Below are 121,896 nucleotides of genomic sequence, written 5' to 3'. Positions count from 1 at the left end.
CAGTGACTACAAAGCTGATAAAAGCAGCATTTTTATTAAGAGCTTCCATTGCACTGAGGAGGCTTCAGGCCAATCCACACCCAACAACCTGGTCTGAAAATTCTGCTCATATTTTAACAGCTGTGCCAAATTCACTAAAGCAGCCGAGACAAGCCACAACATTCTAAAACAATCAATAACATTCTAAATAAAACAATCCACAAATTAATTCACTCACTCTCCCAATGTTAACAGATCTTTTAAAAAATTCCAGGATCCCAGTGTGCATCTTTGCCAAAACCTAATCGGTTCTACCTTGAGCCATATCCTTTCCCTGTACCAAGTTTTGTTGAAATCTACACATTGGTTTTGAGGTATATTGTTTACAAACAGAGAAACAGGGGCAAAAACATTACCTCCGGCCGGCTTCAGTGACAAAGGTAACGAATGCAAGGGACATATTGGATCAGGTAGCATTCACCACCCTGGCTAAAGCTGTTCAAGAAAGCATCCCAACATCACCTTTTCAAGGACAATTAGTGACAGGCAACAATAAATGCTGGGCCTGCCAGCTATGCTCAGAACCCAATAATGAAACACTGTGTCGTCTGCCAATGCAAGATGTCCAATGGAAGCCGTTCACCCAGCTTGTGAGCCCTGCAGGGGCGGCTTCTGATTCCAGGGATCGGATTGGGAGGGAAGGAAGGCTTCTGATCCACCCAGTGACGGCCACAATTCTGCTTGCAGATCCAGGGCTTGTTTCTCCGAGCACAATACATTTCAGCACCAACAGGCAGGCAGATGATGGAATACAAACTTAATTACATACTGGTTCGAACTAGTCTTGTGTACCTTAAAATGGAAACCCAGTGAAAACCGGGAAATAAGAGTACTGGCCCGAACTGTATTTTCCTATTGGGACACCATCCCTTCTGCATCACTGTGCGTCTATGACAAGCTGGTTTACTGGAAGAAAGGTACCTTTCCAAAAGAATGGGGAAAGATACAAGAAAAGTGTTAAGGAAATTAAATGGAATAAAGAAAACTGTGGGACCCCTGATATATTCAACTGCCTGCGATGTAAAATTGCAATTCCAGGGGCAGCAAACACCGCGCACGCGCTTTGCACCCTATAAAGATGGCTGCCGTGCATACAACTGCGCATGCACCGCGTTGGCAACAAACGCAGACATAATGAAAACCCTATAGAGAAGGGAAGTCCCAAATTAGTATTCAGTTATGCTTCCTTAGAATTGCTGACCGTTTCAAGCATTTTTTTGTTCGAGACTTCTCGTATCTGCTTGCCCGTTAATTTGGTTCTCTGGCTGCAGCTGTTCATTTAGCTCCTGTGCGTCCCAGACACCTTCCCTTGCTGCTTGCATTTAACACAGTTCGTTTCCCTAGCAACCAAAGCCCATCCCGCCTTGCGCTTCGTCACATGATCGAAATGCATCGTGATGTCAGTGAGGGCGCGGACTGTGATTGGCTGAGCCCGGTTTGAGGCCGTATTTGAATGTGCGTTTGGCTTGGCGGGCGGTTGGAGTGAATGAATCGGGGCGGATTCTAGGGATTTGAAGACCAAGCGCAGAACCTGCTTGTTAAGGCGGTTATTTCTGAGGTTAAACTCTGAGACAACGGGAGTAACTTGAAGGTGGGAGTTTGTACCTGCATTAATGGGAAGAAAAGGGTTGGGATGGGGAGCAGCCATCTCTGTGGGGTATGTATCGGCCTAGGCTGTAGGTCCTAGCGGAGTACTAGGCCCCAACTGAATCTTCATTCCAACACTTAATGTGCTGCCAGTAGTAGGGACAAACGCTAGTGAAAAGCTGTGTGCTCAGCGTTTACATTCGATCGTTATATTCGAGACGGGGAATGGCTCGATTACATTCAATCCAGTAGATTTGGGCTCATGATCCTGCTGCTGTTATGAGGAGAGGTTAGGGCGGTGGCGATTCCTCACTGATGTACGGTGACTTGGTCAAATTTTATTCTTGATTAATACGGATTGTACGATCATAAGAAATAGGAATATGAGTAGGTAATTTGGCCCATTGAGCCCACTTTGCCTTTCAATAAGATCCTAGCTGATCTGATTGTGGCCTTAAATCTACTTTCCTGACTGCATCCTAACAAAGGGAGTCAATCCCTTGTCTAACTCGGCCTTGAATACATTCAATGACCCAACATCCACTGCTTTCTGTGGAAGAGAATTCCAAAAACTGATGATTCTCTGAAAGAAGACATGCCTTTTCATCTGTCTTAGATGAAAGACCTCTTATTTTTAAACTGGTTGTGGAAGTTTGACAGTCTGCTTCAGTGGATGTAAAGAGCTTTGGGATGTTGGTTGGAGCTTGTAATTTTCTCATGGAAGCCACAAGCCCTTAACTGCTGTTGTGCTGTGTTATGCTGATCTTAGGCTGTCCACATTTTAATTCCTCCATCTTGAAACATGAGAGTCCATTTATTGCAATATCCAGCATTCATAGTTCATTCTAGGCTTTTTGCCTAAATTATACCTGGCATTCTATTTTATATGTTAAACATTTTTTAAACTTTCTGGCATTGATCCTAAATTTGTCAGGTACTAATTTCAATTTGCATGGACTTAGCACAGAAGCAGACTATTTGACTCAACTTGTTCATATTGCTGTTTATGCTCCACTTGAGTTCTCTCCCATCTTTCCTTGTCTTAATCTATCAAACCTATATCTTTTTCCCTCTTCCTTTCCTAGTTTCCCCTTAAATGCACCTATGCTATTTACTTCAACCACTCCCTCTAGTTGTGAATTTCTCATTCTGACCATTCTTTAGGTAAATAAATTTCTTATGAATTCCCTGTTGGATTTCTTGGTGACTACTGTAATTCCTCACTAATGTAGTTCCTGAAAAGTGCGATACAATGTTAAGTGAATCAGAATTTCCCATTACAGCCAATGAAAAAACTGTTCCATAAGATGTTTCCTGCCATAAAAAACAAAATGTTAAACCTGTAAGTTTAAATACTGTACTTTGCTAAATTATTGTATTTGTAAATGAAAAACTTTTTTTAAAAATAAAGTATGTTAACTCTTTCATCTTACCATCTGCTTGTCATCTCTTCCACTCGCTGCTTCTTCCACTCCTTGCCTCCCCTGATCCCTGACCCTCCACCTCACCACTGATTGTGTTGGCTGGCCCTTCAGCTTCTACTTGTGCTGTCTGTTTCTCCAGCTTGCCTCTGCAAGCATGCACTCAAAGCTGCTCCCGCTCTATAGGTTGCTTCCTGCCACTCACCTCTTTGCTCACAGCGGAATTTGGGAGATGGGTGTGGCCAGTAGGAGGGGATGCTCCAAAATGGTGCAGACCGGGTCACAAGTGAGCCTATGTCACATTGGGTGGGAAACAACATTAATGAATTCATAATGCTCAATGTCAATACTACCCCATTAGAGCAGAATATTAAATCAAAGCAAATTAAAATGAGACAACTTAATGCAAGGGCTTGCTGTTTCTTATATTAATGGTCTTGAGTTAAGCTTTTTCCCCTCAAGAGGGAACCTTCTGTCTGTATCCAAGCTGTTTAAAAATTTTCAGAATTTTAAATACATCTAATAGGTTGGTCTTTTTCGCAAGAAGAGACAGAGGCTGTCTATCTTTACCTGACATGTATTCCCCTGCATTCCTGGTATCGTCCCTGTAAATCTTCTCTATACACTCTCCTGTGTCTATATCCTTTTGTAATATGGTAACCAGAATTGCATCTGTTATCATCTTAGCTGAGCTTGTCCTCGGTTAGGATCAGTAGAGACTGATGGAGGCAAGGCTGTTGGTAGTGTATAACTTTTATTAAACATTATACTAACTATGTACAGGATAAGGCTTAGCATGAGTTTTCACATGAACTATCTCTCTGCATATTCTGACGTGATCTTACATCACTGATGTAGACTGGCTATTTGCATTAACCCTTTGCAGCCAACTTTTGAAATACAGTACTGTTAAAATGTAAGAAAGATGCCAGTTAATTAGCTGACAGGCATCACAGTGGGATTGTGATAACCAGATAACCAGTTTTTTGGTGTTAGTTGCGTGATAAATATTGGCAGGGCAGAGAATTCTGCTCTTCAAAATAATGCCATGAGACCTTTGCCCCTCACCTAAGAGGTGAGGTGGGCTTTTTTCATATCTCATCCAAAAGACAACATCTTCAACACTGTAGAAATGCTTAAGAACTGCATTGATTGCTGGGGTATGCTGTTCCTAAAATTTTCCAAACTGGGTAATATTCATTTAGCGTAAGTCTTGGATAGAAAGTTGATATTGTTGCAATGAAATCAAAGCCACTAAATTTCCCTAGTGTCCTATGCAGATTTTTTTCCAACAAGCCTCTTTTGCGACATCTTATTGAATGACTTCTGGAAGTGCATTTATACTACCTCAACTTTTATCTGCCCCATCACTTCAAAAACTTTGCCAAACGCGAGCTCTCTAACAAGTTATGCAGTCGGTCATTGATCAACCTGTGCTCTCAAATTCTGTCTTGATTATTCTGGGTTGCTATTTTAATCCTGTTGAAATTAATGCAAAATTAATCTTTGTAGTGTAAGGAATTTGCCGAGACCCATGAAAACTTGGGGGCAAGGGAAAAAGAGCAATAAAATGAATAAACTTTAATACTGGTGAAAACGTATCCATTTTAAACATTGCAAGTGTCAAATTGGAACAATCTCTATCTCTACCACATTTGGGATAAAAATGTTTGTTGCAAAGCATTTAGGATTTCTAAAAGTAAAATGGTGCGACGCAAATAGTTATTTTTCTTTTTAAACATTACGTGCAATTTTTTTTTTGGAGAGGGGGAAAGCCAGCACTGCACATTGTCGTATCTTGCCAAATAATGAGACACCCTGGTAGTGTCACTCCTCCAAATTGACATATAGGGCTATGATATTTAGACATTCAAAATTTTGCAGCCAGGAGAGTGCTTTTGTTGCAACTTCAAAAAAAAATTAGTGTGAATCAAAAAATGTTTTGTTCTTGGTAGTGTCAAAGCTTCCTGCAGAGAGTATTCCATAACAATCTTGGCTTCTATCTTGTAGGTGATAGAGGCTTTAGAGAGGGGCATAAATGGTATGGTAAACCCATATAAAATAGTTCAGTCTCATCTGGAATATTGTGTCCAGTTCCAGGCACCATGTTTTTTTTTTAGAATGTATGTGAAGGCATTAGAGATGGTGCAGAAAGATTCATGACAATTGTTCCAGTTCAAGAACTTCAGTTATGTAAATAGATTGCAGAAGTTAGAGGTACTCAAAATCGTGAAGGACTTGGAAAGAACAGATGGAGAGGAATTGTTTCCATTGATGTAAGTATCAAGAACCAGAGAGCATCAATTTAAGAAGCAACAGTGACATGAGGAAGAACTTCTTTACGCAGCAAGTAGTTAGGATCCAGAATGCACTGCCTGAGTGTGTAGTGGCTTTCAAAAAAGATGGAGCATTATCTGAAGAGGAAACATTTGCAGGGCTTCATGGAAAAGGCCAGGTAGTGGCACTAGGTGAATTGCTATTGCAGAGAGCTGGCAGAGACACAACAGACTGAATGGCCCCCATTTGTGCTGTAACCATTCTATCCTAGCCCTGTATTGTTATGTTATTTGAAAAGAATAAGTAACTATATTATGTGCATGTGTATCCAGGGTGCTATGTCACTCACTATTTCACTATAGTCCATACACCAAACTAATGCATCATTCCCCAGCACATGGTGAGATCAGCAAAATACATTCTGCATGAGCTCCAGTATCTGTGTCAAAACAGTGTTTACTTTGAACTTCTGGAAACCAGAAGACATAATATATTTGAAAAAATGTTTAAAAGCCAGACATTTTATCCTGGACTCTTATGACTTGGAGCCTCTTTTTTATAGCTATATCATGACTTATCAGCTTGGGGTTCAAATGAATCAACAGTGTACCTTTTCAATGAACACCTCATCTGCCTCTTTGTTGCATCCAGACTTGACTATTCCAAGCACTCCGGGTCAACGTCCCAAATGCTATTCTCCATAAATTTGAGGTTATCCAAATCTCTGCTTGTGTCCCAACTTGCACCAAGTTGCATTCCACTCATCGCTGCACTAGCTGACCTATGTTGGCTTTTAAGCAATACCTCCTCTTTTAAAAAAAAAACTTGTTTTTCAAATCCCTCCATGTCTTTCACATCTCTGAAATCTCCTTCAGCCCCGCAACACTCATATCTGCACTCCTCCAATTCTGGCCTCTTGAGACCATTAAGCACACCACTGTTGACAGCTGTGTCTTCAGCTGTCAAGACCTAAAACTAGAATGCCTTTTCTAAACTCCTCTGCCTCTTTCTTCCTCAAGACTCTCCTTAAAATCTACCTCTTTGATCAAGTTTTTGGGCATCTGCCCTAGTGCTTCTTGATTTGAGTTGGTGTCAAATTTTATTTGATAATGCTCCTGTGAAATCCCTTTGTATGTTGTACTACATTAAAGGTGCTATATAAATACATGTTGATAACTAATTGACAAGATTATATAACCAGTTAATTCATGCATATTTATCACTCTTCACTTCAAGATAATACCATGTAGAATAGTTTTATAGTTATTCCATATATTAAGCCCAGAATTATTTTTTAAATAACCTTTTATACTTATTTTCCCACATTTGAACTTCTGACTCTGAGATGTCTTTTCTTCCCCATGAATATTGTGTGAGGGTACATTTCCACACTTTTTGTAACAAAAGAACAAACAATCGTCACTCTCTTATTTGACACATCTATTATGAACAGTTTTGTCATGTTTTAGCACTGTCTCCTAACTTGTTTGACATCTAACTTTCTACTTCTCAGTTGTTATTGACTCAAATCCTCTAATTGGTGTGTTTGTGATATTTCTGGACTCGTAGCTATGTTACTTGTGTATATGGTCACTTCCACTGACTCTAATATACTGTCTCCATCCAGTGCTTAGTGTTTCAATTTATAATGTGCCCTTAGCAATTTACCTGCATATTATCTGTTGACAGGATGGTAAGAGAAGAAGAGAAGGTTATTCCAGTGCGAGTAGCCTTACGTTGCCGTCCTCTTGTACAAAAAGAAATTGATGAAGGATGTCAGGTGTGCTTGACATTTACCCCAGGAGAGCCACAGGTAAAAATTTAAGCGAGGTGGTGGTTTAATATCTCACACCTAAATAATTTTTCTGAATAAATTAGTAAGGCAAAGGGGGGCTTGAAGATACTCCCACCCTTCTGTTGCTCTTATGTGGAATATGTTGTGCCAATTATTTTGGTTTTTTCCTTCCTCAGGTACTTTTGGGAATTGATAAATGTTTTTCATACGATTACGTCTTTGATTCCTGCACAGAGCAAGAAGAAGTGTTCAATATTGCAGTTGATCCCCTTATTCAGGGGATATTCAAAGGTAACTATTTCCCACTGTGTTTCAAGAATAGTTTGGGAGTTGGTCAGTTCATTGCATATTAAATGTTTCTCATTACTGGTGGTTTAGTGAATAGCTCCTTTGTTGATCGTTTTATCCATCAGACATCTAATTGCTTACTCCATGCCAAAAAGCATTTCTAATAAACAATTAATTCTGTTTAGGAAGTAAATAATATTTCAGCAAAACAACAATGGCAGTTCTACTTTGGAGTTATTGTTATTTCAGCTTGTTTCTCCCACCATGGTCAATTTAAACATGTAACTGCATTTCCCCAACATCTTATGATAGAACAAAGTTGCAACACCTTATCCATTAGGCCATGTAGCCAAACAGTTTGCACAAAGTCACTTCTTAAACAGTGGCCTTGAATACCACTTTTAAGCCAACTGCCATTTTCTTTCCCTGTCTGAGGTGCAAACCTAGCATGCACATGAGCCTGCATCCTGCCTGCACGTAGATGTATTCCATTGAGAGAAAGATTCTACGAGAATGATGAACCAGCTGTAGTTAACAACAGTTAAGGCTTGTTTCAAATTTAAGAAAAGGCAAACAATGCTGCACAGTGCTAGGCCAGAAGGTTGGGAAAATTTTAGAAACCAGTAAAGGATGACTTTTTTTTAAAGGGAGAAAATAGGTTGAGAGTAAAGCAGCAAGAAATATAAAACACAGTAAGAGTGAAAAGAGTAGCTGAAGTTATTTGTCACTTAAGTGAATGAGACTATGGAATTAATAATGGTAAACAAGAAAGTGGCAGGGACTTTGAACAAATATCTTCTATCAGTCTTCGTGGTAGATGCCAAAAGCATTCCAAACAAGTAGAAAATCAGTGGTGGGGAAGGAGGGAGGAACTTTCTAATGGAGAAAGCACTGGAAAAATTAATGGGGCTAAAGGCTGACAAGTTCCCCTGGATGGGTTGCATCTTGTGGTCCCAAAATAAGTGATTGAAGAGATGGCGGAGGCTTTGGTTGTATTCATCCCAAATTCCTTTCGATTCTGAAGAAGTCCTGTGGATTGGAAAACCACAGGTGGAAAATGCCGCTGCTCAAGAAAAGAGGGAGACAGCCAGAGGTTATAGGCCGGCAGGAGGAGGGCAGAAAGCAGGAAACTATAGGGCAGTTAATCAAACGCCTTTCATTGGGAAAATGCTAGAATCCATTATTAAGGAGGTACTTTTATGAAAGGGAAATTGTGTTTGACAGATTTGTTTGCGTTCTTTGAGGATGTAGCAAGCAGGGTGGATAAAAACGATCCAATAGATATAGATAGAATAAGATGTAGAACTGATAAATTTCCAAAAAAGCATTCAATAAAGATGTCACATAACAAAGTTGCTGCAGTAGACAAGAGCTTGTGGTATCCAGGACGATAGTTTGGATAGAGAATTTGCTAACTAACAGGAAAGGGAATCTGGATAAATGGGCCATTTTTCAGGATGGCAAGTGGAGTGCCACAGAGATTATTGTTGGGGCCTCACTGAAATCATTAAATGTATTGAGAGCAAATTTGGCTAAAATACAAAGATAGATGGGAAAGCAAGTTGAGGACAGTCAGCAAAGGGATAGAGAGGGGTTAAGTGGGCAAAAATTGGACAGATGGAGTATACGGTGGAAAAATGTGAAATTGTCCACTGGCAGGAAGAATAGAAGAGCAGAATATTATTTAAATGGAGAAAGACTGTAAAATGCTACTGTACAGGGGGATCTGCATGTCCTGTTACGGAAGCACAAAGTTAACATGCAGCTACATCAAGTAATTACGCAAATAGAATGTTGGCCTTTATTGCAGAGGGTTAGGGTATAAAAGTAAGGAAATCTTGCTACAACTGTACAGGATATTGATGAGACCACACCTAGAGTACTGCATACAGTTTTGGTCTCTTTAAAGAGGGATATACTTGGATTGAAGACAATTCAGAGAAGGTTCACTAGGTTGATTCCTGGAATGAAAAGCTTTCTTATGACTAGTTGAACAGGTTGGGCTTATGCTATTTGGAATTTAGAAGGATGAGAAGTAATCTTATTGAAACAGATTCTGAGGGGGTTTGATAGACTAGATGCTGTGAAGGTGTTTTCCTTCTTGGAGGAACTTAAAACTAGCATTAGAGGACACCCATTTAAGATAGATGAGGCAGAATTTCTTTTCTGAGGACTGTGATTCTCTGCCCCACAGAGTCAGCCATTGAATATAGAACAAAAATAAAAATTGCTGGAAAAACTCAGCAGGTCTGACAGCATCTGTGGAGAGAAAGACAGAGTTAACGTTTTGAGTCTGTATGATTCTTCAGAAGAGTCTGAAGAAGAGTTCTGAAGAATCATATGGACTCGAAACGTTAACTCTGTCTTTCTCTCCACAGATGCTGTCAGACCTGCTGAGTTTTTCCAGCAATTTTTGTTTCAGATTTCCAGCATCCGCAGTATTTTGCTTTTATCTTCGTATTGAATGTAGACTGTTGAGAGAAACAGCTTTTTGAACTTTTGGAGAATTGAAGGTTATTGGAAACAGACAGGAAATTGGAATTGAGGCCAAGATAAAATCACCTATGATCTTATTGGTTGACAGCAGGCTAGAGCGACTGAATAGCCAATTCTTGTTCATATTTCATGTGTTCAGACTTGTCTGAACATATTGAGTATTGAACAAAACACGCTTTAAGACTACTTTAAATGTGATGTCACTAACTTGCTGTCCTGTCTCCCCTACTAATTCAGGGTACAATGCTACAGTTTTGGCATATGGACAGACTGGCTCTGGAAAGACCTATTCTATGGGAGGCACCTACACATCCGGGCAAGAGGGAGATCCTGTTGTTGGAGTCATTCCAAGAGTAATAAATATGCTCTTTAGAATGATTGAAGAAAATTCAGATAATGAGTTCACGTTAAAAGTTTCCTATCTAGAGGTGAGGAAGGGGGAGATTATTTGACTATTAACAATACTCTATTTTATTTGGTGAAATATACCTTCATTGGTTTTTAGACCCACTGTTCCACTAGTTTTAAGCTGAGCTGAAACCTGGCTGCTCTTTTCTGTGGCGTGAAGTGACTGATTATTCCCATAGCTGTGGTTTCTCTAATTTCATTCTTGTTTGTGTGTATCAGCCAATATTTCTGTGATAATTGGTAGCTGTGATCAAACAAAAAAAGTCAACATGAAGTGCCTAAGCAACCTTAATTCAGCTCAAGTTTTCATGAGTAATAGGACAGTTGGGAATGTCTTTCTGTTAACAAGGCAAATATATATTGGTATGGGGCACTAATTGAAAGTGGGTAAAACTTGAATGGCATGTGTTGCAGTCTAAATGGGGCAAGCTGAAGGTTGTGAAATTCCTGTTGACAAGTCATTGAAGCAGCTGTTCAACAGGATAAATTTTAAAGTTTTGCTGCAAATAGTTGAGACTAGCCTTGAAAAATGTTTTAATTGAAGGTTATGTAACATCAGGCTCTTAAATTTAAAAACAACATCTTTGGGGGGGGGGGGAAAGCTTGTGTTTATATAGCACCGTTTAATTGTCACAAAACATCCCAGGGTGCTTCACAAGAGCATTATAAAACAAAATATGACTCAACCGCACAGTTGCATAAGGAGAATTGGGTCAAATGCCCAAAAGCTTGGTCAAAGAGGTAGGTTTTAAGAAGCCTCCTAAAGAGGAAAATGATGTGGAAAGGGTATCCCAGAGCTTGGAGCCTGTGGCCAGCAATGGTGAAGCAATTAAAATTGTGAGGACACAGGAAACCCGAACTAGAGAAGTGTAGATACTTGGTATGTGGGACTGGAGGATATTAGAAAGGAAGGTGTGAGGCCATGGAGAGAATTGAAAACAATGAGAATTTTAAAGTTAAGTTACTTAATAGGAAGCCATTATAGACCAGTGAGCATAAGTGATAGGGGAACAGAACTTGGTGCGAGTTGAGACGTGGGCAGTAGAGTTTTGGTTGATCTCCGCTTTAGAGGATAAAATGTAGGAGACCAGCCAGGAATACATTGGAGTAGTTGTGTCCAGAGGTAACAAAGGCATGAATGAGCTCTGACAGGTGATATAGGGCCATGTTAGATTTGGAAATGCATGATTTTAGTGATGGCTTGAATGTGAGCTAAAAAGCTCCTCTTGGGATCAAATGTGACACCAAGGTTGTGAACAAACTGGCTTGATATTAGACTTAACAGAGAGAAGGATTGACTTGGCAACTATGGAATGAAATTTAGAACAGGACTTGCAGTCTTCCCAACATTTAATTGGAAATTTCTTCTCTGATATAATATGTCTGATAATTAATAAGATAAATTAGCAACAGTGAAGGAGTCGTAAAAGGTGGTGAGGTAGATCTGGGTGTTATCAGTGTACCTGTGAAAATTGATGTATCTTTGGATGATGTCCATCAAAGAGCAGCAAGTAGATAGGAAATAGAGGATTTTTGATTTGCTTGATCACAGGGTGTAGGTGTTGCTGGCTATGGGGTGCATTTATTGCCTGTCCCTGATTGCCCTTGAGAAAATGTTGATGAGCTGCCACCTTGAACTGCTGCAGTCCATGTGGTGTATGGCTGATGGTGAGTTCCAGGGTTTTGACCACCTGACAGTAAAGGAACTGTCGGCGCGACATTAGTCGTCTCAATTTCTCTGCTTCTCTCACCCATTCTAATCTCTCTCTCGCTGAACTTACTGCACTCTATTCTCTCAGGTCCAACCCTGACATCGTCATCAAACCCACTGACAAGGGTGGTGCTGTTGTAGTCTGGCGCACTGACCTCTACCTCGCGGAGGCTGAGCGTCAACTCACAGACACTTCCTCCTACCTCTCCCTGGACCATGACCCCACCACTGAACATCAAGCCATTGTTTCCAGGACTGTCACTGATCTCATCTCCTCTGGGGATCTTCCTCCCACAGCTTCCAACCTGATAGTTGCCCAACCTCGGACGGCCCGCTTCTACCTCCTACCCAAAATCCACAAACAGAACTGTCCCGGTAGACCGATCGTGTTAGCTTGCTCCTGCCCCACGGAATTCATCTCTCGTTATCTTAACTCCCTTCTCTCTCCCCTTGTCCAGTCCCTTCCCACCTACATCCGTGATTCCTCTGACACCTTACGTCACATCAACAATTTCCAGTTCCCTGGCCCCAACCGCTTCCTCATCACCATGGACGTCCAAACCCTCTACACCTCCATCCCCCACCAGGATGGTCTGAGGGCCCTTAGCTTCTTCCTCGAACAGAGGCCCGAACAATCCCCATCCACCACTACTCTCCTCCGTCTGGCTGAACTTGTTCTCACACTGAACAATTTCTCCTTCAACTCCTCTCACTTGCTCCAAATAAAAGGTGTGGCTATGGGTACCCGCATGGGCCCCAGCTATGTCTGTCTCTTTATGGGGTATGTGGAACATTCCTTGTTCCAGTCCTACTCCGGCCCCCTTCCACAACTCTTTCTCTAGTACATCGATGATTACTTCGGTGCTGCTTCGTGCTCTCGTCGGGACTTGGAAAAATTTATTAATTTTGCTTCCATTCTCCACCCCTCCATCATTTTCACGTGATCCATCTCTGACACTTCCCTTCCCTTCCTTGACCTCGCTGTCTCAAATCTCTGGTGATAGACTGTCCACCAATATCCATTACAAGCCCACCGACTCCCACAGCTACCTTGACTACAGCTCCTCACACCTCGCTTCCTGTAAGGACTCCATCCCATTCTCTCAGTTCCTTCGCCTCCGTCGCATCTGTTCCGATGATGCTACCTTCAAAAACAGTTCCTCTGACATGTCCTCCTTCTTCCTTAACTGAGGTTTTCCACCCACGGTCGTTGACAGGGCCCTCAACCGTGTCCGGCCCATCTCCCGCGCATCCGCCCTCACGCCTTCTCCTCCCTCCCAGAACCATGATAGGGTCCCCCTTGTCCTCACTTATCACCCCACCAGCCTCCGCATTCAAAGGATCATCCTCCGCCATTTCCGCCAACTCCAGCATGATGCCACTACCAAACACATCTTCCCTTCACCCTCACTGTCGGCATTCCATAGGGATCGTTCCTTCCGGGACACCCTGGTCCACTCCTCCATCATCCCCTACTCCCCAACCCCCTCCTATGGCACCACCCCATGCCCACACGAAAGATGTAACACCTGCCCCTTCACTTCCTCTCTCTTCACCGTCCAAGGGCCCAAACACTCCTTTCAAGTGAAGCAACATTTCACTTGCATTTCCCCCAACTTAGTCTACTGCATTCGTTGCTCCCAATGCGGTCTCCTCTACATTGGAGAGACCAAATGTAAACTGGGCAACTGCTTTGCAGAACACCTGCGGTCTGTCCGCAAGAATGACCCAAACCTCCCTGTTGCTTGCCATTTCAACACTCCACCCTGCTCTCTTGCCCACATGTCTGTCCTTGGCTTGCTGTATTGTTCCAGTGAAGCCCAACGCAAACTGGAGGAACAACACCTCATCTTCCGACTAGGCACTTTACAGCCTTCTGGACTGAATATTGAATTCAACAACTTTAGGTCTTGACCTCCCTCCTCCATCCCCACCCCCTTCTGTTTCTTCCCCCTTCCTTTTGTTTTTCTCCAATAAATTATATAGATTTTTCTTTTTCCCTCCTATTTCCATTATTTTTAAATATTTTTAAATTTTTTATGCTCCCCCCACCCCCACTAGAGCTATACCTTGAGTGCCCTACCATCCATTCTTAATTAGCACATTCGTTTAGATGATATCACCAACTTTGACACCTATGTGTTCTTTTGTTCTGCCGTCTGTGACATCTTTTGATGATCTGCTTCTATCACTGCTTTTGCCTACAACCACACCACCCCCTCCACTTCTCTCCCCCCACCCACCCACCACCTTAAACCAGCTTATATTTCAACCCTTCCTGGGATTTACCTAGATCTGTCGAAGGGTCATGAGGACTCGAAACGTCAACTCTTTTCTTCTCCGCCGATGCTACCAGACCTGCTGAGTTTTTCCAGGTAATTCTGTTTTTGTTGACAGTAAAGCAGTAAAGGAACGGCAATTATAATTCCAAGTTAGGATGGTGTGCAGCTTGGAGGGAACTTGCGTGCCGTGGCATTCCCATGCGTTTGCTGCCCTTGTCCTTCTATGTGCTAGAGGTTGCATGTTTGAACCATAGAAAAGTTGTAGTGCAGAAAGAGGCCATTCAGCCCATCGTGTCCGTGCCGGCCAGAAAAAAGATTAAAAAGAAACTAGCTGCGCATTTTAACCCCACAATGCTTTTCAAGGAGCCTTGGCTTTGGAGTCAGGTGGTGAGTCACTCTCCCTAGAATTCCAACCTCTGACCTGCTGTTGTAGCCACAATATTTACATAGCTGGTTCAGTTCCATTTCTGTTCAATGGTAATCCCCAGGATGTTGATAATGGGGGATTCAGTGATGGTAATGCCAGTGAATATCATGGGGAAATGGTTAGATTCTCCCTTTTTTTTTGGAGTTGATCATTGCCCACCACTTGTGTGGCACAGATGTTACTTGCTATTTATCAGCCCAAGCCTGGATATTGTCCAGGCCTTGTTGCCTTTGGACATGGACTGCTTCAGTATCTGAAGAGTTGCGAATGGTGCTGAGCATTGTGCAATCATCAGTAAGCACCCCCACTTCTAACCTTATGATGGCCCAAGGATAGATCTTTGGGGTGGGGGGGCACCAGAGGCAATGGTGCAAAAGCAGGAAAAGCAACCATTGGAATTGATTCTCTGGCTATCTTAAGATAGATAAGAATGGAATCACATGAGAGCTGTCCTACCCAGCTGGGTGACAGTGGAGAGCTGTTGGAGGAGGCTGGTGTTTCATAGGCTGCAGATCAGTGAAGAAACTCAAGAAGGGAAGTTTATCTTTGTCGCAGTCATGTAGGATGTCATTTGTGACTTTGTAAAAGCTGTTTTGGTACTATGGCAGGAGTGGAAACCTGATTGGAGGGATTCAAAGAGTTCTGGGAAATGGATGCAGATTTGGAAGGTAACAATATGTTCAAGGACTTTGAAAAGGGAGGTTAGAGATGGAGTGGTAGTTTGCAAGGACACTAAGATCATGGGTTTTTCTTTGAGAGGTGTGATGATAGATTTAAAGGAGAGGGGGACAGCAGAAAGAACAGTTTATAATATTAGCTAATGGGTGCCAGGAGGGGAATTTGGGTGGTGTAGATGTATTTGATTCATTTTATAACCTTAAAAAAGGGGTGAGGCCATAATGTTGAAGGATTGCCATTTTGACAACCCTTTTATGGTATTTAGTCAAAAAAAAAGTAGGCTTAAAAAGTAGCAAGCTCAGATTTCATAAATGCAAGTTGCAATTGTGCCTAGTTTATAACACAAAAACATCCAAGATACAATGTAAAACAATTAGTCAAGGGAAGAGAGTTTAGCAAGGGTGACCAAGCACTTGGCGAAAGATGTGTTTTGCAAAAGAGTTAAAGAATGAGGTGCTAACTGGTGTAGGGAATGCTTTTCAAATGTGGGGGCTTAGATCACTGAAGACATGGCCCTGGCAAAGGGAGGGAGGAATGTTGTTGGAGATGGAGAGTTCACCGGTAGTGTAGATTTTGAGGAAGTTGAGGACGGAGGGAGAGAAGCTACTAAAGCGTTTGAACACAAGGCTAAAGGGTGAGGAGGTGGGGACAGGCTCATGAGCAAGGTGATGGTCATAAATGACTTCATGCAGCTTAGTTCTAGAGGAACTGAAGTTTATGGAGCGTGGTAGATTGGAGGTGATGAGATTTGAGAGTTTCTGATGAAATTGGCCTGAAGTGGAAATGAACATGCATAAGGCTATAGAGATGAAGCTGGCATTCTTTGGAGAGGTTATGGTTAGAAACTCTGCTTACTTTAAATAGGTGCTGAAGTTGCAAACAGTTTGGTTTAGCTAAGGCAGTGGCTGGAGATGGAAATTGAATCAATGAAGAGGGTATATTGTTTGAGAGACTGAAGGTGGCTTTGCTCTCAGCATAGAGGCAATGGAGAAATTAAGTGAATATGTTAAACTGGATGTCATCAGCTAACATGTGGAAGCTGACTTCCATGAGGTTAGGAGAAGGATAAGGAAAGCAAAGGGATATGAGGTGTATTCTGTAAATCAGTTATTTTTGGTTCCCTGGGAAAATGAGTTTAGAAGTTAAGCAGAAATTGGAGATGGTACTTTAGAAATACTTCACCGCAATGTTGACAAAATAGAAGGATATTGAGGAGGAGACGGCAAACTCTTAAGCTGATTAAAAGCAAAATAAGAAATAAACAATAAGAATATATTGGTGAAGTTAGATAAGGAGGATGGAGTGCTAGAACATAATGGGATCCATCCAATAATACTGAATGAAATGAGGCAAAAATGGCAAATAAAGGTCCTGGAAATTAAATTTCAAGGTTCCTTTGATTGGATCAGGACTGGAAAATGTAATGCCCATTTTTCAAAAGGTAAAACAGCTAACTTAAGTAATTATGACTACAGTGGGGAAACTTACTAAGAATCTCTGAAGAGAAAATTCAAAGCAGTTACAGATTCCACAATGGAAGATTGCTTGACGAGCCTTTTTTTTTTTTGTTGAGATTGGGTGCAGGCTAGTGGGTGGAATGCAATGTATATGGTGCAGATGAAGTTTCAGAAAACTTTGACAGGATTCAGTATGAAACTATTGAATAGGAGTAAAAGGGTATAGAATTAAAGATGGCCAACTGAATTTAAAAACTCATTGGAAAAGAGGACATGGTATGAGTTAAGGACAATTCTCAGCATGATTACAGTGTCCCACAGGGTTTTGATCTGGGGACACTTGTTCACTGGTATGGTTTTGTAGGGCCAAGAGCAGCAATATTGACTAAATAGATGGTATCTATATCTTGTTGACAAAGAAGCCCATTTGTTCCTTTATATTTGCTGGGAGTGTGGATGTTAGTATGGGGTTGGCAGTGAGGGAGAGAAGGAAGCAGCACAGAGTTATCTTTACTATCCAGAATGGAAAATAGCAGTTGTAAAAACTTGGTTATTGCTCTAGAAGTGACCGCTGAAGGGAATAGGGAGTAAGAATATATGGTGAATGAGGAATAAATAGAATTGGCCAGATTTGGCTTTCAGTGATCACGATCATAGGAGTGGTGAAGACCAAAGGATGGCCATTAAATGTGGGTATGATATAATAGAAGTTCTTGGAAGCCAAGTGGCTGGTGAATTCAGAGGGCAATCCAGGTGGAGATTTAAATCACCTGACAGGAATTGCTCAGTGCAGAGGCAAAGGGAGCAAAGAAGGGAAGGTATCTCAAAGCTGTGTTATGAATAAGCACTAAAAAAACCTAAAATTTCAGTAAAAATAATTTTGTACATTTTATTAAAGAAACCAGTCAGATGGCTATTTAGTTTAGTCAAAGCTGTAAATAACTCAGCCATGCAGACCGGAAATGCCCCATATTTGATTTCTGGGCTGTGCTAAGATAGTTGATCTTTATCAGGGCAGCTGGTGGATGTGCCACAAATTTCCTGAACATTGAGTGGAGGACATTGTTGTCCTTCTGATTGCTATCCAGTGACCACCCCATCACCGCCATGCTGGTAAGTTGAACTATATGCTGGGGAGGCTAAGATTGGTTCTTCTCTGAAGTCACCATGCTTGAAAAGGCTGTGTTATTGCATGAAGAGTAACCATTTGGACAATGTAGCAGCAGGTACCAACCATCTGGAAAGACAGACCAAAAAAGGGGGCAGCTTTTATTTTGGGTGGGGGTTGGTGTTTGTAGAGTGGGGTGGAGAGTGAAAGCAAGACATCTTTAATATGGAATTGAAACCTGAGAATTGGCATTTTGTTTTCAATTGACATAGCATTGGCTATACAAGTTACTTCCTGAAACCTTGTTAGTATTAGAGTTCATTCTTGACAAGTTTTTAAAATTTAAAATGGTGAACTTTTGAAATCCTTGATCTCTGTTTTGTGAAACCACCCCTGATGTGTGAAAATTTCAATTATATCTTTTGTCACTCTTGATAGATCTACAATGAGGAGATTTTGGATCTATTGCATCCATCTCGAGAGAAATCGCAGATTCACATTAGAGAAGATCCCAAAGAAGGAATAAAGGTATGTAATAGTGTCCCCGTCTAGCCTACAATACTAGAATGCAATTACCCTTTTGTAAGAGCACTCATTGTCAGGGTGCACTTTTTAAAAAAAAATCTATTTTCATATTTCAAATGATTTGATATGATGTATTACATTTTCTTGATGTGTATCCACTCATGCTGATCTGAGTACAGCAGTATGTGATGGATAAGTGCTTCCATTCTATTTCACTGACAAGGTACCTAATTTCTTCATGACTTCCAGTAGAGATCTGGTAACCTGCATTTGGGGGGCGATGAGTGTGAACTTGCATCCTTATCTTCTTCAGTAAGCTAGATTAATATTTCTGCCATGCTGTTTTCTTGGTTCTCAAACAGTATGTCTTCATAAATTCTTATTTGCAAATCCTGTTCTGTAAATTTCTAGATTGTAGGTCTAATTGAAACAAAAGTATTAACTGCGATGGATATGGTGAATTGCCTGGAACAAGGAAATTCTACAAGGACAGTTGCTGCAACAGCTATGAACTCCCAGTCATCCCGATCGCATGCCATCTTCACAGTCACTGTTGAGCAGAGAAAAAAAAATGACAAGTAAATAGCTTGTGCTTAGCTTTTGTTTTCTTTTGGCAAGTGATTGTGTTTGAGTGTTGATCTTTTTCATGCTCTAGTGCATTATGTTGTATATTTTAAAATCAGTTGCATGGCATTCAAACCCTGTTATTTTTTTCAATCTTCAGTTCAGGAAAAAACAGTTTTGACTATGGGTATTATGCCTTTGTGAAATTGTCAATGCACCTATTAAACAGGAAGGATGGATGTGTTTAATGCTTTCTTTTCCTTCCTGATTGGGACCGTTTCTGATAACCACTCTCCCCCTGCCTTCTCTTCAGAAACAGTTATTTCCGTTCTAAACTGCACCTGGTGGATCTGGCAGGATCAGAGCGCCAAAAGAAAACAAAAGCAGAAGGTGACCGTCTAAAGGAAGGTAATCTTATCCTCTGCAAGAAGTTAGCCTTGGAATACTTTTTTAAAAAGGGACAAAGTCTGGAGGGATATCTTGAATTTTGGTGGGGGAGTGGGGTGGAAGAAAACTCCCCACTTGGTCAGATTTTTAAAAAATGGAATTATTTGAAAAGGTCAGACCTTTTAATCAGAACAGAGACCTCTGGATTTGGTGCCCTTATTGCTGTTGGCAAGTTGCAAATGATGGCAAAGCATCTGGATGGACTCCTGGCGTTACTAGGAGAGGTCCTGAAAATGAGAGCTATTGTACACTGGAAGTTGTGCCTGCTCTTTACTCTGTATTTGAGTTGTTAGTAACTGCGCAAGAGAAACAAAGTCTTTCATTAGAATAAATGACCACTAAAGGACGCTGCTAATATGATTTCTTGAACAAAAGTATTTTGGTGACTTATCAGCTGCAGCTGCTTGTTTTTAAACTTTATTTGCAACAGTAGCGTCAACTTGAAGTGCTTTGGAGAGGGGTTCATGAGGGAAAGGTGGAGAAGTAAGAACAATATCTACCTTTCTTACCTTAACTGTCCAATAAGCTTAGTAACTTGTCATGAAGCATTGAGACCAGTCTTCTATGCTGCCACAGCTAACTTTGTTACTGAGCAGCTTATAATTGAACTGCTCAGAACGGAACTCTTGGCAATTTGTTTGACTTTTCCCCGAGAGATTGCTGTGGGATAGAAAGTGCTCAAACTGCAGTAGTTAAAGTAGACAAATCATGGCAGGTTTGCTTGAGTTGATTGTGGAAAAAAAGGCACACTTTTCCTCTTCCTGACCCACAGGCAATACTGGATTCACTACCCGCTAAATCTGGCAGCTCCTGACCACTATATTAGATGCTGGGTTACCAGCACCCAGATAACCTATGCTGGCAGTATTAATGTCAAATCGCTGACAAAATCTGCATCATGACCTCACTTAAATATTATAACCACAGCGTATGAGAGCATGGGCCTTGCGCTAAACATCCGTAAGACAAAGGTCCTCTACCAACCTGCACCCCCCCCCCCCCCAGCCCTATTATCAAAATCCAAGATGAGGCCTTGGACAATGTGGACAGCTTTCCAAACCTTGGAAGCCTACTGTCAAACGGGCAGACCTTGGCCAACAAGGTTCAACACCGCCTTCAGTGTGCCAGTGCTGCCTTAGGCCGCCTGAGGAAGAGTGTGTTTGAAGACCAGACCTCAAAACCGGCATCAAGCTCATGGTCTACAGAACAGTAGTGATACTCGCCCTCCTACGTGGCTCAGATGTGGACTATGTACATCAAGCACATCAAAACTCTGGAGAAGTACCACCAGCAAGATCCTGTAAATCCATTGGCAGGATAGGCATACCAACGTCTGTGTTCTTGCTTAGGCCAATATTCCCAGCATCAAGGCATTGACCATGCTCAATCAGCTCCACTGGGCAGGCCACATCAACCGCATGCCTGATGTGAGACTCCCAAAATAAGCACTCTACTTGGAGATAAAAGCAAAAAACTGCGGATGCTGGAAATCCAAAACAAAAAAAATAAAAATACCTGGAAAAACTCAGGTCTGGCAGCATCTGCGGAGAGGAACACAGTTATATTATCTAAGGAATGTGCTAATTAAGGGTAGAAAGCAGGACAAGCAAGGTACAGATAGCACTAGTGGGGGTGGGGTGAATGAATCGAAATAGGCTAAAAGGTAGAGATAAAACAGTGGATGGTAATAGGTGGGAAAAGAAAAATCTATATAAATTATTGGGGAAAAAAGGGGGGGATCGGAAAGGAGGTAGGGATGGAGGAGAGAATTCATGATCTAAAATTGTTGAACTCAATATTCAGTCCGGAAGGCTGTAGTTGAAAGATGAGGTGCTGTTCCTCCAGTTTGCGTTGAGCTTCACTGGAGCAATGCAGCAGGCCAAGGATGGACATGTGGGCATGAGAGCAGGGTGGACTGTTGAAATGGCAAGCGACAGGGAGGTCTGGATCATGCTTGCGGACAGACCGAAGGTGTTCTGCAAAGCGTGGGGTGATAAGTGAGGACAAGGGGGACCCTATCATGTGTCTGGGAGGGAGAGGAAGGTGTGAGGGCGGATGCACAGGAGATAGGCCAGCCGTTGTTGAGGGCCCTGTCAACCACCGTGGGTGGAAAACCTCGGTTAAGGAAGACATGTCAGAGGAACTGTTTTTGAAAGTGGTATCATCAGAACAGATGCAACGGAGGCGAAGGAACTGAGAGAATGGGATGGAGTCCTTACAGAAAGCGGGGTGTGAGGAGCTGTAGTCGAGCTGGCTGTGGGAATCAGTAGGCTTGTAATGGTATTGGTGGACAGTCTATCACCAGAAATTAAGACAGAGGGGTCAAGGAAGGGAAGTGTCAGAGATGGACCACGTGAAAATGATGGAGGGGTGGAGATTGGAAGCAAAATTAATAAATTTTTCCAAGTCCCAACAAGAGCATGAAGCAGCACCGAAGTAATCGTCAATGTACCGGAGAAAGAGTTGTGGGAGGGGGCCAGAGTAGGACTGGAACAAGGAATGTTCCACATACCCCGAAATGAGTTCCGTGGGGCAGGAACAGGCAGACACGATCGGTCTGCCAGGACAGTCCTGTTTGTTAATTTTGGGTAGGAGGTAGAAGCAGGCCATCCGAGGTTGGGAGACTATCAGATTGGAAGCTCTACTTGGAGCTTCGACACGGCAAGTGAGCCCCAGCAGGGCAAAGGAAATGCTTCAAGGACACCCTCAAAGCCTCCTTGGGAAAAGTGCAACATCCCCACCGACACCTGGGGATCCCTGGCCCAGGACCGCTCAGAGTTGAGGGAAAGCATCCAGGAAGGAGTTGAACACCTCAAATCTCATCACCATGGTCTAGCTGAAGCCAAGTGTCGACAGTGAAAGGAGCGCATAGCAACCCAGGCACCCATTCCCCCTACTACTCTGCCACACCTGTGACAGAGACTATAGGTCACATGTTGGACTCTTCAGTCACCTGAAAACTCCATATGACTTTTTCGGCCCTCTTCAGTTTTTCCAATCTCCCTCTTAATTTATTTGTATTTTCATTATTTCCATGAAAGTTAGAAGTCTCCTATTTACTTTTGAGTATTCATTTAATCATTTTAAACAGCTTTGTCAAATTTGGCGCACCCCCCCCCCCCCCCCCCCCCCCCACCCCCAGCCTCTCAACCCTCAGTTTGAGTGTGCATCTTTCTCATAACTGACCAATATCTTTCGTATGATTCTAGGATTTCCTATGCTCGGATTTCAGGGCTATCTTAGTTTTTTTTTTGGTCAACTGTTATCCAGCTAGGACCTCATACTTAATCTTGATTCTGCAAAGGTTTAAATGGATTAAAGTGCTCACTGTTTCATTTCTCCTCTTTCCATTATTTTACTAACTGTTCCCTGCCAAATACTAATAGAATTATTTCTAGCAGTTCCTAAAAGATCTCTTAACCATTTATACTTCCATTTATCATAATCTAAAAAACAGCTGTTATTTCTTTACATTTCCTATTGCCTGCTTGCAAATCATTGTGTTCCTTTTCTGCTGCTAAAACCTCACAATTAATGTACCTCACTTCCCACTCTATCTTCCTTTTCATTCTAGTATGAAGTTCAATTTATAAACACTTTTTATGTATGGTAAATTTGCTTTTACATTTTAAGCATTGTCAGTTATATGAGCAAACAGGTCAACCAGTTTATGCTCAGTAAGGCCCCACAAGCAGCAATGAGGGACACAAGGTTAACTATTTCTCCAAAAATAAATGTTTCCAGAGATACTGAAGAGCCCCATGATGTTTTACGTTTATTCAATCAGATTCAGTTGAATGTTGTAGTCAAAAAACAGCATTTGACAAATACTCTTGCAGAACTGCACTGCGTCAGCCCGGATATGAGCGTAATCCTGGACTGGGGCTTGACACCATGACCCATCAACTCAGACCAGGGTGCCACAAACAATATCATAAACAGTGCAAAACTGTCATTTTCACATTGTGCCACAGGTTTCATAGATGCTCTTCACATCTTGTGACCCTTTTCTTCCCTTGGGCTAAGGGATACCAAGGCAGCGTTACAGAAGAAAATCTCTAACCCAAGCATGTTCTGGGACTAAGAGGTGCCTGTTAATTAAATATACCAGTCAACTGAGATGTGAGTTGATTTCCATGTTTTCATCCAATGAGAGCTCCAGCATGATCACTCTGGTATTGAGGTATCAAGAGGTGCAGGAGTGCGCGTCAATCAAGTGAGTAGCAGTGAAGGGAGATGCTGCTGCTGCAAAGCAGTGGGAGGCTGAGACTGGAGCCTATTACTGGTGAGTTAGACATTTCGAATTAAAAAAAGACTGAATTCCAGATTAGTGTGTCTGATAACAGAAATTTTACTGAATAAGGAGTTCAGGTTCAAACTTGACAAAGGAATCAACAGCTAGATTAGTCAACTTGTAATAAGTTGAAAAGATTTAAGTATAAAATGTAAACAAAACTAGACTAATTTACAGGCTCAGACAACATTTGCTTCCTGCTTTTTAACTGTGGACAGTAGGGCACAGTACGACTTATCTTGTGGTCTTCTCTTGTAGTTTTTGTCTTGCACATCGCCGTGAGGCTGTCCTTTTGTTTTGGTCTCCTACACTGTTATGAGGGTTTTTGGCTCGCCCGTCTTATACAGTTTCCAGTACCTGGGTCAGGTTGGTGCAGTGGGATTTATACTTAATGGAATTAATTTGACCTTTAAGTCTGCATGAGCAATTCTGGATAGATGCAGTTTTCAGTCAAAAAGTTCATTCAGAGCTTAAAATCCAACATTTAAAATCAAAATATTTAATGATTTTCCCAGTTCTATTCAACTGAATCTGTCAAAATCTGAGGAAGGTTCTTGAGCTAGACATCACATCATATTTTGGGTCACTTTCTATATCAATTTCCAAGTTCTAAATTATCCTGATGGATTTTTCTGTTACAAAGTCCGGCATCCTTTCCTTATGATACACTTTTGCATGTTGTTCATTTGCACGTCTCAGTGCAACTAGCACTGAGTGTGACCTCAATGGAGTGCTGAGAGTTTGGATGAGAGAATCTTAAATCTCTTTCTTAATCTAATTGTTTAAATTATATTTAAATTATAATACAAACACTTGTAGTTAAATAAGTCTCATCCAGCAGCCTAAGCAGGGAGATGGAAGCTATCCAGTGGCAGCAGATGTAGATAGTTAATTAAGGGAACTAGTTTGAACTGGTTTTTCTATACCTGAGCTCAGCTAGTGCCTTTAGCTTAAGAACATTTAAATCCTTACATCTATGTGACTAGCACTGAAGTGTGACCTCAACAGAGTGCTGAGAGTTTGAGCCAAGGGAGTTTGGTGAGGAGGGGAGTGAGGTACTCCTTTGCTTTTTCTAACTTTTTCATCTTGTGGGAATTGGTTCTTCCATTACAGGGGAAGAAGTTAGCTGTTTGGTGAGTGGTTAAGGCCAATCCCTAAGGTATAAAACAGAAGAGGAATTTGTGGTAAGATTAAGAAAATTCATGAAAGAAAATAAATAATTGAATAAAATAATTTAATTAAAACACGAGGTGGCAGGACAGGTTAGTGTCATGGCTGCAGTATGTGGCTTACTCGTGTGATCCAGGGCAAACATTTCCACAGTAAGCGTCTGTGACTTGAAGAGCTTCAGCTCAGAGTCATTGAGCTGCGGACACTGTGATACATCAGAAAGGGGGAAAGTTAACTGGACACTTTCAGGTAACAGGAGGGTGTGACTGCAACTAAGGCAAGTAAGCAGATGAAGAGGGTAGGAGAGTCAGCCTCTGCAATTGTCCAGCAGGTTTGAGGTTCTTTCAACTTGTTTGGATGAGAGTGGGGCCTGCAGGGTGGATGAGCTGACTAACCATGGCATTGTGGTACAGGAAACCATTCAATTGGGGGCAAGCATAAAAGGAATAATGTGGTAGTAGGGGACAGTATAGTGAGGGAAATTGACACTGTTCTCTGTAGCAAGGAACAAGAGTCTAGACTGCTATGTTGCCTGTCCGGTGCCAGGGTTTGGGACATTTTGCTCAGGGCTGGAGAAGAACTTGCAGTGGGAGGGGGAAGATCCAGTTGTTGTGGCCTATGTAAGTACCAACAATATGGACAGGGCAAGGAAAGACGTACTGCATAGTACGTAAGAGGAGCTAGGCACCAAATCAAGCAGAACCTCAAAAGGTGGTATCTCTGGATTATTACCTGAGCCACATGCAGATTGGTGTAGTGCAAATAAGATTAATGAATGTGTGGCTCAGAAGACTGGTGTGGGAGAAGTGGGTTCCAGTTCATGGGGCCATGGCAGCAGTACTGGGAAAAGTGGGGGCTAACTTTTGGGGCGGTCAACACCTGAACCGCACTGGGACCAATGTTCTAGCAAGCCACATAACTAAGGAAGTAGGGGGTTTTAAACTAAATAGTGGAGGTGAGGGATCAAATTTAGGAAGATGTGGTAAGCCACAGAGTAGAGACAAGGTAAGAGAGAAAAGTACTAATATGGGAAATGATAAACAGACCATGATGGAAAGGGACAGAGTACAAATCTAAGAGTAACTCAACAGATAAGGCTAGACCAGTGATGGGCAACCTAGGCTAGTGAGTGGGCCCCATGAGTGCCCCCCCACTTCATCTCAGTGGGCTGCAAGATTGAAATCGGCATATGAACTAACCATGACTCCATGAATAAGAATTTGCGGGCTGTGCCAATTGAACTGTAACAGTGCTTCAATTGGACAGAGGGAGCACATGGCTCTGTCAATGTTGTGTGCAGTTAGCATGTACCTCACTTTACATGCCCTTGCTTTGCGTGTATGTCATTTTAGTAATACCGGTAGGAGAAAACTACATGGATGGAAACCAGTGGAATCTGGCAACCCTGCGAGTGGTTAACAAAATGTCTTGTGGGCTGTACTTAGAACCCTGGTGGGCCGCAGGTTGGGCTAGATATTGCAAAATAAAGGACAAAGCTAAAGGCTTTATCTGTGCGTAGCATTCAAAACAAAACAAATTAACTAATCATGTAAATAGAAATAAATAAATATGATCTGATCGCCACTACAGAGATATGGCTGCAGGATGACAGATTGGGACCTTAATATTGAAAGGTACGTGAGGTTTAGGAAGGATAGGAAGTTAGGGAAAAAGTGGAGGGCTGGCTCTGTTAATTAATGTTAACACATTAGAGAGGGATGACCCAAGTTCAGGAAACCAGGATGTCACTGGACTAGCACTCCAGAGACCCAGGGTAATGCTCTGGGGACCTGGGTTCAAATCCTGCCACGGCAGATGGAATTTGAATTCAATAAAAACCTGGAATTAAAAGTTTAGTAATGACCATGAAACTATCGTCGATTTGTTGTAAAAACCCATCTGGATCACAAATATCCTTTAGGGAAGGAAATCTGTTGTCCTTACCTGGTCTGGCCTACATGTGACTCCAGACCCACAGCAATGCAGTTGACTCTTAAGTGCCCTCTGAAATGGCCTAGCAAGCCACTCGGTTGTATCAAACCGCTACAAAGTCATAAAAAAAAAATGAAACTGAACGGACCACCCATTGACCTCGGCGCTGGAAACAATGACAATCTCAGCACTGCAAAGCCCTCCTTAGTAACATCTGGGGTTAGTGCCAAAATTGGCAGAGCTGTCTCTGACTAACCAAGCAACAGCCTGACATAGTCATCCTAATGGAATCATATCTTACAGATAATGTCCTAGAAACCACCATCCCTAGGTATGTCCTGTCCAACCAGCAGGACAGACTCAGCAAAGGTCGCGGCACAGTGGTATACAGTCGGGTGGGAGTTGCCTGGGAGTCCTCAACATCGACTCTGGATCCCATGAAGTCTCATGGCATAAGGTCAAACATGGGCAAGGAAACCTCCTGCTGATTACCACGTACTGCCCTCCCTCAGCTGATGAATCTGTGCTCCTCCATGTTGCACACCACTTGGAGGAGCAACTGAGGACAGCAAGGGTACAGAATTTGCTCCGGGTGGGTGACCTCAATGTCCATCACCAAGAGTGGCTCGGTAGCACCATTGGCCAAATCCTAAATACTATAGCTACTAGACTGGATCTGCGGCAGGTGGTGAGGGGAAAACATACTTGACCTCATCCTCACCAACCTGCCTGCTGCAGATGCATCTGTCCGTGACAGTATTGGTAGGAGTGACCACCGCACCGTTGTTGTAGAAACGAAGTCCTGCCTTCATATTGAGGATACCCTCCATTGTGTTGTGTGGCATTATTACTGTGCTAAATGGGATAGATTTTGAACAGACCTAACAACTCTAGACTGGGCATCCGTGAGGCACTGTGGGCCAGCAGCAGCAGAATTGTACTCTAATACAATCTGTAACCTCATAGCCTGGCATATCCCCACCCTACCATTACCATCAAGCCAGGAGATCAGCCCTGGTTCAATGAAGAGTGCAGGAGCAGCACCAGGCACACCTAAGAATGCGGTGTCAATCTGTGAAGCTATAAGACAGGACTACTTGCATACCAAACAGCATAAGCAGCAAGTGATAGAGCTAAGTGATCCCACAACCAATGGATGCGATCTAAGTTCCGCAGTCCTTCCACATCCATTCGTGAACAGTGGAGGACAATTAAACAAATCACTGGAGGAGGAGCTTCCACAAATATCCCCATCCTCAATGACGGAGGAGCCCAGCACATAGGTGCAAAAGATGAGGCTACAATCTTCAGCCAGAAGTGCTGAATGGATGACCCTCCTCTGCAAGCCCCCAGCATCACAGTTGCCAGTCTTCAGCCAATTCGATTCACTCCATGTGAAGTCAAGAAACAGCTGAAGGCACAGGATACCTGTAGACTTGTGTTCCAGAGCTTGCTGCACCCCCAGCCAAGCTGTTCCAGTATAGCTATAACACTGGCTATGTGGAAAATTGCCCAGCTCTGTCTTGTATACAAAGCAGGAACAAATCCAACCTGGCCAATTACCGCCCCATCAGTCTACTCTTGACCATCAGTAAAGTAGTGGAAGGGATATCATCAGTGCTATCAAGTGGCACTTGCTTAGCAATATCCTGCTTACTGATGCCCAGCTTGGGTTCTGCCAGGGCCACTCAGTTCCTGACTTCATTACAGCCTTGGTTCAAACATGGACAAAAGAGCTGAACTCCAGAGGTTATGTGAGAGTCACTGCCCTTGACTTCAAGGTAGCATTTGACTGAGTGTGGCACCAAGGAGCCTGAACAAAACAATTTAATGGGGATGAGGGAAAGCTCTCCAATGTTTGGGAGTTATACCTAGCACAAAGGAAGATAGTTGAGGTTGTTGGAGGTCAGTCATCTCAGCTTTAGGACATCATTACAGGAGCTCCTCAGGGTAGTGTCCTGGGCCCAACAAACTTCAGCTGCTTTATCAATTACCTACCTTGCATCATAAGGTTAGAAGTGGGAATGTTCACTGATGATTGCACAATGTTCACCATTTGCGACTCCAGATACTGAAGCAGTTCATGTCCGAATGCAGCAAGACCTGGATAATATTCCGGCTTGGGGTGACAAGTGGCAAGTAACGTTTGCGCCACACAAGCCAGACAATGACATTCTCTAAGAGAGAATCCAGCCATTGCCCCTTGATGCTCAATGGCATTACCATCACTGAATCCCCCACTATCAACATCCTGGGGGGGTTACCATTGACCAGAAACTGAACTGGACTAGACATATAAATACGGTGGCTACATGAGCAGGTCAGGCTAGGAATCGTGTGATGAGTAACGAACCTCCTGACTCCCCAAAGCCTGTCCACCATCTACAAGGCACAAGTCAGGAGTGTGAAGGAATACTCCCCACTTGCCCAGATGAGTGCAGCTCCCACAATGCTCTGAAGCTTGACACCGTCCAGGAAAAAGCAGCCTGCTTGATTGGCACAATATCCACTCCCTCCATCACTGACACACAGCAGCAGTGTGTGCCATCTACAAGATGCAGTGCAGAAATTCACCAAGGCTCCTTCGACAGCACCTTCCAAATCCACGACCACTAACGTAGAAGGGCAGGACAGCGGACACATGGGATCACCACCATCTGGAAGTTCCCCTCCAAGTCACTCACCATCCTGACTTGGAAGTATATTGCCGTTCCTTCACTGTCGCTGGGTCAAAACCCTAGAATTCCGTTCTTAACAGCACTATGGGTGTACCTACACTACATGGACTGTAGCAGTTCAAGAAGGCGGCTCGCCACTGCCTTCTCGAGGGCAACTAGGGATGGGCAATAAATGCTGGCTCAGCCAGTGAAACTCACATCCCATGAATGATTTTTTAAAAAATGATGTCCTTCAGGGAAGGAAATCTGCTGTCCTTACCTGGTATGGCCTACATGTGACCTCAGACCCACAGCAATGTGGTTGACTCTTAAATGCCATCTGAAATGGCCTAGCAAGCCACTCAGTTCTCAAGGACAATTAGGGATGGGCAATAAATGCTGCCTCAACTAGGGACACCACACCCTATGAATGAATCAAAAAAGAAAATAAGTTTTTAGGTTGAAGTGAGAAATGATACCAAGGCAAGGGGTCACTCGTGGGAGTGCTGTACAGACCCCAAATTGTAACTACACTGTAGGACAGAGTATAAAGGAAGAGATAATGGGAGCTTGTCAGAGAGGTACCGTGATAATGGGGGATTTTATTCTGCATACCGACTGGAAAAAATCAGGTGGGCAAAGCTAGCGTAAATGAGTTCATAGAATGTTTTCATGATAACTTCTTAGAACAGCACATTCTGGGGCCAACCAGAGAGCAGGCTTTACTATGCCTGATATTGTGCAATGAGATAGGATTAATTGATAGCCTCATAGTGAAGGCACCCCTTGGTACCAGCGATCATATAATTGAATTATGTATTCAGTTTGAAGGAGAGAAGAGCGGGGTCTGAGGCTAGTATTTTAACTGAGTAATTATGAGGGCATCATAGTATAGCTAGCTAAAGTGAACTGGCAAATGAGGTTAAGGAATAGGTCAATAGAGATGGCAGACATTTTAAAGGGATATTTCAGAATACACAGAATAGATGCATCCCAACAAAAAAATTCGAAGGGGAGGACCCATCATCTGTGGTTAACTAAAGAGTTAAAGATAGTATCAAACTTAAGACGACAGTTCAGAAGATTGGACAGAATGTAAAAAACAATAAAGAATGAGGGATGGAGGGCAAAATTAGAGTACAAGAGAAAGCTAGTTGGAAATATAAAGACTGATAGTAAGAGTTCCTATAGGTATTTTTAAAAGAAAAGAGTTAACGAAGTGAGCACTTGTCCTATAGAAAGTGAGTCTGGGGAATTAATAATGGGAAGTAGGGAGATGGCAGATGAGTTAAACAGGTATTTTGTATCTGTCTTCACGATAGAAGATACAAGTAATATCCTAGAAATAGCTGTAAATCAGAAAGTGGAAGGAGCTCAGGAAAGTGGTATTGAGCAAATTGTTGGAGCTGCGAGCTGACAAATCCCTAGATCTTCATCCTAGGGACTTAAAAGAAGTAGCTAGTGAGATAGTTGATGCATTGGTTTTAATTTTCTAAAATTTGCTAGATTTGGGGAAGGTGCCATAAGATTGGAAAAGGGCAAATGTAACTCCTTTATTCAAAAACTGAGGGAGATGGAAGGCAAAAAACTACAGGCCAATTCACTTAACATCTGTCATAGGGAAAATGTTAGAAGCTATTAAAGATGTTCTAGCAGACCACTTGGATAAATTCAAGGCAATCAGGCAGAGTCAACATGGTTTTGTGAAAGGGAAATATGTTTAACCAATTTATTTGAGTTCTTTGAAGGAGTCACATGTGCTATGGATAAAGGGAAACCGGTGATGTACTGAATTTAGATTTCCAGAAGGCATTTGATAAAGTGCCACATCAAAGGTTATTGTGGGGAAAATGAAAGCTCATGATGTTGGGGATAACATTGGCATGGATAGAAGCTTGGCTAGCTAACAGGAAAGATTTGGCATAATTGGATCTTTTTCAGGTTGGCAAGATATAATGAGTAGTGTGCCACACGGATCAGCGCAGGGGCCTCAAATATTACAATTTATATAAATGACTTGGATGAAGGTGTGACTGATAAATTTGCTGATGATACAAAGTATGCTGTGAAGAGGACATAAGGAGGCTACAAAGGGATGGGTTAAGTGAGTGGGCAAAGATCTGGCAAATGGCATATAATGTGGGCAAATGTGAAACTGCCCGTTTTGGCAGGAAGCATAAACAAGCATATTATCTGAATGATGAGAGATCGTAGAGCTCTGAGACTTGGGAATTTGGCTGCCCTGGTGCATGAATCTCTCAAGGCTGGTATGCAGGTACAGCAAGTAATTAGGAATGCTAATGAAATGTTATTGTTTATTGTGAGGGGAATTGATTACAAAAGTAGGGAGGTATGCTTCAGTTGTGCAGGGCATTGGCGAGAGCACCTAGAGTACAGTGTACAGTATTGGTCACTGTATTTAAGGAAGGATGTAAATGTGTAGAAAGCAGTTCAGAGAAGGTTTACTAGACTAATACCAAGAATGGACGGGTTGCCCTATGATGAAAAGTTGAACAGGCTGGGCTTATATCCACTGGAGTTTAGAGGATTAAGAGATGACTTGATTGAAACATATAAAAGAATATAAAATAAAAAACATATTAAAAACATAACATATGAAACACCCAAGAGAAGGACTTAGCAGTCGATTTGTCTAGGGAAGAGTGTGTAGATAGCCTCGATCATGTTGAGATCAAAAAGAGGAGGTGTTAGGCACCTTGAAGAATATTAAGGTGGATAAGTTACCAGGGTCAGATGGGATCTACCCTAGAGTACTGAGGGCAGCAAGGGAGGAGATTGCTGGGGCCCTGACAGAAATCTTTGTGTCCTCACTGGCTACGGGTGAGGTCCCAGAAGACTGGAGAATGGCCAATGTTCCATTGTTTAAGAAGGGTAGCAGGGATAATCCAGGAAATTTCAGGCCGGTGAGCCTTATGTCAGTTGTAGCGAAATTATTGGAGAAGATTCTTCATGACAGGACTTACTGCCATTTGGAAGCAAATGGGCGTATTAGTGAGAGGCAGCATGGTTTTGTGAAGGGGAGGTCGTGTCTCACTAATTTGATCGAGTTTTTCGAGGAAGTGACAAAGATGATCGACGATGGAAGGGCAATAAATGTTAACTACATGGATTTCAGTAAGGCCTTTGACAACGTCCCTCATGGCAGACTGATACAGAAGGTGAAGTCGCACGGGATCAGAGGTGAGCTGGCAAGTTGGATACAGAATTGGCTTGGTCATAGAAGACAGAGGGTAGCAGTGGAAGGGTGTTTTTCTGAATGGAGAGCTGTGACGAGCAATGTTCTACAGGGATCAGTGCTGGGACCTTTGCTGTTTGTAGTATACGTAAATGATTTGGAGGAAAATGTAACTGGGCTAATTAGTAAGTTTGCAGATGACACTAAGGTTGAAGGAGTTGCAGATAGTGAAGAGGATTATCAAATGATACAACGGGATATAGATTGGTTGGAGATTTGGGTGGAAAAATAGCACATGGAGTTTAATCTGGGCAAATGCTAGGTAATGCATTTTGGAAGGTCTCATACAGGTAGGAATTACACAGTAAATGACAGAACCCTTAAGTGCATCGACGGGCAGAGGGACCTGGGTGTACAGGTCCACAGGTCACTGAAAGTGGCAACGCAGGTGGATAAGGTAGTCAGGAAGGCATATGGCATGCTTGCCTTCATTGGCAGGGGTATTGAGTATAAAAGCTGGGAAGTCATGCTGCAGCTGTATAGAACCTAAGTTAGGCCACACTTGGAATACTGCGTGCAATTCTGGTCGCCACATTACCAGAAGGATATGGAGGTGTTGGAGAGGGTGCAGAGGAGGTTTACCAGGATGCTGCCTGGTCTGGAGGTTATTAGCTATGAGGAGAGGTTGGAGAAACTCGGATTGTACTCACTGGAGCGACGGAGATTGAGGGGCAGCTTGATAGAAGTTTACAAAATTGAGTGGCGTGGACAGAGTATATAGTCAGAAGCTTTTTCCCAGGGTGGAAAAGTCAATTACTAGGGAAAGTAGATTTAAGGTGAGAGGAGAAAACTATAGAGGAGATGTACGGGCAAGTTTTTTATGCAGAGGGTAGTGAGTGTCTGGAATTCGCTCCCAGAGGAGGTGGTGGAAGCAGATATGATAGTGATGTTTAAGAGGCAGCTTGACAAATACATGAATAGGATGGGGATAGAGGGTTACGGACCCCGGAAGTGCAAAATGTTTTAGTTTGACAGGCAATATGATCAGTGCAGGCTTGGAGGGCCGAAGGGCCTGTTCCTGTGCTGTACATTTCTTTGAAATAAAAAATCCCAAACGGCCTTGACAGAGCTGATTTGGAAAGGATGTTTCCTTTTGTGGGAGAATCTAGAACTAGGGGTCACTATTTTAAAAATAAGGGGTCGCTCATTTAAACAGATGAAGATCATGTTTCTCACAAACTAAAGTCTTTGACTTTAGGAATATGTCTTAATGAGTTAAGCTGACTGATTCAACCATTCTTGTTTTGTAAATTAGTGAAGAATAAGCCTAATTATTACTTGATCAGGCCAGATGGGTCGATTGGTCGGCCTTGTATAACAGACTTATCTCTGCAGCAAAATGGCGGACTAATGATCAGTCTGTTTCAGGAATCAACATCAACCGTGGATTGCTGTGCCTGGGTAACGTTATCAGTGCGCTTGGAGATGAGAATAATCGCAAGGGCTTTGTACCGTATCGAGACTCAAAACTAACACGATTGCTACAAGGTGAGGGATTCAGTTGCGTGTCGAAATTTCTCATGTGCTAAATGTCCCAGCCATTTTATTTGCATTTTCTGACTTTTTTTAAATAGGAGGAAATGGTCCGGAGCAATGGCCGGTGTCCCTTTGGGGTCAGTTTGGTGTGTGTGTGTTGAACCTGCCATCCTCAACCCTGAGTTAGATGCAGAATTGATTTGGGTTAATGTAGATTCTATTCCTTCAAGATAGAGCTAGCTCATCAAAAACAAAACCTGAGTGGGTGTTTCACTATGGAATGCAAGCAGTGCTGCACTTCCTTTGTCCCAGTTTTGTTTTCAATATTTTATTTCTTTCATGGGATTTGGGCATCACTGCCAGGTCAAGGCTAGCATTTGTTGCCCATCTCAAATTATCCTTGAATTGTGACTTGTTAGGCCAGTTCATAGGTCAGTTGAGAGTCAACCACATTGCTATGCATCTAGAGTCATATGTAGTCCAGACCAGATAAGATTGGCACATTTCCTTCCCTGAAGGACATTAGTGAATCAGATGGATTTTTATGACAATCTGAGTTGTCATGGTCACCATTAATTGAGACTGGATAAATATTCCAGATTTATTAATAGAAATTAATTTCCATCAGCTACTGTGACGGGATTTGAATCCATGTCCCCAGAGCATTAGTCTGGGCCTCTGGATTACTAGTCCAGTGACATTACCATTACGCTGCCATCAACTACAAATTGAAGTAATCATTTACAATCGAACTGTCTTGGCTTTTCTCCTTTCAGACTCGCTTGGTGGAAATAGCCATACTTTGATGATAGCTTGTGTCAGTCCTGCTGATTCTAATATTGAAGAAACTCTAAATACTCTACGCTATGCTGACAGAGCAAGGAAGATAAAGAATAAGCCTGTAGTTAACTTCGATCCTCAGGCTGCTGAACTGCAGCGACTTAAACAACAGGTAGAAGACTAAATGCGCTAGCACATACTTTTGTTTTTAGATTGTCTCCCAAATAGTGTTCTTAGTTTCTTTGTTTAGCAATTTTTTTATTGTTTCTGAAGGTTTTTTTTTAATGTTGGAGTTGCAGCACAGTTGAAAATTGAACTATGATTAACCTGAACATCTAAATCATTTTTTAATGCACAAACTTTTTAATATAGAAGGCTAAGGGTCATGCCAAGCAGAATCAGTGAAGATGTGTTTTATTGGCAAGTTTAAGCATTTTGCTTCAAGAATAAAATTTAAGATTATTGGGACTGTTCTGTACTGTTCAGAGTTTTCCATTGTGTGATATTTAAATTTGCAATGACTCTGTAAGAGAACCATTTCAAGCAGAAAACTTTTTTTAAGGCCTTGACTTGGTAATGGTGCATCTTTCAGCTGCTTTTTTTTTAAAATCATGAATTCTAGTGGACGATGCCTGCAATTTTATTTATTTGCAAGATAAGTGTCTAGAATCATTCACGTTGAATTATGTTCTGTTTAATCCTAAAGGTGTGTTGTAGATGTAATTCTTGCTGTGTATTTGGTTCAGGTGCAAGAACTTCAAGTGCTGTTACTTCAGGCACATGGGGGAACAGTTCAAATAAGCAAAAGGTAAGTCTAATATAATCAGTGCCTCGTTATTAATAGCAAATACACATGTTGATTAGAAATTTGTATAGATATTTTTGATCGGTTTCCTCCCAAAATTTTTCTATCTTTCTTTCACATTCTTGGGGAGCGAATACCTTGTGTGATACCTTCAAGTCTAAGACTTCTGGTACTTAAATGAGAACATAATTTAGGAGACTTCTAAATTAAGACAAAATTAAAGACTCGGGCTGCTTGGGCTTGAAATATGCAGTACTGGGCTGGCTAGAATTGCTGAGTTATCTTTTGCAATGGAGTTGGATCGTGCTTTTATTATACAACATGTATTTTTTAATCCAAATTCAAAACATTTTGCCTTAAAAGGGACAATTGGCTTTGGCACTGTGGAAGTAAGCAAATTGGAAGTGTTCATTTTTTTTTACAATGGAAAAGCAATTCTTACAATTACTTTTTCCCCAGTGTATGCCTACCACTTTCACCTGTCCACCTTTTTTGGGGGGTGATGGTGGGAATGCAGTGCTCAAGTGAACTAATTAATGGTTTCTTGAAAGTATTATGGGAGACAGAAGGAGCAGAACTAAAGAGCTGCTGTCTGATTTTCAACCTGTCATTATTTGTGTGTACTATTAAGGGAAAAATCCTTTTAACAGGGCAGATAAATTGGAGAATCAACAATCTGTAATGGAGACGGCAAGACTGCACCGAGAAGAAATGGACAATCTGAGTAAAGAGCTTCGTGATGCAGTTGGCCAGACAACTCAGATGTGTGAAAGGGTCATAGTGGTAAGATTTCCAGCCAGCATTTTTCATTTTAGATATTTTGCCATTAGTGTTTTTTGCCGCACTGCAGTGACGTAGAGTATTGACTTTATTTATGTGGTCTTTTAACCTCCCTCTCATAGTGTCCTGAAAATGCTTTTCCCCTCAGAATGACTGACTATTTGTGTTGTTATTGTGTGCTACTACTCAAAGATCGTTATTTGCTGTCGCTGCCTCTCTCCCTCCTATTGCTCTTCCCACACCCTGACAAATATAAGTAATGAATTTGAATTGAGGCACTAAGTGTTTATGTAAATTTCTTGAGGAGAGGATGTGGTCTTTGGTTTAATTTTAAGAGTGTACAGGAATTATGCCAAGGCTATAAGTTGCAATGTAACCTGATATCCAGCCTATAATTTTGTGGAATAAAAACGAAAATACCTGGAAAAACTCAGCAGGTCTGACAGCATCTGCGGAGAGGGATACAGTTGACGTTTCGTATGACCCTTCATCAGAACTAAAAAATATTGAAATGAGATGAAATATAAGCTGGTAGAGGGGGGTGGGACAGGAGGAGCTTGATAGGGGGCCCGTGATAGGTGGAGGCCAAGAAGAGACTGCCAAAGAGATGTCATGGACAAAGGGGTATTGATGGTGGTGATATTATTTTGTCTATGGCATCTTTGGCAGTCTCCTCTTGGCCTCCACCTATCACGGGCCCCCTATCGAGCTCCTCCTGTCCCACCCCCCATGTACCAGCTTATATTTCATCTCATTTCTATATTTTTTAGTTCTGATGAAGGGTCATACGGACTCGAAACATCAACTGTATCCCTCTCCGCAGATGCTGTCAGACCTGCTGAGTTTTTCCAGGTGTTTTTGTTCTAGATTTCCAGCATCTGCAGTATTTTGCTTTTTATCTTAGCCTATAATTTTGTGTATTCATTTATGGCTAATTACAGTACAATCTTTTCTAATTATATTTCATTCTTATACAGACTGAACAGATGAATGAGAGATTGATGTGTAAGCTGAGTGAACTCTCGCAGCATGCTGCGTATGTATCTGCTGCATTTTCTGTTTAGTGCTATAGAATTTTGTATATCCAAAATCTTGCATGCAAGACCCATTCAAAATCAAGATCTCATTATCAAGATTATGGTAGAATTTTTGATGTTGACAGTTAGAAAGACGATTGCTACGTAAACAATTATAATGGCAACTCCATATGTTGGTTATCTTTTGGAATTTAGTTGCAGGTCCCTCCGCTAACTGATGATGGTACTCATGAGTCATTGCTCCAGCAATTTTGTCCTGTCTGGTATCCTTCTCTCTTCCCTGCTCCCCCAATATGCACATGCAACAGTTATTGTGCCTCTGGATTCTGCCTGCTCCCTCCTTTTTTTATAACACTTTTTCATGCCTCCAGAGTTTTTTTTTTAAAAAAAACTTTAAATCTGGTTTATTTCTCTCTCACCCTGCCCCCCCCTCCACCAAACCTCTTCAGATCCTCTTCTCTCTTTCCCCCCTCTCATTGCCCCCGACCCCCACCACAGTTTCCTATTGGCTATTATGATAGCCTCCTTTCCGCTATGAACGGCCCTGCTACCCTTAAAGATTGCTTAACCGTTTTGATGTTTCCTTGTCAACACTTAGTGGCCCATGCATTCACCCTAGCCCCTCCACACCCGCTCTGTTCTTGTTATTTACTGTTTATAATGCCCTTGCTTGATCTTGACAATTCTTCATGATGCCTTATTCCATGCAGCACTGTTACCTGCCTTCTTACATTTTTCAACCCTGCCAACATTGTTTTTTTTTTTGCTCCATACGATGTTTTCTATGGCCATTTCAATTGCATGAAGATTTTGACTATTGAGCTTGTAAGGGTAAAAGCATGATGTGGGAATTGGGCGTACCCAAATACAGTGCAGAGACAAAACAGATGGTAACAAGCCATCATAGGAGGAAAAACATCTATGTGGAAGATATTGAACTGAAAAATAGCTAATAGACTGGAAAACAAATCAACTTGAAAAGTAAAACAAAATCAGAGGGAACGCCACAGCATTATACTGGAGAAATAAACTATGTTCCAAATAACTAGTCCACCCAGTCTTACTTCAAAGATTGGGAAATGTTCATCTCCTACTAGTCAGATTTTGATACCAATCTCACTATTTCTTTTATGCAACTTGTCCTCATCAAAATTGAGTGTGTGATGTTTTGGAATGAAATACTTTCCATTTTGATATGGTGATTCACTGTAGAGCAGGAAAGTGTAACTGCAAATCCTGACCTTGAGTTGGGCACTTGGGAATGATGTACTGCAGGATGTGACTCTTGACTACTGATTGTAGTAGCCCTATTGAGTACAATTATACATATTGGCTATTAACTTTAATAGATGCAAGTTGGACTTGGACAAGCTAATGGAAGTTTCAACAAATGAAGAAATGAATGAGCAAATAAACGCCCTACGTAGTCTGCAGCAGACTATTTCTAATATGCAGGTGAGAGTTAAGGGTATCACTTGTGTGGAGTATGGAGGTTGAGATATGCAAATTGTAATTGATTGAAGGAATCTTTATTTGGCTGTTTGAATGGGTCATGCCTTGATCTACCAGATAAAACTCAAAGCTGTGAATATGTTTAAGTAGTTTCAACACATCTAAACTTAAAAAAGCAATGCCTTCATATGGTCTGCACCACACCAGTGAAGGTAACGGCATTTAACGGATGATTGTTTTTGTTTTGTTTTTAATATATTCATTCTTGGACTGAACATCACTGGCTTGATTGGTCCTCATACAGTTTAACAGGAATTTTAACACCCACTGCTGTACAGTGTCTGCAGTTGTTTGTTTTTGATTTGTGTATAAGTTTCTCATAAGTCTCCTGCCAATGCAAGATGGCTGCCGGTATCTTTCTGCGCTTACATGTTTGGCTGTGCATGCGCAGAACCCTATGTTGTCATTTGTAAGAGACAATGCCAGTTGGAAGCCGTTCGCCCAGTTTCTGAGCCCCACGGTGGGTGGGCAGTTGGGGCACGGCCTCCCCTTGGGAGGCTTCTGATTCTGGGAATTGGGAAGGGAGACTTCTGATCCACTCTGACAGTTGCAACCCCTATTACAGTTCCAGGGCTTGTTTCACCCAGCACAGCACATGTAAGCACCAACAGGCAAGCAGATGATGGAATATGGGCTTAATTACACACCAGCCCTTCTACACCACTAAGAGATGTTGTTATTGAAAGAAAGATGCCTTCCCAAAAGAATGGGCATGGGAAAAGGCAAGAAAAATGTTAAGGAAATCAAAAGGGATAATGAAAACTGAGGGACCCCTAAGATTCTGGTGCTATTTTTGCAATTCCAGGGTCCATGATCACTGCACGTGCGCTGCGTTGCCCATTGCCCCTATAAATATGGTGGCTGTACATGCATGGCATTTGCAGCAAGTGCAGCCTTCTCGTAATGTGTTGCTTTAAAGGAGCGATACACCTTTGACAGTAGGATGCTAATGTTTCAATCCTAAAACCAACAGTGTGATTAATTTAATTTCAAAAGAAATAAAAAGCAGTAGCATTCTTTATTTTGAGTGTGGACATGCCAAGAGGGCTGGAATTGTGAATATCTGCTCATGATCCTTTTTCTTAAAAAAAAATCCTACATCTGAATTAACTTCCTCCTTTTCGCACCCACAACACCTTCATGCTCCCCAAAAGCATTGATCCAGAGGATAAAGGGCTGATTTGTATTGAACTTTATGGACCAGAATCGTGTCTGTCTTGCAGTGTGAACTTTTTCACAATGCAATGTATTGCATTTGGGTGATATTAGCACCCAAATGTCAAGGAGTCAGTGATGGGATTTCTAGCCAAAGATACTGATGGGGAATATTTTGCTACTTGATGTTATTTAGAACCATAGAAACGTTAGACCACAGAAGGAGGCCATTCAGCCCATCTTGTCCATGCCAGCCCGAGGACACCCAGGTGCCTTTTCTAATCCCACCTTCCTGCACCCGGCCCATAGCCCTGCAGCTTACTGCATTTTAGGTGCAGATCCAGGTACTTTTTAAAAGAGTTTAAAGTTTCTGCCTCTACCACCAACTTGGGCAGCTACCCAATACCCTCTGCGTAAAAAATATTCTTCCTCATGTCCCCCCTATACCTTCTGCCACTTATCTTGAATCTATGTCCCCTGGTTCTAGAATTCTCCACCAAGGGAAACAATTTTATCCTGTCCACTCTTATCTATTCCCCCATAATTTTGTACACCTCAATCAAGTCACCTCTCAGCCTTCTTTGTTCTAAGGAAAATAACTCCAACCTATCCAATCTCTCCTCGTAGCTCCACTTTTCTAACTCTGGCAACATTCTTGTAAAGCTCCTCTGTACTCTCTCCAGAGCTGTTACGTCCTTCCTGTAATTGCTTTCTGGAGAACACATGGGATGCTCACCATGTTCTCCTATTAAATATCTTGCATGTTACAAATAGCTGCTGTGTCCCTTCTCTACAGAGGGAATATCAGTCTGAATTTCGGTTCCTAATGACTGCGCAGTGGCCTCATGGTATGTCAATGTTGTCTAAGGACAGAGTTGAGTTTAGCTGTGATCTGCCTTGGCATTTTGGCAGGTTACTTTATTTAGTATGCAAAAACTGATTTGGGTAAAATACTGTGGGACTGCCAACAGCCCAGATACTCTACCCTGACGTCGTCTTTTTTTAGGAAAGGAGAAAATGAGATCTGGGAGGAAAGGGCCTCAGCTGAATAAAACTTTGAAGGACATTGTCAACTTCCAAAGAATAATTTGTTCAGGATTCATGAAAATGAAGCATGGATTAAAATCTGTGGGGCATGGAATCCTGTCATCTCTAGGTTGAGTCTAAACATTGTTTTTAATTCTTCTGTTTAGACTGAGTGCACAAAAATGCTGCCTGAGATGGAGGGAATTGACCTACAGCAAGAAGAGGAAGAAAATGTAGATGTAAGTGACCCCATTTTCTGTATGCTATAAACAAAGTATTTTAATGCCACTATTCTCCAGTGGTGGTGGTTTTCGAGAAAGTTCACATTGTACATGTCGAGTCCTGGTATGTAATTGCTTTGGAATTGTAGCTAACTTTTTTTCTTCTGACCCTTCCTATGAAGAATGCAAACATTAGTCGTTGGACTCTGCAGCTTCAATTTGTGACTTGGTGTGCTAGTTATAAGCTACATGCTGAGGCACCTTGCAAGTAATGACAGAGTTCTGGTAAATCCGAGTTCTATTTTTTTGACATCACTTCAAATAAGCAATGCATTGTTAACCTGTGAAGTGGCTAATTTTGGATGAGGAAGCCTGCAGCACTATAGTCATAACTTTAGAGGTCTTTGTTCAACAGGAGAACACCAGCTTAAAGGAAAAGAGGGACTCTGATCCTTTCATGGCCTGTCATGCACTGAGGCATGCACAGATGTCCAAAGAATTGATGGAACTGAATAAAGTACTAGCGCTCAAAGAGGAATTGGCCAGGAAGATGTCTCGGGGTGACTGTGAAATGGAACCTGTACAGTCTCTATATCAGGTAGGGAAGAACGTGAAGCTGTGCTTATTTCATGTTTAAATGTAAATATAGTTTTGAGTAAAATCTTTATAAAAAGTTCTTGTAAAATATTATTCAGTTATTTCATATTAAACCTTGCTGTTTGAAAATATCTCTGTTGTATCTAAAGCTTCGTTAAAGTATTTATGGTCCTGTTCAGGTAAACATCAAATCCCTGGAGGATCAACTTTCTGCCCTACAGAAAGAAAAGGAAGAACTGGTGCTGGCATTGCACAGTGCAAAGAAGGACATCAATGCAAGCAAGTAAGTCCATTCTCCTATATTGTGGCCTAATAAACAATTGAGGTTTGGATTTCAGCTTTAAACTGAATCTACCCTTAATGTTGATAGTTGTGGAATGTAATTGATTCAGAATAGCATTACATTTCTTCTCCTCCTCCTCCTCCCCCCCCCCCCCCCCCCCCCCCCCGCCACCCCCCGCCTCCTAAGATACAGGACTAACTTCTAAGGACTGCTGATTGTACACAGCTACATTTTTTTCAAAAGTAAAGACCACTTGGTTTGTTCTTTTAGAGCTAGCTCATCTGTCCTAAGGCAGTCAACCTCTTGGGTTAGGGAAAACTTTAGCGATGATCAATGGCCAGGGATAGGAGGGGTGTGACTGCAAGTCAGGCAGCTATAAGGATCTAGGATGTCATGATGGAGGAGCCTGGGACCTTGACTTGTACCTACAGGTGTAAGGTATTTGCTACCTATGCGGATGAGAACAAAAATTGCAGATTGGAAAGGAAAACTTTCAGCAGGCCATTTAAGCGGAATGTAAAATGTGGTAGTGATAGGGAATGATATAGTCGGAGAACAGATCTGCAGCTGTGACGGAGTACTGAAGGTTGTGTTGCCTACCTATTGTCAGAGTTAGATATTGTCTCATGACTGGAGATGAACTGGAGGGCTGGGGGCATGTGGGTGGGATGAAGGGAGGGATCCAGTTGTTGTGTCCAGCTAGGAACCAATGACATTGGTGAAACTAGGAATGATCTGCTGAGAGTTTGAAGAGTTGGGACCCACATTAAAATGCAGAACTTCAAAAGGTCGTAATCTCTGGATTGCTGTCTGAGCCGTGTGCCAATTGGGTCAAGTATATTAGAGAATTAAACGTATGACTTAAATGATGTGGAAAGGAGGGGTTTCAGTTCATGGGGTACTCTCTTCTGGGAAGAGCTATTCAGTTGGGATGGCTCCACTTCAAGGTTGGGATCAATGTCTGACAAACCCTAACTAGTGCTGACAATTCAGTTTTAATCTTAAAAGATGTTGGTGGAGGAGATTGGGTGAGGAGAGATTTAGAAATCTAAGAGAGAGGTTGAGGCAATTGAGTGGGATACTGATTTGGTAAAGTTGAGCTGCATGGCTCAAAGTGACAGTTCAGTGGTAATTGTATATCAGTGAATGAGGTCCATGTAGAAAAGAGGTTTAAAAGAAATAAAATTAAAGACTTAGATGATACAGGGAGAAATGGGCTGTGATTCATGTGACACTGGCACCAGTTCTGAAGAAAGAGGGAGCTGTATCATTGTGAAAGCACTCAACTGAGCTACGTTGGGGTCAGTGTACTGTTGAATCGTGTAACGAAGACTTTAAACTAAATATTTGGTGGGAGGGTTCATAGGGGAAATTAGGAAAGAAAAGACAAGGTGATGAAGGGCAGTAATATGGGTAATGATAAACCATAAGAAATAGAAGCAGGTGTAGGCTATTTGGCAGAGCAGGCTCAAGGGGCCAATCAATAAGATCATGATTGAAGTGATGTGGCCTTACCTCCATTTTGCTAGTTCTGGTATGATAGCCAAGTGGTTATGGTACTGGGCTTGTAACCCCAAGATCAAGAGTTCAAATCTCACAATGGCAAACTATGAAACAATGTAACTTCATCTGAAACAGATGGAAACAGGTTTACTCAAAAGAGTATCAAGAGTTCAAATCTCACCATGGCAAACTATGAAACAATGTAACTTCATATGAATAGGAACAGATGGAAACGTGTTTGTACTCGAAAGAGTTACCTCCATTTTGCTACCTTTTCCCCAAAACCCTTGACTCCCTTGCCAATCAAAAATCTGTCCGTCTTGAACATGTTCGATGACCCAGACTCCTCTGCTTACTGGGGAAGAGAATTCCAAATACTAATGACCCTCAGAAGCAATTCCTCGTCTTAAATGTGATGATCTGTTATTCTGAAACTGTACCCTCTAGTTCCAGATTCCCCCACGAGGGAAAACATCCTCTCAGCATCTAAAATTGAACAGTATAGGCCCAACCTGCTCAATCTTTCTTAAGACAACAGCTTCATCCTAGGAATCAGCCTAGTGAATCTTCTCTGAACTGCCTCCAATGCAAGTATGTTTCTCTTCTTCCACCCCCACTCTTGGGACAGGTGACCAAAACTGCACACAATATTCTAGTGTGGTCTCGCCAATGCCCTTTATAGTTCAAGTCACAATTTCTTACTTTTATACCCCATCCCCCTTGCAATTAAGTCAACATTTTCTTTGCCACCTTAATTACTTGCTGTATCTGCATGCTGACTTTGTGATTCATGTACAAGGACACCCAGATCCCTCTGTAATGCAGCATTCTGCAATCTCCCTCCGTTTAAATAGTATACTGCTTTTCTATTCTTCCTGCCAACGTGAACCAAATTCACATTTGCCCATATTATATTTCAAAGAATTCCAATAAATTGGTTAAAGATGATTTCCCTTTCACAGGATCATGTTGGCTCTATCTGATTACCTTGAAGTTTTCCAAGGCTTCTCCGCTTTTATAATATCCATAATGTCTGGAGTGCTGCTAGGATCAGTGTTGGGACTATTTACAGTCTACATTAATAACCTGATCAAAGTCTCAGTGTAAGGTATCTAAATTTGCTGATGATAAAAATCCAGGTGTGAATGTATGCTGTGAGGAGAATGCAAAGAGGCTGCAAAAAAGATAGGTTGGGTGGCTGGGCAACAAGGTGACAGACAGAACATAATGTGAGAGGTGGTAAAAGGAATAGAAGAGCAGAATTTTTAAAAATGTAATTTTTAGTTGATGTTCAGAATTGGGGTGTACTTACATAAGGAACACAGTATGCAAATACAGCAAGTAATTAGGAAGACAAATAACATGTTACTTCTATTGCAAGGGGATTAGAGTTCAAGAAACCAGCTTTGCTACAATTGCCAAAGGCTTTTAAGACCACATGTGGCATGCAGTGTGCAGTTTTGGTTTCCATACTTTAGGAATGTTAGGAGTAATTGTATAGCAGTAGTGTTACTGGAGTAATAATCCAAAGGCCCTTGCTAATGATCCAGAGACACTAGATCAAATCTCGCAATGACAACTAGTGGAATTTAAATTCTATTAATTAATAATAGGTATAGGGCATTCAATTGTAAGGGTATTAGATAGGCATTTCTGTGGCTGCAAACGAGACTCCAGGATGGTATGTTGCCTCCCTGGTACTAGGGTCAAGGATGTCTCAGTGGCTACAGGACATTCTGAAGAGAAAGGGTGAACAGCCAGTGGTCGTGGTACACATTGGTACAAACAACATAAGTTTTAAAAAAAAAAAAGGGGATGAGGTCCTAAAAGCAGAATATAGGAGTTAGGAAGTAAGTTGAAAAGTAAGACCTCAAAGGTAGTGATCTCAGGATTACTACCAGTGCCACATGCTAGCCAGAATAGGAATAGCAGGATATATCGGATGAATACATGGCTGAAGAGATGGTGTGAGGGGAAGGGTTTCAGATTCTTGGGACATTGGGGCTGGTTCTGGCGGAGGTGGGACCAGTACAAATTGGGCAGGTTACACCTGGGCAGGACTGGGACTGATGTCCTAAGAACATAAAAACTAGGACCAGGAGTAGGCAATTCAGCCCCTTGAGCTTGTCCCGCCTTCTCCCCATAATCTTTCAACCCATTACAAATTAAAAATCTGTCTATCTCCTCAAATTTATTCAGCCTCCTGGCACCCACTGCACCCTGAGGTAGTGAATTCCACAGATTCATGACCCTTTGAGAAAAGTAATTCCTCCTCATCTCTGATTTGAATCTACCACTCCTTAGCCTAAAACTATGGCCTCTTGTTCTAGAATGCCCCACAAGGGGAAACATCTGCTCCACGTCTACTTTGCCTATCCCCTTTAGCATCTTATATACCTCAATTAGATTTCCCCTCATCCTTCTAAACCCTAGCGAGTATCAGCCTAAACTGTTCAATCTCTCCTCATAAGACAAGCCCCACATCTCTGGAATCAATCTAGTGAACCTCCTCTGAATTGCCTCCAATGCAACTACATCCTTCCTCAATCAAGTAGAGGGACCAAAACTGTGCACAGTAATCCAGGTGCAGTCTCACCAATGCCTTGTACAGTTGCAACAACATCTCCCTATTTTTATACTCTCTTCCTTTAGCAATAAATATCAAAATTCCATTTGCTTTCCTTATTACCTGCTGTACCTCTATACTAGCTTTCAGCGATTCATGCATGAGGACACCCAGATATCTCTGCACTGAAGCATTCTGAAGTTTCTCTCCATTTAAATAATAAGTTGCCTTTTTATTCTTCTGACCAAAATGGATAACCTCACACTTATCCACATTAAACTCCATCTGCCAGATTTTGGCCTATTCATCTAACCTGTTTGTATCCATTTGTAAATTTCTTATTTCTTCACTACAACTTACTTTCCCACCTATTTTGCATCATCTGCAAATTTATCTATAGTACCTTCTATTCCTGAATCCAAGTCATTAATATAGATTGTAAATAGTCAGCCCAAGGACCCGAACCCTGTGGCACCCCACTAATTACAGCCTGCTATCCAGAAAAATACCCACTTATCCCGACTCTGCTTTCTGTTGTTTAGCCTATCCGCTATCCAAGCCAACAGATTACTCCTAACCCCATGTGATCTTATCTTGTGTATTAATCTTTTGTGTGGCACCTTATCAAAGGCCTTCTGGAAGTCCAGACATACTACATCTGCAGAATCCCCATTATCCACTTTGCTTGTCACATCTTCAAAGAACTCTAGCAAATGAGTCGAACACGATTTACTCTTCATAATACCAGAATATTTGCTAGAGTGGCTGGGGAGGGTTTAATCTAAAATGGCAGGGGGATGGGAACCTATGCAAGGAGTCAGAGGAGGGGGAATCGAGGACAAGAACAAAAGACAGAAAGGGGAATAAGAAAAGTGATTAGCAGAGAAATCAAGGGCAAGAATCAAACAGGACCTCAGTGCAAAATAGTGGGAACAGGAGAAGTAATGTTAAACAGACAAGCCTTAAGGCTTTGTGCCTTAACACGAGGAGCATTTGCAATAAAGTGGATGAATTAACCACGCAAATACACGTAAACAGGTATGATATGGTTGGGATTGCAGCGACATGGCTGCAGGGTGACCGGGGTAGGAATTGAACATCCAGGGGTATTCAGTATTTAGGAAGGACAGACAAAAATAAAAAGGCGATGGAGTTGCGTTGCTGTTTAAAGAGGAAATTAACACAATATTGAGGAAAGATATTAGCTGTAACGATGTGGAATCTGTATGGGTAGAGATAAGAAACACTTAAGTGGCAAAAAACGTTAGTGGCAGTTGTATATAGACCCCCAAACTGTAGTGGTGATGTTGGGAATGGCATTAAACAGGAAATTAGAGACGCGTGCAATAAAGGAACATCTGTAATTATGGGTGACTTTAATCTGCATATAGATTGGGCAAATCAAATTCGTAACAATACAGTAGCGGAGGAATTCCTGTAGAGTATACGGGATGGTTTTCTGGACCAATACATTGAGGAACCAACTAGAGAACAGGCCGTCCTAGACTGGGTGTTGTGTAATGAGAAAGGAATAATTGGCAATCTAGTTGTTCTAGGCCCCTTGGGGATGAGTGACCATAATATGATAGAATTCTTCAAGATAGAGAGTGACATAGTTGATTCTGAGAGTTGGGTCCTGAATTTTATTAAAGGAAACTACGATGGTATGAGGCGCGAGTTGGCTATGATGGATTGGGAAATGTTACTTAAAGAGATGTCGGTGGATAGTCATTGGCAAACATTCAAAGAGCACATGGGTGAACTGCAACAATTGTTTATTCCTGTCTGGCACAAAAGTAAAACAGGAAAGGTGGCCAAACCATGGCTTACAAGGGAAATTAGAGATAGTATTAGATCCAAGGAAGAAGCATACAAATTGGCTAAAAAAAAACAGACCTAAGGATTGGGAGCAGTTTAGAATTCAGCAAAAGAGGACCGAAGGATTTATTACGAAGGGAAAAATCGAGTACAAGAGTAAGCTTGCAGGGAACATAAACTGACTGTAAAAGTTTCTACAGGTATATGAAAAGAAAAAGATTGGTGAAGACAAATGTATGTCCCTTACAGTCAGAAACGGGAATTTATAATAGGGAACAAAGAAATGGCTGACCAACTAAATACATACTTTGGTTGTATCTTCATAAAGGAGGACACAAATAACATACCAGAAGTGTTGGGGAACACAGGGTTTAGTGAGAGGGAGGAACTGAAAGAAATCAGTAATAGTGGGAAATGGTGTTGGGGAAATTGATAGGATTGAAGGCTGATAAATCCCCAGGGCCTGATAATCTACATCCCAGAGTACTTAAGGAAGTGGTGGCCCTAGAAATAGTGGATGCATTGATGGTCATCTTCCGAGATTCTATAGTGTCGTGGAAAACGGAGTGAACACTCAGACCCAGGAGGTTTCTCTCGGAAGTCTTTATTGAATCGTGATATCACGGAGAGCCCAGCAGCATACAACGGAGCTAGCTAGCACTCTGAGGAAGCATCAGAGTACACACCTAGTTATAGTAAAAGCTTGTGTAATTAATAACATTGAAATTTTATCTTTGGCATGCATACAATTGTTCTGTCTTAGTTTATAATTACGCAAAAACCTTAAGTAGTTACACAAAACCTTGAGTAGCCCATCTCGCGACTAGTCATCTGGACAGACAACAGATAGCATGACTAGGCCATGTCTCATGTGCTGATAACAGACATCCTAACTTTGTTTCAAGGACTCTTGGTAGTTTGTTTATGATACTTGTTTTTCTTCCTTCACAATAGCTGACAGCGCAGGTTTGTGTGCTACTGGTGCAAGGAGACTTCGCTGTAGTATTCCACTATGGTTTAACCACTTAACCCTTTGTTATCCTGTAGATGTATTTTATTCTCCCACATATAGTCTCCAGATAGACTACAGATTGGGGGGCAGCTAATGTAACCCCACTATTTAAAAAGGAAGGTAGAGAGAAAACAGGGAATTATAGACCAGTCAGCCTGACGTCGGCAGTGGGGAATATTCTAGAGTCCGTTATAAAAGATTTAATAGTTGAGCACTTGGAATACAGTGGCAGAATCGGACAGAGTCAGCATGGATTTACGAAAGGGAAATCATGCTTGACAAATCTACTGGAATTTTTTGAGGATGTAACTAGCAGAGGTGATGAGAGGGAGCCAGTGGATGTAGTTTATTTGGACTTTAAGAAGGCTTTCGACAAGGTCCTACATAAGAGATTAGCGTGTAAAATTAAAGCCCATGGGATTGCAGGTAGTGTATTGAGATGGATCGAAAACTGGTTGGCAGACAGGAAACAGAGTAGGAATAAACGGGTCTTTTTCCAAATGGCAGGCAGTGACTAATGGGGTACCGCAGGGATCGGTGCTGGGACCCCAACTATTCACAATATATATTAAAGATTTAGATGAGGGAACTAAATATAAGATCTCCAAATTTGCAGATGACACAAAGCTGGATGGGAGGGTGAGCTGTGAGGAGGATGCAGAGATGCTTCAGTGTGATTTGGACAAGCTGAATGAGTGGCAAATGCATGGCAGATGCAGTATAATGTGGATAAATGAGGTTATCCACTTTGGTAGCAAAAACAGGAAGGCAGACTATTATCTGATTGGCTATCAATTGAGAGAGGGGAATGTGCAATGAGACCTGGATGTCTTCGTACACCAGTCGCTGAAGGTAAGCATGCAGGTGTAGCAGACAGTAAAGAAGGCAAATGGTATGTTGGCCCTCATAGCGAGAGGGTTCGAGTACAGGAGCAGGGATGTCTTGTTGCAATTATACAGGGTCTTGGTGAAACCGCACCTGGAATATTGTGTGCAGCTTTAGTCTCCTTATCTGAGGAAGGATGTTCTTGCTATAGGGGGAGTGTAGTGAAGGTTTACCAGACTGATTCCTGGGATGGCGGGACTGACATATGAGGAGAGATTGAGTAGGTTAAGATTATATTTGCTGTAGTTCAGAAAAATGAGGGGGAATCTCATAGAAACCTATAAAATTCTAACAGGGTAGATGCAGGAAGGGTGTTCCCAATGGTGGGGGAGTCCAGAACCAGAGATCACAGCCTGAGGATACGGGGTAGACCATTTAGGACTGAAATGAGGAGAAATTTCTTCACCCAGAGTGGTGAGCCTGTGGAATCCTCTACCACAAAGTAGTAGAGGCCAAAACATTGTATGTTTTCAAGAAGGAGTTAGATATAGCTCTTGGGGCGAAAGGGATCAAAGAATATGGGGAGAAAGCGGGAGCAAGCTATTGAGTTGGATGATCAGCCATGATCGTGATGAATGGCGGAGCAGGCTTGAAGGACCAAATGGCCTATTCCTGCTCTTATTTTCTACGTTTCTATAAATTGGAATAAAAAGCTACTCTCAGTAATTGTGACCATGAATCTGCCAGCTTGTCATTATAAACCCATCTGGTTCATTAATGTCCTCCAAGGAAGGAAATGCCACCTTACCCAGTCTAGCCTACCTATGCCCCCATCTTACATGGTGCAAAAGACAAGGCTGAAGAATTTGAAACCATGGTCAGCCAGAAGTACCATGGGGATCATCTATCTCTGCCTCCTCATGAGGTCTCCATCATAAATGCCTACCTTCAGTTAACTTGATTCACTGCAGGTACTAGCAAGAAACTGCTGAAGGTATTGGATGCTGCAAAGGCTATTGCCCCTGACAGCATCCCAGCTGTAGTGCTGGCATCTTGACTTCAGAACAGGCCATGCCCTTAGCCAAGCTGCTCATTACAAGGTAGTTAATGTGGAAAATTGCCTGGGTATGTACTAGACATAAAATGCATGACATCCAACCTAGCCAATTACTGCTTTATAAGTCTATTCTCGGTCATCAAGTGATATTAATAATGCTATCTAATCACACACTTACTCAGCAAGACCCTGCAGCTGTGTAGTCTGCCAGGCCCACTCTCCTCTAGACCTCATTACAGCCTTGGTCCATACATTGAACAGAAGAAATGGGTAAGGTAAGAGTGCCTGCCTTTGACATCAAGACAGCATTTGAATGAGTGTGGCATCAAGGAGCCCTAGCATAATTGAAATCAAAGAATCTGAGTTGAGGGGGTTGGGGGACTCCATGCTGGTTGGAGTCATATCTTGCACAAAAGATAGTTGTCATTTTTCGAGGCTAATCACCCCAACCCCAGAGCATTGCTACCAGAGCTTCTAGGGATAGTGTCCGATGCCCAACCACCTTTTGAGATGCTTCATCAATGACCTTGCCTCCCACCATAAGGTCAGAAGTTGGAATGTTCAGTACCATTTGCAACTCCTCAGATACTGAAGCAGTCTGTGTCTGCATGCACTGAGACCTGGCTTGGGCTGATAGTGGCAGTAACATTTGTGCCAGGCAATGACCATCTCCAAAAGAGAATTTAAACATCTCGCCTTGATGTTCAATGGCATTACCATCATTGAACGTCCCATCAGTATCTTGGAGTTTACCACTGACAAACTTAACCAGACCAGACATATAAATATTATGGCTACAAGAGCAAGACTGTGGTAACTTGTCACCTCACTCCCCAAAACTTGCCCTCCATCTACAAGGCACAAGTCAAGAACTTGCTGGAATAATTGGAAGCTTGATGCCATCCTGTAAAAGCAGCCTGCATGATTGACACCATCTTAAACATTCATTCTCACCACCACTGGCACATGGTAGCAATAGTGTATATCATCTATAAGAAACACTGCACAACTTACTAAACCACCTTTGACCGCACTTTCCAAGCCCATGATCTCTACCACCTAGAAGGACAAGGACAGCAGAGATGCAACTACCTACAAGTTCCCCTCCAAACCCTACATATCCTGACTTGGAGCTATTACTGCTCCTTCAGGTCAAAATTCTGGAACACACTTCCTAGCAGCAATGTGTGTGTGCCCACAGTGGTTAGTATGTGGTTCAAAAAGGCAGCTTACTATCACTGTATGGCAATTGGCACTGGGCAAAAAATGCTGGCCCTGCCTGTGTTCACATTCCATAAATGAATTAAGAAAATACATGCATTGGAGGTGTTGAGTCAAGAACATACAAGATTCTGAATGATGGGACTTGACAGGGTAGTTGGAGCAAAAACGTTTGTCTCAGGGAATTAAGGGATATGCGGAGCAGGTGGGAGTTTTATTCCGATTTATTCATTCATGGGGTGTGGGCTTTGCTGGCTGGGCCAGCATTTATTGCACGTGCCTGGTTGCCCTTGGTGGTGAGCTGCCTGCTTGAACTGCTGCAGTCTCTATGATGTAGATACACCCACACTACTGTTAGGAAGGGAGTTCCAGGGTTTTGACCCAGCAACAGTGGAGGAATGGTGATATTTCCAAATCAGGATGGTGAGTAGCTTGGAGGAGTTGAAACAGAAGATGAGCTAATATCGTATTGAATGGGGGAGCAGATTTGGGTGGATGCACTACTCCTATTTTGTTCTTGAGGCTGGTTTCTCTTTTTAATGTGGTTAGTTGCAAGATCAGGTAGAACAAGCTTACTGCAGCTGTCCATTGACTGCTGTGTTCTATATGCCATGATGATCTTGTTTTATTTTGTTGAGGAAGTAGTAGCTTGCAACCTTGTAGAAATACTTCCAATAGCCAGGAAGAGTTAACTATTTAACAACAATGCTTGTATTCAAGGAGAAAAAATGAAAGATGCAGCATTTGAAATCCTAGCCTGCATAGTACCCCACCAAGTTTGACTTGTACTAGAATGTGCAAATAGAATCTATTTTACAGGGGGGCTAAATATTTGGTTCAATATCAGCAACATGTGGCAGATAGTATAGAGGATATGATCCAGCAAAGGCCTCCTTTTGGATAATCTGGAGTTGAGGCTCAAAGATCTATATTTTAAGGACTTGAGTGGACAGTGTTCCTCCTGTAGCAGGGGTATTTGGAGATTATGTGCAACTGAGGCAAGAATCTCCCCTAATTACCTTTTGTTCACCTGTGCAGTCTGTATGATGCCACAGTCTGGAATTAATCAGTTTGAGAACCTCAGATCTATAATATTCTATGCTTCTGAATTTGTAAACGAGCTGAACCCTGGGTGGAGAAACTGGAATAGTTGTAAATGTGGGGGCATGGAAGCCAATAAGCTTAATTGTGCCGACGCAGATATGACCTGTTATCAGTCTGTATTACCCCTTTATGTATGTTAACAGTTGTATATTTGCAGAACTTTTTAGGTTTGCAGTTTTGCATTTTTACAAAGTTTCAATTACTAAAGATGTGCTCGAGGCCATACGGTTAATATGTGTATGGTGAAGTAGAAGATATGATTCATTGAGTTTGGAATATTGAGTCCTAGTGTCTACTGATGGGATTAAGAAGCTTAAATTATGCACATGGGGAAAGTACTTAGAGGCTAGATTAAAAGTTAAAAATGCTTGCATTTATATATCACTTTTCATGACTTCAGAACATCCCAGTGTACTTCAATTGCCAATTTTTCCACTTCAAAAAAGTATTTCACTGTTGCAATATAGGAAACATAATAAATAGTTAACACAGCAAATTCTCCCACACAGGTGTGTCTAGGATAAATGTTGACCGAGATAATGGGAGAAGCTTGCCTTTTTTTTGAATAGTGCAATGAGATCTTTTACGTCTACCTGCAAGTGAGGTCTCACTGCCAAACAACACCAATGATAGTGCAGCACTCTCTCAGTGCAGTAAAGTGAGAGCTTAATTTATGTACTCTAGTCTCTAGAATGGGATTTGAGCCCATCACCATCTGACTCTGAGGAAGGACTGTTATGAGGCAAGCCTGACACCTAAGTAATTAGTTGATAATGTTAGGGACTTGACAGAGATCTCCAACATTATAAGAGATCCACGCATAAGTAACTATATGTATAACTAAGAATAGTAACGCAGTTGAAGTCCATATGAGTGACTGTTAAACAGTATGTTAGTTCGGCACTAACTCAAAATAATGGAGTAAGAATTGAACTTTTTTGAAAATTCTTCTGCATGGTTATGTGACAAGTGTGGCTCTGTCATGCCTGAAATATCACTTTTAGAAATATATTTTCATTTTTCATAGAAAATGCAAATATACTATCTTTTGACATTTTTCTGTCTTGCCCAGAGAAATTTTCCTCTGAATCATCTGACCCAGCTGGTATTTCTGATTTTGCTATTACCACTATTTATAAGTTAATTGTCAGAAGATTACATAATGCCTGGGTCAAAGCTCTTTATAGGTGTATTTATAAGTGATTTGGAAGAGTCGGAAATGGGGACACAGTCCCTAATCTGATCCATTAGAAGTCTGATTGTTTGCAATTTTTTATTTGTGAAAACATATAAATTTGTTGCCTCACCATTGTCAAACATCTCCAACCATGTCTGCATGGACTTCATAGAAAAGACAGGAACCTGACTGGATCGGAACTATGCAGTTCTTGATTTCTTTCTATGACCTCATAGATAATGACTCCCTAGAGGCACTTCATTTACGCTGGTAAAGTTTGTTTAATAATTCAAGACTATTGGAAGTTATTGAGAAGCACTACTAAAGATTTTGAATTCTTTGTTTTCAGCCATTTTAAGGATTGTACTTCTGGTTACCTAAATTAATTGGAGTTGGTTTTAGAATGAATATAATCTGAAGATATATTTTCCACCTTTTTAACAGGCAATGCAGTTAATTGGAAGGGTTGTTCGGCCTATGGCAATTTGTCACATTCATGAATTGTAAGGGCACATTTTTAATGAACTGGCTGCATATGGAAACTGACAGTTTGCAATGAACATAAGTTCCAAGTGTTGAGAGACCAAAATTACATGCTGTAAATGCTTATTGCTTAAAGGGACAAGGTTGTGATTTGGTTTGGGATGGCACTTCCATATGAGCTGCTCTTTGGGAGAAAATGATGTGCGTTCTGAATCCAGTCACTGAAGGTAATCAATTAAAGATTTTATTTAGCTGTATAATATATATGTCCATAGGGTTAGCGAGCGCCGACGAAAGCGTTTGCAGGAGTTGGAAGCTGAATTGACAAATCTTAAAAAGAAGTTGTTGGAGCAATCAAAAATGTTGAAATTCAAAGAGAAGACTGAAGGAACAGTCGGTAAATTGAATCAAGAAATTCAGGTACAGTATACCCTCCTGTTTAACAACTGCATCAAAAATAAAACTCTAGTTTGTATCGAATTTAAAATCAGTTCCATAATTTGGCTTATTGCTAGGTTGGGTTTCTGTTTAACCATTTACTTTCAATCTCAGCACCTTTTCAAACACCTCCTGACTCCATCACCACCTTTTATAACTTTTGTAATTTTCTGTTTTCCTCTCCCTTCTGGTATTTTTTTCCAATATATTCAATGAATTGGAGTACACCCGGTACAAAGAAGTAGTGACTTTGCATCATGGGCATACTGTGCCACAGGCACACAACATTCTAACATAGGCACACTTTAGATTCTTTTTCTTATCCTCAATCTGAGAATACTGAGGTAATTAGTGTGTAGCACATGCCCTGTCCTCCCAGCTTAAATTTTAGGTATTTCAGCACTGATTAAGGTAGGGACGTCTGGTTTGTTTCCACACATACCTGTGCATTTGCCAATGGGGGTAATTTGATGAGCTTCTAACATAAACCAAATATTGACAGAATCTCAATTATACCAGGTCCAATTTTAGTATGTCCTTCAAATTCTTCCAAGGATCTTTTCAAAGGATCAAACCTACACAGGCCTTTTCTTTTGCAGGCACTAAAGTATCAGCGAGTTCAGCTGATGCGACAAATGAAAGAGGAAGCTGAGAAGTCTCGTAAATGGAAAGCAGAAAAGGACAAGGAGGTTCTGCAACTTAAGGAAAAAGTGAGGCCTTTGTTTATAATATCCAGAATTTGGTTTAATTGAACATTTGGGGTTTTCCTGCTAGAAAATTTTTTTTTTTTAAACTTCTATCGCAGCAGCCAAGGCTGATGAGAAATAATTGTATGTTGTGGAAAGCAAGTGAGAATTGAATCGGTTTGACCTCATCTGATGCAAGGTTACTGACCTGAAATGCCAACTGTTTCTCTCTGCATGGATGCTGCCAGACCTGCTGAGTTTTTTTCAGATTTCCAGCATCTGTAGTGTTTTGCTTTTGTATGAGGCCAGCATCTCCTTCAGCACCCCTCAATTTTCCTGTCGTCTTGTTTTAGTTCTTCAAGAATCACTTCTGTAAATTTTCACAGCTTTAATGAAAAATTTCATACTTGTAAACTTCCTCTTGGAAGTGCTTAGCTTTCAAGTTCTACACAGTTGAGACTGAGCATTCTATGTGGGTGTTGTAGACCTAAGGCGGAATCGTCCCAAATTTGTACTAAGTGCGGTAGAGGGCAGGTAAAATTACATTTTACGCGATGGCGGGTTTTTACGCCATATCCAAAACCTGCCACGTTATTTATGTACTCCCGGGAAACATACAGTTTCAATCCCGGGCAGGCTCTCATTTGCCTGTCTGCCATCACTTCTTCATCATGCCAGGCACCATATTTAAAGTGCAGCTGCAAGCATACATCTGTGCTTCCAGACCACAACTGCATGGAAGACATGAAGGCAAAAAGACTGCAGACCCCGTTTCAGCAACACGTCTTCCGGAACATCTTTTGAATGCAGTGGAGCTCTGCTGGGATGTCCTACACCCCTGCTGTGGCCGCAGGATGGGCAGTGGCCTCACCAACCAGGCTTGCGAGGTTGTGGCAGCAGTAGTCAATGCCAATGCCCGTCAAGAGGACAGCCACCCAGTCTCGCAAGAGGATGATTGAGCTCCTCCATTCCGCCAGAATAAGTCACTTTTCTCATCACTCTCAACTCTCATGCTCACAAACCCAACACACATCCACAGGGCCCTCACTCATTGCCAGTTCAAGGGGACATCACCATTCACTCTTTCACATGCACCTTCACTGTCCTCATCCTGCCCATGGGACCACTCAACACCCATACATGCCAGGCATACTTATCATCTGGCCTGGCAGGTGTCCTGCTTAGACTCTCCATCTCTTCATGCAGAACAAGCTGGCACACAACAACAGGGAGAGATCACAGATCATTGGAGGAACACCTGAAACCAAGGTCCTCACTGACTTTGAAAATAGACCCACCCAGCTGGCTGGCAACAGTCTGGACCAGTCCTTTGCTGCCAGTGCACTATGCTGTGCTTTAACAAGTGAGGGTCCAGCAATGCAACATATGTCAGACAACCATACTGTGAGTAATATGTCCTGTTTCACAGGCCACTGCCATGCACTAATTATCTCCCCCTTGCTTTCACAGGCACATCTGGGAAACGGCCAATGGCCTACAGAGTCCATGACCCAGGGCCTCCAGCCAAGTCTGAAAGATAACTCGGAAGAGGAATCCAAAGGCACCCTCCTTGAAACCCCATCACAGCGCTCACCCACACCCTCCACCAGTACAGAGGCGCACACCTCAGTGGGACTTTGCCTTAGAATAGCCTCGGGATCACAGTCTGGTGAGCACGTTGCACTGTCAGATCCACAGCAGGTGGCAGCAGAGAGTTCCCAGCTGTCCAGCACTCGGGACTGCTGGAGGCCACGAATTTACTGAGTTCACGTCAGATGACAAGCCTGTGTACTCTGTCGTGTCACCACTGCTGGTGCTGCCAAGGCAAGCTTGGGAACATGAGGAAGGGATGTCCGTTGCACTTTCAGATTGCAAGACATGATGGGGTCTGTCCATCTTCAGACTGAGGTGATAGTGCTGGCATGTCAATGCTGGTAGGATGGTGGTTGCCATGGAGACCTTGGTCCAGGACGTTGCTCCTACACTGCTACACAGGCTTAACTCCATCGCTGATGCCATAGTTGGCCTCCAACAGTGTGTACGTGAGAGGGGTGCAAGGCATCCCAATCTCACTCCGGCTACCTCTGCTCCTGAAGGAGTCAGCCTTGAACATTCAGGCACCTATAGGGAGGAGGATCAGCAGGTACGCTCTCCGGATCCATCCATCCTGGTGACGCCAAGAGCACCTGGCCCATTTGAATCTCCTCTTCCTGTGACCTCAGAGGCTCCAGCTCCTCAGGCAGAGGACAGTGCTACTGCCACAGGATCCTGAAAGCAGGCTGGGGCCCTCCAAATATCAACCCTCCAGAGGACATCCGCCAAAATCATCACAGGGCATTGCAGTTAGCAGGCTGCCTCCACCTCAGCTGTGGAAGTCCAGAGAGCACCAAGATGTAGCAGCAGGGTTAGGAAAGTTAAGAATTAGTTGCACAGTCTGGGCATGGTGGTGATCACTTGTACATACTGTTCACTATTGTCAGTGAACTCCCAAAAATGTCCCCCTGCCTGTGGCTCCTTGTTCTGATGAGCAGTGGCCTTGTCACACAGATGGGAAAGCTTTCTGCACAAGATAAGGGCAGGTTGTCTCAGTCCAGGGCCTCTTCCTTGTGTTCTGTGCAGCCTCTGGAGCACAGTGATGGTCTGGCCTCTCCCCGGACACATTACCGATTCCTGCACCTTGGCAGTGCTCATCATTACTGACAGAATGGAGTGGGCAAGCGGTGACAGAGTGTTCTCATACTTTGTGTGCTCTCAGCACCTCCTAAGGTGGGGCTTGCCCCCACCTCTTCAGCGGCTGTGACCACTGATGCTGTGATCCATGAAGGGCTCAGGTGCTGAAGACAGGCAAAGGATCAGGTGCTTCTAAAGTTTCATGGCTGCTTCTCTGATATGACCCTGATCACAGAACAAGTGAGCTGCCTTGGGCCAGACAGGAGTCAGACACTCTCAGAGGCTATATGAAATCTATGGAGTGTCCTCACTGCATGTCATCATCATCCTCCTGCAATCAAGCAACTATTAGGGCCTCCACTGGGTCTCCATGACAGGAGCATTCTGAGGGTATCTGTGCAGCCATAAACCAGACTGGAGTCAAACGCACACAGACGCAATGTGAGGATCTATGGGGTCATCGTCATCCTCCTCCCTCCTCCTCCACCTCCTCCATGACCACCACCACCACCACGACTATGACTATGAAGGATGCCTGCCTCGTCTAGCCAGTGCTAGAGCTGTCGCCTCCCAGGACCTCTCGCCCTCATCCTCGTCTGCGTAGTCCTCATTGGAGAAGACATGCAGCTCCTCCATCTTAGCCAGCTCTTCTCGCAGATAATGATGCGTGTCACTCTGCGGACCGTATTGCAGGGCTCCACCAGACCGGCCCAGGCACCGGAACCTCATCTTCATTATCCCGGTGGTTTACTCCAAGTTGCCAATTGCAGTATAAGCTTCATTATACTGTTGCTCTGCTGCAGTCTGAGGCCACTGAAGAGGTGTCATCAGCCACGTCCTCTGTGGGAAGCCCTTGTCCCCGAGGAGTCATTCCTGCAGCTTGGATGGACCCTGGAAGACTTCGGGGTCTGTGACCAACTGAAGCTGTAGGTGTTGTGCACACGCCCTGGAAATTGTGTGCGCACCTGCTGGATGCGTTTCTAATGGTTGCATGCCACCTGCACATTCAGCAAATGGAATCCCTTGCGGTTGATTTAGTTACCACATGTTGCAATAGAGTGCTGTGGATTGCACCCTGAATTTGTGGGAAATTTCAGGTCTGGGTGAATCTAATCACTCCTGTATCCTGGCTGTCCTGGTCCTAGGCGAAATGCATGTAGTTGTGTGCTCTCGCAAAGATGTCATCCATGACTGCATGGATGCATTTGTAGGTGGAGGCTTGTGACCTCTGGGACATCACCTGCAGAGCCCTGAAAGGTACCACTGGCATAGAAATTGATTGCCGCTGTCACTTTGTGCCACTGGCAGTGGATACCCTCCATGTCCCCATGGTGCCAAATCCTGCAGCAGGTGGCAGGTGTGAGCAACCAGTTGTCCAGGGATGTGTAGTCTTCGGCGATACTGGTTCTCTGTCATCAGCAGGAATGCCAGGCAGCATCTATAGACCCTGGGTGTCGCTAGGTGCTGGTCAGCGACAGCTCGCCGTGGCTCTTGGTGGCATGTGCTGGAGCGCCAGCTGCTCCTTCTTGTATTGTGATTTTCCAAGTGCCCTGTTACCACATGATTATTAGATTCTAGCATTTCCCTTACTGATCTCAGCCAAACTAGCCTATCTGTTTGCTTTCTCCCTACTTTCTTGATAGTGAAGTTACACTTGCTACCTTCCAGTTCACAGGAACCAATGTGTCCATAATCCCTAAGCCATATATTTTAATCCTAGAGTGAAGGTAATCAAATAGAGGGAATTTAGCAGTTTTAGTCCCATTAATTTCTTTAGCACTTTTTTAAAATTAAACTTTAAGTTACTAACGTTCCTTATTTTGTTGGTTCCCACAATTTCCATAATGCTCCTTTTGTCTCCTCTATTATACAGATGGACACAGCAGTACTTTGAACAAATATTGTTTCTTTTACTAACCATTATAATTTCTGCAGCCTCTGTCTCCAAGGGACCCACATTTACTTATGCTAATCTCATCAGTTTTACAAATTTGGAAAAACTCTTGCAATCTGTTTTCTATTTTTTATACCTTTTTTTATATAAATAGTTTCCTGACCTGTTTACTTTCTACTTTGTGAAAGTAGAGTAGTGCTTGGTTGCAGACTCAACATTTTCACCTTTTAACAGCTTCTTTACTCCAGAGTTGCATCTACATTAAATTCACTGATCCTGGATGGAAAGAATCTATTAAATTTTTTTTTCCTTAGGACCGAAAAAGACAGTATGAGCTATTGAAACTAGAACGAAACTATAAACAGCAAGCAAATGTATTGAGACGCAAGACTGAAGAGGTGAGTGTTGGCACCTTTGGCAGAAACTTCATATTTGGGAAGTTTGGGCAGTTGGGAAGATTGTGGGTGGGGGTGCAGGTGGGTCCAAATTTTCTTCAATATAGAAACAAACAGCATTTGAGCATTAATTACTCTAACCAAATTAACAGACTTGCCTCGAGTTGGCTGGTGTAGTTTAAGCCCCATTCCAAGACTGTGGTGTTGGAGTGTTGCCTGTATTTCGGCTGAGACATTTAGTGGTGTTTTAAGTCTCCTTGTCCAGACATTAAAAGATCCAGTGAAGAATGAAAGGTTGTTATCCTGGTGTTCTGACCAGCATTTGTTCCTGATCCAATTGTGTTTAGAACAGTTCAGCTGTTTATAACACTTGCTGTTTAATTGCCTGCTGCTTTACCTGTAGAGCAACTGTATCATTAGTGAATCATTGGCTGTAAAGCATTTTGAAATGTTCAGAGGACATGATGGGAGACTTGCAGATTTATTTTGTTCTCTCTTTCCTCTTCCATACCTTGTAAATAAACCAGTGTCTAAAATGAAAGTTTGTTACTTAAAATGATTGTCCTCTGGTGATCCCATCACTGCAGATAAGTTTGTTTTCAAATCCATTAAATGATATGAATGAGATTTGCACCCAGGTTTTTCTTAGTTACTTTTTCTAAAACCTCCAAGTTGGGGGTAATGTGGCCTGTAATTAAGCACAAAATTATGAGATGGAAATTCTGATCATTACTATTCTGCCTATTGAGTAGGACATCCCAAACTGTGGATCGCAACCCCATAGACAAGATTTTGGGGTCACTAGCTCAGAGGTAGCAATGGCTGTCATGGAGCTTTGGTTGAGTGCTAATAGCCTCAAGTCCTTGCCTTTTTTTTTTCTGGTGAACATGACCTAGTGGATCTTTTGAGGCCTGATGCCTGCTGCAGAACTGTTAAACACTCAATTGCCCCCCTGCCCAACAACACTCTTACCACCATCACACCACCAACCTTTTCACTCTGGGGTCACACATGGAAGTCAGTGGCATTAATTGGGGTCATACTGGGAAAAATTTGGGAAGCACTGCCCTAGAGTATAAGCCCTTCATGTTAACCCCACAACAGACAAGGGAGTCTGGTGAGGTGGTCAAAATTTTAAAGCTGATAACTTGTCCACAACCCACTGCATAACTGTCAATTTGGTCAACTGCTGAGTAGGAACCAGAAGAAAAGAATTATAAGGCAATTCTATTAAATTCAGCATTAACTCCATGTCCCCAGCCTTGCTCGGTTTTCTCCTTGTTACTATGCTCTGCCACACCCTCCCAGTTTAATATCTAGGCCAAGGTTTCCACGGTTTGTTCAAAAATACCTCTGTTCAAAGTTCTGAGAGAAATTACCTGACATGGTACAAAAATAATTCTACAGAGTTGAGTACTTGAGTTGCATTTTCTAGAATTTGTTAACTTCAGAAAAAAATTGGATTTAGTGAGAGGAAAGCTTAGAAGTAAGGGTCCCTAAGCATTTATTACATTTTTTTGCACTTATTCCTCTCTGAAATCAGTTACTATGGCTTCCCCCCTCGCTCTCTCTCTCTCTCTCTCCCCAGGCAGCTGCTGCTAACAAGCGCTTGCGTGATGCACTTCAGAAACAGAAGGATGCCGCTGAAAAGCGCAAGGAATCAAATAGAGGAATGGAAGGGACTGCTACTAGAGTACAGGTGCAACAATTATAATGCTGATACATGTTGCAAAAAATAATAGCCTGTAGATTGAGTGTTTTTAGAAACATCAAAACACCACCTAGAAGTGCGGGTGGAAATACTGAGTAACTAGCCAGGAATATTATATGTAAATGGTGGTCCCTTAGAAGCAGAGATGGGAGAAGTTATCATGGAGAATGAGGAATTGGTAGACACGTGGGACAAAATATTTTAATATTTTGTGCCTGTCTTCACAGTAGAAAGCACAAGTTGCGTACCAGGAATAGGTAATTTAGGAGCCAAAAAATGAGGGAAATTAAGGGAATTATTCAGTCCAAGAAAAAGTATTAGAGAAACTTAAGAACTAAAATCCAACAAATCCTCAGGATCTGGTGGCCAACATACTTTAGTTCTAAAAGAAAGCTGCAGAGATGATGGATGAGCTGATTTGATTTTCCAAAATTTCTTCAATTCTAGAATGATGCTAGCAGATTGGAAGTTAATAAATTTAACATAACTATTCCAGAAAGGAAGGGGTGAGAAAACTGGGAACTGCAGGGCAGTTAACCTGACACCAGTAGTTGAGAAGTGTTGGAATCTATTATTAAGGTAGTCTTAACAATGCACTTAAAGAATAGTGTGATCAGACAACGTTAACATGGTCTTCTGAAAGGGAAATCATGTGTGACAAATTTATTAGTTTTTTTGAGAATCTAACTAGTAGGGTAGGTAAAGGGAACTAGTACACTTGCCTTTCCAAAAGGCATTTGATAAGGTACTACATAAAGTTATTACATAAGATAAGGGCTCAGGAGTTGGGGTAATATTTGCATAGATAGAGGATTGGTTAACAGACAAGAAGCAAAGGGAAATACTGGGTATTTAAAATTGACAAGCCATAACTGGTGGAATGCTGCAAGGATCAGTGCTGGACCCTCTGCTGATTATGACTTGGACAAAGAAGCAGCACCTGAGTTTGATACAAAGCTCCGGGGGAATGTTAAGCTGTGAGGAGGACATAGACGCTGCAAAGAGCTAGACAAGTTAAGAGAGTGGGGAGCACCATAGCAGATGGAGTATAATGTGAAGAAGTGTAAGTATAGAAAAGAGGAATATTTTTAAAAGGTGTGAAACCAGTTAAATGTTGATATTCAGAGGAATGAGTGCACTTGTACAAGGCACGCAAAGCTTGCATACAGGTACAGTAAGCAACTAGGAAAGCAAATTGCATGTTTGTTATTGTAAGAGGATTGGAATACAAGAATCAAGTCTTCCCACAATTATACAACACTTTGGGATCACATCTAGAATACTGGGCACAGTTTGGTCTCCATATTTAAGGAATATTTACTTGCACTGGAGGTGGTACAACAAAAATTCAGTACATTGGCCCTTTGATTGAGGGGGTGCCCTCTATGAAGCTGAGTAAATTGGGTCTATGTTCTCTGGAGTTCAGAAGAATGAGAGTTGATTGTATGTTCAGTAGGCCTCATGAAGAGGTTCTGAGTCTTCTGTAGGGATAGCAAAATCTATACAAAAATTGTTAGCTCTGAAGCAATGTGGACCCCTCAAACAGAACGGTGAAATTGTTGATGGAACTCAGGGAATGGTGAACGTGCTGAATAATTACTCTGCTTCAGTATTTATAGTAAAGTAAAATTATGCCAGAAATCCCAAGGAAACTATTGAATCAGGAGCAGGGACTCTTGAAATTAATGTAAATAAGATAACTAACGGAGAAATTTAATGGCACGCAAGAGCATCAAACCCCTAGGACCAGATGGTTTCTGTCCCAATGTTTTAAAACAAAGTAGTTGAGGATATAGCAGATATTCCCTAACTATAATCTTCCATAGTTCTTTTGATTTTTAGAAACTGTTCCTCTAGATTAGCAGACTGACGTGCAATTTGTCGTTTAAGCAAGGTGATGGGGAACTTTTCAGGAAATTACTAATCTATAATTACTAATCTATAGTTCAGAATAAGGTGACTGAACACCTTAAACTTTCAGCTAATTGAAGAGCTAGCATGGGTTGTAAGGGATAGGTCATATCTGAAGAATCTAAGATATTTTGTCAAATAATTCGATGTTGTGGATAGGGGAATGTCTATGGATGTTACTTATTTGAACTTCCAAAAGACATTTGATAAAGTAGCTGAAGTTAAAGCTCATGAAATTGCAGGCAAATTGGGAATTTGGCTGAATGGTAGAAGACCGCATAAGGGTAACAAGCAGGCACTCTTAATTGGCAGGATATGAGTCATAAAGGTCTACAGCACAGGAAAAGGCCCTTCAGCCCAATGAGTCTGTACTGGTCAAATAAGCACCTAACTATTCTAGCCCCATTTTCCAGCACTAGGCCCATAGCCTTGTATGCCATGGCATTGCAAGTGCACATCCAAATACTTAAATGTTATGAGGGTTTCTGCCTCTACCACCCTTCAGGCAGAGAGTTCCAGATTGCCACCACCCTCTGGGTGAAAAAATTCTTCCTCACATCCTCTAAACCTCTTGCCTCTTACCTTAAATCTATGTCCCGTGGTTATTGGTCCCTCCACCAAGGGGAAAAATTCCTTCCTTTCTACCCTATCTATGCCCCCATAATTTTATACACCTCAATCACGTGTCCCCCCCCCCCCCTGCAATCTCCTACTGGTGTCCTGCAAGGATCTGCATTGGGACCTCAAATATTTGCTGTATTAATTTAATGATTTAGATGATGGGATAGAAAGCAGCATATCTAAATTTGTTGATGACAGGTGGCATTGTAAGCTATGTAGATGGCATAAAATCACAATTGATATTGATGGATTAAGTTGGCAAAACTTTCTGCCTGAGCAGTCAAACCTTTCTCGGTGAAGCTGCTGGCAGGCCCTCCCGTTGGCCCCTTCAAATGTCCCTTCCATATCAGTGTGCTACCCATGGCCCTTAATTTGATATCCGAGGTAGCCTACTAATTTGCTGACTCCCATAAAAAATAAACCAACAGGCACAATGCAGAACACATTGAGTCAAGAATTGGAAACATGCCTGATGCCTGTTTCCTGGCACCCATGGGAAAACTTAGCCAATGAAATGTTGTTCTCGCCACAGATGCTGCCTGACCTGAGTGTTTCCAGCATTTTGTTTTTGTTTTTGGATTTCCAACATCTGCAGGTTTTCACTTTGTCTACTTCCTGTGCTGGACTGGACCACTGCTGGTTGTTGTCCTTGGATTCTATTAACTCCCCAGTCTGGTGCCCACTGTTGTTTTTACTACTCCAATTTTTAAAATTTGGAAACTATAGGCTCATCACTTCTGAATTTCCTGGGCCTGGAAAATTAATAAAAGCTAATGACAAATTAGTACAAAATTGCTACTTCCTCAATCTGTCATTCGCAGAGCAACCTTTTTCCTTCTGCAGGCCTGAAGTTTAAAGAACCAGGGTTCAACAGTATTTGAAGTCTGCTTGAGTAAACAAAAAAGGGAATTGTTATTTCCAAACCATGTCTTTTAACATCCCTACGTTAAATGATCTGAAAGATGTATGCTATTTAAAATGCTAGAGTACAGGGAACGTTCTCATTTGGATATAAGCATGTTGTGACAATGTAACTATTTTTAAAATTCATTTATGGAATGTGGGCTTTGCTGGCTAGGCCATCCTTTATTACCCATCACTAATTGTCTTTGAGAAGGTGTGGTGAGCTACCATCTTGAAAAGCCAGAGTCCCTGTGGTGCAGGCACACCCACGGTGCTGTTAGGGAGGGAGTTCCAGGATTTTGACCCAGTGACAGTGAAGGAATGACGATACATTTCCAGGACAGGATGGTAAGTGGTTTGGAGGGAAGCTTCCAGGTGGTGGTGTTCTCATGTGTCTGCTGCCCTTGCCCTTCTAGGTGGTAGCGGTCGTGAGTTTGGAAGGTGTTGCCTAAGGAGCCTTGGTGAGTTTCTGCAATGCACCTTGTAGATGGTACACACTGCTGCCACTGTGTGTTGGTGGTGGAGGAAGTGAATGTTTGTGGAAGAGGTGCCAATCAAGCATGCTGCTTTGTCCTGGATGGTCAAATTTCTCGAGTGTTGTGGGAGCTGCACTCATTCAGGCAAGTGGAGAGTATTTCATCACACTCCTGACTTATGCCTTGTAGATGGCAGACAGCCTTTGGGGAGTTGGGAGGCGAGTTATTTGTCACAGCATTCTTAGCCTCTGACCTGTTCTTGTAGCCACAGTTAATTATAGCCTAGTTCAGTTTCTGGTCCATGGTAGCCCCTGGATGTTTATAGGGGAGTATTCAGCGATGGTAATGCCATTAAATGTCAAAGGGTAATGATTACTGTTGTTGGAAATGGTCATTGCTTGGCATTGTGTGCCATGAATGTTACTTGCCACTTGTTAGCCCAAGCCTGGATATTGTTCAGGTCTTGCTGGGTTTGAATATAGACTGCTTCAGTATCTGAGGAGTTGGGAATGGTGCTGAAGATTGTGCAATCATCAGTGGACATCCCCGCTTCTGACATTATGATGGAAGGAAGATCATTGATAAAGCAGCTGAAGACGGTTGGAGGGTTTCTTCTCTATTGATCGCCCTTTACTGGATGTGCACCAAATTGGAACAAATATTTGAATCTATTATAGTTTTATTTGAGTAACGACATGTGATTGGGAGTAGACTATACATGTCTCACGTCCTTGGTTAGCCCCGAGCTGCAAACTTCTTTGATAATTCAGCTGATTAAAACAGTAAGGCTTTGAGAGATCCCAGATCCGTAAAGCTGGGAGGCTGTAGGAACAGGCATTCTGAATTATAGCTAATTATCCTGATGTCAAGTGGGCAGCATTCAGGGTTGCTTGTAAAACCTCCCAATTGTCAAATAGCCTGTTGACATTCACTGTAGGTTCACATCTACAAGTGGGGGGGGGAAAAAATGCTTGAAATTGCTGGAGAGTGATAGTTGCCAATGGAACAGCATCCCAACTAAGATTTAACATCTTCTGGCTAAGTAGTAACTGTAGGAAAAATAACATGATTAGGGTAATTGTTGTACTGAATTTCCCAATTTAACCTAAATTTGTCATGAATACTTTGTATAATTTTGGATATGGAACTGTCTTTTGGCATACCAAATTAGGCTATTGTGTGCAGTTCTGGTCTGAATAAGAGTATAGAAAGGCACTGGAAACATTTTGAAATTATGATGCTCATCAGGAAAGATTGAACATAGGCCCTTTTTATCTAGACAAGACAACACAGTTGACCTAATAGAACTCTTGAGTATTGTAGATGTGGAGATGTTTCCACTTGTGAGGGAGACTAAAAGTAGAGGTCATAAATATTAGTCAGTAAAACTCGGGGAATTCATGAGAAATATCATTATCCCGATTTTGATTAAAATGTGAAATTTGCTATGACTGGGAGCAATTGAAACAAATAGTACAAATCATTTAAGGGGAATCTAGATAAAGGGAAGGAATGGAATGTTGATGCTGCTTGAATTAGATGAACTAGGGTGAGATGCAGCTTGTGTGGAGCACCAACGCAGACAGGGATCTGTTTTTGTGCTTTAAGCCAATTTTACAAGCAATGTAATCACTGGAAGTAATATTTCTGTAGAACAGAGGGAAATCAATTGGGTTTGGAAATGAAAGAAGGAAGCACTAAATTGTTGTCCTAAATAGACAAACTTATCTACTTCAATATTCTCTCCTTTGTAATGTATCTCTTCTGAATACTGTTCTGTTGAAGGGTCATTCGGACTCAACGTTAACTGTGTTCCTCTCCGCAGATGGTGCCAGACCTGCTGAGTTTTTCCAGGTATTTTTGTTTTTGTTTTGGATTTCCAGCATCCACAGTTTTTTGCTTTTATCTTCTGAATACTGTTGCCTTTGTCTCTATGTTCGTACTCAATCCATATTCCAAGCTCTTAGATTTTTCTTGATCTGTGATAATTTGTAAGGCCTCTTCTGATTTTGCAAGTAGTGTTGTGTTGTCAGTATACTGCAATTTTTGTTTTTCGCCTCTAACTTTTACCCCTGGAAGTACATTTTACTCTAAATATTTGTTCTGAGTACAGATTGAAAAATTTTAGCAACGGCACACCAACCTTTTCATACTTCTCTCTTTTGAAATATTTGTCATTTCTATTACTATTGAAATTTAAATTGGATTTTTTTTTTTGTACAAAAGAAAACCAACCCAATTAATTCTTGGGGTGTAAGTGTCACTAGCAAGGCCAGCATTTAATGCTCTTGAGACGGTGGTGGTTGTGAGCCATCTTCTTGAATCTCTGCAGTCCATATGGTGTGGGTATTCCAACAGTCCTGTTGGGAATGGAGTTCCAGGGTTATGACCCGGTGATTGTGAACGAACAGTGATAGTTACAAGTAAGGGCGGTGAATGGCTTGGAGGGGAACTTGCAGGTGATGGTGTTCCCATGAATCAGCTGCCACTGCCCTTGCCCTTCTAAGAGGTAGAGGTCATGCTTTTGGAAGGTGCTGTTGAAAGAGCTGTGGCGAGTTGCTGCAGTGCACCTTGTACATGGTGCATACTGCTGTCACTGTGTGCTGATCATGGAGAGCGTGAATGTATGTTGAAGGTGGTGGATGGGGTGCTGTTCAAGTGGGCTGCTTTGTCCTGGATGGTTTTGGGCTCCTTGAATGTTATTGAAGCTGTACTTGTAGACAGACTTTGGGGAATCAGAAGGTGTTAATTGCTACAGAATTCCCAACCTCCTGACCTGCTCTTGTAGCCATGGTATTTATATGGCTGATCCAGTTTAGTTTCTGGTCAATAGTAACTCCCAGGATATTAATGGTGGGGGATATTACAATGGTAATGCAATTGAATGTCATGGGAAATTTTTGATTTTTTTTTTCTCATAAATTTAGATTTTTCTCTTGTTCTCTTATTGCTTGGCACTTGTGTGGTGTGCATGTTACTTGCCATTTCAAGCCTGGATGTTGTCTAAGTCTTGCTGCAGGTAGGCATGTACTGCTTCTGTATTTGAGGAGTTGTAAATGCTACTGAGCACTGTACAATCATCAGCAAAGCTCCCTGCTTCTGATCTTGTAGAGGAAAGGTCATTGAATCAGCTGAAGATAGTTGGGCCTAGGACATTACCCTGAGGAACTCCTGTAACAATGTCCTGACACTCAGATAATTTGACTTTCAACAACCACAACCATCTTCATTTTTGCAGGTATGGCTCCAACTAGTGGAGAATTTCCCATTGATTTCAATTTTGCTAGGGCTCTTTGATGCCATTCTTGGTCCTTGATGCCCTTGAGTCAAATGTTACCTTGATATCAAGGGAAGTCACTCTTTTGTCTCACCTCAAAGTCAGCTCTTCTGACTGTTCAATGTATGATTAGACCATAATGAAGCCTGGAGCTGAGTAACTGTGGTTGAACCCAAACAGCATCGGTAAGCAAGCTGTTGCTGACTAAATGCCACTTGATAGCGCTGTTGATTATACTTCCATCACTTTGCTGATGATTTGGGTAGACTGATAGGGCAGTAATTGGCTGGATTAGATTTGTCCTGCTTTCTGGACAGGACAAACTTGGGCAATTTTCAACATCCAGTAGATAAGTGTTGAAGTTGTACTAAAATAGCATGATGTGATAAAAGCAAAATACTGCAGATGCTGGAAATCTGAAACAAAAACAGAAAATGCTGGAAAAACTCAGGTCTAACAGCATCTGTGGAAAGAAAAACAGAGTTAACGTTTTGAGCCCGTATAATGAGCTCTGAAGAAGAGTCATATGGACTCAATGTTAACTCTGTTTTTCTCTCCACAGATGCTGTTAGACCTGCCGAGTTTTTCCAGCATTTTCTGTTTTTGTATCTAAAGGTGTGGCTAGTTCTAGAGCACAAGACTGCACTATAGATGGGATGTTGTCAGGGCCCATAGCCTTTTGCTGTATCCAGTGCCTTCAGCTGTTTATTACCTAGAGTGAGTAGAGTCAGCTGAAGCCACATCTGTGATTGTGGGACCTTAGCATCCAAGTTGGACCACCTTCTTGGCACTTGTGTCTGAAGATGATTATAAATGCTTCAACCTTGTCATTTGCAATGATGTGTTGGACTTCCCTGTTATTGAGGGAGGCGGTGGCATAATGGTATTGCCACTGACTAGTATTCCCGAGACCTGGGGTAATGCTCTGGGGACCATGACAGAAAGTGGAATTTGAATCCAATAAAAATTCTGGAATTAAAAGTCTGATGATGACCAAGAAACCATTGCCGATTGTCGTTAAAAACCCATCTGGTTCACTAATGTCCTTCAGGAGGGAAATGTGCAATCCTTTCTGGTCTAGCCTACATGTGACTCCAGACCCACAGCAATGTGGTTGACTCTTAAATGCCCTTTGAACAAGGGCAAATTGGCATGGGCAATGAATGCTGGCCTAACCAGTGATACCCACATCCCATAAACGAATAAAAAAAAGATGTGTGCCACACGAATGCCTAGTTTTGAACTGTTATATCTGTTCTATTCTGTTTTGGCACAGTGGTGGTGCTACACAACACAATGGAGTGTCCTCAGATTGAAGACAGGACTCCATTTCCACAAGGACTGTGTGGTGGTCACTCCTACCAATACTGCCAAGGATAGATGTATCTGCAACAGCTGGATTGCTGAGGTCAAGTGGGTTTTCCTTACCTCCTGCAGGCCTAGTCTGGCAGATGTGCCTTTCAGGGCTCGGTCAGTAGTGGTGCTCCTGAGCCACTCTTGGTAGTGGACATTGAAGTCACCCACCTAGTATGCGTTCTGTACCCTTGCCACCCTCAATGCTTCTTACCCAGTGGTGTTGAATGTGCAGTACTGACTCATCAGCTGAGGAAGATTGTAGGTAGTAATCATCAGAAGGTTTCTTTCTCATGTTTGACCTGATGCCATGACACTTCACAGGGTTTGGAGTTAAATATAGACTCATTTGGCTACTCGGCTACTCCCTCCTAACTGTATAGAACTGTACTGCCATCTCTACTGGGTCTACCCTGCTGTTGGGACTGGACATAGCATGGAAGAGCCTGGGATATAGTCCTCACTGATTTGTACCGTGAGAGATTAAGTTTGACTGTTGCTTGATTAATCTGTGGGGCAGCTGTCCCAATGTTGGCACAAGTCCCAAGATGTCGGTGAGCAAGACTTTGCAGAGTTGATTAAAAGGCTATGCCTTTGTTTCTGGTGCTTTGGTCAGTATCTGGTCATCCATCTTCTTGGATTTTTCTAAAGTGTTTTTAGGCAATGGCTTTCTAGGCCATTTCAACAGGTAGTTTGAGCATCAGCCACATTGGTGTGGGCTGGAAGTCAAATATAAGCCTATTGGTCTTTTTGGTAAGATTTAGGCCCTCTTCCCTGTAACTTAATAGATTCGCATTGGTTCTGACAAGACTTTAACCAATTATGGCAAAAGCAAAATTCTGGTTAGTAAATTTTAAAAGAAATTTATTCAAAGAAAACTTAACTTTAAGACAGAGTTTTACAGCTTCAGTTGGATGGTCGGGCCAGTGAAGTTGCAATATTCTTCAAGTTCCTTTGTTGACAGCAATTCCTTCAGAATTCTGCCTTGGGAGCATCCAATACATGACTAGCTACCAAAGATGTTGCTTGGAAGCTCTACTTTTAACCCCTGAATTCCCAATACCTCATCTCCAATCAGGTCTATCCTAATTTAGTAATTGGTCAATTTCAATTCATTATTTTTATTGGATTTTAGCTACCTGCATACATTGCTCATCAGAAATGGTTTTGTTCAGTGTCTTATCTAACTTTTCACAATTGCTTACTCATTCCCCAGTCTCACCTTAACATGGTCAAGGCCAAAGTGATGCTGAGCTAGCACACAGTATTTGATTTGATGCTGTCCCCTCAGGCAGAGCCTTATAGCAGCATGCTAGCACTTCTAAATCCTATAGACTTTTGAATATAATCCAGCCTTAATACAACTGCTCAATTCAATTACTCATTCTTCAATTAAAACTTGAGATACGCTCCGGACCCCATGAAGTCTCATGGTGCCAGGTCACATGTAGGCAAGGAAACCACCTGCTGATTACCATGTACTGTTTCCTCCCCCAACATCTCCCCCCCCCCAACCCCCAACTCCAGCTGATGAATCAGTACTCCTTGATGTTGAACACCACTTGGAGGAAGGACTGGGGGTCGCAAGGACGCAAAATGTACTCTAGGTGGGGGACTTCAATGTCCATCACCAAGATGTTTGGGAGCACTGCTACTAACCATGCTGGCCAAGTCCTAAAGGACATAGCTGCTAGACTGAGGCAAGTAGTGAGGCAACCTACATACTCATCAACATGACTGCCAAAGAGGCATCTATCCATGACAGTATCAGTAGGAGTGACCACCGCACAGTCCCTGTGGTGACAAAGTCCCATCTTCACATTGAGGATACCACCTCTTGTGTTGTGTGGCACTGTCATGCTAAATGGGTTAAATTTCAAACAGTTATAGTAACTTGAGGCTGAGCATTCATGAGGTGTATGGGACATCAGCAGAATTGTACTCAACCACAATCTGTAACCTTATGACCAGTATATTCCCCACTCTACCATTACCACTGAGCTAGGGGATCAACCCTGGTTCAATGAAGTGTGCAGGAGGACATGCTCCAGGCATACCTAAAAATGAGGTGTCAACCTGGCGAAGCTACAACACAGGACTACTTGTGTGCCAAGCAGCTGAACCAGCAAGTGATAAATAGAATTAAGTGATTCCAGACCATTGGATCAAATAGAAGCTCTGCAGCCCTGCCACATTCAGTCATGAATGGTGGTGGATGATTTAAAAACTCGTTGGAGGAGGAGACTCCACACACACCCCACCTTCAATGATGATCAGTGCAAAAGATAAGGCTGAAGCGTTTGCAATAATCTTCAGCCAGAAGTGCCAAGTGGATGATCCATCTCTGCCTCCTCTGGAGGCCCCCAACATGACACATACTAGTTTTCAGCTGATTCGACTCACTCAATATGATATCACAAAACAACTGAAGACACTGGCTACTGCAAAGGCTATTGGCTTTGACAATATTCCGGTAATAGTACTGAAGACTTGTGCTCCAGAACTTGCCATGCCCCTGGTCAAACTGTTTCAGTACAGCTACAACACTGGCAACTGTCCAGCAATGTGGAAAATTGCCCAGGTATGTCCTGTACACACAGCAGGGCAAATCCACCCCAGCCAATTATTGTCCTATCAGTCTACTCTCAATAATCAATAAAGCGATGGAATGGGTCATTAACAGTGTTATCAAGTGGCACTTGCTTAGCAATAATCTGCTCACTCTCTCTGTTTGGGTTCCGCCAGGGTCATTCAGCTCCTGACTTCATTACAGCCTTGGTTCAAACATGGACAAAAAAGCACCCGAGGTGAGGTGAAAGTGACTGCCCTTGACATCAAGGCAACATTTGACTGAGTGTGGCATCAAGGAGCCCTAGCAAACTTGGAGTCAATTGGAATTGGGGAAAACTGTGCTGGTTGGAGCCACCCCTAACACAAAGGAAAGATGGCTGTGGTTGTTCGAGGTCAATCATCTCAGTTCCAAAACATCACTACAGGAATTTCTCAAGGTAGTGTCCTAGACCCAGTCACCTTCTGCTTTATCAATGACCATCCTTCCATCATAAGGTCGGAAGTGGGGATGTTCACTGCGCAATGTTCAGCACCATTCATGACTCAGATACTAAACAGTCCGTGCCCAAATGCAGCAAGACCTGGACAATATCCAGACTTGGGCTAACAAGTGGCAAGCAACATTCACGCCACAAGTGCCAGGCAATGACTAGCTCCAACAAAAGTAATCATCACCCCTTGACATTCAATGGCATTACCGTTGTAGGCAGGACAAGGAAAGTGTTTCTGCATAGTCAGTATGAGATGCTAGGTACCAAGTTAAGAAGCAGAACCTCAAAGATAATAACCTCTGGATTCCGGTTCATGGGCACTGGCACTGGGAAAGTGGAGGCAGTACTGTTGGGACAGCCTACATCTGAACCATGCTAGGATGATTGTTCTTGCAAATCGCTTAACTAGAAGTAGAGAAGTCTTTAAACTAAACAAGAGGGGGGATGAGAGCTCAAACTTGCAAAGATGTGGCAAATCAAGGGGTAGATTCAAGGCAGGAGATCATAATTGTAATATGAGAAATGAGCGTCATAGACTAGCAAGAAGGAACAGAGATAAAACCTAAAAATACACCAATATTACTTTAAAAAAAAAAAGAGAATTGCACTTAGGACACTACGCACAAATACCAATATAAAGCAAAAGCTATAATTTATGCTGTACATGAAGAGAGTGCTGATTGTTTGCCAAGTAGCATTCAGCACTCTTCACATACAGCATAAATTGTTGTTTTCCACTTATATTGGTATTCATGCGAAGTGTCCTGATAAGTGCAATTTGAAAAGTTTAGACATGTCTCTTTCTTCAGCAATACTCAAGTTCTGTACTACCAAATGACAACTAATATACCAATAGTGAAGACTAGATATTATAAAATAACAAAACAGCAAAACTAAAGGCGCTCTATCTGAATGCGCATAGCATTCATGACAAAGTAAATGAAGTAAGTAAATATGGCTTGATAGCCATCACAGAGATGTGGCTGCAGGATAACCAGGATTGGGTCCTGTTCATTGAGGGATACATGACATTTAAGAAGAATAGAAAGCTAGGTAAAGGTGAAGGAGTAGCACTGTTAATCAAGGATGACGTTGATGCAATAGTTAGAAGTGACCTTGGTTCAGGAAATCGGTGTAGAATCGGTTTGGATGGAAATGAGTAGTAGTAGGGGAAAGAAGTCACTCATGTGAGCGGCCTACAGGCCCCCTAACAGTAACCATAATGTAGGACAAAGTATCAAGAAGAAATATTGGGTGTTTGTAATAAAGGGATGGCAATAATCATGGGTGAATTTAATCTACATATAAACTGGAAAAATCAGATTGGTATTAGTAGCCTGGGTGTGGAGTTCGTAGAATGCTTTTAAAATTTTAAGAGCACATCTGGAACCAGCCAAAGAGCAGGTTATATTAGAATTGGTATTGTGTAATGTGACGAGATTAATTAATGACCTCCGAGTGAAGGCACCCCTAGGTAGCAGTGACCACAGCATGATTGAATTTTACATTCAGTTTGAAAGAGAAAAGTGTGGGTCTAAGATGAGTATTTTAAACTTAAATAAGAGCAACTATGTGGGCATGAAAGCTGAGCTAGTTGAAGTGAACTGGGATACTAGGCTAGGGGATAGATCAGTTGAGAAGCAGTGGTAGACATTTAAGGGGTTACTTCAGAGTACTCTAAGTATATTCCTACTATAAAGAAAAGTTCTAAGGGGAGGAACCCACCATATGCGATTAACTAAAGAAGTTAAGGAAAGCATCAAACTTTAGGAAAAAGCATATAGCTGTGCAAAGGTGAGTAGCGAGTCAGATGATTGGTCAGAATATAAAGAACAGAGAATGACTAAAAGGTTAGAGTATGAGAAGGAGCTAGCTGGAGATGTAAAAACGGATAGCAAGAGTTTCTACAGGTATTTTAAAAAAGGAAAAGAGTGAGTAAAGTGCGTGTCACTCTAGAGGACCAGTGAGGAGTTAATAGATGATAGGGAAATGGTGCATGAAATGAACAAATGTTTTGTGTTCACTATAGAGAATACAAAAAACATTCCGGTAATAACTATAAATCAACAGGTGGAAGAGAGAGAGGAACTTGGTGAAATTAAAACTACAATGGAAGCGGTACTGAGCAAATGGGCTGCAGGCGGATAAGTCTCTGGGTCCTGATGGACTTCATCATAGAGATGGCTAATGTAGATGTGTTGATAATATTCCAAAATTTGCTAGATTCTGGAAAGGTTCCATCAGACTGGAAAGTAGCAAACATAATCTTTTATTCAAGAAGGGAGGGAGGCAGACAGGAAAACATAGGGCAATTAGCTTGATGTTTGTCGTGGGAAAGGTGTTAGATTCTAACATTAAGGAGGATATAGCTGGGCACTTAGAGAAACTCAAGGTAATCGAAGAGTCAGCATGGTTTTGTGAAATTGTGTTTAACCAATTTATTGGAGTTCTTTGAAGGAATAATGTGCTGTGGATAAAATGGAGCATGCAGATGTAGTGTACTTGAATTTCCAGAGGGTATTTGATAAAGTGCCACATCAAAGGTTATTGCGAAAAATAAAAGCTTATGGTTCGGGGGTAACATTAGCATGGATAGAAGATTGGTTGGCTGGCAGAAAACAGAGTATGCATAAATGGGTCTTCTTCTGATTGGCAGGGTGTGACGAGTGGCGTCCTGCCGGGGTCTGTTCTGGGGCCTTAACTTTTTACAATTTATATCAGGACTTAGATGAGGGGAGTGAAAGCATGGTAGCCAAATTTGTAGATGACAGAAAGATAGGTAGGAAAGTATTTTGCGAAGAGGATATCAGAAGGTTGCTGACTGATATAGATCGGTTGAGTGAGTGGACAAAAATCTGGCAGGTGGAGTATAATGTGCGAAAATGTGAAGTTGTTCACTTTGGCAGGAAGAATAAAAAAGAGCATTCCTTAAGCGGCGTATGGCTGCAGAATTCAGGGATGCAGAGGGATCTAGGTGTTCTAGTGCATGAGTGACAAAAAATTAGTATGTGGGTACAGCAAGTAATTAAGGCTAATGGATGCTATCCTTTATTACAGGAGAAAATGAACATCAATGTAATGTTTCATTCATACAGGGCATAGGTGAGACCACACCTCAAATATTGTGATTAAAAGCAAACTACTGCGAAGGCTGGAAATCTGAAACAAAAACAATGCTGGAAAAACTCAGCAGGTCTAACAGCATCTGTGGAGAGAAAGGCAGAGTTAAAGTTTCGAGTCCATATTACTTTTTCAGAGCTCTGAAGAAGAGTCATACAGACTTGAAATGTTAATTCTGTCTTTCTCTCCACAGATGCTGTTAGACCTGAGTTTTTCCAGCATTTTCTGTTTGTCTCTCGAATATTGTGTGCAGTTTTGGTCTTATTTAAGGAAGGATGTAAGTGCATTGGAGGCGGTTCAGAGGAAGTTTACTAGATTGGTACCTGAAATGAGTGGGTTGTCTTATGAGCAATGGTTAGGCAGACTGGGTTTGTTTCCACTGGAATATAGAAGAGTGATTGATGACTTGAAGTATATAAGATCCTGAACAGCATTGACAAGGTGGAGGTGGAAAGGATGTTTCCTTGTCTTGGTGAGTCCAGAACTAGGGGGCATTGTTTTAAAATTAGGTGTTGCCCTTTGGGACAGATGAGGAGTAATAATTTGACGGTTGTGTGACTTTAGAATCCTCTGCCTCGGAGCTGGTGGAGGCAGGGTCATTGAATATTTTTAAGGCAGCGGTCAATTCTTGTTCGGCAAAGGAATTAAAGGTTCACGGCGGTAGATGGGAATGTGGAATTTGAAACACAAACAACCACCCATGATCATCATTTGGCTCCCCAAAGCCTGTCCACCATCTACAAGGCACAGGTCAGGAGTGTAAAAGCAAAATACTGCAGAAGCTGGAGATCTGAAATGAAAACAGAAAATGCTGGAAAAACCAAGCAAGTCTGGCAGCATCTGTGTGGATAGAGGTTTCAAGTCCGTATGACTCTTCAGAGCAGGTCAGGAATGTGATTAAATACTCTCCATTTGCCTGGATGAATGTAGCAACACTTAGTAAGCTTGACATCACCCAGGAAGCCAGCTTGATTGGCTCCCCATCGACAAACATCCACTCTCTCCATCTCTGGTGTACAGGGGCAACATCATGTACAATCTACAAGATGCACTGCAGAAACTCACCACCTCCTTAGACAGCACCTTCCAAATCCATGATCTCTACAATCTAGAAGGATAAGGGCAGCTGACACATGGAAACATCACCACTTGGAAGTTTCCCTCCAAGCCACTTACCATCCTGACTTCGAAACATATTGCTGTTCCTTCACTGTCGCTGGATCAAAACCCTGGAAACCCCTTCCTAACAGTACAGTGGGTGTATCTACACCACATGGACTGCAGCAGTTTAAGAAGGCAGTTCACCACTAACTTCACAGGCAATTGGGGATGAGGAATGAATGCTGGTCTAGCCAGTGATTCTCACATACCATGAACGAATTTTAAAAGAAAAATCAACTGCTTCTTGGTTGGTGCAAAGCATAAAATGGCTTCTTTGACCCTGTGTTAGTACAAAATGGCACCTTGACCACCTTAGCTCACTACGGTGAATATAACATGAAAATAGTTCATAAATGGTGAAGTTACACGAAAAATGTACTCCCCTGGCCTACTTGCAGGCCCAACCAGGTCAGTATGGCAGATATCTTCCTTTGAAGGATGTTAGTTAACCAGAGAGATTTTACAATATATGAAAAATACTTTTTTGTCGAAGCTTTTCATTCTTGCATTCATCAACAATTTGCAAGAAAATGCTAATGTCAGGGGAAGCAACAAATTTGTACTGTATGAGAAGAGTGCTGATTAATTGGCAAGTGACTGATCGTAGGTGTTGCCATGGAGGCTTTACCAGTTGATGGTGACTGACTGTTAACTGCCAAGCATTGTTTGAAATTTAAACCAGGCAGCATGACCATGGTCAAGACTAGGGGATTGTCTTCACAATGTGAGTCATACTGCCTGGTTGTGGGATTTGAATTCCTGTCTCTGGAACATTTGGTCTTGGCCTCTGCATTTCCAGTCCTGTGACATTGCTGCTATGTTACTGTCCCCTAATTTCCTTTGCTCTTCCTGATGTCCAGATTCTTCTTGAGAAGAACACAGAAACAACCAACTAAGATTAGATGACCAGAACTTTGACATCACTGTTGCCAACTATTATGCTGATGGCTTTATCGTTTCTTGATCAGCCCAGTGTATGATTACTCCATTTAATGCATGCATATCTTGTGTATAAAATGTTTCTGCTCTCAATTGTTTTCATATACCTCTTGTGTCCCAGAGTTGGCTTGTCAATGAACTGGAAGTTCTTGTGAGTATTGAGGAGGCTCGTCGTCACTTGAACTCCCTACTGGATGACCGGAAAATCCTGGCACATGAGCTGTCCATGCTTATGGGGAAGAAAGAAGTCCACCATCCACCATCCAAACTCCGGGTAGGTATTAGCTGCTAAGCCAAAAGAGCATGAAAGGTTGGCCATTTGTTTTATTTCATACAGACGTTATCCTTGTGATTGGGCATGGTCAGAAATGTGAAGGAGGTGATGAGAAGCCTTCAGTGCTTTTAGGATTGCAAAGGGATGAGCTTTTTAAATAATCTCTACTTGGGTTCAAATCCAACCTACTCTCCCCTCTGCAAGAAAACAAACCTATAGTAAGTTTATTTAGCAACATGTTTCTTTACTTGTGATAAATCTTTAGTTCTCTGCTTACAGTGTTAAGCTGGATACTTTTGGACATTGTCTAAATTATCAAATATCCTATTCTAAAAGATTAAAACAAAAGGTGTTAGTGCATCCGACTAGTATAACTGAAGATTAAAGCTCTACAGTGTATTTACAATATTTTATACTTGTTCAGATTTGTCTTTTTTCTCTACCTGTCCTGGACGACTTTTTGATAGTCCTGGTTAAAACCTGGTTAAAATTGGTGATATCCTCTCTCCTTCTCCCCCCCCCCCCCCCCCAACCTTTATCCAGTTTCAGTATGTTCTATATTCTTTTTGCAGCGTCGAACTTTTACGTTGACTGAGCTAATGAAAACCACAGAGCAGGATCCATCTTTAAACAAGCAGATTGAAAGTGTGGAGACAGAAATAGAACTCAGGTAGCTGGTGGGGAGTATATAGTGGGTTCATATTGGGAGCTGCATGTGGCATTGTTTTGACTGCTGTTAAATCTACTGTACTTTATGCATTTTTGATATTCAATATTTAGTTATATTAAAGTTCTGTTAACTACCTGTATACAGCATAAGATTAAATTTGAATATTACATGGATTCTACAGGAGTGTTCAATAAAGATTTGTGACAACTTATATATATGCTTCTCATTAATTATCTTCAGCGCAGCTTATCCTTGGGAAAGGTGGAAGTGGAGGAGAGAAATAGAGTTGCTATCCCTTTTAAGGATTTTTTACATGTTTTCTAACAGTTGAGCCCTGTATTTATTTTCCTTTTAGTTGTTTAATATATTTATTGGCTATTACTTGAAAAGCCCCCTATCTTTCCCTCTAATCATTGTCAGCAGAGTCCTTGCCGTTCCTCTGTTAGGGTGGGAAAGGTCAGCTTTCTTCATGCCATTGGCCAATTCTATTTTGACAGTCTTTTACACACTGAACTTTGGTAGTTTCTCCAAGTGGTACCTTTTTTTTTGTCTTTGAGGATCTATGCCCATATCTTAAGCTTTATACAGCAACAACTCATTTCCTGGCTTGTCTTCTATGAAACAATTTTGAGTGGATGTATCTTGAGCTACCAAAAGGGCTGCTTAGTGTTCTTCGAAATGAAGGATGGGCTTGTTAAAGAACTTGCTACTATGAATGAATCTACCAAAGTAATCCCTTAAGTTCAAATCTAAGAATTGTAGCTACTGAGTGTGTTAGAGTCATAGAGGTCTACAGCACAGAAAAAGGCCCTTTGGCCCATCGAGTCTGTGCCGGTCAAACAAGTATCTAACTATTCTAATTCCATTTTCCAGCAGCAGGCCATAGCTTTGTATGCCACGGCATTGCAACTGCACATCCAAATACTACTTAAATGTTATGAGGGTTTATGCCTCTACCACCCTTTCAGGCAGTGAGTTCCAGATTCCCACCACCCTCTGGGTGAAAACATTTTTCCTCACATCCCCTCTAAACCTTCTGCCCCTTACCTTAAATCAATGCGCCCTGGTTATTGATCCCTCCACTAAGGGGAAAAGTTCCTTCCGGTCTACCCTATCTATACACCTCATAATTTTATACACTTCAATCATGTCCTCCCTCAATCTCCTCTCCTCCAGGGAAAATAACCCTAGTCTATCCAATCTCTCCTCATAACTAAAACTCTCCAGCCCAGGCAACATCCTGGTAAATCTCCTCTGTACTCTCTAGTGCAATCACATCCTTCCTATAATGCGGATTCCAGAACTACACGCAATACTCTACCTGTGGCCTAACCATATTATAAAGTTCCATAAACTGGCTACCTTGAATCCTTTGGTAAAGGATAATTACACACACCACCTTGTGTGATCGGACAAGTATTGTCATTGGGGTTTGTGCTTACTTTTGGCACTTGAGAGGAAACTTTGTTGAGTGCTGATCTTGCTGTGGCCAGAGGTGGTTTAATTTAGCATTTTGTTCAGGGTGAAGTTTCAGCTACGCTATGGTGCACTCTGAAGAGCCAGATTTTATGTAACTGGTCCGTCTCAAGGGCAAGCTGTCAACTGGAGACTTGAACCTCATGGTCCATTAAATACCATTTTAAATAGCCAGTGGTGTTAGTATGTGGGATTAAGAGGCACTATATCTGAAATAATCCATTCTGTTCTTTTTTCCCACTCTTTCATCTCTTCCCCACTCTCCCTCCCTATCTAGTTTGCTTCATTTCTGCAAATGCACTGAATCAACATTGCACCATCTGGATTTTTGTGACCTTATGGCTTTTGAAGCTAAACCATTTAAGGGAGCTCTGATAAGAATTTGGACAGTCCAAATTAAAAGTGAAGCCAAACTTTGAGACATTCTCTTCTGGTGCCCAACCTGTAATCTGGCTCTGATGGGGATTTCTTAGTCATTGGCTTGTTAAAGCATGAATGTTTAGTAAAAGGGAGTTTTGTGCTGTTTGACTTGAATAACTATAGGCCAACTCTCAACTCTACTATATTAACTTTATTATATTGTCATTCTAGGAGTGCTCAAATTGCTGACCTTCAACAGAAGTTGATGGATGCAGACAATGATGAAAGGTTGAAGCATCGATGGGAAACAATTGCTACTATTTTAGAAGCTAAATGTGGACTAAAATGGCTAATGGGAGAGGTGAGGAACTAATAAAACTGACCAAGCAGCTCCTCTTATTCAGGCTGTATTAAGCCTCAGTATTGCCAGTAAGAAGTGCAGACAAATTTCTGGCTGGAAGTGCAAGCCTGCCATGTTCGCAAAGGAAAAAAATGTCATCGGCGCTCGACCTGAAATGGATAAACAAATGAGGAGCCTAGCATCTGTTTGATGCTTCCAGTGATGGACTGATTTGCCCTGAAACAGTCAAAAAGGAGCATGAGTCCTCCTCTTGACCATGCTTAAAGGATCCGTGCCTCAACCCCCTGACTATGGCCACTCATCGTGCTCCTTCAATCTCCTGACCCTGGTCCTCACTTAGAACTGCTGCAATGCTAGCAGCAGCCCACTCTTGTTCATTCTTCAACAGCTGGCTCTTTACATCATGGATTTAGTGTTAATGAAGCCCAAGCTGCAATATCTGAGATGTCTTAAGCCTCACTGGTGGGGGCAGGGCTCCTACCCTGCACACTTTGTATACCCAAAATGAGATATCTGAATTTCTACCCCATGGTGATTGAGGGTGGGGTGGATGAAATGCTCTTATCTTATTCCTGACTTTTATGTTCTGACTTTTGCTTGGTCCATCTTGGTAACCCCATTAAACCAGTTCATTCCTAAGTGGTATGTTTGTTTATTTAAAAGTAACCAAAATGGTACAGAAAGTTACTTCGCTTTTTGGTGCTGGTGATCCTTTGCTGTTAACAGGGGAACAGATAACGTTTTCTTTCTTTTTGAAGCTGGTGTCATGTAAAGTATCACACAGTAAACTGGAGAGTGAATTCAATCAGGCAAAAGCTGACAATCTAGAGTTACAGAAGACTTTAATTGAAGAGCAAACACACATAGCTGAAATGGAGACTGACCATCAACAACAGCTGCTTGATCAAGAACAGAGGCACCAAGATAAGGTGACCAGCGTGCCATTCTGACAAACTGAAGGTTTCCTTTTCCTAACTTGAGTGTTTAGTTTGTTCTTCCCACCTTTGTCAAATGTAGCTTGGTGGTGCATTATAGTGGTGCACTGACTTGGTGTGCTATTGAAATATTAAATGTAGAGACGTTGAGTATTGCATTTCTTCTGTGAAGTATTTCATATACTGCAAAAATTGTGGCTGAACTCCAGGAATCAAAAGACATGGAAATGTTGCAGTCTGACAGATTGAGCATATTCCCTGATGGCGATGTTGCAGAGTAGATCAGTTTTTTTGCACTGATCCAACTCCCAATGACCTAATTCAAGAGGTACAGATCAACCACTGAGTCGGCCCATCTGTCTTCCATTGATCTTTCTTAGACTCAGTAATTTAGATGTTTTTGGCACAGCTGGCATTTATTGCCCTGAGTGATAGTGAGCCACCTTGGGCCACTGCAGTCAGTGGCGAAAGATGTTCCCACAATAACATTAGGTAGAATGTTTCAGGATTTCAATCCAGCAATGATGAAGGAACAGCAGTATGTTCATGTCAGGATAGTGTATCTTGGAACAGATCTTGAGGCAATGATGTTCCCATGTCCCTGCCCTATCTTCCTATGCTGTGGAGATTGCAGGTTTGGAAGGTGCTGCCAGTGAAGCTTGGCACATTATTATGGTGCATCAGATCACTATGGTTGAGGGGGTGGATTTACAGATGAAATGCCCTTTAGGACGACTGACGTTTGACACCATTCAGGACGACTTCCGTGTTAATGCAGCTACACCCACCCACCCAGGCAAGTGAAGAGTGTTCTGTGACACTTGTGACTTTGGGCCTTGTAAGTGAAGGAGAGGCTTTGGGAGGTCAGGAGGTGCACCTCATTCTCTGCAGAATTAAATTCTTGACATGCAGTAGCCACAGTTTTTCTCACCAATTACTGCCAGGATTTTGATTGAGGACCTTGGTGATGGGCATGCCATTGAATGTCGGAGCTGATTAAGCTTTCTGTTGCTAGAGTTGGTGATTGTTTGTCATTGTACAGTGCAAATGTTAGTTACAACATAGCAGTGCAAGCTTGCAAGTAGTCCAGATCTTTTAGGTTTAAACATTTGAGAGAAACTACAATTGGAGCTGGTCACAGTAATTATCAGTCTCACTCCTGACCTGGTCATGGAGGGAATATCACTAATGCAGTTTAAGATAGTTAGGCCCAGGAAGCTGCCCTGTTGAATGCCTGTAGTGATATCCTGAGACTAAGATGATTGGCTTCTGACAAGCTCAACCAAAACAGATATCAGGGTGAATAGAAAAGATCACGAGTGCATGACTATTGAGCAGTCCTTGCCTGCATGCAGCAAGACCTGGACACCAATCCGGCTTGGACTGATGAGTGGCAAGTAACATGTGTGACACAAATGACCATCTCCCCGTGAAATTCAATGGCATTACCATTGCTGAATCTCCCAAAATCCTAGGGATCACCATTGACTAGACACTGAACTGGACCAGCCGTGGTTCCCGTGGCTACAAGAGCAGGTCAGAAGCTGGGAATTCTGTGCTGGGTAACTCATTCACTGACTCCCCAAAGTCTGTCCACTATCTAGAAGGCACAAGTCAGGAGAATGATGGCATACCTTCCACTTGCCTGGAGGAGTTTGGCTCCAACAAAATGGAAGATCAAGATCACCATCCAAGACAAAGCAGCCTGATTTAATTGGCATCCCGTCCACCACACAGTGCACACTGCACAGCGGCAGAATTTGTACCAATCTGCAAAATGCACTTCAGCAACTCGCTAAGCCACTTTCAACAGCAGAATAAAATTCATCATTTTTTTTTTGAAAAGACTAGAACAAGGGCTGCAAAAGCATGGGAGGTCAACCACCTGAAAGTTCACCTTGCAGTCACGCACCATCCTGACTTGTTCCTTCGCTCTAGTTGGGTTGAAATTCTTGAACTCCCTCCTTAACTCCCTCCTTAACAGCATGGAGGATGTAGCTACACTCAGTAGACCACCACCACCACTACCATCATGAGGGCAATTATGGATGAGCAATAAATGCTGGTATTGCCAGCAATGCTCGTATGCTAAGAACAAATTAAAATAATACTCCTGTAGATTTATTTTGTGAACTCCTCTGCAGAGTGATTTAGATTTTTCTTTTCACTATTAACTGAGAGCTATATTTGAACAGTAACATTTTCAATATCTAGACATTGATTCTGAAATCAAGACCCATTACTTCTACCTCTCCATTGTAATATTTGAACCTATAGTGTAATTGCATGGATTGCCCTTTAACTCGATATGCTTAAATTTATTTGATTACTGTTGGATACAAATGATGATGGAATAAATTCCCATTTTGTCTTGGATTTAAATTATCAGGTAGGTTGAATCATCTCACTGGAAATTTTTGTTGGAGAAGGAAGTGTAGGGGTAGAGTTGAACATTACTAAATTTCTTAATTGAAAATGTTCCTGTTTGCAGTACTTAATGGAAGAATTCTCATTGGATTAAGTTTTACAGGAAAAAAAAAGCCTGACTGGAATCCTAAACCTTCCTAACAGTACTGCGGGTATACCTACACCACATGGACTGCAGCGTTTCAAGAAGGCAGTTCACCATCTCCACCTCAAGGCCAATTAGGGATGGGCAATAAATGCTGGCCAATTAGGGATGGGCAATAAATGCTGGCCCAGCCAGCGAAACCCACATCCCATGAATGAATTTTTTTTAAAATTTCAGTTAACCAAAATGAATTAACTACAATTTACAACTGCCCATTAGTGATTTTTACTGATTCTGAATATTCCCCAGGTGCTCTATTTGCTTAGCCAATTACAAGAAAACTCCAATCTACAAAAGGAGTCTGTTCCTCATCAAGAGGCCCAACTTCTGGAGAGGCTCAAGTTCCAAGTAAGTTTTTCAAAATAACAAGAAATGCCCTTGTCTGGATAATCCTTTTGCTTCACACCTTGAGAGGTCAATATGTTATGACCTAAGTACTCAACATTCTACTTCTATCCTCAAAATGTGATGGTCAACATATATAAATGGCTGTTAGGGTGTGATGTGAAGGGATGAATTAGGGTAAGAGTAGTAAACAGATCTGGGGTGAAAACCTCAATTCTGCGGTTGTGTGGAAGAGTTTGGTAAAGTTTCAACAATTTCTGATCTAACAGGATGAAGAAATCAATAAGATGAAAGAGCTATGTGAAAAGAATCAGCAGTTAATGAAAGAGAATGAAACATATAAGCAGGTACGTAAATGCTATTTGCCATAGAATTTAGTGTTGTAGAGAGAAGGGTATGGCAAGCCTACAACTACTTGAGATGCAAAATATTGTGTGGCTGCTTGAAATATTACCTCCTTTTCAAACTACATTTGAAATTTCCTTTTGCAGTATTGTTGGACTGATCAGGTACGGCAATATTGTTGACTGTTTTTAGCCACTTAATTACATAGAACAGAGACTTGGAAAGCATGCTGAAAAAAATTGCAATGTGGCACTAAATTGAAGGATTACACCCAAGCATCTTTTTCCCATTAACCATGCACTTAGTACCAATTTGTGCCCAATATTATTAGTAAATAGATATGCCCAGTTTCCCATTGGTTGCTAGGAGCTAGTGCTTGAATGTAAGTTCACAAAAATTGAAAATCAGAATATTTGTTTTCATATCTGCACCTGGCTAGCATAATCTTTTGCACAAATCTTTTGAATGCTCTGAGCCCATGAATTGCAGCAGAAGCAACAACAACTTGTAGCTTTGTGTAGTACCTTTAACATATAAAACATCCAAGGCACATTATAGAGCAGGAGGAGGTGCAACCGAATGTTTCATCTGTGAATGTGTAAAGGAGACTTTGTTTCAACTAGCCTTATGAGTATTTGAATTCTGGTCCCAGAAGTGAAAATCTAGTGCCTGTTTAATGGGATCTTTGGGTTCTAGGTGGTATATTCATCCTGCTGATTTCTTTGCGAGCTTTTCTACTCAACTAGACTGTAGGACCATGTCAGTAGAGGGAAATACTAGGTTAAATTTTAATACTGTTGACTGATTTCTGCGATGGAAACGTTTGCCAGAAGTTAAAGTTCAGAGGTTTGATTCTCTCATCATATGGGTGGCAAATCAATTACCCTGACTTTAAAGTACAAAAGCTTATGGTTCCCTTAAATGTACCTCAAATACTAAACTGCTGACCATCAAGCTTTCCTTCCTGGTCTCTGTTAGTCAATATTGTTAACAAATCACTCTCTCTCTTCAGGTATTGTCCTTCTCTCTTAAATTGCTGTCATGCCCATCTTAAAAATTTTGAGCGCTCCCCGCAACCGCCACCATCCTTGCAAATAACTGTCCCATCTGCAACATTCCTTTTCCTTGAGCCTGTAGTTGCCTCCCTGATATTTGTACATCTTTCTGAGGACTAATCGGATTCCTGTCCTGCCACTATACTGAAACAGTTTTAAAGGGTGTCATTTGTGACTTTGAGTGATGACAGTAAACTATTCCTTGACCTGTCTGCCACCTTTGACCTGGTTGACCACACCATCCTCCACCAACACCTGTCCACTGTAGTGTAGCTGGGCAGGAAGTGCTCTCGCTGTTCCATTCTTATCTATTGACTCGTAGCCAGTGAATCATTTGCGATGGCTTCTTTTTTTGCTCCTGAATTGTTGCCTCAGTCTCCAAGAGTCTCTCCCTTGCCCTTGCCTGTTTTCTTCTACATGCTATCTTTTTAAAATGCAGCATTAGTTTCCATGTGTCCACTGATGACACCTAGCTCTAACTCAGCACAACTTCTCTTGACTCCTGCTGCTAAATTATCTGAATACATGTCCAACATCCAGTATTGGATGAATAAATGTTTCCTTGACTGAATGTTGGGAAGACTGATGCTGTAGCTCATGTGATGTGGGTCTTGCTTGCAAGACCCAGCAATTATTGCCCTAGAAGGAAGTGGGGGAGCTGCTGTAGATACACCTACAATGCTGTTGGGAACGTCAGGATTTTGACGCAGGAACAGTGAGGGAACAGGAATATGGTTCCAAGCCTGTGTGAATTGGATTCCCATGTGCCTGCTACCCTTGTCCTCCTAGGTGGTAGAGTTTGCAGGCTTGGAAGGTGCTGTCAAAGGAGACTTGGCAGCTTGTTCCAGTGCAGCTTGTAGGTGATGTGCACTGTTGTGGTGGTGATGGAAAGTGTGAATCTTTTAAGGTGGTGGATGGAGTGTCAATCAAGCGGGCTGGTTTCTCCTGGATTGTCAAGCTTCTTGACTGTTGGAGCTGCACTCACCCTGGCAACTGGGAAATCGTCCATACTCTGTTTTGTGCCTTGTAGATGGCGGGGACAGGCTTTTGGGATCGGGAGGTGTTATTTGCACTGAATTCCCAGTTTCTGACACCCAGTTTCCGTTGCAGCCACAATATTTGTGACTGGACCAGTTATGGTCAGTGTTAAGCCCCCAAGACTTTGGTGGGGGGTTCAATGATGGGCATGTCATGGGGAAATTTTTAGATTCTCTAGTTGGAGATGGTGATTGTCTGCCCCAATGGGCCTGATGCGTGACTGTAATTTTCTAAGTGTTATGACACAGCAGTTGGTAAAGGCTGAGTTATTTAAAATCCCAGATGCAGTTCTGAATTCAGAAATGAAACCACCAAGCTTCCAGGGGTGGTTTATATAAGCTAAATTAAACATTTATTAGTTTAACAAGGTATTAAACACATACACATGTCTACAAATTACTACCATAATAACTATTAAACAAATCCCCAAATTAATCACTCCGAGGTAGTCTTCCCCAAGGCAACAATAACTCATAGACTTAAACAGACACCAAGCAAAGCACATTTTATCTTAAGAATTCAAAATGAGATCCCTTTCAATTTGGTTTCTTCACGGACGTAGTGGTAGGCTTATAGGCGGCATGCTTCTGATTTATACACCCCAAAACACTCTCCCCTATAGCCTCCCCTTTGAATGCAAATTCTCATTGTATCACCAGGCCCTTTGAACTCCACCTCTTCTAACAATAAAACCCCTTTCATAGTACCAATTTTATTAGCAATATAAACATATTGCTTGGTGTCTCCTAGCTAGGTGCAAGATTTCACCCCCAATCTTTGAATGGTTTATGCAACAAAATGCAAATGTCCCTTCTAGCTTAACTTCCTTACTGTTTAACATCTCAAAACTACTATACATCAAAGCAGACCCAGACTAGCTGGCTTTAATCCAATCAAGACACTCACACTCTCAGACACAGATCCCACTACAAGTCCAATTTAAAATAATTTCCAATCATTATATGCATTAATATCTTCATGACACTAAGCCTGAATGTTGTCTGTCTTGCTGCTTGGAGTCATGGACTGCTTCATTAGCTGAATTGCAAATGGAACAGAATACTGTAATCAATGAACATTCCCATCTGACCTTCAGATGAAAACATTTTGTCTACATTGTAGAAGAAACATTACATAGCAAGAAGGGCTAATAAGAGTGAGGAACTTGGGTAAATAATATCAGCAGAGAAATGTATTGGAGAAACTTAAGCGGTGAAAATTATGGCCTACTTTCTAGAGTTCTAAAAGATTTTTTTTTTATTTATGGGATGTGGACATTGTTAGCTAGACCAGCACTTATTGCTCATCCCTAATTGCCTTTGAAGTTGGTGGTGGTGAGCTGCCTTGAACTGCTGCAGTTCATGTGGTGTAGGTACACACACACACACTTCTGCTAGGGAGGGGGTTCCAGGATTTTGATCCAGCGACAGTGAACGAATGGCAATATATTTCCAAGTCAGGATGGCATGCGGTTTGGAGGAGAATTTCCAGGTGGTGGTGTTCCCATGTGCTGAACTTGTCCTTCTAGATGGTAACAGGCCATGGGTATGGAAGGTGCTGTCTAAGGAGCTTGGTAGTTCCTGCAGTACATCTTGTAGATCATGTACACTGCTGTCACTGTGTGTCGGTGGCGGAGGGAGTAAATGTTAATGGATGGGTGCCATTCAAGCAATTTGCTTTGTCCTGGATGGCATCAAATTTCTCGTAGTGTTGGAGCTGCAGTCATCTAGGCCAGTGGGGAGTAGTTCATCACACTCCTGACTTGTCCCTTGGGGCAAAATTTTTCATCCTGCAGCCGGGTGCACGCCTGACCCGAACAGGTGTAAAATAGTGCACATTGACATCAGGCGAGCGTCACAATATCATCACGCACTCGCATAATATTTCGCTCGGCGGGCACACATGGGTGCCAGAGCGGCACCCACCATTATGTAAGTGGCCACTTAAGACCCTTAACAGCCCAATTGACTACTTTTTCCTTGCCCGCGCAATTTTCTGCTCGTCGCACGGGCAAGTGGTGGCCCGAAATTTTCACAAACCTCACCCAAGGGCATTGCCGGCGTAAGTAGTGAGGAATTTTGAAGATTCTTGGCAGCTTATTCTCTGTTCAGGGCTTCGTTCTTGGCATTTCCAGGTGTCATTTCAGGACTCATTGCTGTCTGCCAGGCCCCCAGAGGATTGAGAGTGTGTGGACCCTTTCAGGTATCAGACAGCCTTCCTTTACCCTGATAATGGGGATGTGGTCTCTGCTGGAGGCACCTCCTTTGAGGAGGAAGAGATGGTTAGGGTTAGAGGAAGAGAGGGCCAGAAGGGAGAGGAGGCCTCGTGTCCATGTTCAGCTTCCAGGGGAGGGATCTGTGGGAGAAGAGGCACAGGCACAAAGGGCGCAGGGCCAGTAGAAGGAAGGAGCTGCAGAAGATGCCACAATCCTGCTGCCAGGGTTTACAGGCAGCGATGCAGCTACCTCAATGTCTGACGTGCAATGCGAAAGAAGGCTACTCATCTCAAGGGAGACCATGACCTCTATTTACCTGATGATTGGGCCTAAGATCACCTCCAGCTGTCTGGGTGAACACCCTACGCCAGTAACTCTGCAGGTCACAGTGACCCTCAGCTTCTATGCCTCCTCTTTCCAGGGGTCAGTGGGGAATCTGTGTGGAGTCTCCCAATCAGCTGTCCACAGTTGCATCAAGCTGGTGACAGAAGCTCTGTTCAGGCAGGTACTGACCTTTATTCTTTACTGTGTGGAGGAGGCCAGCCAGGCTGAGCGAGCCAGAATCTTTGCAGCGATTGCAGGGTTCCCCTGCGTCCAGGGTGCCATCGACTGCACACATGGTCATCAAGGCACCAGCGAGTCAGCCAGTTACCTTCGTAAACAGGAAGGGATTTCACTCCATGAACTTGCAGATAGTGTGTGACCACAGGATGCAGATTCTGCAAGTGTGTGCAAGCTACTCTGGCAGCTCCCATGACACTTACATCTTCAGACACTCCCAGGTGCCAAGGCTCTTCAGTGCTCCAGCCTGACTGGGTGGATGGCTGCTGGGTTACAAGGGCTATCTGTTGAAGAGGTGGCTCATGACACCTCTCTGCCACCCAAGAAGAGAGGCAGAGAAGCGCTACGATAAGAGTCATGCTTCCACAAGGGTGGTGGTAGAGAGGACCATAAGTCTTCTCAAGATGTGCCTCTGATGCCTGGACAGTTCAGGGGGAGCACTACAATACCCCCCAGAGCAGGTGTAACTGGTTGTGGTTGCATGCTGCACTCTCCACAATCTGACACTGGCAAGGGGGGACCCACTGGAAGAAGAAGATCTTGACTCAGCTGCACAGGCCACAGATGATGAGTCCAGTAGTGATTCAGAAGAGGAGCACAGTGAGGAGAATGCTGAGGGTGTGGAACCAGACCTCAGTAATCGGCAGGGACACCAGAGACGCCTTGACCCAATGCTCCTTCAGCTGGGCTACCAAAGATCAGCTTCAAAAGCATGCCAGGGCTACTGCCTCAGTCCCAGATGAAAGGTCCCTTTCATTTGAACCCAAAGAACACTCAGTGCCTGTGCAATGCAGAGCCACCTATGTCCAGCATTACATACTGGCGTTCCCTGCACCAATGAAATAAGGTGAGGCATTCTCAGGCCACGACAACAAAAACACAATTTGTCATTCTGACAGTTCCATAATCTTAACAGAAACATTTCTGGTATTCAACATCAGACCAGTATACATAAAGTAAACTAAAATGAACATAAAATCACCCATGACCTGTCCCTATTGTGCTCAAGGCCCCTTTAACTTGTATTTGCAAGTGCTATGTCTAGGTACTCCCCCCTTGCTGGCACCGGCATTAGAGACAGCCTGCTAACTCTGCTGTCTTGTTGGACTTGATGACCTTAGCGGTCGTCCTCTGGCCAGTAGAGCCTGTGCTGGCCCCACCTGGGAGGGAGCTGCCTCTCCATGAGAGTCGCCACACTCATTGGAGGAGGCAGTGTGCTCGACCATGCCTGTCAGCACAGTGCTCACGCTCCTCATGGACTCCTCCATTATGGAGACCATGGTGTGCACACCCCCTTGGATCTCTGCCAGATCCTCCCACGCATCTCTGATGAATGACTCCATTAGCTCATCTGCCTTCAACTAAGCATTGTCCTGGTCCCCAGCAGTCTTCCAACTGCTAGCACCCTGGGCACACTCTACCTCTGCCTACACCTCAAGCAATTGTGAAGTGCCCTCACCAATGTGCACTGAGATACTATTTGGCACTCTGCCCACCGAGGTGTTGGTGTCTGTGCTGGTGCCTGCTTCGGAGAGTGGGTGTGATGCAGGTGCAAATGACGCTCTGTGGTCCTCCAGTGTCAATGGTGGCCCTTCGGGGTTCAGAGAGCGAACTCTTGCTGGTGAACCTAAAAGGGAGAAAAAGGACATGTCATTACACTGTCACTGCATGCCAAGCACCCTGGTGAGACAGTGGAGATCTGCATCATGGTGTCCTCTACTTCAATGGGGACTCCAGGTTTGAGGCTCACATCAGTGAAGAGACTACACTAGAATGGTTGCACAAGCTGAAATTCTCAGCTCTGTGCTGCACTCTTACCTTTGTCTGGCACCCCCACCTCTCCACATCCAGTTGCACACGGGGCGTGCTGGCTCTAGATCTCCAGGGTGTCTTGCTCATAACTCGAGAGGATTAGGAGGCTAGCGGGGCCTCCAGCCTGCGACCTTGCTATATTGTTGTGGACTGTTTTCTTCCGAAACAACCGAGGAGCATTAATTAGTCCACTCTGTACCTGCAATGCCATTGCAACCTGGCCAACTCCAGAAGAGCACCTGGCAGGGCACATCCAAGTTGCGACCCTCGAACCGCAAGGCACTCCGCCCGAGCAGCCAGGACTCACCCCCTTGGCCAGTCCCGGTGTAATTGACGGTTGGCAGTCAGACTCTAGCACCCCTGAGGTCCACGAGGTGGGGATCAGACATTACCACATCTGCACACTGACCCATGCTAACATGGTACTCAGCCTTTCAGAGTGCAGCAGGTCATTGAAGCGCTTCCGGCATTGCACCACGTCATGGCTGCTGACCAGCACTGCCGCCACCTTGTCACTGGTCAGAGTGTCCAGCTGCACTCGGGTCCATAGTGTCAGCTCAGGGGACATTCTCCGTGGCAGCCTTCCAGGGGTTGCCTGGGCCACTTTTAAACTGACCACCGCAAAAAAAAATGCCCCCTCATCCTTTCCTGGCCAGTGCAAAGCAGCCTAGCATGCTGAGTGGGCCTTTAATTGGCCCCCCCAACGTGAAATCACAGATGGCAGTCCGTTTCACAGCTGCTCTCTGACCCACCTGACGGAGGGAAACTCCTGCCTTGGAGATGGTAGGCAGGCTTTGGAGGGTCAGGAGGGGAGTTACTAGCCACAGGATTCCCAGCCTCTAACCTGCTTTTGTCAGTATTTATATGGCTGGCCCTGTTCAGTTTCTGGCCAACTGTGGACCCCCCCTGCCCCAGGAGAATGATAGTTGAAAGTAGCAGAGTTGCTGGATACGTTGACTGATTTTCCAAAATTTCCTTGATTCTGGAATGATCCCAGTAGATTGTTTTAGCAAATGGCAAACCACTTCAGGTAAGGAGGGAGGGTGAAAACTGGGAACTAAAGGCTAATTAGCCTGACTTCTGTCAGCAAAATGCTGGAATCTCAGAATCACAATCTTTACAGTGCAGAAGGAAGCCATTCGGCCCATAAAAGTCTGCACTGGCTCTTGAAGAGCATTCTACCTTGTCCCACTCCCCTTCCTTTTCCCCTTAACCTTGTATATTCTCTCATTTCCGATAGCAATCCAATTCCCCTTTGAATACCTCGATCGAACCTGTCTCTACCACTCTCTTGAAGTTTGTTCCAGACTCCAACTAGGTGCAAACATTTTCCTTGCATCACTTTTCTTACTCCTTTGCCAATTATTTTGAATCTGTGCCTCCCCAGTTCTTGATGCCCTCTTGAGTGGGAGCAGTTTCTCACTATTTATCCCATCCATAACCCTCAGGATTTTGAATACCTCTATCAAGTCTCACAGTATCTCAGTGCAGAAGAGGCCCTTCGGCCCATCGCATCTGCACCGACGCGTGAGAAACACCTGACCTGCCTACTTAATCCCATTTACCAGCACTTGGCCTATAGCCTTGAATGTTATGACGTGTCAAGGTACTTTTAAAGGATGTGAGGCAACCCGCCTCCACCACCCTCCCAGGCAGTGCATTCCAGACCGTCACCACCCTCTGCGTAAAAAAAAAAAAGTTTTTCCTCACGTCCTCCTCTCAGCTGTCTGTCTCTCTCCGCCACCCCCCGCCCCGGAGGCTGAAAGAGTATAAGAAAGGAGCACCACCTCCTCATTTCACCAAATTCTCAACTCATCAAGCTGCACTTCTTGTAATAGACCTTACCTAAAGCACCTCTTTTCCCCCTATGCACCAAAATCCTACAAATTGCAAAATGCTTACTCTGTCTCACTCAGGCAAGGTCTCCCTTACACCCTTATTCTTGTTAGAATCTGTTTGTAAATGCATTTCATCCGATCGTACTGTGATTTTGATTCAATATGGTTTTGCAAAAGGAAAATAGTGTTTGACAAATTGAGTTTTTTGAGGATCTAACTCGTAGGGTGTACAAAGAGGAACCAATAGATGTTATTGATTCCAAGTATATGCCTGTTGGAAATCCAAACGGGGCCACTCAAAAGGTTAATACTTAAGATAAGGGTTCATGGAATTGGGGGTAATATGTCAGCAAGAATGGAGGATTGGTTAACAGATGGAAGCAAAGAATAAGTATAAATAAGCATTTTGAAGTTGGCAGGCTGTAATTAGTGGAGTGCCAAAGCATCAATGCTGGTGTCCCAACTATTTACAAAGAGACTGAGTAACGTATCTAAGTTTAATAATAGAAAGTTAGGAGGTAATGTAAGCAATGAGGTGGGCACGGAGGTTGCAGAGAAAATTGGACAGGTTGTGAGTGGGCAACAAGGCAACTGATGGTGTACGATGTGGAGGTTATTCCCTTTTTAATTGTAAGAATGGACAAGCAGAATATTTTTTATGTGTGAAACATGTAAATGTTGATGTTCAGAAGGACTCTGGCTTACTCAATTTTGAGTTCCTTGTAAGTGCAGCAAGGAGTTAAGAAGGCAAATAGCATGCTCACCTTCATTGAAAGGGGATTGGCTTTCAAGGATAAGGAAGTCCTGTTTATAATTTTACAAGGCTTTGGTGAGACCACACTTGGAATATTGTGCAGCTTAGCCTCCGTTTCTAGGGAAGGATATACTTGCCTTGAAGGCAGTACAGTGAAGATTCACTGAATTGAACAACCCTTCGTCACAGGAATCAGTGATGCGAAGCTGAGTAAATTGGGCCTGTACTCACTGGAGTTTAGAAGAATGGGAGGTGATGTCATTTGAAATGTACAAAATTCTGAAGGGGCTTGACAGAATAGAGGTATTCTGTAATAGGCGCTATATAACTGTAAGTTATTCTTGGCATTTATAAGGGTGCGTGAGGATAAGATAGAGAAGTCGAAGGAAAGGGAGCCTTGGGAGTTTGGATCTAGCTGGTAGAACAGCAAGGATAACAAGCAGCAAAGGCTGTAATAAGCATGGATTTTGAAAGGGGCTAAATGGAGTTTGACATCCCATCTCAAATGGAGAACCAGAGAATCGGGATGGTAGGGGGTTGTGTGGTGGGAGAAGGCCAAGAATGGATTTTGCCTTTGTGGATTTGCAAAGGAAATATGATGGAATCAGGCTTCAATTAAGTGGAAAGAATCACCACTTGTGAAGCATGTTTCTGTTTTGTGGTTGCATATTGAAAGAAACATCCACAACACAGTCCCAGATGGTGGGGTGCCTTATTTACAAGGAAATTAATAATTTGAAAATTGTCTGTGGAAGCACTTCTACATGTTCTTCTTCTTGTAAATTTTTTTTGGTGATGGGTGCTTGCTAGGCTGCATCCATGTCTAGAAAATCTGAGCAGGGCAGGCTCAATTTCCTGGAATGGTCCTACAACAGGCAATAGCATATGTAAGAGGCCTAATGCCTGTTTTAGCTGAAAAAATGGCCCAAGAGCTTCTGGTCAGGTATTTTTCAGGCAATTCCTCTGACAGAACATTGGTCTCAAAGTGAGCCTTATTACTCTGATTCTATACCTGTTCAAACAGTACAACAATGGCAGCATAGAGGAAACTGACAATGTTATGCTTTCCTGTGTAATTTCTTTCGATGATTGAAAAAAGCCCTTCTGGCATGGGCGGTGATGTTATTTGGTCGTCTTCCTGCTTTTGGAACTAACTTTGCCTCTAATTTATCAATACTTCAAAATGAAGCTTTAGGAAGGGAGGGAAGGCAAAAGTCCAGGATCACTTGAGACCATTGCATGTTGTGTTTTAAAAGATGGAGAAAAGGAATAGCAGAGGTAAGATGGACAAATGGCTTTTCTCAGAAATTTGATTGCAGATTTCAGTACACATTTTAGTCCCAACATAATACATAGTTAGGGCCACAAGTTTGAAATTAATGTTAAACTTTTTACAGTCAGTTGTTGCAAGAAGAGACCAGAAGTGGAGCTTTACTCAGCTTTTGATTTAGTCACAAAGTGAGACTTTACAAATGTACAGCTCATAATTCTACAACCCACCACAAGTGTCAAAAAATGTGTCTTTAAATTTTGTCTCTTTATAATTTTGTGGAATATGTGCGCAGGTAATTATCCAATGAGTGCCTTCCTGTACACACTTACACTCCTACAATATTAATTGTATAAATTAAGTTGCTGGTTGCAGAGAAATGAGTTTAGCTATGTATTTACTCTTTGCAGAAACTGAACCTGCTCCAGTATACAACCAGCAAACTGAGTGATAGCAACCTAATGAGCTTATCAGCTGAGCCTTCAACCTCTCCCTTTGAGTATGTTCCTCCCAAGGTAAGGATGCATTTGTATTCTTTTCTTTTTATGCATTGAGCTATTGATAAAATCTGCAGTGAATGAGCATAACAAAACCAGAAATTGCTGGAAATATTCAGCAGGTCTAACAGCCTCTGTGGAGAGAAAAAAAGTTAACATTTTGAGTCTTTATGACTCTTCAGAACTCTGAAGAAGAGTCATAAGGACACGGAACATTAACCATGTTTTCTTTTTCTCCCCACAGATGCTGTTAGATCTGCTGAGTTTTTCCAGCATTTTCTGGTTTTGTTTCAGATTTCCAGCATCCACAGTATTTTGCACATCTTAGTGAATGAGGGTAGTTTGGTGAGTTGATACAACTACAGGAGGTTGGGTGGAATTTGGTGGTTATGATTTCCAAAGTATTTCTCAGAGTGTAATGAAGTAGTCATACTACAGGGAGGCATTCAACTACCTTCCCAACTCTTACCCAAGAGTATTCCATGTGAAAAGAGTACGCTGAACAACTCTGCTTGGTTGTAATTGTATATCTTTTGGTGTCTGGTGACAGAACAGCATTATAAGAACATAAGAAGCTAGAGCTGGAGTAAACCATACTGCTCACCAATATGACCGCCCAAAAAAATTTATGGCTGATTGTCTGTCTACCTTGACTCCACTTTCCTTCACCACCTCATTCCTTGATTCCTTTAGTGTCCAAAAATCTATCTATCTTGATCTTCCTACAGATGTCTGGGGTAGAGAGTTGTGAAGATCTGCACCTGAGTGAAATTTCTTTTCAGCTCGGGCGTAAATGGCCAAGTCTTTAATTTACAAATATGAATCCTAGTTCTGGACTCAGACAGGGGAGAGATCCTCTCAGTATCTACCCTTTTAAGCCTTCAGAATTTTATACATTTCAGTGAGGAATGAGATCACCCTCATCCTTCTAAACTCTAGGGAATATTAGGCCAATTCTACTCCATCTCTTCAGAGGACAATCTTCTCAATCCCAAGAATCAAAATCACTATTGTTTTGAGTCCAGAGCTACTTAACTGAGTTTGAAGTACTAACTAATCATAAACCACTAATAAGCTTATTCGGCAATCCATATAGCAAACCACTACTCAAATAGATCATTGGATACTCAAAACTACAAGAGTATGAATTCCATGTTGAGTATCAGCCAGGCAAACCCTGCCCAGTGGACTATCTTTTACAGCATCCATTACCAACAGGTCAGTCTTACTAGTCATGAGGAAAAGGTTGCTGAACAACATCTTAGTGACGTAAGTCTAAAAGCAGTGCCAAAGTCAGTAAAACTAGCTGACGTCAAAGTGACAGCAAAACAGGATGTGTTACAGCTATGTATCACTGCTATGGAATCATTAAACTGGAAAGATGTGATTGAGAGAGCATCTACAAACAAAATCGATTACACACGACTAGGTCTTTACAATGTCAAAATGAGTTCACCATCTGATCTCATGTTACACAACTGCATTGTCATTCCACAATCATTGAGGGAATGTGTTATCAATATAGCACATGAAAGTCATCAGTGAATTGTCAAAACCAAACAACTTCTGGGGGGAAAAGGTATGGATTGATCACCATGGTAGAGCGTGAAATCAATCCGTGTCCGCCACGTCAAGCAACCACTATCAAATCTGTCCTCTCCAGATGTCTCAACTACGTCCAGGATCATAGATTTAATGTTATTGCTGATTTCACAGATTTATCCACTGGTGAACCCCTGCTTATGTGACTGATTACAGGAGGTTCCCTGTTGTGGAAATAATCAACTTCAACAAAAGTAGCCATCCTAAAATTTGACCAGATTTTCATCTTGTATGGAATTGCTCAAACAGTGAAAAGTGACAATGAACCCCCATGAGGTCAATAAACTTGCAATCTATCTCGGTTTCACTTATTTAAAAAATCATATCCTGTTGACCAAGAACTAATGGAGAAGCAGAGGGATTTGCCTGTATCTTGGAAAAAGTGATATGTGCAGCCACAACCAAGAGCAAGTCATGGAAGCAAAAGCTGTATCACTTTCTTCGCAAGTACAGAGTGGTGACTTACTGAACTCCTGGAAAGCTCCAGCCACAGTCATCTTTGCATACCCTATGCACACATGTCTTCCTGAGCTACCCCACAGAGTGAATGATCAATATGTTCTCCATTGTTTATCTACAGAAGAATGAGAGTAAATGCAGAGCAAAACATGAAATTCAGAACTAGCACTAAAGCCAGGAGAGAGTGCTTGTAAAATACAATGGTCATTTTGGAAGGCAAACAACCCTTAATGACATCCAACCATTTGCTGTGACTGATACAAAAGTATCAATGATCATTGCTAAACATTGTTCACAAACCATCACACAACTGCATCATTCTTCAAAGCATTGAAAACACCACTTGTAAGCATTGAATCCGATTTGGACATCTTCATCTCAGGCGAAGAACATGAGTTAAATGAGACTATACCTGATTTCAGACGATGTCCTCCTTAAGTGACTATGTTATAAAGTGAACTGTGTTCAGTTGGTAAACAAATCTTACATTCAATCATATACAGTATGATAAATTAAATTAATGGAAAAGGTAGAATTAAATTAATGGAAAAGGTAGAATATGTAATAGTGTTACTGGTGAAGCTGATTTGTTCAAGTTATGCTTAAGTTTGTTTACACTTTTTGGAAACAAACCTTTGAAACATGCTATGTCACTCATTTTCTAAGTGGAGGGAAGTGGTGTACAGTGTTTTGAAAAGTGCAATGTTCACTTGAAGCTACCATACTCATTTGTACCAGCAGAGGGAGTCTGCTGGAGCCTGCAAAAGCAGTTTAATAAAGGAAAGCATTGTTTGCTTATGCAATTTTAATTCTAGGTGTCTCTGGCTGTTTTCTATCCCAAGAACTTCATACTGTCATTCAATATTCATTGACTTTCCACAGACCTCCTTTTGCCCTTGCTCAAAGCCTATTACTTTTCTTATTTGTTCATGGGACGTAGGCATTGGCTATGGCAGCATTTATTGCCCTTGAAGGTGATGGTGAGCTGCCTTCTTGGACCACTGTAGTTCATATGGGATAGTTACACCTATACTGCTGTTAAGGAGTTCCAGGATTTTGACCCAGCAACAGTGAACTACAATTGCTGCTCCTTCAATCAGGATGGTGTGCCCTGGAGGGGACTTGCAGGTGTTGGTGTTCCCATGCATCTGCTGTCCTTGTGCTTTAAGGTGGTAGAGGTTTTGGAAAGTACTGTTGAAGGAGGTTTGACAAGTTGCTGCAGTGCAACTTGTAGAATGGTACACACTTGCTTCAATCGGTAGTGGAGAGAGTGAATGTTGAAGGTGGTGGGTGGGGACCCAATCAAGCAGGCTGCTTTGTCTTGGGTGATGTCAAGCTTCATGAATGGTGTTGGAGCTGCACTCATCCAGATAAGTGGAGAGTATTCCATCACACTCCTGACTTGTGCCTTTTGTTGATGGTGAACAGGCTTTGGGGAATCAGGAGGTGAGATCTTCTCTGCAGAATTCCTAACTTTTCCGAGTTCTTATGAAAGGTTATCAACCTGAAAAGTTAACTGTTTCTCTCCATAGATGCTGCCATAACCTGCTGAGCGCCTCTGGCATTGTTTTTATTGCATTGAAAGATATTTTTAAACTTGGATTGACTAGCTTTAATCTTTTTGTTAAAAGTACTCTAATTTGTTGATTTGCTTGCTTCTGTAGTAACTCAACGCTTGGAGATAATTGTGGCATGTAGCTTTAGCTTGAATGATTATGGTGTGTTTTTTCACTGCTGGAAAGATTTGTGTGGTGAACAGCTGGCAGTGTAGTTCCTTGTTTCTTTAAAAAAAAAGGTAACTGACAAACTACTCCATTGCACATAAATGGTTGTAAGCTTTAATTCATAAGGAACTCATGTCTGCTGAACATGAGTGAAGAGGTCGTGTTAGTCATTTCTCCAAGCCAATTATTTAAAATGGTGGCACAATCATGTTCTGCCACTGCTTTAAAGAGCACTGGATGGCTGTTTCGAGCTGGTTACTATTTGTTGCTCTATTTATAATGTGCCTTTATTTTGTAGCCAAAGAACAAGAGGAAGACCACTGCAAAGCCAAACATGATGACACCACGTGTGAGTCTGGAAGAGCTATTATCTGACTCTGATTCTAATGCTGAAACTGAGGATGATGATTGGGTCCCCGCTAAAATGAAAGAAAATAAGAGAACAAGTTTGGGGGTATGTCTTGTGTATTTAAGTCTAATTAATTTCCAGTGCACTTGCATGTATGGGGAATTCTGATTCCATGGTCCAGCAAAAAAACAATGCTCACATGTTCTTAGGCACTGCCCTCTCAAAAAAACGAAGGAAGGTATGTCACTGGATCTGTTGACTAGGAAATAGGATGGTAGCAGCTGAAGTTGAGGAAAAAGCTTGCCTTCCCATTCCTGATCTGCCCAACTCTGCCCTAGAAGGGACACGCCATTAGTTTTCCAGTGTGTCTATCTGCTTCAGGCAGAAGGTGCTTTTAGTAAAAAGTGCACTCTCTCCAGTTTTACCCAAAAGACGCAGTAAAAAGAGCCAAAAACAGATTAAAGTTCTGTGGGGTTTGTAGTAGCATGAGTGCTTCTCCAAGCTGCACAAGAATAATGCTTGCTAATCAGTACATCCCCCAATCTGGACCTACTTTGTTGCTGATTTGATGGGGCTGCCTGATTATTGTGCTGGCCAGTGATAGTAAGCTGCAGCAGGGTGTATGTTTGGTTCCCACGGCTTGCTGGTGGTGCTATCCAGCCCAACCTCAAAATAGACCGGCCACTAGATAGGTAAAAACAAACCTAACCCAACCCAATGTGTGTGACTTCAATGGAAGGAGAAATGTACAATAGGTTGCTGTCTCTTATTGCCCATTTGCAATATCCACCTCATTCTGCAGCAAAGTTATCTGAGCATTTTAGGTGAATTTCTATTACCTTGTGTTTTTTTTTCTACAGTGTTCCTGCAAAGGTCGCTGTGCCAACAAACAGTGCAGATGCAGGAAGAATAAATTAGATTGTGGTGACCACTGCAGATGCATTGCCAATCATTGTCACAATCGTGTCAATATGGTGAGAGACTTCATCTTGGTCTTTGACTTTTGAACATTCTCTTCCCGCCAACTTCAGTGTTGATGTTCATGAAGACCTACTGATTGCTTGCTGAATCATTGATTTATATAATTTTCTAACCACTCCAGAGGGATTGCTTTCAAATCAAATGGTACTATTCGTGTTCCAAGAACTTGCGATTTAATTTAATTTCTTCAGTCACCTTTTATTTTGGACACTCATTCTGAATTTTTCTTTACTGTGGTGAATGTGTCTCAGGTGACCTTAATATCACTTGAGCATTGTTCATCTTCCTGCATTCACCAGCTTTACTAAAATAACGTTATACTAATAGGGATGACACTCTCTCCCTCATTCCCTAGGTACAGTTCGAAAGAGAGAGAGTCTCAAATTCCAGTCCTCAAGTCTGCTCATCTAGATTTCCTGGATTGTGCCTATTGGCCAGTCATTTTTGATTTAAGCTTTTATCACTAGGCGTATCATTTCCTTTTTAGTCACTTGTGAATCATGAGCACGAAGTTGAGCTCTCTATACATGGGCAGCAGTTTGAACTTTTTTCATTTATGATTATTTTATCTATTCACATGCATTGTATCATTAATATGTAATATGACAAATGAAGTACTTTTCAAACAAACCTTCCAACCGTAATGTGCTCTTGTAACAAATTAAGTATATCAGAGTAGCAAATATTTTCTCTGTATAATCAGTGGAATATACAAAACACAGCAGCACCACTTAAGTACGTGCATTGCCAATACAGCAATGAGCTCTCATTCATATCCAGTCTTCAGCTAACTCCCTTTCAGCAACAAATAAACGAACTACTGCAATCTGTAGATCAATGGTCTGTACGTGTTAATGTGGTCTTTGCTCAGACTTTGGAGCTCCTACCTTCGCGACCATTACATCCAATGAAGAGATTGCCTTCTGTAGGAAAGTTAGTTCCTTGGGTGCACACCTGTTTTGAGAATGTAGAAAGTATAGCTGCTTCTCACAAGGATCAATATAAGCATTCATAAACTACTTTTTGAAAGCGGAGACTGGCCTGAAGGTATAATTGAATATTCAATTACATAAAACAGTTTACAGGACCGTAAACCAATTACTATTCGGAAGTCCCAGTGAATGAAAGTATTTTCAATTCGCAAACTAAGTCACTTGCCTCATTTGCTCTGTTTTATAATTAACTCCTTTCCCCCCTCTCCTTCTTCCCCACTACCATATTTAGCCCCAAGATGATGTGTTTACTGAAAATGGATCAGATGGATCATTTAAGCTGGATGACCCCACTGAATCTGAGTCTTGCTTCTTTGAGCCTCTCAGCATCACTTCTACTGATAAGGTAAGAATATTTCTTAATTCACTGAAATTTATAGGTTACAATTAGAAAAAAATAACTGCCTTCAAGTGTTAAATTTTATTTTTATGCTGATTATAATGTCACTTTTCTGGAGTTGGGCGTAGAAAGGTTGATGCAGGGTAAGTTATAACTAACAGTATTTGAAATCCAAGTGCACAGCAGACATTAGTTTCCATGCAATTTCAGTGATTAGTGTTCATACCATTCAGCGACCAATAGGTTATAACATTTAATGTCAACTTGGCTCTTAGTACCATGTTCATATCTGAATGTTATGTGTTTAAAGGCTACACTACAGTGACAGTGCAATGAAATGTTCCACTGTTGTGCCATCTTCCTGGTAAAATGTTAAACTAAGACCCCCATCTACCTAGTCTGATATTTTTAAATGGACATTAAAAATTGCATGGCATTACATGGGCTCACTTAATGTTCTTGCTAGTATTCCTCCCTTTGCCAGTATTAGCACCAGAAAGGGACACTTCGGATTCATGTACGTGTACATAATTGCTGCTGCATTTGCCTACATTTGTCACTACACATTAAAGTAATTATTGTGTCAAGCATGTTGACAAAATGTGGTTTGCAGATACAACTTTTCTTTCTTTAAGTGTGGCTGTCAAGAAATGGAAAATGCCATGTTTTGTGTATAGTAAGGGTTGTAATAGGAATGACTATTATAACAACAACTTTCATTACAAGTCCCAGGGCAGTTTACAGAAGCATTATAAAGCAAAACTTGACACCAAGCCACATAGTGTTATTAGTGCACCTTAGTCAGAGGTTTTAACAAATGTTTTAAAACAGGAAAGAGGCAAGAGGGGTTTCAAGAGGGAATTCCCAGTGCATTGAAAACATGGCAGAGTGGTGAAAATCAGAAGCTCAAGGCTAGAATTAAATGATACAGCTATCAGAAGGTTGTGGAAACTGGAAGAGCCTTGTGCTCTCACCTGGAGGGGTGAGACCATGGAGGGATTTGGAAAGCAGGATGAGAATTTCAGAGGTGTTGCTTAACTGGGAGGGCAGCAATGTAGGTCAGCAAGCATTGGGATGATTGAGCCATGAGATCTGTTGTGAGTAAAGATGTGGGCAGCAGAGTTTCTGGTTGATCTCAAGCTTGCTGAGGGTAGAATGTGAGTGACCAACTAGCAATGTTGGAATAGTTGAGTCTAGAGGAACAAAGGCTTGGATGAGGGTTTTTGCAGCGGATGAAATGGGGCAATATTACAAGTGGTGGTCTTGGTGATGGCGCAAATATTTGATCTAGAGATGAGTTTATATGAGACTAAGGTGCAATCTGGTTCAGCCTTAAGGTTGTTCTGAGGGAGATGGATCAAATCAATAGCTAGATTTTAGACGACTTGTAGTCAGTGGGTAGAAAAGTTACCACTAAATGCTGAGATTTTATTTCGTTGCAATTGCTGATGCCATTACTGAGGACATATTCACTATTCATTCAGTTGCAGTATCTGCGATATCACTGCCAGTGATGTCCCAGGTAGCTGCACAGAGCCAATGATGGTGGGGATCAAACTCAGTCTGAAAAAGAATAGTTTTTGCTGTCTCCAGCTTGCCCACCTTGCTGAGTGGGTGTGGGGTCAGGGAGCCAAGGGATTGGTGACAGTGAGGCAAGCAGAAGGGTCAATGGACAATGGGCACACAAGCAAAAACGTCAGTGCTGGGAGTAACCACACATGTGCCAGCAGACAGTGGATGCTGTGTTTCTGATCCTGTTCAATATTGGAAATTAATGTCTTGTTTAATTTGGACACTGAAATTTTGTATTAAATGTTGGATGGAGGAGGTTAATAGAATTTACTAATCAAACTTCTTGGTCAGGTTCTGACTGACATCACTGGACAAACAAAGCTGAAGTTAATTCGTAAACCACTGCTGGAGACTGAAGATTTGAACAACACAAACATCAAAAAGAAGAAGAAAACCTTGTTGAACTGCAACACTAGCTTCTTTACTGGATACCCTTCAATCCCCGAAGATCTAGAATAAGTGCCTCTTTCTGTAAATACTTAAAATGCATCTTTGCTTTATTTGTTTGTGACTTGATCATTCCAGAAGGCACATTGCTGTATAGTGACTTCAGCTTTCTTGTGGGGGATCACCATGACTGTCTTTCTATCCCTAGTTTCTCTTTTTTTCATCCTCCTGTGTGTATGTGTGTGTGTGTGTGTGTATATTTAATAAGGTATGTCTAGAGATGAAACTGCATTCAATGTGAAAAGCCATAGAATTGACTGTGAAGAAGTGGAAAATGTCATGTTTTCTATAATTTTACAGTTCTTAACCAGGGTATGTTGAACAGTTGTTCAGAGGTTATACTCTGGTTAGTAACCAGTTGCTAACTAGCGAGGGAGGGACAAAAGGAGAGTTTTACTATTATTTTGATAAGACTTTTTGGACATGGTGTTTATGCTTTTTCCATTTTGGAAAAGGGATTGTTAGCCTTTGATTTCTTTGGCCTTAAAGTATCATTCAAAGTATTGAATCTGTCTTAATACAGTTTGCTTCATTGCAGTAAGGAAAACCATGGTAATCCTATCTCTCTAACCTTTCAATCTGAATAAATTGTTCCTTTTATGGAAGGACACTGTCAGTGTAAAAGTTTGTAGTCTAGCAATTTCTAATGTAATTCTTTCCTACCCAAACATAATGTGATTTTAATTATCACAGCTGAAATAGAAAATGATAGAAATGTGCAGAGAAGTTATTAGCATCTGACATCTTTCAAAGGGAGACTTGATATGTTCAGGAATTACCAGTTTGAGATTTGCAGTATTTCTTTTATTTTTCTGATTAATGGCTATCTCAAATTATTGTTCTGCCTGCCTTTCAGGTGTAATATTTTTGGAATATTAAGCCAGAAGTATTTTAATTTTGTAGTTACAGGAAAGTGATTTAAGTCAACACCATGATGCCATACTTCTCTTCATAATTTAGTCAGAAATTGACTTCAAATATTTTAAATGTAAAGTTTGTGATTAGTGCAAAGCCAGGTTAGCAAAGTTAGAGTCTGCAAAAGATGGGCAAGTACTACTGGAAAATATTCAGTGAGCATGGCGATGTGTATGCTGGTAGGAGCCAGAACACTTTTTGCCTTCTGAGATTGTTGTCCTACCTCTAGATACACAAGTTTACTGTACAAATACGTAGAATATAAACTTCCTATTTTTTAAAAGAAATTATTTCTACAAATATGGCTTAATCTTCAAATGGAAATTTAGTCTGTTTCCAGCACTCTTTTTAACCTCATTGCTGTAGTTTATAAATAAAGAGAAGTGATTAAGAGTTCTGACTGCTGGCTTCATATTTGCACAAATAAGTACTTTGAATATAAATAACTCTGGTAATTCAGACATTTTAAATCATGACTTTAGCATTTGTTTGTAATCTTTTTTTAAAATTTCTCAGAAGGACATTGACCTTTCCATCAAGTTCAGCCTTGCAATCTTAACCTGAAGAATGATATGGAATTCCTTCCAATCTGTCCAGCTACAGTGAGAGGAAGTTTATTTTTGAGTCACTGCTTTATCCTGAAGATGGATTTATGGCTGCAGAAGGGCAAAATAAATCTAAGTGGAGGAATATGCTCTCTCTACTTTGAAAAAGCCAGGTTCCTACTGTTATGTATTCCTTGCATTCTACAGTTTTTTTTTAATTAAAGTTTCCAATGAGGCCATGTGGTTTTCCAGCTAAGGTTCCCTCTTCTCCCCTCTGTTCTGTCTACTTATAAATAAATGTAAAGTTTTACACACAAGGAAATGGATAATGTGTACTTTATGGGGTTGAAATAGTTGCAGTACAAGAGAACCTGACAGAGACCTTGGCGTCTTGGACTTGACATCAAGCACGCCCAACCAATGAATTCAACAAAGCCAATAGAAGGTTGAACTACAGGACCAAAACAATAAAATGATCAAACCTTGTAGTGCTCATGCCAATTTGGTGGGAAATGGAGAATTCCTGGCTCAATCTGCAGATTAGGTATTTTGGCACTGCACAGAAATGAGCTGGACTTGAATGCCTTTCAAAGCTGTTAGCTGACCTCAAAATGAATGTGGGGTGGTTGATCATCATATCCCACCAATTTGTATCTACCTATGATGTGTTTGTAATGAAGAACAAATCTCTTTTTAAGCCTGTCTTTAAAAACAAAAATGCGAGAGATACATTAAGCACTGAGACAGGGTTCCAAATAGTGCAAAAATAAAAACAAAAAAAGGGTCATGAGGACTCGAAACGTCAACTCTTTTCTTCTCCGCTGATGCTGCCAGACCTGCTGAGTTTTTCCAGGTAATTCTGTTTTTGTTCCAAATAGTGTATTAAGGTGTTCATTGCTATCACTGGCAAAATAATTCAATTACAGCAGAATCTTAAAGACAGCAGTAATGTGTTGTGTACTTAAGCACATTTAAAAACAAAAATAAAGGCCCTGATGGATCATTGGTAAAATTTTAAGCCACAGACAGACTGGGAATGGAACTGGCATCTTTCTAAATCTGTCAAGAATAAAATGCAAACGAATTAATTAGGAGTAGGTTATTCAGCCACTGAAGCCTGCTTCATCTTTCAATAAGATCGTGACTAATCCAATTGTGGCCTCAACTCCACATTCCACATACCCAAAAAATCTTTGACACCCTTATTAATCAAGAATCTATCTACCTCTGCCTTAAAATTATTCAATGACTCTGCCTCCACCACTCTCTGGAAGAGACTCACGACCCTCAAAATTTTTTCTCATCTCTATCTTAAATGGGAGACCCCTTATTTTTAAACTGTCCCCTAATTCTAGTCTCTCCCACAAGTGGAAACATCCTTTCAGCACCCACTCTGTCAAGTCTCCTCTGGATCTGATATATTTCAGTAAGATTGCCTGTCATTCTGCTAACCTCCAATGGATATAGGCCCAGCTTATCCAACCTTGCCTCATGTGATTCTGCTACTGCCAAGTTCTACAATCTCCATTTAAATATGTTGCTTTTCTATTCTTCCTGCCAAAGTGGACAAGTTCACATTTTCCTGCATGCCATCTGCCAAAATGGTAATGGAAGGGGTCACCAACAGTGCGATCGAGCAGCACTTGCTTAGCAATAACCTGCTCGCTGACACTCAGTTTGGGTTCTGCCAGGGCCACTCAGCTCCTGACCTCATTACAGCCTTGGTTCAAACATGGACAAAAGAATGGAACTCCTGAGGTAAGGTGGGAGTGACTGCCCTTTAATATCAAGGAGCCAATGGGAATCAGGGGGAAAGCTCCACTGTCTGGAGTCATACCTAGCACAAAGGAAGATGATTGTGGCTGTTGGAAGTCAGTCATCTCAGTGCCAGGATATCACCGCAGGAGTTCCTCAGGTTAATGTCCCTGGCCCAACCATCTTCACCTGCTTCAATCACCTTCCTTCCAGCATAAGGTCAGAAGTGTTTGCTGATGAATATTCACCATTCTTTACTCATACTGAAGCAGTCCATGCCCAAATGCAGCAACACCTGGACAATATCCAAGCTTGGGCTAACATGGCAACTAACATTCATGCCACACAAGTACCAGCCAATGACATCTCCAACACGAGAGAATCTAGCCATTGTCCCTTAACATTCAATGGCATTACCATCACTGAATACCTCACTATCAACATCCTGGGTCTTACCCTTGACCAGAAACTGAACTAGACTAGCCATATAAATACTGTAGCTACAAGACCAGGTCAGAGACTAGGAATCCTACAGTGACCAGCTGACTCCCCAAAGCCTGTCCACCATCAACAACGCATAAGTCAGGAGTGTGATGGAACATTCCCCACTTGCCTGGATGAGTGCAGTTCCCACAACATTCAAGAAGCTTGACACCATCCAGGACAAAGCAGCCTACTTGATTGGCACCCCAACCACAAACATTCACTCCCTCTACCACCGACACACAGTATAGCAGTGTGTACCATCTACAAGATGCACTGCAGGAATTCACCAAGGTTCCTTAGCAATTTCAAAAGCCACAACCACTACATAGAAACTAGGAGCAGGAGTAGGCCATTCGGCACTTTGAGCATGCTCCGCCATTTATTTTGATCATGGCTGATCATCCAACTCAATAGCCTGCTCCCACTTTCTCCCCATACCCTTTGATCCTTTTCGCCCCAAGAGCTATATCTAACTCCTTGAAAACATACGATGTTTTGGTTTCAACTACTTTCCATGGTAACGAATTCCACAAGCTCACCACTCTCTGGGTGAAGAAATTTCTCCTCATCTCAGTCCTAAATGATCTACCCCATATACTCAGACTGTGAACCCTGGTTCTGGACTCCCCCACCATTGGGAACATCCTTCCTGCGTCTACCCTGTTAGAATTTTATAGGTTTCTATGAGATCCGCCTCATTCTTCTGAACTCCAGCAAATATAATCTTAACCGACTCAATCTCTCCTCATATGTCAGTCCTGCCATCCCAGGAATCAGTCTTGGTAAACCTTCGCTGTACTCCCCCTATAGCAAGAACATTCTTCCTCAGATAAGGAGACCAAAACTGCACACAATATTCCAGGTGTGGTCTCACCAAGGCCCTGTACAATTGCAGCAAGACATCCCTGTTCCTGTACTCAAATCCTCTGGCTATGAAGGCCAACATACCATTTGCCTTCTTTACCACCTGCTACACCTGCATGCTTACCTTCAGCGACTGGTGTACAAGGATACCCAGGTTTCATTGCACATTCCCCTCTCTCAATTTATAGCCATTCAGGTAATCTGCCTTCCTGTTTTTGCTACCAAAATGGATAACCTCACATTTATCTACATTATACTGCATCTGCCATGCATTTGCCCACTCACTCAGCTTGTCCAAATCACGCTGAAGCATCCCTGCATCCTCCTCACAGCTCACCCTCCCACCCAGCTTTGTGTCATCTGAAAATTTGGAGATATTACATTTAATTCCCTCATCTAAATCATTAATATATATATATTGTGAATAGCTGGGGTCCCAGCACCGATCCCTGTGGTACCCCACTAGTCACTGCTTGCCATCCTGAAGAAGACCTGTTTATTCCTACTCTTTGTTTCCTGTCTGCCAACCAGTTTTCTATCCATCTCAATACACTACCCCCAATCCCATACGCTTTAATTTTACGCACCAATCTCTTATGTGGGACTTTGTTGAAAGCCTTCTGAAAGTCCAAATAAACCACATCCACTGGCTCCCCCTCATAACTCTACTCGTTACATCCTTGAAAAATTCCAGTAGATTTGTCAAGCATGATTTCCCTTTCATAAATCCATGCTGACTCTGTCTGATTCTGCCACTGTTTTCCAAGTGCTCAGCTATTAAATCTTTTATAATGGACTCTAGAATTTTCCCCACTACCAACGTTCGGCTGACTGGCCTATAATTCCCTGTTTTCTCTCTGCCTCCCTTTTTAAATAGTGGGGCTACATTAGCTATGCTCCAATCTGTAGGAACTGCTCCAGAGTCTATAGAATCTTGGAAGATGACCATCAATGATCCACTATTTCTAGGGCCACTTCCTTAAATACTCTGGGATGTAGATTATCAGGCCTTGGGGATTTATCAGCCTTCAATCCCATCAATTTCCCCAACACCATTTCCCTACTAATACTGATTTCTTTCAGTTCCTCCCTCTCACTAAATCCTGTGTTCCCCAACATTTCTGGTATGTTATTCGTGTCCTCCTGTGTGAAGACAGAACCAAAGTATGTATTTAGTTGGTCAGCCATTTCTTGTTCCCCATTATAAATTCCCCTGTTTATGGCTGTAAGGGACCGACGTTTGTCTTCACCAATCCTTTTCTCTTCACATACCTATAGAAAATTTTACAGTCAGTTTTTATGTTCCCTGCAAGCTTAGTCTCATATTCTATTTTCCCCTTCTTAACCAATCCCTCGATCCTCCTTTGCTGAATTCTAAACTGCTCCCAATCCTCAGGTCTGTTGGTTTTTTCTGGCCAATTTGTATGCCTCTTCCTTGCATCTAATACTATCTCTAATTTCCTTTGTAAGCCATGGTTTGGCCACCTTTCCTGTTTTACTTTTGAGCCAGACATCTAGAAGGCATCTAGAATACATATACCATCTAGAAGGACAAGGGCAGCAGCAACATGGGAACATCACCACCTGGTAGTTCTCCTCCAAGTCACTCATCATCCTGACTTGGAAATATATTGCCGTTCCTTCGCTGCCGCTGGGTCAAAATCCTGGAACTCCCTTGCTAACAGCACTGTGGGTGCACCTACACCACATGGACTGCAGCAATTCAAGAAGGCAACTCACCACCACCTTCTCAAATGCAACTAAGGATGGGCAATAAATGCTGGCCTAGCCAGTGAAGCCCACATCTCATGAATAAATGAAAAGAAATCTGCCCACTCACTTAACCTATGTCTCTTTGCTGACTCCTTATGTCCTCTTCAGAACTTACTTTCCTACCTATCTTTTTTTGTCATCAGCAAATTTAACAACCATGCATTCAGTCTCTTCATCTAAGTTAGTGATATAAATTGTTAATGGTTGAGGCCCCAGCACTGATCCCTGTGGCACGCCAGTTGTCACATCTTGCCAACCTAAAAATAGCCCATTTATGCCTACTCATTTATGAATAGCTAACTAATCCTCTATCCATGCTAATATGTTATCCCCTACACCATAAGGTCTTATCTTGTGTAGTAACCTTTAATGTGGCACCTTGTCAAATGCCTTCTGGAAAGCCAAATACAACAAATCCACAGGTACCCCTTTATCCATGTTGCTTGTTATTTCCTCAAAGAACTCCAATCAGTTAAATGTGATTTCCCTTTAACAATACCACGTTGACTCTGCTTGATTGCACTGAGATGTTCTAAGTGCCCTTCCTATTAACTCCTTAATAATCGATTCCAGCAATTTCCTGTGACAGATGCTAACCAGCTGACCTGTAGTTTCCTGCTTTCTGTCTCCCTCTTTCTTGAAAAAAGTAGTTCCATTCACTATTTTCCAATCTGATAAGACTTCTCTAGAACCTAGGGAATTTTGGAAAATTAAAACTACTGTCTCAGCAGCCAGTTATTTTAAGACTCTAGGATGAAGTCTATCAGGACCTGGGGACTTGTCAGTTTTTAGTTCTAATAATTTCCTTGGTGCCCTTTCCCTGATGATTGTAATTGTTTTGCTTTAAAATTCTCCCTTTCACCACCTGATTCACAATTATTTCTGGGATGTTATTTGTATTCTCTACGGTGAAGACTGATGCAAAATCTGTTCAATTCATCTGCCATTTACTTATTTTCCATTATTAATCATCCATTCTCGCTCTCTAGAGGAACAACACTCACTTTACTTGCAGTTATTCTTTTTAAATACCTGTAGAAACTCTTACTATTTTTGTGTTTCTAGCTAGCTTTCTGTTGTACTCTAATTTCTCCTTCCTTATTAATCTTTTAGCCATTGTTTGTTGTTCTTTATACTCTGTCCAATCATCTGACCTGCCACTCATCTTTGTGGAATTATATGCTTTTTTTCTTTCTTTCAATTTGCTACTATCTTCAACTTCCTTAGCTATGAAGAGCGTCGAAGAGTTTTTCTTTCTCGCTGGAATGTCTGCTATTGCATCTTTACTGATTGATCCCTTCATCTAATTTCCCAGTTCGCTTTAGTCACCTCTATTTTCATGCCCTCATAATTGCCCTTATTTCAGCTTAAAATAGTAGTCTTACGTCCACTCCCCTCCCTGCCCCCCCCCCCCCCCAAAAATGAATGTGAAATTCTATCATATTATTTTCACTGCTACCTAGGGATGCCTTCACTAAGAGGTCATCAATTAGTCCTGTCACATTGCACATTACCAGATTCAGTATAGCCTGCTGTCTGGCTAGAATGTGCTGCTGTCCCAAAATCACTACACTCATCATCCAGGCCACCTATGCCAATCTGATTTGTCCAATCTATATTAGATTAAAATTATCCATGATTATTACAGTGCCTTTCTCACAAGCCCCAAATGTTTCTTCCTGTATACCCTGTCCTACAGTGTGGTTACTGTTAGTGGGCCTATAAACAACTCCCACAAGTGACTTCTTACCTTTGCTATTTATCATCTCTACCCAAACTGATTCTACATTTTGATCTCCAGAATTAAGATCATCTCTATATTGTACCAATGTCATCCTTAATTAACAGAGCTATCCCTTCACATTTTTCTAGCTTCCAGTCCTTCCTAAATGTCATGTACCATGGAATATTCAGGTCCCAGTCTTTGTCATCCTGCAGCCATGTCTCTTTAATGGTTATATATATTTAATTCTATTTGTGTTGTTTTGTTATTAATGCTATATGTATTTAGATACCAAGCCTTTAGTTCTACCTTTTTACTATTTTTGTAACCTCTAACCTTATCTGCTGGTGCACTCTTAGGAAGGGACAGAAGGTACAAACCTACCACACTGATCATCATTTTCCTTATTCCTACTTTGCTCACTCACCTTGTCTTCTATTTAATTTATCACATCTTCCTGTAATGTCACATTTTCTGTTCCCTCATAACACGGTTGCTCTGCTCTGAACATGATTGCATAGCTCTTCTGGGTGCTGCCAACTGTCTTCACAGAATCACACAGGGCCTCTTCTGCACTTTGTCCAATCAAGTCTGCACCGGCACGTGAGAAACACCTGACCTATCTACCTAATCCCATCCACCAGCACTTGGCCCGTAGCCTTGAATGTTATGACATGCCGAGTGCTCATCCAGGTACTTTTTAAAGGATGTGAGGCAACCCACCTCCACCACCCTCCCAGGCAGCGCATTCCAGACCGTCACCACCCTCTGGGTTAAAAGAAAATTTCCTCACATCCCCCCAAACCTCCTGCCCCTCACCTTGAACTTATGTCCCCTCGTGACTGACCCTTCAACTAAGGAGAACAGCTGCTCCCTATCCACCCTGTCCATTGCCCCTCATAATCTTGTACATCTTGATCAGGTCGCCCCTCAGTCTTCTCTGCTCCAAAGAAAACAACCCAAGTCTATCCAACCTCTCTTCATAACTTAAATGTTTCATCCTAGGCAACATCCTGGTGAATCCCCTCTGCACCCCCTCCAGTGCAATCACATCCTTCCTATAATGTGGCAACCAGAACTGCACACAGTACTCCAGCTGTGGCCTCACCAAGGTTCTACACAACTCCAACATGATCTCCCTATTTTTGTAATCTATGCCTTGATTGAGAAAGGCAAGTGTCCCATATGCCCTTTTCACCATCCCATTAACTTGCCCCTCTGCCTTCAGAACTCTATGGACACACCAAGGTCCCTTTGTTCCTCAGAACTTCCTAGTGTCAGGCCGTTCATTGAACACTACTTTGTCAAATTACTCCTTCCAAAGTATATCACCTCACACTTTTCAGGGTTAAAATCCATTTGCCACTTATCTGCCCATTTGACCATCCCGTCGATATCTTCCTGTAGCCCAAAACACTCAACCTCACTGTTAACCACCCGGCCAATCTTTGTGTCATCCACAAACTTACTATTCGTACCCCCCACATAGTTATCTATGTCGTTTATATAGATGACAAATAATAGGGGACCCAGCACAGATCCCTGTGGTATGCCACTGGACACTGGCTTCCAGTCACTAAAGCAGCCTTCTGTCATCACCCTTTGTCTCTTACAAGTAAGCCAATTTTGAATCCACCTTATCAAGTTACCCTGTATCCCATTTGCATTTGCCTTCTTTATAAGTCTCCCATGTGGGACCTTGTCAAAGGCTTTGCTGAAATCCATATAAACTACATCAACTGCACTACCCTCATCTACACACCTGGTCACCTCCTCAAAAAATTCAATCAAACTTGTTAGGCATGACCTCCCTCTGACAAAGCCATGCTAACTATCCCTGATCAAACCTTGCCTCTCTAAGTGAAGATAGATTCTCTCCTTCAGAATTTTCTCCAATAATTTCCCTACCACTGACATAAGACTCACTGGCCTGTAGTTCCCTGGCTTCTCTCTGCACCCCTTCTTAAATAGCAGAACTACATTAGCTGTTCTCCAGTCCTCTGGCACCTCCCTCGTGGCCATAGAGGAATTAAAAATTTGGGTTGGGGCACCTGCGATCTCCTCCCTTGCCTTCCTCAGCAGTCAGGGACACAAATCATCTTCAAGTCCTTTTTTCTTCTCCCCACTCTTCTAGGTGCCACAGACTGCCTGTGGGTCTTTTTTTTACCGACTGTTCAATAGGGGTGCAGCAATAGTCTTGGCCCTCCTGTGGTTTGGAGAAGAAATTGACAAAGCTTCAATGAAAATCAGTGCAAACATTGGCTATGCATCCGTTGTTGTACAAATCTCAAACATTTGCTGTCTAGCTTCACATGATGACTGACCAATTGTTAGATGTACCCAGACTGCTTTTGGGAATATACCTGCACAAAAATCAGGAAAGAATTTATGAAAGGTAAGCGATTCTGAAGACATTGTCCCCCAGTGGAGATACTCTTGAGCATGTCACTCTGGTTCAGTTGCAGCAACCACTTGAAAAAATCTGCTAATATACCTTTTCTGCATTATCTTCAACACCTATGTAAATAAATGGGCAGCTGAGTGAAACAGCCTGGGGTGTGGTATAACTAAACCTACCTGTGAGCTAATGGTGAGATGTTAGATTCTTTCTTTGTTATGATATCAGTAAGCAATTTGGGCACCTTCCATTTGTATAGGGTAACACAACTGCATGTGTTACCCCTTGCAGCTCCTGGGGATTGCTAACAATATCCAATGTGACCTGAACCAAAGATTTGTGTCTTTCACACATACACTTTCTGAGTCTCTGAAATCAGATTGAACAAACATTTAAGATGAGGCCAGATACAAAGCCTGCTTTATTTCACAGTACAATGAATATGCAAGACTCGCTTAATTCAATCCACGCCACTTAACTTTGTATAATATAAAAATGAAAGAACACTATGTAGCCCACATCCATGGCTCATCTTACTTGACTTAGACAAGATGACTAATAATTATCCTCCAGCATTTCTGACCTCTTCGTCTCCACAAAAACCCTTTTAATAAACCTGACTACTGCTACAGGCTGCCTATTTCAATAAGATCCTTTCTTCCACTCTGTATCTTATATTCTTTGTTCATGGACAATAAAAGGAGCACTGAATATGTAAAACAAATGAATATGAGGTGACTTTTGATTGCTGAGGCACACTAATACATTTCTCATTCTGCAATTTATGAGAAAACAGCATCACAGGTAGTGTTTCAGCAGCTTTACCTTCTTAATGTAACTTGCCTGAAAAAGCATTGCTTTTTAAAAGTTCAATATTAAAAGTAATTCTTTCTAAATCTTTTGTGTGATAAATTCTCAAAAGAAAATCTGAGTGTGACATCTATTGATATTGGCGGAAAGATATGCATGTGTGATAATCAGTTGATGGTTGTGATACTTGTCACACTCAAATAGCCTGTCAGTGCTAACTGAAGAATAGCCACACAGCCTAGGTTTCAGAGTTGACCAGCACCTATAGAACTGTATCTAAACTAGATTCAGCACCTTAGGGAGAGGAGAGAAAAAATAAGACAGAAAGAGCAGACAAAGGAAAATAATTTAACCTAGATGATTCTCACTTATTCACTTCAACAAAGCTGGAGCTTGTCAGATAATATTACCACATATCAAATTTAATTTTCATTTTGAATGTGTGCTTTCACTTCCTAAGAAATAATTTGGGAATGCATTTTGGGTATACATATTAAAACTGTCACTCTTAGAGCTCTTATGCATTACAGCCATGCCCATCCTTGTAGGAAATGTTCAATATTTATTATTTTAGTCCTTCCATGGTTTTTTTATTCTTTCATGCATTGCGGGTGTCACTGGCAAGGCCAGCATTTGTTACCCATCCCTAATTTTCCCTGAGTGAGTGGCTTGCTGGGCCATATCAGAGGCCAGTTAAGAGTCAACTGCATTCCTATGGATCTGGAATCACATGTAGACCAGGCCAGGTTAGGACAGCAGATTTACATCCATAAAAGGTATTAGTGAACCAGATGGGTTTTTACAAGAATCAATGATAGTCATCATGATCGCCATTACTGAGTCTAGTCTTTATATCTAGATTTATTGATGAATTTAAAACCCACCAGCTACCATACTGGGATTTGAACCCACATCCTCAGGGCATTAGACTGGGCCTCTGGATTGCTAGTCCAGTGACATACCACTATGCAGCCATCTCTTCCTCCCAGATCTTTTCCATCATGGTGATTTGATATTGCCTTTTGCTCACTCAGATCTTGAGAGCTTTATTAACTATTCTTCTAATTTCCATTTATTCCTCACCTTCAATGACTCTACCTGACATTTCCTTTTATGGGCTTCCGTCCAGCTAAGGCAATGGATTTTCTACTGACATCTGTTACAAGCTCACTAACTCTCACAACTGTCTGAAGTATGCTTCATACTACCCCACATCCTGTAAAGATCCCTTCCTCTACCTCATTGGATCCGCCCTGAATACTCTATCATCCATGCCAGAGCTCCTGAAATGCCATCCCTTTCCTCAACCAATTAGGTGAATGCTTTGCTGAATATTTCCATCCTCATGGCAAGTGTAAGCCCAAGCTACTTTTGGCTTGCTACTTTAACCCCCCATCAATCCAACAAAGTTCAACACAAGCTTCAAGAACAATATCTTCAGAGGGTTGCCACATCCTCATTTTCAATCATGTTTTAATTTCAGCTGTGACCCCAAACATTTATTGTTACATTATTCATAAAGAGCTGAGAGCTAATTGTTATCTGAATATATATCCCACACAATAACACTGCAGTCACGTGTCAAGTATTGAAGAACAGGAAAAATACACTCTACACGCAAAATGTTGGAACTTCCTTAAGTGTGATTATTTCTAACTTACGGGAATCAGAAGACACAACATGGTGGTTGTGGGTTTTTAGTGAGTAAAAACCCCGTAATTTGAATTAATGCTGAATTATATTAAAAAAACAACCCGAATTAGTGTCAGAAAGAGAGAAAAAAAGCTGAGCGCATTGTGTAAAAATGAAATGACCACCGCAGCAGTGAATACACAGCTACAGTCCATAATGAAATGAGTAGTGTTTTCAACTGGGGTTCCCCAGAACCCAAGGGTTATCTGAACAACCCGAAAGAGTTGTGTGCAATTTTCAGGTCATTTGAAAATACCAATCACAATAATTTTTTTTTAAGCTTTGCGCAAAAAAACTAAAATAATTATATGTTAACAATGTACAATCCATAATAGTACATTAAAAATATGAAGTATTTCACAGAATTGTTTGATTTTGCATCTTCTTAATTGTAACAGAAGAAATGCAGCAATTTCTAATGTGTATTTGCTCCTTGGACAAAATGCCTCTTGATTTCAGACACACCATTTTGTCCAATTACATTGGCTCATTTGTTTTCGGGACAAATCTCATGACCTTCAGTTTATTTTTACATTCTGTGTCTACCTGTCGATCAAGAATATACTGACATGGATGGAGAATTGGTTAACAGACAGAGTAGGAATAAATGTGTCATTCTCAGGATGGCAGGCTGAGATTAGTGGGGTACCAAAAGGATCAGTGCTTGGGCCACAGCTGTTCACAATCTACATAAATGATTTGGATGTGGGGACCAAATGTGATATTTCCAAATTTGCTGATGACACAAAACTAGGTGGAAATGTAAATTGTGAGGAGGATGCAAGGAGACTTCAAGGGGATTTGGACAGGCTAAGTGAGTGGGCAAGAACATGGCAGATGGACTATAATGCAAATAAGTGTGAAGTTATCCACTTTGGTAGAAAAAAACAGAAAGAGAGTATTTCTTAAATTGTGAGCGATTGGGAAGTATTGATGTCCAAAAGGACCTGGCTGTTCTTGTTCATGAGTCACTAAAAGTTAGCAGGCTGGTGCAGCAAGCAATTAGGAAGGCAAATGATATGTTGGCCTTCAATGTAATGGGGCTTTGAGTACAGGAGTAAAGATGTCTTGCTGTAACTGTATAGAGCCTTGGTGAGACTGCACCTGGACTGTTGTATACAGTTTAGGTCTCCTTACCTAAAGAAGACTATGCTTGCCATACAACTTAGGTTCACCAGGCTAATCCCTGTGATGGCAGGATTGTCTTACGAGGAGAGATTGAGGAGACTGGGCCTGCGTTCTCTGGACATTCAAAGAATGAGAGGTAATCTCATTGAAATTTATAAAATTCTTACAGGGCTTGACAAGGTTGATGTAGATAGGCTGTTTCTCCTGGCTGGTGAGTCTAGAACCAGGGAGCAGTCTCAGAATAGGGGTAGGTCATTTAAAACTGAGGTGAAGAGGAATTGCTTCACTCAGGGGCTGGTGAATCTTTGGAATTGTTTAACCCAGAGGGCAGAAATCAATAGATTTCTGGGTGCTAATGACATCAAAGGATCTGGGGATTGTAAGGAAAAATAGGGTAGAGATAGATGATCAGCCATGATCTGTTTGAATAGCAGAGCAGACTCAACAGGTCAAATGGCCTACTCTTGCTCCTATTTCCTACATGCCTATGATAAGAAGTTGTTATTTGTGATCAGTATAATTTGATTTAAATATTACAATTTTTTTGTGAAATTGATTTTAAAAATTGATAAATTTCTTAAGAAAGCCTGATTGGACAACTCTAGTGAAGAAGGTAGTAGCAATAATATCACAAGAGTTGAAAGTCAGCCAGATGAAGCAAAACCAAGTACATGCAGCACAACAGTACGACTTAACAAGATTCTCCAGTATAATGATAGCTATTTAGCCATGGGCTTCACTTGGTCTGGAGATGTGAACTTTCCTCTATTTGAATGCATAGTTTGTAGGGAAAACTGCAATGGTGCCAGCCAAGCTGAAACGGCATTTTTCTACTAAATGTAGCTACTTAGCAAGTAAAAACATGAACTGTTTTAGAAGACTTTTCACAAAAAGGATACCTTCAAGTTTTGAAAAACAAGTCCAAAGTAAGTGACAAAGCTCATGAGGCAAGTTATCTGTGCTTAAAAAACATATGAAATAGGAGCAGGAGAAAGCTGGAAGGGGAACTGGTTGCTAGAGAAATGAAAGCACAAACTATTGCTGAGTACCTTGATTTTAACTGCTTGCCAAGCAATAGTAAAGGCAATG

The 121,896-nt window shown here is 42.0% G+C and overlaps 1 protein-coding gene across 3 annotated transcripts; it reads left to right on the top strand.

Annotated features, from left to right (window-relative positions):
* Nucleotides 1–1,495: 1,495 nt before the first annotated feature.
* kif4 (kinesin family member 4) lies at nucleotides 1,496–108,026 on the top strand. 3 transcript variants are annotated; one of them, XM_041195877.1, is made up of 31 exons: nucleotides 1,496–1,630; nucleotides 7,014–7,137; nucleotides 7,296–7,410; nucleotides 10,141–10,331; nucleotides 18,413–18,502; nucleotides 18,911–19,077; nucleotides 19,377–19,471; nucleotides 34,188–34,307; nucleotides 35,072–35,247; nucleotides 35,822–35,883; nucleotides 36,531–36,663; nucleotides 37,638–37,696; nucleotides 39,047–39,152; nucleotides 41,558–41,629; nucleotides 42,027–42,209; nucleotides 42,388–42,491; nucleotides 55,533–55,677; nucleotides 56,295–56,405; nucleotides 61,260–61,343; nucleotides 62,929–63,039; nucleotides 79,996–80,148; nucleotides 80,721–80,818; nucleotides 82,886–83,015; nucleotides 83,774–83,944; nucleotides 86,772–86,870; nucleotides 87,137–87,214; nucleotides 98,166–98,270; nucleotides 102,336–102,491; nucleotides 103,247–103,360; nucleotides 104,592–104,705; nucleotides 106,563–108,026. In XM_041195877.1, the coding sequence occupies exons 2-31, from the start codon at nucleotides 7,015–7,017 to the stop codon at nucleotides 106,728–106,730; spliced, it is 3,633 nt and encodes a 1,210-aa protein (XP_041051811.1). In that variant the 5' UTR covers nucleotides 1,496–1,630; nucleotide 7,014; the 3' UTR covers nucleotides 106,731–108,026. The 3 variants fall into 3 exon arrangements, with proteins under 3 accessions (XP_041051811.1, XP_041051812.1, XP_041051813.1); XM_041195878.1 differs by lacking the exon at nucleotides 62,929–63,039; XM_041195879.1 differs by lacking the exon at nucleotides 103,247–103,360.
* The last annotated feature ends 13,870 nt before the right edge of the window (nucleotides 108,027–121,896 follow it).

The sequence above is a fragment of the Carcharodon carcharias genome, chromosome 9 (genome assembly GCF_017639515.1).
Source record: "Carcharodon carcharias isolate sCarCar2 chromosome 9, sCarCar2.pri, whole genome shotgun sequence".
NCBI classification, from domain to species: Eukaryota; Metazoa; Chordata; class Chondrichthyes; order Lamniformes; family Lamnidae; genus Carcharodon; species Carcharodon carcharias.
The sequence above is the reverse complement of the archived record's forward strand: the minus strand, read 5'-3'. Positions and strand labels throughout refer to the sequence as shown.

What these genes read in the sequence shown, in the direction of transcription:
- kif4 (XM_041195877.1), top strand. Translation starts at nt 7,015, where the DNA reads ATGGTAAGAGAAGAAGAGAAGGTTATTCCAGTGCGAGTAGCCTTACGT. An exon ending in TATTCAGGGGATATTCAAAG is followed by an intron (nt 7,411 to 10,140) that starts GTAACTATTTCC and finishes CTACTAATTCAG; the next exon opens with GGTACAATGCTACAGTTTTG. An exon ending in GAACTCTCGCAGCATGCTGC is followed by an intron (nt 37,697 to 39,046) that starts GTATGTATCTGC and finishes TAACTTTAATAG; the next exon opens with ATGCAAGTTGGACTTGGACA.